The 122710-nt window shown below is 42.7% G+C and overlaps 3 protein-coding genes across 25 annotated transcripts; all 3 read left to right on the top strand.

Annotated features, from left to right (window-relative positions):
• Window positions 1–3139: 3139 nt before the first annotated feature.
• Window positions 3140–10266, top strand: Spp1 (secreted phosphoprotein 1). Of its 3 annotated transcripts, XM_063272870.1 has the most exons (8): window positions 3140–3294; window positions 3918–4122; window positions 5805–5872; window positions 5965–6003; window positions 7076–7156; window positions 7664–7705; window positions 8419–8697; window positions 9381–10266. In XM_063272870.1, exons 3-8 carry the CDS (start codon window positions 5819–5821, stop codon window positions 9837–9839), a joined length of 954 nt encoding a protein of 317 aa, XP_063128940.1. In that variant the 5' UTR covers window positions 3140–3294; window positions 3918–4122; window positions 5805–5818; the 3' UTR covers window positions 9840–10266.
• A 28428-nt stretch (window positions 10267–38694) lies between these two features.
• On the top strand, window positions 38695–82014 carry Pkd2 (polycystin 2, transient receptor potential cation channel). Its single transcript, NM_001191934.1, has 15 exons — window positions 38695–39283; window positions 46719–46832; window positions 50950–51083; window positions 52492–52742; window positions 53733–53957; window positions 55778–56006; window positions 60942–61109; window positions 63293–63474; window positions 64887–65007; window positions 71892–71990; window positions 74993–75114; window positions 75314–75431; window positions 75711–75874; window positions 79187–79334; window positions 79828–82014. Exons 1-15 carry the CDS (start codon window positions 38695–38697, stop codon window positions 80062–80064), a joined length of 2901 nt encoding a protein of 966 aa, NP_001178863.1. The 3' UTR covers window positions 80065–82014.
• A 2174-nt stretch (window positions 82015–84188) lies between these two features.
• On the top strand, window positions 84189–122056 carry Thoc2l (THO complex subunit 2-like). Of its 21 annotated transcripts, XM_063273590.1 has the most exons (10): window positions 84419–84703; window positions 96927–102177; window positions 103376–103407; window positions 103510–103550; window positions 106973–107130; window positions 113332–113497; window positions 114675–114741; window positions 115994–116052; window positions 117414–117532; window positions 118729–122056. In XM_063273590.1, the coding sequence occupies exons 1-2, from the start codon at window positions 84562–84564 to the stop codon at window positions 101834–101836; spliced, it is 5052 nt and encodes a 1683-aa protein (XP_063129660.1). In that variant the 5' UTR covers window positions 84419–84561; the 3' UTR covers window positions 101837–102177; window positions 103376–103407; window positions 103510–103550; window positions 106973–107130; window positions 113332–113497; window positions 114675–114741; window positions 115994–116052; window positions 117414–117532; window positions 118729–122056. The 21 variants fall into 21 exon arrangements, with proteins under 21 accessions (NP_001366028.1, XP_063129660.1, XP_063129665.1 ...); NM_001379099.1 differs by lacking the exons at window positions 84419–84703; window positions 114675–114741 and adding an exon at window positions 84189–84406; XM_063273595.1 differs by lacking the exon at window positions 106973–107130.
• Window positions 122057–122710: the final 654 nt, after the last annotated feature.

The raw sequence follows: 122710 nt of genomic DNA, 5'->3' as shown, positions 1-122710 counted from the left end.
ATCTTCCTCAGTTATAAAGACTGAAATTATGATATTCATAGAGAAATAGATGACAGTAAAGATCACTTGTGTTTAAAGAAAAACACACAAGTATAGATTTAAATGTGTGTGAGAGAGAGTTATGTGTGTCTCTGTGTCTGTTTGTCTGTCTGTGTGCCTGTGTGTGTGCCTATGCATGTGTATGTGTGTGTGTTTCTGTGTCTTGTGTGTATGTCTGTGTCTGTATGTCTATGTGTCTGTGTGTGTATCTGTGTCTGTGTGTGTATCTGTGTTTATATGCACATGCCTGTGTGTGTGTTGTGCCTGTGTATGTGTGCCTGTGCATGTGTGTGCATGTGTGAATGCATGTACCTATGTGTGTGTTGTGCCTGTGTATGCCTGTGCATGTGTGTATGCATGTGTGTGCATGTGTATATGCATGTGTGTGCATGTGTGTGCATGTACATGCATGTGTGCCTATGCATGTGTGTGTTAGGGGATAAAAGTAGAAAGGAATCACGAGAGAAGAGGAAGAAGTCTAAAGGAAGCAGTGAGATAAGAAGGAGAGTGATGGAATAAATGCTACTTATGAAACCAAAAGGGAAGACTGGGGGACCAACAGGAAGTGACAAGAGAAGGAGACAGAAGAAAGTCTGGGGAAAAGAATAAGAACAGAGCGTACGCTATGCATTCGTGAACACTCACAGTGAAACCTTTCTGTGCTCTAAGACATGTAAATTAATGACAACAATTCAGTAAGGTTTTTTTTTTTGACACTCTGTAACATTTCTTGGGTTTTAAGGTAAAAAATTTTTTTCGTTTGTTTTAGTTCAAAACTAATGATTACCCATGTAAGACCACCTTCCGTAAGACCACTTTCTATAAGACCACCTTCCGTAAAACCACCTTCTGTAAGACCACCTTCTGTAAGACCACCTTCCATAAGACCACCTTCTATAAGACCACCTTCTATAAGACCACCTTCTGTAAGGCCACCTTCTGTAAGGCCACCTTCTGTAAGGCCACCTTCCATAAAACCACCTTCTATAAGACCACCTACTATAAGACCACCTTTCAGAGGTGGGTTTTGTTGTTTGTGGCATTAAACAATGAGAGAAAACAGTTTCTATTATTTCTTAATAGTGTTTGTAAAAGATACTATTTCCATGTCAGAATCTAAAAATCTCACCCTTTGATGAATACTGCCTCCTTTCCATAGACTAAACTTCTGACATATTAGTTATGCTGTCGAGACAATTCCAAGACATCTAACCTTTACTTGGGGACAAAAGGAATATATGTAGCTGAGAAAGCTGTACTATATAGAATCTAATTAGAAGCTTCCAGATAAGGGGAATATCAATTAAACAAAATTTCCCATCAACTTAAGTGGCATTACACACTTAACTCTTACAGTGATATGGGAATGTTTATGTAAGCAAGAGATTAACGGTGTTCTTTGTGTTTCTATCTAACTTCTTATGGGATTTACATTTTAAGATCACGAATCACACTTTGGAACTAAATGTCTTGATTCCCACTGACAAGATTTACAAAGAATTTGGGCATTTTAGACCCTTGCTCCTATCTACCAACTGTTAGCCGAGCCTGAGGCTTGGGAATAAAAGAGCCAACAGCGCTGCCTTTAAATCATTTAATGTGTGAATTCTAAACATCTGGAAAATCCCACTCAGGAAAAATGTCAGCGGCACAGTTGAATTCAGAAAGTCAAAGCACAGTGTGTGCCTTCTCAAGCCAGAGGGCATTTTGTCCTTCTCTGCTTTGCAGAACTGCGCCCAGCACACAGCGTCTCAACCTCAAGGTTGCAGACACTGAAAGCCGGTGTGAGTGTAGGAAGCAGTCAGTCCTGTCGACCTGGGATCGCTGAAGGCATCAACAGAGCAGGACAGGGGTGCTTTGGTTCTCAGGGTCCCTGGCCCTGGCTGCCAACTGGGTCATTGCTGAGAAATACTTCCTTAATCAGCATTCTGGGAAACGGGGTGTATACAGTCTGCCTCTATCCAGAAAGTCTTTGAAGCCTTTGACGGCTGCCTGTCACCCTTTCTAGAAATGCTGCCACCGTGTGGCACTCAGGGGTTACAAAGAGTCCTGGAAGGGTCATATGGTTCAGCTCCGAGGTGGCGCAGCTCCAGCAACATCTACTCCTATACCTCCATAATTCGTGTTGAGTCATTCCTGTGGGCTCAGGGTAAACTGCAGTGAACCCTGTGGACAGTTCGTTACTTTAGGATTTGTGGAATTTCCCTGCACAGCGCTGAAAACAAACTCATGTGGGTGTCGTGCTTAAAGGGCAGAAAGACTTTTTTTTTTTATTAAAAAAAGAAATAAGAAGCCTGTTTTTGCAACTTTATAACTTGTGTGATTTATATTCGATAGTCACAGGTGTTGTCTTAATAAAGTGTGTACCAATGACCTTCAGAGTAATAGCACCAATTTACTTAGAATGCATTCACCAAGAGATAACCCGAATGCTCCAAACAGCTTTGCACTATTCAGCCTAACCCTGAAGAAGATTATTTAATCTATATTTATATTTAAAACAGAATTTTGTAGGTGGCAACGGATGGCTAGTACAACAAAGGTTTGACTTAATTCTAATCTCAATTACTGCGTGCCTCTCACACTGGGGATGTAAGGTAATAAGTCCTGTGTTCTCCATTTCAGGTAATGGAAGAAAGGAAGTAATTGCAGGGCAATACTAAATATTTAAAGCAGTTTGCTTCACGTATAATTTTATCCCATTTGAATACCTCTGAACTATTCAGTAACGTTTTGTTAAGACAAATACTAAAACCTGCTTAAGTAGCCAACCTTATATATTCTAGGAAATAAAACTCAAAAGAAGATAATTCGGTAATATAAGTTGTTTCTTTAAAGATATTCAGAATACCCTTTAACGTGTACACCTTAAAGATCGATTCAAAGACGTTACAAATCACGGCTCCTTGCTCATGCTAAAGATTTCATTCAGTAACAGTTAATACACACGTTCTTTAACATGTGGGGGAGGGGGGCATTGCAACACGTGAGGTGCTGTTCACTGTACCAACGCTAGCTCATTGTCCTGCAGATAGGCTAAGCGACTTGTGCAAGGTCACACAGGGCACTGACTGCAGAAATCTGAAAGGCAGTCTGACTCCTGCAGTTTCCCCGCCCAGCAGGCATTCGGGCCTCACTCAAGCTGCTTGCTTCCGCCGGCTCTCTCAGAAGCAACCACCACTTCTGTTCTATGTGGCCATTATAGTTTAGATAGCGCGAGAACCATCACCCCCAGCTCCCCATCAGAGCAATGAGGTTCGTGTCTCTAAAGGTCAGTGGAGGCACGAGAGGAATTCAGGGTCACTGTGTGCTTTGTGCAGATGGCACATAGCGGCATAGTTCGAGTGTCAAAACCGAGGTGTTAGTTTGTTTTGCTTAGTTCCGAGGGGTTTTGTTTCTTTTGTGAGAAGGTCTCACTCTGTTGCCCATGCTGTCCTGGAACACAGTACGTAGCCCAGGCTAGCCTCAAACTCACGGTGATCTTTTGAAGCACAAAACTGAGCCACTATACCGTAAACAACCTAAGCTACTGAATACAATGGCAAAAAAAAAAAAAAAAAAAAAAAGAGGTTCTGAAATTTGTGCTGAGACAGCCGCTTTCTAGTCTTCAGCAAGTCTGAGAGAATCAAATGGTGTATCCATGTGTCCTTTATCTGTAACTTAGATACGACAAGAGTCCATACCTTTCAGTTCTATTGATGTTTTCCCACTAATTCAGTAACAATAAAGAAAATCTCTTCCCTTCCTTATGGGTCCCTGATGCTCTTCCAGGATTCTAAATGCAGTCTATAAACGAAAAGGGTAGTTAATGACATTGTTCATAAGTAATGCTTTGGTGTGTTTCCTTCTCTTCCTTTTTTTTTTAACCGCAAAACCAGAGTGGGGAGTGTAGGAGCAGGTGGGCCGGCCGTGGCAAAAACCTCATGACACATCACTCCGCCTCCTGGTTGGTGGAGACCGTCTGAAACAGCGTTTAAATTCTGGGAGGTCCGAGCCACCAGCAGCAGGACTGAAGGAGCTAAGCCTCAGCATCCTTGGCTTTGCAGTCTCCTGCGGCAAGCATTCTCGAGGAAGCCAGCCAAGGTAAGCCTGCAGCGGCCCGTGAGGCCGCAGTTCTCCTGGCTGAATTCTGAGGGTGAGTTCAGAGAATGTTCTTTTAACAGTAGTACTTGACTCGCACTGGTCTGGTCGTTTTAAATGAGCTGGTCAGGTACATTGGAGGCTTCCAGTTGTTTTCAAAGTCAGTTGGATGGAGACGTTAAGAATAAATCTAGTTGGCCCTCTAAAGGACAGAGAAAACAGCTACTAATCTCTCTCTCTCTCTCTCTCTCTCTCTCTCTCTCTCTCTCTCTCTCTCTCTCTCTCTCTCCCCCTCTCCCATTACTTCCTCTTCCTCTCTCTCTCTCTCCCATTCTTCCTCTCTTCCTCTCTCTCCCCTCTCTCCCATTCTTCCTCTCTCCCTCTCTCTCCCTCTCTCCCATTCTTCCTCTCTTCCTCTCTCCCTCTCTCCCTTTCTCCCCTTCTCCCTCTCTCCCTCCCTCTCTGTCTCTCTCTCTGTCACTCTCTGTCTCTGTCTCTCTCTATCTCTCTCTGTGTGTGTCTCTGTCTCTCTCTGTGTGTCTCTCTCTGTGTGTGTCTCTGTCTCTCTCTGTGTGTCTCTCTCTGTGTGTGTCTCTGTCTCTATCTCTCTCTGTCTCTCTCTATCCCTCTCTCTCTCCCTCTCTCTCCCTCTCTCTCACTCTTCCTCTCTTCCTCTCTCCCTCTCTCCCTCTCTCCCCTTCTCCCTCTCTCCCTATCTCTCTCTCCCCTTCTCCCTCTCTCCCTCCCTCTCTGTCTCTCTCTGTCACTCTCTGTCTCTGTCTCTCTCTATCTCTGTGTGTGTGTCTCTGTCTCTCTCTGTCTCTCTCTGTGTGTGTCTCTGTCTCTATCTCTCTCTGTCTCTCTCTCTCTCTCTCTCTCTCTCTCTCTCACACACACACACACACTGTAAAGTTCTATGTATCTTTGGAACAAATGTCTGCATCATTTTAAAGTGCGGGCTGACAGTGGAGATGAATAAAGAAATACCCTCTATGTTGATCTAGACCAGATACGGCTAGTTTTCGTATACTCTCTCGCTTCAAAAAGGAGCCTTCCTCGATGTCTTGCTTCTGCACTTGGCTTTTACAGTTTCCACTAAGGTCCCTGTGTGATAACATGGAGACTTCTCATCATGCACAGAAAAGCTACCCTCTGCTCTCAGTGGATTTTTTTTTATTCTAAATAGAATATCTTACTTAATTTCAAAGATACCTTTGTTTCTTTCGTCGTTGTATCACTTTCTTAATAACTTAGGTTAAAAATCACATTTGAAATGCAAATTGGGAAATGGAAAAAGCAATTTTTTTATCATTCTATTTTCTTTTTAATTTCTCTTCCTTGGAAAAAGTACTCTTATGGCAGGTCGTTGTTTTAATTACCAAATTCCTGTGAAACAGATCTTAGGTGTGGAGAGCTAGAGACATCAGATAGTGGGGGCATAAGCTCTGAGTCTCTGGATGTAAAGTTCGGATAAATAGAGCTGTGAAATTGCCCTCTCCCTTGCTAAGGATGAGAAGTGGAGAGAAAGAAAGGACACACAAATATTGGCTCAAAAGCCTCCATGCTGAAATTTTCTCTGAAGAAAGATTCCATAACTTATTGGTGGTTTGGGGGCGATGCAGTGGTGCAAAGGGTGTGTTTGAACCTGTAAAGACATCAACTGTGCCTCACAAAATATGTTTCAGGACCAACTACAACCATGAGACTGGCAGTGGTTTGCTTTTGCCTGTTCGGCCTTGCCTCCTGTCTCCCGGTGAGTACAGCTGAGTCTCAGAGAGAATTCTTGACAGTGAATGAACTTCAACTCACTCACACGCATTACCCTGTCCCCTTTCTGTCTTAAAGGTGAAAGTGGCTGAGTTTGGCAGCTCAGAGGAGAAGGCGGTAAGCACCACGGGGTTGATCATTTAACTGGAGAATGTTCACCCGAGTTGCAAAGGTTGCTAGGAATAGCATTTTATTTATTGCCATTCATCTATATAATCAGGCTTCGTAGTTCAAAGTACTTAGTATTACAGGCAGAGACAGCACCAAACAGGCTGTTGGTTTTAATAAACAATAATAGACTGTTAATATAATAAAAGCATGTTCTAGACTATTGCTTCTTATATAAAGCAAGTCCCAGGACCTTGAGTTTCTTTCCTGAGTCAGCAGGTTTCCCTAGAAGCAGAAATTCCTGCAGGCTGAGTTTAGAATGTCACTCAGATGTCAGCCAGAGCTGACCTTCCAACTATGATCTTTACAATACCACCCAAGATATTCACGACCAAGTCCATCGTGAAAGGAAAGTCCATTTATGCTGTTTTAATCTATTGTGCATGTTTGCTGACGTTTTCCTGAACGAGAATGAAATCAAACCAGTAGTACCCTTACATGTGTCAACACTAGACCAGAAGCATTAGCAGACCCATACCTCCATATAGGTAAAAGGACACTGCTCAAACACAGACCTTGTGTTTGGACAAAAGGGCACACAGGGCTCAGTTCCAGATGAACAGAATAAAGGCCAGTGTAGAAAGGTCCAGTCAAGGAAGCACTGTGCGCAGGATGAGTAAGATGGGATGGGGGCCGGGAGCAGGCTGCCTGTTTTCTGACAGTCTTGAGAACACAGGTGTGGAACACCATAGCAGAATGGAAGAATTAACATTTCCATACAGGAGAAAGACCATAACTGCTACTTTAAAAATGTAACAAAAGAAATATTTTAAAATACAGGGATGCATTTTTTAAAAGACGTAACAGTATATAGGTCATCAAATGGTATTTAGGGTGTAGTTGAAGGGTTCAAAAGTCAGTGTTCAAGAAACTCAGAGACATAGAGGCAGAAGAAAATATGAAAAAGTCCTTAAGAATATACTCCTGAAGACGAGTACTTGTTTAATGTTAAGATGATGGCTTACAGTGCCCTGTATTTCTTTTTTTAATAATAACAAATGCATACTTTTTTTTAAAATAGCATTACAGCAAACACTCAGATGCTGTAGCCACTTGGCTGAAGCCTGACCCATCTCAGAAGCAGAATCTTCTAGCCCCACAGGTATCACTTTTTAATTTCTCAAAACTGAACAACTGGGCTGGATCGATGGCACAGCTGTTCTTGCAGAAGACCCGGGTTCAGTTCCAGCACCTAAATATGAGCTCAGAGCCTCCTTTAACTCCAGTTCTAGGGGTCTGTTGTAGTCTTCTGATCTCCTGGGGGCAGGGCAGGCACATGGTGCACTGCTACACACAAGTAAAACACGTATATACACAAAATAAAATAAAGGATAAAACAACAAAACCCTAAACCGCTGGTGCACAACTGCTAATCAAGCCATACAGGCTATGTGGTGGGTCTTCTTGCTTTAGAGGTAAGTAAGTGTCTAGGCAACCAGTGGATACACTGTATCCCTTGTAGCCTTTGTATCCATTGTATTATCAGGCAGGTTGAAAAATGACAGCTGCTTTAGGTTGAAAAGGGTAACTTTAGAATTAAGCAGCTGATCATGTATGTTGTGTACTGTGCATGCATGTTGTGTGCTGATGTGTGACCTTCCTTCTTCAGAATTCTGTGTCCTCTGAAGAAACGGATGACTTTAAGCAAGAAGTAAGTTCTCACATTCACTGAGACACACTGTTAGCAACACCGAGGAAGCCACTGAATCATTTTCTTCAGATTGTCAGTTTGTTAGCAAGTATCCCAGCAAATCTCCATTCAGAAGCTTGCTTAGAAGGGCACTGTATTCGTTCATCTCCAAAATAGACAGGTTCTTCAGAGAAGTTTAGTGTTACAGAAAGTGACTACGAATTTGTAGACTTTAACCCCCAGTTCACTGTAAGGATTTGGGCTACAGTTTGTCTACCCCTGTATAACAGAGCCATCTCTTAATAACCTTTATAATAAGGAGGCAATGGTAGCTTTTGATCCCTATATTAAGATACAGATTATCTGATGTCTTAGAGAATTATGTTTCAGATAAAAAAAAAAAAAACTCGATCCAGCAATTATTTGGATAAGTAAATTAATGTGCACAATTTACAAGGAAAAATGTGCTATCAATATGAATGTTTTACTTATGTTTGACTTGAAGATACCTAAGAAAATGATATTTTATTAAAAAGACAAAAAAAGTGCCTCAGAATGTTATTTTGTTCATGTGTTAAGAAGCAAACAATGGCCCATTTCATTAACTTAAAACTGTGGAATGTATTGTAAACACAAAGACCTTGAAATTAAATTATAATATTTCAACGAAGCTAGCACAGTATAGAACCTGAGCGCTAATATAATTTATTGAGCCAACTTGATTTGTGATTTAGACTCTTCCAAGCAACTCCAATGAAAGCCATGACCACATGGACGATGATGACGACGACGATGACGACGGAGACCATGCAGAGAGCGAGGATTCTGTGAACTCGGATGAATCTGACGAATCTCACCATTCCGATGAATCTGATGAGTCCTTCACTGCCAGCACACAAGCAGACGTTTTGACTCCAATCGCCCCCACAGTCGATGTCCCTGACGGCCGAGGTGATAGCTTGGCTTACGGACTGAGGTCAAAGTCCAGGAGTTTCCCTGTTTCTGATGAACAGGTAAGTGGTGAACAGACATGTTTCGGAATGGCTACGGCTTGAGCTCACTTCTAGGAAACCAGAGTCTGCAAATCCACTCACCATTCACCGAGCCCTGTGCATTTATTTGAAATCTACTGCATGGTCTTTGAATACAGAGCTTTCTTCTACTTTAATGGTCCTGTTTAAAGTATGCATAGTGTCTTTTTAATTTTTCCATCTTTGCACATCCAAAGTCTTAGTAATGTTGAAGAGCAGTTCATGTTGTTAAACGCCTACTTTGGAAAACAGCAATTATATGTGAAATGTAACGGTCATCTGCGTAATCGTCATATATGATGGAAGCTAAGTGGGTGAGAGGAATTGTAAAGTCACTGTCACAATGAGCTTAGTCAAAGGTCCAGCTTAGACAAAGCATTGGCATTTACTACTCAGTTTAACTTTAACTTTCAACGTCTCTTCTTGTGAGTCAGAGATAGAACCCTACAGGTTTTATCACACACAGTGATGATATCGCTATTACACTGGAAATTGTTGACATGAAGCTGACTGGAGAAACACAAAGTACATCCTAATGTATTTTTTTCTTCAATCAAATTCTAAAAAATATTTAGAACAGTTTGACCTAAAAGTTAGAAGTCAAAGCATTATGATGCTCATATCCTCAGCTGTGTATATAATTCTTCAATTTGTTCTTGATTCAGTATCCCGATGCCACAGATGAGGACCTCACCTCCCGCATGAAGAGCCAGGAGTCCGATGAGGCTATCAAGGTCATCCCAGTTGCCCAGCGTCTGAGCGTGCCCTCTGATCAGGACAGCAACGGGAAGACCAGCCATGAGTCAAGTCAGCTGGATGAACCAAGCGTGGAAACACACAGCCTGGAGCAGTCCAAGGAGTATAAGCAGAGGGCCAGCCACGAGAGCACTGAGCAGTCGGATGCGATCGATAGTGCCGAGAAGCCGGATGCAATCGATAGTGCGGAGCGGTCGGATGCTATCGACAGTCAGGCGAGTTCCAAAGCCAGCCTGGAACATCAGAGCCACGAGTTTCACAGCCATGAGGACAAGCTAGTCCTAGACCCTAAGAGTAAGGAAGATGATAGGTATCTGAAATTCCGCATTTCTCATGAATTAGAGAGTTCATCTTCTGAGGTCAATTAAAGAAGAGGCAAAACCACAGTTCCTTACTTTGCTTTTAATAAAAACAAAAAGTAAATTCCAACAAGCAGGAATACTAACTGCTTGTTTCTCAGTTCAGTGGATACATTTATGTGGAGAAAGAAATAGATAGTGTTTTGGGCCCTGAGCTTAGTTCGTTGTTTCATGCAGACACAACTGTAACCTAGAAGTTTCAGCATTTTGCTTCTGTTCTTTCTGTGCAAGAAATGCAAATGGCCACTGCATTTTAATGATTGCTATTCTTTTATGAATAAAATGTATGTAGAGGCAGGCAAACTTACAGGAACAGCAAAATTAAAAGAGAAACTGTAATAGTCTGTGTCACTATAATCTTTTGGTTTTATAATTAGTGTATATTTTGTTGTGATTATTTTTGTTGGTGTGAATAAATCTTGTATCTTGAATGTAAGGAGTCTGGTGGTGCTAATTATTCGTTTTTTGAAATTTTTTTATTAGATATATTTCTTTACTTACATTTCAAACGTTATTTCCCTTCCCAGTTTCCTGTCCATAAGCCCCAATCCCCTCTCCTCCCCTTCCCCCATACAAGTATTCCCCCTATCCATCCCCCTTACTGTCCCCATATTCTCCTGCACTGGGGGTCCAGCCTTGGCAGGACCAAGGGCCTCCCCTTCCACTGGTGCCCCAACAAGGTTATTCTCTGCTACATATGCAGTTGGAGCCCTGGGTCAGTCCCTGTATAGTCTTTCGGTAGGTTTAGTCCCTGGAAGCTCTGGTTGGTTGGCATTGTTGTTTTTATGGGGTTTCAAGCTCCTTCAACTCTTTCAGTCCTTCCTCTAATTCCCTGCAAGGGGGTCCTATTCTCAGTTCGGTAGTTTGCTGCTAGCATTGACTGCTGTATTAGTGCTAATTATTCTTTATCGGTTTCTCACAATTGTTTTGTAATGTCTATAATGTAACCATTGTAATGAACAATTAGCTAAAGTCATTTAGGGTTTTAATAATCAGGGGGAATGATGGTAACCTGGGAGTAGACGGCAGCCAGAACCACCAGGGTCCCTTATGAAGTGTTCTCACCTAATTATGACATTCAGTAACTAGTGTAAGAGCGAGCAGAAGCTTGGATGGAATCAAAAGCCAATTGTTCTGTTTTCTGTCATTATCCATTAATTTGCTCAGTTAAATGTGTGGTTTTCTTGCCTTTATGGAACCTTATGTATGTCTTCTTCTACCTATCCCAATCATTCTTAGTTAAGAAGCGCTCTCTCTCTCTCTCTCTCTCTCTCTCTCTCAGTGTGTGTGTGTGTGTGTGTGTGTGTGTGTGTGTGTGTGTGTTTCAAAGGAAAACCAAACTTCTCAGTTTCATTCACACACTAAATTTCAGAGAGACTGTAGTGGCACACATGACTTTTCTCTTTAAAACTAGATATCCCATCTAGAAATCATGGAAACAATCTAAATATCCTTCAACTGACAAATGAATAATGAAAACATGGCATAAATATACAGTATAAGCTATTCAGCTTTAGAGAAGAAATGAAATCATGAGATTTGCATGTAGGTGGGTTAGACTAAAAAGAAAGTATGGAGGAGTGACCCAGACCAAGAACACGAATGTCATATGTGCCTATCTGTGGTTCCGAGCTCCCAGGCTTCAGATGTGAATAGCCTGGAGTAACTGCAGAAACCAGGAAAGTAAAAAGGGAAATGGAGTGTTGGGGGGCAATAGAGATGTGGACAGCAGGATACAGTGATTAGGGAGGGGCCGAGATAAATCCAGAAGGACGTAGATGTCTACAAAGGTCATAAGGACTCCTATTACTATCTATCTACATAAAATTATATGTAGTGCACACACACAGATGCACACATGAACACACACAAATACATACACACATATACATGCACACACACAGACATACACACATACACCCGGAGTTTAAGTGAAAACTCCCCATCTGGGCCAACAATGCTCCCCATGAGAACTACAGACCATCAAAACCTGAGGCCTAGGCATGAAAGCTACTTCTGGGTTGTTTGTCAAGATTGTCCAAGGGATGCCCCCTCCCTCCGAAAAAACATTGTAGGCTATTGCTGTGGCCCTTGTCTGCCTTCCAGTCAGTGGTTGAAGATAGAATTCCCTATTTTGAAGACATCATGTACTTCAGACAAAGGACCCAGAGGGTTGAGCTGGATCTGATCTGAAAGCTTCCTCCCTAAGGACTGGCCCTCAAGCCAGAAGGTACCACGCAAGCTTCCAAGGGACAGACGTGAACAATAGTCAAACATAGCCATGATGCCTGTGAACTAAAATAACAACCGTCATGGCACTATATCACGGAGGGTGTGCTAGCAGTGAACATCTTTTGATAATAGCCAACAGCTGTCTACCTGGACTGAAGACCTACCCAAAAAGAAGCAAATCCTGCCCGGTGGTAGAAACTTAACCAATTAAACAGGACTGGCAAAGTCATGGATCCTAGGGGAGAATCTACACCTGCTACTTTAGTAAACCAACATAGTCCCTGGAGCATTCAAAGTGTGTGTGCTTAAACCCACAGAGGACTATAAATCTAACTTCTCATCAAGGAAACATCTTCTTGGTACAGATGACCACTGAAGACCACATATGAAGACCACTATATGTAACCACAACTTATAAAAATGTAAAAAAGAAAGTGACTATGTGGTACCCAGCCTCAACGGATAGATCTATAATGCGATTCCTGCACCTAAGGCTCAGGGATCGTGGAAGAAGAAAGGATAGAAAGATTGCAGTAACCATCAGGAAATTTGCCATAAGAAGGTGCATCCTAGAAATGTCAGGGAAGCTATGCCCATGCAGTCTCAAGCATGGCTGCCTAAGGAAGAGTACAGACATGATAGCATGGAAGGAAGAAATCTCATGGTCCCTAAACTCTAACGGAAGAACTACACGTAACTAATGAATGCAGAACGCAGGAGGAATCACCTTCCCCAGGGAAGAACCGCTAAGTCAGTGACCCAGTACTAAGTGGTCAGCCTTGAAACCATACACATACAAGTACCAGTATAGCGACTGTGCAAGCTGTATTTATATATTTAGGAATACAGAGATGGGGGGGGGGGATAGGAACAGCCTTGGGAGGGGAAGAGAAAATGATAAAATTATATTTTAATTTTAAAGTTAAAACTTCTTGAAACCAGAAAAAGGATCGAACAAACAGACAGCAGCATTTCTTTATATGGAACTTATAAACCCCGTAGATATGTTAATTTCCTCTGGGTAATATAAAAATATAATGTGATTTCAATAAAAAAAATTAAAACTAGGGACCTGGGTTCAGTTCCCAGCACCGAGACCACCCAGGTGGCTCACAACTGCCCATGACTCAGCCTCTCTTGGCTTCTGAAAGTGCTGAACATACACAGTACACATAAACATATGTAAGCACCCATATGTAATATATACACACATTAAAAATAATAAATCCTATAAATAAATAAAACTAAATATTTCCCTAAGACTATGAAGGCTCATTCTTAAGTTGATGTGGAAAACAACTCATCAAAATAAAATGAAAAGTTCTAAAAAGAAGTAACAGAAGGAGGAATTTACCCTCCTTATATCCTCCTCTAACACACATACACACACAAATACACACACACACACATGAACATACATATACACACACGCACACACGTACACACACAAACACACACACATGCACACACACATACACACACAAATACACACACATGTACACACACACAAACACACCACACACACACACACACGTACACACACACACACACATGCACACATACACACACACATACACACACACACACACACACTAAAAGCACTGCAGTACTGGCACATAAACATCCATGAAACAGAATATAAAGGTGGCGATTACTGTACAGTAGAGATGGTGTGTAATGCCACTCAGAGTGTAAGAGTATAACCCCTTATCGCTGTCCCTGCAGACCTCGTGGTCAACTGAAGTGACTCGTGGCTTCCTGGTTTACTCACCTTCCTTGTGCTCCATCGCAGCCAACCCCTAATGATCACAAGCTAATTGTGTTGTCCCCACGAGCCGCAGGTTGCAAGGTTTCCTATGAGCACTGCTGCTATAACGGAAGCTGAAGTCCCAGGGCAGCATCAGCTTAACCCCACGTCAGATCTTTGAATTCTGGTACAATTTAAAGACCATTCCGTTTCTCCATGATACATGACTTACGCAGGGGACAGAGATCACACAACCGATTTGAACGGGGATTCTGTAATACCAGGAATTAATCACCAGAAAGGTGTTAATAGAAGACATTAGTCAGTTTTACTGATAGCCATAGGGATGGGAATACCTGCATGAGGAACAATTTGCAAAGAAGGACCTCCTCCTTAAAAGTCTTCATTAAAATGGCTGTCGCTGCAGCCCAGGAGATGAGAGTTTGCTAGGTGATCCCTGGTTAGGGTTGGTGGACTGAAGCTGACAGTCTGCAGGCAGAAGGCTCCAGCAGTGTGCTCGAGGGGGTGGGGGTGGGGTGCTCCAGTGAGTGCTGCTGGATGCTCTGTGTAAGAGGCTACCAGCCTTGCATTAAGAGCAAGGACAGCCAGCGCTAGCTAGTTCTGCAGTGTTCCTCCAGTGCCCTCTACTGACAAAGTGTCATTGTGCCAGCTGGCAGAGCAAGCGGGTTGCAGGGTCCAACTGCAGAATCACCGACCAGAGGTGATAGATTAGGAAAAAGGGATGCTAAGCTGATAGCTGGACAAGATAACTGGGAAAAGGTTAATTCTTGCCCTTGGCCTGAAAGCATCCATTTCTGATAAGATGGAGACAAGCACCCTAGGATAAAATAAAGTTTTATCTTGGCAAGGAACGGGAGAGCAGACTCGAATGGTCTCTGCTGGGCCAGCAAGCAAAATGAGGAAATGACAGTGGCAGCTAAGGGTTCATGCAAGCTGCATTTTTAAACCCCATTGAATGTAGTGAGACTGTTCTGAATCTGGATTTGAGTCTCACAGGCACCAACTGAAGTATCTGGTTCCTGTGTCCCACTACAAAGAACGAGACCAGAGACACATGATCAGATATAGAAATACACATTTTATTAAGAAAGGGAAAACATTCCCGAGAATGGGAGTGGACGAGCAAGTCAAGAAAGGCATGTTCTCTAAAAGTACCGTGATAGAAACTTCACGCTAGACCATTTACCCCTTTCTCATCTCTTGTACCTTTGAAAACCATGGGCTTTTCTTGGGCATGTTTTGTTGCGTGAAGCCCAAAAGGGAAGGGCTCCTTTCACACAGTTTTTGAGTTTAGTTTTGTTTTGTTCTATTTTGCTTTTTTTTTTTTTTTTTTTTGTCTGCCTACCCTCTTGCTACAATACTAAAAGACACTGAGAATAAAAGAAGATAAACTCTTCCCGACAGGCAAAGACTCAACTAACGAAACATGAAGAAGGAATGATACAATTAGAAAACCATTTCAGGGGGTTGGGGATTTAGCTCAGTGGTAGAGCGCTTCTCTAGCAAGCACAAGGCCCTGGGTTTGGTCCCCAGCTCCGAAAAAAAGAAAAGAAAAAAAAAAAAAAAGAAAACCATTTCAGGGTTGGAAAGGTGGCTCAGCAGTTCAAAGGACTGACTGCTCTTCCAAAGGTCCTGAGTTCAATTCCCAGCAACCACATGGTGGCTTATTACCATCTGTAATGGGATCTGATGCCCTCTTCTGGTGTGTCTGAAGACAGCTACAGTGTACTCACAAACATAAAATAAATAAATACAACATTTTGAAAAAAAAAAAGAAAGCTATTTCATAAATCACAACAGAAAAACGGGTTCTGGGAATGACCACTGCTGTGTGTTAGTTAGGCTCACTGTGAGAGGCAGCTTGTGCCCGCATCACACAACAGTTCTCAGAGAAAGATGTTGCTCCTAACTGAAAATTGCAATGGAATTCACTTCCACCTAGCATTCGAATTAGCTTCACTCACACATCCCTCCTGCTGTGATGAAATACAGCGTGTGCAGTTTTACTCTCACCCAGATATGCAAGGTCCTAGGTTCACACTGTGGATCCACCCTCCACACAAACACAGACATGCATGTGCAGATAGGACCTTATGCCCTCCACACAAACACAGACGTGCATGTGCAAATAGGACCTTACGCCCTCCACACAAACACACAGATTCATGTATGGATATGACCTTACGGGTAAATTGATCTTAAAGGCTGAGGTGGCAGAATCAACTGACCTGTCACACTGAAAGACGAATAAGCTAGGTGCCAGTGAGACAAAGCTTGTGGGGCAGAACTAAAGGATAAACCTAAGGGTAAGATCATAATGGAGCTTGCAGTATCAAAACTACCTATGTTGAGGTCTGCTTTGAAATTATCATCTGGAGATTGTGAAGTTAATCTCCCCAAGTTTTGCACGGAAATGGTACCTCTACATTCTGAAAGGTGGGGATGAACAAGAACTGAGATCTCACTCCAAATCCAAGCTCAGACACTTCCCTTCACCCAGCCTCACTTTCAGACTCAGATGGAGGTGAAGATGGAGTAGTGATATCACACAGAGCGCAGCCGGATGCGGAAGTGCAAAGATGAAGTCACACAGAGCGCAGCCGGATGCGGAAGTGCAAAGATGAAGTCACACAGAGCGCAGCCGGATGCGGAAGCTCACTGCCTCCCTCCGGGAAGGGTCAAACAGTGATCTGAGTCCCTCCTCCAAGACGCTAGAACGCACTGCAGGGAGAAGAAACAACAAAGACAAGAGTGTGGCTGATGAAAATGGAACAGGTGATCAACGGGGACATAATTCTTTCCTCTGGACAATTATCTGGGGCTATAGCTCAGTGGTAGAACGCTTTGTCTTGTATTCACAGGGCTCTTGGTAACAATTATTTTAAAATGCTCTAGCAAGACAAGAACAGACAGAAACTGAGAAGACACATTGTTTCCATCAGGAAACAAAAAGGGGCGACCACACAGGCCCTCCTGCTTCTTAAAGGGAACAAGGAAATGCCAGTATGATGAAATGAAGCTTCTACCAAGAGACATGCATTTGGTTTAAAGTCCAATATCTCGAGGTGCAAAGTCACTGCACATATAAGTAGTTTAATTAAAATGAGGTCTTAATGAAGTAGAGTGCGGCTGGTAACCTTATAAGGAAAGGGTATGTGAGGATGGAGCTATCATATAGTTGTAGAGGGCCGCAATAACATTCGCCACCACAAGATGGCGCTGGCTTCCACTGCGCCCCACGTGGTAGGCCGAGATAGTTTCGCCATTACAAGATGGCACTGGCCTCCGCTGCGCCAGCCGACTTCCTTTCAGGAAGTTAACTGTGTGCGCATGTGCAAGAGTGCCTTCGTGCCAGGTCTTTGCCCACTCCGGGGCGTGCCTAATGAGATCATGGGTAAGCGACCAATCAGGTGTGGATGCGCCGCGCTAGGGTGTATGTAAGTCGCGCCATGCCGGCGCGTGGCCTCTCCTAAAGATTCAATAAACGTTTAGCTGCAGTAAGGATTCGTGTGTCCCCGTGTATTCTTGCTGGCGAGGTCGCGCGGGACATTTGGTGCCTAGAACCCGGGACGCCACACCATCGCCAGGCGCCGAGAGGTCCTCCATCCGCGGAGAGAATCTGAAAAGCTGCAGGACGCAGGTAAAGTCCTGAGAGACATGCTTAGCCTTGACCTGTTCCACTTCACTCCCCTGCCAGATGCGGCAGAAGTTTTTATTATCGTTTTGGCAGCCCTCGTGCTTTCTCTATTGGCTTTTGAATTTCTAGCTACTGCCAAACAGCGTCAGAAGTCGCATGGGAGCCGCCCAGCTGTAATAGCAAAGCAGAGAGTGCTGGGGGAGGTGCAAGGCGGCATGTCAGAAAAAGGGTGGGGTAAAAAATTAAAGAGCTCAAGGAAAAAAGATAATAAGCAGACAGTCCCCTCTAAAGACTTCAGATCTGCGGAGGCGAGAGATTGGGGAAAAAACGCCCCAGGAGAGATAAAACAGAGAAGGGAGAAAAAGGTCTTGAAAAGGAGAAGTCTTTATTCGGTAAAAGAATTAAAGGCTTCAGACCTTGATAGCTCAGAGACAGACGAGCTTGTATCCTCTGAGGAAGAGGATTTAGAAGATGAGGCAGCTCGCTATGAAGAAGAGCTTCACAGAGTCATACTGATCAGATTTGATAGAGGTAGACCGCCTGAAAATTTATTCAGGAGAATCAAACAAAAGGACATCTCAACGGCCATGCACAGCTTGATGGAGTTAATGTAATTGGGTTGTGAGTAAAAATATTCAGGACTGTGTTTCACTTCCATACCATTTGTGAATGTCAGTCGTGCTGCTCAGATATCCTGTAATATATCTCAGTATCTTACAGGAATTTGGTTTCAACACGTTGATGGACTAGGCCAGGAATTGAGACAATTCATCGTCCATATCAACTCCACTCGAGTGGATAGTCACTGTGGAAGTGGTGGGAAAGGGAAAATCCTACCTCTCTGCTGACACCATCTGGTTTTTTCCCTCTTTGTCTATTGTCTGTCCTTGGCGCACCAAGCTGTCCCTGTATGTCAGTTTATGTCTGTGGTTTTTGTTTCTTGTTGCTTAAATGTTTTATGTTTCATGTTCAAAAGAAAAAATGGTAAAAACTTTATCTGCTGGTCGTTCACATCTTGATTTGGTTTTAACTCATTTCAAAAAAGGAACAAATGAATAAAAAGCAGTTTCAATCAGGCCTTTAGAGCCCTATACCTGCAGCCAGGAGTCTAGGTCAGCTGGAGAAGCTGCCCAGAGGCTAAGCGTCTGCACGAGCTGATCTTAAAGGCGCCAACAGCTCCTCAGCTTCTTTGGTACAAGAGCTGATAGCTGTTTCTCTTAGAAAAATCCCTGACTTATTATTTGACTCAACAGGTGACAAGGTGCTTCTCTTAAAATCATAGCTTAAAAAGGTAAAAATGGTGCTTGGTCTAAATATTAAAGATTTGCGTAGCCACTTCAATTTTGTTTCTCATTGGTTTTAAATGTATAAATATGCTCTACTTGCCTTGGTCATAGACTATTGGCTTTTAAGTTATTGGATATGGTTAAAAAGGTATAATATTGGTAACAGAAAGTTGACATAAAGCTGGTAATTTGGATAAAGTCATTCTAGACAACATGTGACATGAGCCAACCTAGGGAAACAGGTCTAAATCGAGATAATATTTTTATGGAATTCTTATTCTAGAAACCAGGCTTCTAAGAGAATTTAGGACAATGTCTCTTTGTTGAGGTATTGGACACCACACCATCGTGCATTGATATGTAAGAATTGGCAGTCAAACTTTGTAGCATGAAGGATAGACTCGGTGTCTTGGAGACTAGATTTTGGAGACTAGATTGTTTGTTGGAGGTTGAGTTTTGCTTTCCAAAGTTGTGGTTTGCCCTGAAGTTATCTGTATTTTAATGCTAATTCCACTGCCCCAAGGACAGCTGCCTAGTCAGTACTCAGAACTCAGGTGACTTTCCAAAATTGTGGCTGTGCTCTGGTGTTACAAGGAGAACTTAAAGATTGTGATTAAGGATTGCCAGTGTTACATTGACTAACTCAAACTTATTTTTAATTAAGAAAAAATCAAACAGGTAGAGATTGTTACAGGATTTACAAAGGATTGATGAGGTTTTGGAACTTGTGAGAGCACTACAGCCAGTCTGTTTACTCCAACTGCCATTTCAAGATAGATTTAGAGCATTGATTTTGAGTTTTCATTTCGTGGGCTTGCTTATAATTTTAGAGAGCCCATAAAGTGATATCATTAAGAATGGCTAATAGCCTTATATATGTAATTTTGTCGCTTCTTCAATGTAAGAAGTTAGAACTTTAAATCTTTCAGTGTATATGGAAATTTTTACTACAAACCTTTGCTCTCAAAATGAGCTTTAATATTTGGGGAGTAGCTGTTGCACTACTCCAGAAAAGAATATTTAAAACTAATTTTAAGCTTCTAAGGATATGTTAATTGGCTAAGTACCTCACCTTGCCAGAGGACTTAGGTCTTTGTTATCCACATTGGAGATAAAGCTTCAGTTGTGTTAATACAGAATTGTAGGCTAGAGTCATGGAAGTATTTTAAAAAGAAACCTGGTAAAACATACCTTATTCCAAAGAGCAATTAAATTGGTTATTACAAAATACTGATATTCAGCCTATTACTTATACAAATTTTTCAGACAAAATTGATAATTTTACTCTTTACATGCTTTTGTATTTACTGTACATTTGTACATGCAACCCATAGGAAATGCGCTTAGTGTATTTATAGGTGGTTCATCTAATGAAAGGCTACATGTATGATTAGATCACTTGTTTATTCTCTTGAGTTTCTGTTGCTTCAACACAGATTATTAAATTCCGTGGTTTAGCCACTGTTTTTAAATCAAGCTTTCAATTCACATACTGATAGCCAATGTGTGGCTTGTGGTTTACAATTGATTTCAATTACTTAATGCTTTACTAGAGACAGGTTTTCTATATAAAATCAGTGAGTGATTTCAGTGTGAATTGTCTGACAACTCACTGTCCTTTCAGTGCTCTGGCTCAGACAACTAAACAAAACCATAGACCCAGCTCTTTGAAAATGGTAATGGAGTTAATATGAAAAGAGGAAGACTCCATTTGCTTACTTTAAATTCTTAGCCTCGCCCTGCCAGCTCAGGGATTTCTAGTAAGACTGAAATTGGACAATATTTACAGGATTTGGCATTTCTAATTAATGCTTATGTTTAGGTAAATAAAGCTGGTGAGGGGCTGGAGAGATGGCTTAGTGGTTAAGAGCACTAAGTACTGTTCCTTAATAGACCATTTAAGAACTCAAACTGGATTGCCTGGACCCGGTAGCAAGGGAGGACAATGATACCAGACAGATTATAGGCCTTACATAGGAACAATTAGTCAAAAAATCTCATTCTTTATATATCCAAAACAATAATGCTAGAAACAATAATTTGGTACACAAGTCAATTTATAAATACAAGTGCTCAGTGTCCTCAATTTAATCCTCGAGGACTTACCTTAATAAATAATATCTTTACTATATCTTAATAAATAAAAAGGGGGAGTTATCCCTGTATGCTAAATTATGCTCCTTTTATTTCAATTTTAAAATTTGGATGCCAAAGTTTATGGCACCCTACAACTAGGCATACTTCTGCCTAGGTGAAATAGAGAGATCCACATATTTGACATGAACCTGTTCCAGATATTTTATATGGGGAAGAGGGAATGTTTGTGTTTTTTCTACAGGATGCTACAAGAGTATGCCAGCTGCCTGAGTGGTTGCTGAGACTTGCTGATCCTGGGAGCATGAAGATTCAGCTCTCCTGGTTCGGGTCCCTGGAGTCATTCCTCTGCCCTGAGAGGAAGATGGAAGATTCCCCCTCATCTTTTGTCATCACAGAGATTTTGCCGTTGCTACAGTCAGTGTTACCGCTGCATGTGTCCCGTCCCACTGTGGCCTGCTCTCTGACCCTCTGTGCACTGCTGCTTGCTGGAGAAGACTGGACTCCAGCCGTTGCTGCCCCCCCTCATCTCCCTGGTGACTCTTGCTGCCTTAACTGGTGTTGTCATTTTGCAGACTGTAGCTTCACAGGAATGCCACCTGCGTGAAGCTGCTGTGGACTGGGGAACTCTGTCCTGGTTGTGCAGATCTCAGACATGGTTCCATTGCCTGCTGGTTGTTCCAGAGATCCTGAACTGTCCTGGAAAAGACCTTGACACTTTTGCTGCTATTGTAGCAGCCATTACTACTACAGACATTGTGTCTGCAGTGTCTGGAGCTATCCTCCCCCAATCTATTGTTAGACAAGCACAGTGGGTGAACTTTCTGGAGTAGTTGCTAACAATTGGGAATTCTAAATTTTATTATAGGAGCAGCTTGACTACGGCCCTTGGTGGTAACAGCTGAGGTGAACCAGATGAGGTGCCACTACTTATCCGGAGTGGCTCTGTTTGGTGCAGCCCTATGCTGTGGATTAGTGTTCATGCTATGGTTGGTTTGCAAACTCAGATCTCAACAGAAACGTGACAAGGTCGTTGTCACTCAAGCACTTGTGGCCATTGAACAAGGGGCCTCCCCTGAAATTTGGTTATCTATCTTCAAAAATTAGTCGGTATCTGAGTTCTCTGCTCTTGCACCCATGGATCTGTGGATCCATTGCACTGGGATGAGAGAGACTCAATGATTCTTTGATCAGTCCTTCCACATCGCTGAGGTTTCCTCATTGCACGCGATAGGGTGATCATGATTTCCCCACTAACTCATTTTCTGGCTGGCCTCTTTTTAGAGTTCGCCCTAGGTCATTTAACAGTTACTGTCACACAGCACTGTGGTATCCAGAGACGGGCAACTTTCCTCATGCACAGTACACGGGGCCCGGTGGCGATAGGGTTACCCTTCGATAAGGCTGTGACATAGAGGAACGACCTAAGACAGGAGCCACAGCAGATGGACGTAACTGCAGGGACCTAGACCAGCCTAGACAATAATTTATTGTTAAAAATAAAATAATAAGGGGGAGATGTAGAGGGCCGCAATAACATTCGCCACCACAAGATGGCGCTGGCCTCCGCCGCGCCAGCCGACTTCCTTTCAGGAAGTTAACTGTGTGCGCATGTGCAAGAGTGCCTTCGTGCCAGGTCTTTGCCCACTCCGGGGTGTGCCTAATGAGATCATGGGTAAGCAACCAATCAGGTGTGGATGCGCCGCGCTAGGGTGTATATAAGTCGCGCCATGCCTGCACGCGTGGCCTCTCCTTAAGATTCAATAAACGTTTAGCTGCAGTAAGGATTCGTGTGTCCCCGTGTATTCTTGCTGGCGAGGTCGCGCGGGACATGATATCCAAGAAGTCGGGGAAAAGGAAAATGTTCTCCTCTACTGATTTCCTTGGAAACATGTTCCCGCTGACTCTGTGCTGGTTTACACTCCAGGTTTCCAGAAAATGAGATAAACCATTTCTATAGTTTTACACCACTCAGTTTTTGGAACTTCATTACAACCCCCTAAAGACAGATATAAGCCCGGCAGTGGTGGTGCATGCCTTTAATCCAGCACTTGGGAGGCAGAGGCCAGTGGATCTACAAGTTTGAGGTCAGCCTGGTCTGCAAAGTGACTTATAGGCTGGTCAGGTACTACACAAAGAAACCTTGTCTCAAAGCAAGCAAGCAAACAAACAAACAAACAGAAAGATAAAACAAATTCAGTATGAACAATTTTGTGCTTCTATGTCTGATAATGGAGAAGAAACCAAATATCTTCCCAAAGGCTTTTGACTCACAAAACTCAGTTGCAATGTCAGTGGGGACAGCCTGATAACCATTGAACCTGTAACTCAAAATTCTTGAAAAACAATTTCCTGATGCAGACAACTGTAGTGGAAAATGTTACCAAACATTGAGAGAATTAGCACACACTTTCCATCTTTGCTTTCAGAAAGCAGAGGAGGAAATTCTGTCTAGCTGATAAGTTTTACTCTCACACCAAATCCAGACAAAGACATAGACAACACACACACACACACACACACACACACACACACACACACACACACACATGCACACACATACCTGTACAAAATGATACTGAAAACCCATAACTCTTATAAACATGGGCACAAAGGTCCTAGGCTAAATGTTAGAAAACCAAATGCAGCAATGTATGAAAATGTGTACCTTAAGTATAGAGCTTAACCTGGTAGGATCCATCCCATACAGGTATGGAAAGCTTGTTCGGTGTTTGAAAATTGAACATTGGGCCCTGTTATATCAATAAACTAAAGAAGAAATATCACATGATAGCATCAGTGACATAAAGAATTTATTAAATACAATCTACAGTTTAAAAAAATCTAGGAAAAAGGAAAGATCACATGGGGAACAGCTCAGTCAGTAAAGCATCTGGTGTATAGACTGCAGGACCTGTGCCTGCGTCTACATCATCCACTTCTAAAAAGGCTGCCACAGATGAACACATTCATAACCCTAGCTCAGGTCAAATGAAGGTTGCCAAAACTTGATGGGCAGCTAGTCAATTGATCAGTAGGTTCAGTGAAAGATAAGGTGGGGAGACACTGTGGGACATGCCCTATATCAACCTCTGGCCTACTTGAATATCTACACACACACACACACACACACACACACACACACACACACGAACAGACTATCTTCTCAACCCAGAAGAGCATCTCTTAAAACACATTAATTTTCCTGAGCAACAAAGCAAGGATGTCTCATCACATTTATTCAACACAGAACTGCAAGTCAGATTCTCTGCAGTGAGGTAAAAGAAATGAATACCACAGAGTCTAGAAGCCATGAACTTTGAACATTTCTATTTTCAGATGCTGAGATTGTCCATGCAGAAAAAACTTAGGGAATGTTGAACATTTTGGCACGGATCCTTAATTCCACCACTCTGGAGGTTAAGGCAGGAGGATTGCAAGTTCAGGATAAGATTGGACAGAGTAGTGAGACCTTACCAGCGTGGGGGCTGGGTAGAGGAAGAAAAAGAAAAGAAAATTCTAACAGTTTCTTCACTGTTATATACTGTGAGGAAACAGCACAACCAAGGCAAATTATATAAAAGAAAGTGTTTAATTGAGGGTTTACCTACTGTTTAAGAGGGTTAGTCCATGGTCATCATGGTAGGGAGCATGGCGGCAGGTAGTCAGTCAGTCTTGGGGCTGAGAGCTTACATCCTGATCCACAGGCAGCAGGCAGAGAGAGGCAGACTGGGCCTGGCATGGCCTTTGAAACTTCAAAGCCAAACACCAGTAATGTATCTCCTCCAACAAGGCCACACCCCCAATCCTTCCCAAATAGTTCTGCTAACTAGAGACCAACCATTCAAACGTGTGAGTGTATGGAGGCCATGCTCATTTAAATGACCACATTTTCACTAGGGGGGGGGGGGAGGCTATAGGTTTGTAACTACATCAAATTGCAAAATGTATCCAGTCCAACTTCAAAAGTTCCCACAGTCTATCACAATTTCAACACTGTTTCAAAGTACAAACTTTATGTTTCTTCTCAGACTTGAGGAAATGTCTTAACTGTAACCCTGAAGTGGAAACTTCCAGCTTTTTTGGAGACTGAGTTGTGTCATGTGATGTTTTTCTGGAAACTGTCTTATGAGAGGTTGTTTCTGATGAAGCAGACACGTGGGAGGATATTTCGCTAAGAGCAGATATGTGGTGTTTTTCTGGAAGCACCCTAGAAAAAGGGCGGATACTTGAGAGAACATGTGATGTTTGGAATGGATATAAATATAACCCGATAGACAGTGGGTGATGCTGTGTGATACTGGTTCACCTTACCATCCTTTACTAGTTATCATGTTTCATGACTTCATAGAGAGAGATGCCACCAAAGGACTTCTTATGATGTTCCAGAGACTCCTTGCTGCTTCTGAGGACTTGGGCCAATTGGCAGAACCTTCTAGTTTCTTCTGGATCACTAGGCCATTGCTGATTTGTGAATGGTGTTTTCGATTGGATCAAGCTGTCGCTGCTGATTCATGTGAACTGAACTGCTGATAGTCTGACAAATAGATTGGATTTGCTCCGAAGAACCATTTCTAAACAGGTCCACATCCTTCTTTGCTCTACTAACCCTTCCGTTCCACTGCCTCTGCTGGATGGTGGGCTAGAAGGAAGGGTAAAGCCTTTAAGAACCCTTTTAATTAAAAGTAGGTTTTGAAAAGTCTAAGCCTACATGACCCTATGCAAAAGCAACAGCCAAAACCAACTCACAATTTCTATCTTAGTGCGAAGATTGCTGTGATGAAACACAGGACTTGTGGAGGAAATATTTGGCTCACATATTGGGGTATCACTGCCTATTGAGGGAAGCCAAGGCAGCCATTCAAACCACATTGGACCCTGGAAGCAGGAGCTGATGCAGAGGCCATGGAGGAGTACTGCTTACTGGCTTGTGCCTCATGGCTTGCTCAGCCTGCTTTCATATAGACCGAAAGACCACAGCCCAGGGGTGGCTCCACCAACCATGGACTGCACCCTCCCACATTGATCACTGATTAAGAAAATGCCACACAGGCTTGCCTTGAAGCATTCTCTCCACTGAGGTTCACTCCTCCCAGATATTTCCAGTTTGTGTCAGGTTGACATAAAACCAGCCAGCGCCATTATCTACCCAAACACATCTAGAACCAGCATATAAAACCACAGGGTAAAGGATAACAGGAATATCTGTTGAACTCCTATATTCTCACAGTGAATAGCTGCAGACACAACAAAAAAGAAGGATGCCATTTGCCATTACAATTGTTCCAAGGAAATTCTCAGTTTCGGTATCATCACTCCTGTGAAGCACCTACAGAACCTAATTGGTGAATGTCATAAGATCTAGTGAAGAAAACCGGAGAGATAGGAAGAGTCAGTATGGTGCTCAGGGCAGTTACTCTCAAATTTATCAGAAGATTAACACAGTTCTTATCCAAAACTTAGCAAAAATTTTGGACGTACGGTGAAATTGATTCTAAAATTCACATGAGAACATAAAGACCTTAAGAATAGCTACTGTAAATAATAAATAGTATATTATTACAGTAGTATATGCCATAATATAACAGAAATATTGACATTATTGTAGATAATTTTTATTTTGAATGTTTCATACCCAATAGCATCCTTCCTCATGGTATTAAGATTAGTATCCAGCTACAACAATCGAAGCAGTACTGTCTCAGCAGAGGGACAGATCATGCAGGCTTGGAGGGTACAGCAGTAGGTCTTGATAAATGTACCTAGTTATTTTTGGCAAATGAGTAAAGTCGTTCCTATGCAGAAGGGATGATCTTTACAGTGTGGGAGCAGTTGAACATTCATAGAACGGGGATGGGGGGGAAAGCAACAATAACAAGAAAATTCCTTATCCTGAGTCTCACTCTTCATACAAAATCCAAACTCTCGACGTGGACTATGGAATGCAAACTGAAACATTATAAAACGCCATAAAGTAAGGAGAGAGAAAATGTTCAGACGTCAGATGAAGCAGAACTCTTGGAATCAAAGCCAAAGCACAGTCTATAAGAGCAAAGAATTACTAAGTTGGGCCTCTTCAAAATGTAAAATTTTGTTTTTCTGAAAGGATGAAGACAAATTACAAGCAGGGAGAAAGGTTTGTCCATTGCACATTGTACAAAGGAATCTAGAACACAAATGTCAGATTTTCCAGCCACTCAGCAGAAAGGCTGTCTGCTGTCAACGACGCCTAACACCAATTACCCTGCAGATCCTACGGGTCTCAGGCTCAGTCCCGCGGGGGCTGCTTTTATATCACTCACCACAACTTACGTCTAACTTCATTACAAATCTAGGAGTTACTATTATCGTCATAGTCACACCCCATAGTTCAATGGAACAACTTACAGAACTGAAGAAGGCATCTATGCTTGCTGAGTTAAAGAAACTCAGAGACGGCTATGTGGATCGGACACGCAGGGAAGGACACAGAGAGAGAGGTATGCAAAGCGTCCTTTGAACAGAGCATTGGGGTTCCTATTGGATCATCAGGACAGTCAGGACTGAGTCAATCCTTTGCAATGCTGTCTGAACTCAGTCCCCAGGGCCTCTGCCCTCTTAAGAGGCCAAGTAGCAGAACAGAGAGTTCTAATTCCGAAACTTGGCTGGCTCCTGGAACAGACAGCCTCTAAGTTGCATCTACCGGGAGCTGCACAAACCCACCCTCTCACCACATTCAGGCAATGCCGGTCTATGCTGCTGTGGTGAAACACCACAGCAGCCTGGGAAGAAAAGGGCTTATTTCACTCACACTTCCACAGCAATGTTCATCATTGAAGGAAATCAGGACAGGAACTCAAGCAGGGCAGGAACCCGGAGACAGAAGCGGATGTAGAAGGCATGGGGGAATGGTACTTACTGGCTTGCTTCCTTGGCTTGCTCAGCTTGTTTTCTTAAGAGAAGCCAGGCCTACCAGCCCAGGGATGGAACCACCGACAATGGGTAATTAAGAAGTTGCCGTACAGTTGGATCTTATGGAGACATTTTCTCAGCTGAGGCTCCCTCCTTTCAGAGGACCCCAGCTTGTTTCTAGGCAGTTCACTTCTATCGCCAAGAGGAGTCCAAGTGTTTTAGGAGCCTGTCTAGTGAATCACAGCCAGAACTGACTTTTCATATTAATACACTATAATAAAGAATGAACTAGAAAATATCATCCTGAGTGAGGTAATTCAATCACAGAAAAACACACCTGGTATGCACTCATTGATAAGTGGATATTAGCCCAAAAGCTGGAACTACCCAAGATGCAATCTACATATCACAGGAAGCTCAAGAAGAAGGATGACCAAAATGTGAATGCTCCCACTCCTTCTTAAAAGGGGAAAAAAATATCCATAGGAGGGGATATGGAGGCAAAGTTTAGAGCAGTGACTGAAGGAATGGCCATTCAGAGTCTGCCCTACAGGTGGCCCATATAGTTACAGCCACCAAAACTAGATAAGATTGATGAAGCTAAAAAATGCATGCTGAAAGGGACCAGATATAGATCTCTCCTGAGAGACACATCCAGAGCATGTCCAATACAGAGGTAAATGCTAGCAGCAAACCACTGAACTGAGAACAGGACCCCCATGGGGGGAATTAGAGGAAGGATTGAAAGAGTTGAAGGAGCTTGCAACCCCATAAGAACAACAATGCCAACCAACCAGAGCTCCCAGGGACTAAACCACTACCGAAAGATTATACGTGGACTGACCCAGGTCTCCAACTGTATGTGTAGCAGAGAAAAACCTTGTTGGGGCACCAGTGGAAGAGGAAGCCCTTGGTCCTGCCAAGGTTGGACCCCCAGGGTGGGGGGGGGGAGCAGTAAGCGGAATGGTTGGAGGAATACCCATATGGGGGAAGGTGAGGGGATGGGGGTTTACAGACAGGAAACCGGGAAAGGGAATAACGTTTGAAATGTAAGTAAAGAAATATATCTAAAAATAAAACAAAAAAAAACCTCTAAAGAGTGAAAATGTTAAACAAATGAGACAATACAACCAGAAAATAGGCAAAAGATATGCTTAACACACTGCCAAACGGGTATGGTCTGCAGATGGTAAACACATGAAAAGATGTTCAATGTTATTTGGACATATTTAGGGCTGTAATTCAATGTCCCAGGATTTATGTGTCTCAAGTTTCCAAGGCCCTAGGTTCAATCTGCAGTACTGAAAACAAACAAACAAACAACCTACAATAATATCCAACCGTGAAACACCTATGAATGTAACAAATGTAACCAAAAAGAGTGCGGGTGTCAGACACTGCCAGGGGTGTGGACCAGGTGGTCGCACATGGCTGATGGGAATGTAAAGTAGTACTCATCCTCAGAAGTAGTTTGGACCTTTGTTCCTTTGCTGTTTATATACACTTTACATATGAAAGGACCATTGGGCATACACCCTGAAGAGATATCTATTTTTATGTAGAAATATATAAAATTTAAAGCAGGTTTATAATAGTAAAAACTGGGGGCTGGGGATTTAGCTCAGTGGTAGAGCGCTTACCTAGGAAGCTCAAGGCCCTGGGTTCGGTCCCCAGCTCCGAAAAAAAGAACCAAAAAAAAAAAAAAAATAGTAAAAACCGGAAAGTAACCACACGCTCCAATGGGTCAATGCTTAAACAATAGCACTGTTGTGGTTTGCATCTGAGCCTAAAGCAGTGGTTCTCAACCTTCCTAACGCTGAGGCCCTTTAATGCAGTCACTCATGTTGTGGTGACCTCCCATCGTGCAATTATTTCATTGCTACTTCCCAACTGTGATTTTGCTACTGTTAGCAACTGTCTGTCTGATAGGCAGAATATCTGATTTGTGACCTCCAAGGGGGTCATGGCTCACAGGCTGAGAACCACTGCCCTAAAGGCTATGTATTAAAGGCCTCATTCACATGCTGCAGAACTTCTGGCATGTGGTGGAGCTGTGGGGGCATGGCGGTCTACTGGGAGAATGTCGTGTCATGAGACATACGTTGGAAGAGGATTGGGGGACTCTGGTATCTTCTCTCCCTTTCCGTCCCCGCTGCCAGTAGGCTAGTAATGTTGTTTCACTGTGTGCTTCCCACTGTGACCCCTGCTTCACCACAGGCTCAAAAGCAGAGAGACTGTGGATCCTGAGCTGAAGCAGAGTGTTGACCAAAACCTCTCTTTTTGTAGAAAGTTGCCTTGGCGATTTGTTACCATGTTAGAAAGCTAAGGCAAGCATTGTATCTATATTCTGATACACTATTCAGCAATTAAAAAAGAAAGGAAACACTGTTAATACACAGTGACTGTGATTGACCTGCAGGAAATTATAAGTGAAAAAGGGTATCTTTGAAAATGTGCATATTCTATGATTCTGTTCATAGGATATCTGTGAGATAACATAATCATACAGATGGTGCTAAGCAGAATGATTGTCAGTAACTAGACAGAGAGGGAGGGTGCTGGCACAGCCATGAAACTGCAACCCAGGGATGAGTTTTAGTGCTGGTGTATTTAAGTGTTTTGGTTGTAATTACATAACCAGGATACAATTGCATAGGGCCATCATCCCAACCCCACAACATACATGCTATCATTCAGGGCAATGAACACACCTAATGGCTTGTGCAGTCTGAATGAGCCCACTGACGTCAGTTTTCAAACACTGATGTCATATTTTTGTTTTACAAGACATAGCACTAAGGGAGGTTTGTTGTGGGTCCACAAGATCTCTCTCTCTCTCTCTCTCTCTCTCTCTCTCTCTCTCTCTCTCTCCCCCCAGCCCCGTGTGTGTGTGTGTGTGTGTGTGTGTGTGTGTGTGTGTGTGTGTGTGTGTACCGGTTTTTCAAATTAAAAAGACAAGTTACAGCAAAAGATGATATATGTTCAATGTGTCTTGATGTGACTCTAACTTTCAAAACTACCCACAAGACACTATTAAACAATCTGAGTGTAAGTGTAATCTTTCCTTCAAACACAACAAATGTGAACACTGACTTTCAAGCTCCGGCTCAGGACCTCAGATAACAGAAGTCAAAGAGGAGAAAATCAAAGAGAAATGACGCAGAGGAGCAAAATGAGAGCAGGAGAAAAGAAGACAGGGGTGGGGGGAGTGGCGTCTGCTCTGCACTCTCATGCCTGTCCTCTAACTGCCGACCCAGGTACACACACACACACTACCAACACACACACACCACACATAACACACACACACACACACACACCACATGTACCACACACACACCACATGTACCACACACACACACACACACACCACATATAACACACACACACTACCACGACACACACATGCACACACACACACACACCACAGTGACCACCACCACTATCATATACCCACATACATACCACATAGGCATACACCATACCACACACACACATACACACTACACGCACAAACTACATATACATCACACACACATGCACACACACACAGTACCAAACCACCACCATACATACACACACATGCCACACAGACATACACCATACCACCCACCAACACACACATTACACACACACATACACACTACACACAACTACACACACAAAGAGCATATACATCACATGCACACACAGCACCACAACCACCATCATGCCATATACACACATACAGGCCAAAAAGACATATACCAAACCACACACAAACTACACCATACATACATACATACATACATACATACATACATACATACATACTTGCGTACATCATACACACACATACACACTCCCCTCAGAGACACCTAGGCCAACCACTATCTGCCTTATTCAGCTTACTCACCACAAATGTGCTCATAAAGTCTATCATGCATGTGATTAGCATGACTCTGACCTGTCTACATGATCCACTTCCGTTCGAATCTATTTATTTGTTATAATTTTCTTTGCAAGTGTCAGAGACCCTGACCTAAGTAGATAACAAAAGCAAAGCTATCACTCCAATAAGTACTGACCCTGGGGCCCAACTGTCCTGTCATCAAAATACGTGTCCTCGAGGCTCCTTCTGTGCTTTTCTAACATATGTGCTTCTGCAATCCATCAAAGACAGGGTTGATCAGAGATCCCCAGAGTCAGACCCTAGGATCTGTGGTTTAGAATGAAAAGATTTCCTGGCAGTGTGTCATAAAGATTAAATGTTGGTTACATGTTATATGCAACCTAATAACAAAGTTACTGCCCTCAGGGAGGGTCCCTCTGACTCATTCACAGCCACGATCTTACAAAATGGACATGAAGCAACTGCTGCGTGAGGTGTGGTAGGAACTGGGGTGCTGCTGAGCCCCTTGTTCATGTTGAGGTCAAGAGGTATTTGAGAAATGGTCTGATAGACTGTAGGAGAGTCTGGGCTGGTAGAAGTACATTTCAAAGTCTTTTAGCAACCACACCAAAATAATGATAATGAATAAATTAGAGTTAATTAAGGTGCAACTTTTTATAGTGGTCCACATAACCCTGTTCTCAGTGCCCCCTTGAATGAAGAGGCAACGGATAAATAACTGTGCACTTGACCAAACAAGGAGATAGCACAGGAAAATAACTATTTCGAGGCTGGAGATGGTGCTGTTTGGGGAGAGTGCTAATGGCTGCTGGCACACACCTGTGACCCCATCCTTCAGGAAATGGGGACAGGAGGATCAGAAATTCAAGGCCATCCTTTGCTACACGCTGAGTTTGAGGCCAGTCTGGATTCCATGAAACAAGATGTGTGTGTGTGTGTGTGTGTGTGTGTGTGTGTGTGTGTGCGCGCGCGCACGCGGGCTCACACTGATAATGCAGCAACCGAAACATTAATTCGATTTCGGTGTGCTTCTAGTCCTCGTATTCTGCGTGAAGCAGTTTTCGCATATATCCTCTTGGCTCTGCACTTCCCGACAGTCAAGTTTGCCTGCCAGCTTGTCTGGACTTAGAACTCCACAACACAAAGTAGCAGACGGGAGGTTTTTCCTTTTAATACTTGGTGAAAAACTAACCCACATTCTGGCTTGAGTAATGATCAAACTTGGCCGTGGCATTCCTTCCCTATTACAACCACAGGGGCTTTCGGGGGACAGATACTCGGCTTGACCGTGTCTGAGTGCCTGACTCACTTCTTGGGAGATAAAGGGTGCCAGCCACCTCTGAGTCACACACAGACTCAGACTCAGTATAGGGAGAACCATTTCTGCCCAGAAAGTCTGACTACCACTGTCACTCAAAAGAGACAGGTTGCTGAGTCACGGACAGACACCAGTGAAGAAACCTCCACCACCATCCCTACTCTGGGTATGTGTCTTACTCAGGAAGATGACTGACAGACGGTACCAAGAACACAGACATTTACTTGGTGGACCAGCAAGTAAATGGAGACCAGGGTTGTAGATGAAGAAGATGCCAAGAGACATTGATAACTCAGAGTTGGAATCTAGAAAGATCCTTAAATTTCTGTGAACTGTAAAAAGAAAGAATGAGAGAGATTTGAAGACACTTCCAAGTAGTCTGTTTATACAGTTTGCTTCCCTTGAAAACAGAATTTATGCCTCATTTTTGTTTCCCTGGAATCCAACATGGCACCTGATACCTGTGAATGTTCACTAAAGGCTTGGTAAATTTGTTAATATTCCCTTATCAGCGTCCCATCTGAATTCCACGAGGATCTGAAAATGAATATTTAACTTCATTACTCCGTACAGGAAACTAAGCCGGAGAGGTTAGGAGTCTATCACCACAGTGCCAGCTAAGGCTGATGCCAAGATACCCCCTCACAGACACAGGCGGGCCAAGCTAAATGCAAGCCAGACACGGAATGCCACAAATCCGAGCCTCGCCTTATTAGAAATAAAAGGAGAATAAAAGGAAGCTTTAAAAACGACTAACACTTCTTATAGTGGTACGAACGTCAGATTTTCTGCTAAAGATTTCAGATGTTGAGTGGTAAAAGGTTATTTTACAATGTTGTTAAATAAATACATACTTAGGGGAAATGAGGGAAAACATGTTTGTTTGATGAGTTGCTAAGTAACACCACACATGCCAGGAACTCTTTGGAGTTCCTATTGGAGGTGGAGACGTCCAGACCAACCGGTACTCTGTGTCTGTCTCACCAGTTTTCACTGGAAAATTAGTGAACAAATAACCAAATTAACAGTGGGGCGTGGAATGTATGTTGGATGTATGTGTGTCAATTCTAAGTAGACTCTTCTCAAGGTTGCTGTTCACAAGTTTCCCTGATGTCTACAGAGTATCCAGACTGTGTGGGATTTGTGCATTTTCCCCCCAGAAAAGCCTACTACAGAGATGAAATGAAACCAAACATCCGTGATATGCACATGCCTCCCGGTATCAGATTACTGAACGATGTATAGTATACAAAGGACTGTGGTAGCCAGGGGAGGCAAACCACAGTTTGCTCTATCTCATTTTATATAAGGAGAACTCTATGAGAAGTAGGGGTTTTAAAGGACGATTTAAAGGAAGTAACTTTGTCCATGGGAAGAAAATATGACAGCCTCAGGACTTGCTAACTCTAGTTGCTCTGCAAAAGGATAGACACAGTAAAGTAAAAGGAAAAACCGAGCAGGGACATTAGCAAACCAGAAAGGACGAAGACTTTGGATAGCTGGGCTCATGAGGCAAAGACTGAAGTGAAGCCAGCCAGATTCAGCATGAAGAAGCCCAGTGCTCTTTGAAGTAAGATGCATTAAAACTGCAGATTTTCTTAAATTACTTTTCTTGCAAGTAAAATTGAGGCAAATACACATTCAACTCCAAGTTATTTAGATACATTTTTAACCAATCTGAATTACTTACTTGTTTAGATACATTTTAACCAATCCTAATTACTCGTTTAGATACATTTTTAACCAATCCAAATTACTTAATTGTTTAGATACATTTTTAACTAATCTGAATTACTTTTGGGGGTGACCATGATATCTTGGGAAGAATGTTTTATATTTGTTTTAAGTAATGAACACTGTAAAAGGAAAAACCCTACTATCCTTACTAACTTTGTGATTTGTTTATCAGAATCAACTCTGAGCCTTTCGATGATATGGTCCCACTGCTTTTCCTAACTACTTCAGCCTAGGGATGCTCTCTTTGCTGGAAACTTCCATATTAACCAGATGCTACATGGCAACTCATGCTGTTATTGATATCCAGGGGGACCATCTCTCCAACAAGAGCACAACTCCATGAAATATCTGCCTAAATTGCATTGAGTTTTGTCCATCTCACCCTAACCAGAATCACATTTTATTATGTAAGTAAAAACACAGAATTGGACACTCAAGGTAAATATAAAGTAATTGGATGAATCCAATAGCTCCATTCTTCCTTGGCTCCCTCCCAGGCAGCGCTGTTTAAAGCAAAGACTTCTCACGAAGTAGGAAGAGGGGCTGAGGGCAAATGAAAAAGGAACATATTCATCAGTGACTCACTGTCTTCTAGTTGGAATGATACTCCGAAGGGCAAGCAAACAACCCTCGCCCCATTCCAGAGTCAGGAAAGGTCCGGCTCTGTGACTGAAGATTCTTAAATTTCAGCACTTGCTTAACATACAAGGATTAGATTGGGCCCATTTCAGAGGTCACGTCTTGTTCCTACAGATGTGTCTTATGCACACTGGATGCTCGGGAAGTATTTTCTCTACAATTTTGAGTTTGCTATGGCTCCCCCGTTCTAAACAAATGCATATCAAGCCAAGGCAAAGATGGCCAAGGAGCAGTTATGGTGGATCAAGAATAATTAATATGAGTAAGCCATAAGCATGAATTCAGCTTTAACAGGACACGGCATTTACCATGTGAAGTTTTCCAAATTCATACACCGAAACCCCTATCTGTCACAGGATAAAAAAAGGAGGTGGGGTTTTTATAGGGACATTAGTCCTAGAGATAGATGTCTTACACAGCCAAAGAGGGGTTGTGTTGGTTAATTTTTCATTGCTGTGACAAAATGCCTGAAGTAAAGGGGTGAAAAGGTTGTTTTGGCTCATGGTCACAGAAGGTTCAGCCTGTGGCTTACTAGCTCCGTTCACTCAGCCTTGTGAGTGTGAATATCACTGGACTTTACACATGTGGTGGAACAGAGCTACCGTGGTGAGCGGAAGGTGGGCAGGACAGAAGAAGAGGAGAAGAGGAGATGGGAGGAAAGACCTGGATTCCAATATTCCCTTCAAGAAGAAGCATGTCTCTGAGGTCTTTATTTTATTCTTTACTTGGGTACCACCTCACAAAGGGTTCACCACTTTCTAACAGGATCACAAGCTGGGACTTATCCTTCAACACACAAATGTCAAAGGACATTTCTGACCCAAATCCTAATGCAGCCTTTTGTCCCTTCACCACATGAAGCTAAATTTAAATGGTATCATATGGATCAGAAAAGACTTGTAACACACACCAACTCTGCTAGCACCATGCTCTTGAAACTTCTGCTTCTAGAGCTGTGAGACCTGGTCATGGTAATTTTGTTACAGCAGCCTGAAGGGATGGTCTTAGACATTGGTATCAATTCAATGTATCTCCACAGGCCTATGAGGCAAGTATTCATCATTTCCATTTCCATGGGCAAAAATGAAGTAACTCAGGTCATGCAGTTGTCTGCTTCTACGGTTCTGATAATGAATTATCAGAGGCTGGAGCACCACTGACAGTTCTAGATATGAGTTTCTGTATGGTGTCATCATTGTGACTATAAAACCCAGGGTACAAGGTGCGTTTTATGAAAAGTCTTTTATCTGAAACTTACAGTTATTTCTCAAACTTAGGGTGCCCAGGAGCCTACAAAAAGACTTGGAATTCAAGGGCAAAATTCCTAGAATTTCTGAGTCAGTAAGATTGTTATGAAGGACCCAATCAATGTCTCTATTTCTCAGTATCTTAAGTGATGGCTATAGTTCTTTGAGTCACATTTTAAAACCAACCCATAACACCTATTTTCTGACCCCAAGTCTGTGCCCTCTCTCCACACCCAGCTCCTCTGGCAATATGCCTTAAGCAGTTAAACTGTTAGTGTGGCAGGTGGCACAGCTCAAAATACTACAGCTCTTGCTAGGCAGGCATCCCAACCTTCCTACTGGGAGATTTCTGCCTTTTCTTTTCTTGAGGTCTGGGTCTTTTCTTGAAAAGATCTGTCTTTTCTTGAGGCTAGGGTCCTTATTACACTGCTTAAGTTGCCCAGTTCTTAATTTTACATAGTAGGAACATACTTGAGATTAACAAATAATGATAGGGAGAAAGATAGGTGTGTGATGGGGAGATCATTCTAGAGAAGTACTGTGGAGCCCACAATGACTAAAGAAATCATGTACCCCTGAATTCATACGTTGAATTCCCAAGCCCTGGTGTCTCAGCATATGACTGTATGTAGTCATCCGATCTTTCTAAAAGCAACTAAGCTTAAATCATACCATATGGTTGTCTGTAATCACTATGATGATGATGACGATGACGATGACAGTGACCACAAAGAGGAGCATGAGGAAGAGGAAGATGAGGGAGGAGGAAACATCTAAGGGAGGACAATGGGGAGACACAGGCAAAATGGGCCTTGTACAGGCAGCCAAAAGAGGCCTCGGAAGAGGTCAACTAACTTTTTTTGTCTTTTGAGAAAATATATTTGCGTTATTGAACACAGCGTGTGGTAATTTATAACAAGCCTGGCAAGCTAATATAGAATCGGATCATACACACCCGCTAAACTGCGGAAATGAAATGTTACCACTTAAGCTGGAATTCCATAGACTCCTTTATGCACCAACATGGCTGGCCTCTTATCTGGAAACAGAGGGGACATGGAGAATACAGGGTAGGGTGGGGTGGGGCGGGGTGGGACATGATACCACCCATAGGCTCCCAATCCAGTCCTGTCTCTGAGGCTCAATAGAGAGAGGTCAGTTTAGTACCAGAATGGCAGAAGAGAGATGGAAACGACAGAAACCATTTGCTCCGCTGTGGAATGACAATGCTCGCAGTGGGAGTGAAAAGCAGAGACAGCATCAGGGAAACTCTCGAGGACCTAAGTGACAAGAAGATCCATGCAGGACTTGAAGAGGATGTGGACGAGGACATCCTACGAGTGAGTAGCTGTAGAAATGAAGACCTCAGCCAGGGTTTTGACATTTTAAAGAGATGGGGAAAACAGGGAAAACCAGCTTGGAGTAGACTTTGCCTGATCCAGTCTTAAGTTGGATGTGCCAGCTAAGGTGTAGTGAGGATGGAGATCTAGACCTAACGCCTGGAGCAAGAATCCGTTACTCTGGGGCTGGCTCGGAGCGGAAATGAGATAATGGTGGAGGCATCAGAAATCTGAGAGTCCCAAAATCCAACCCTTGGATTCCTCAAGATGTCTGGAGAGTGGAGACAGGAAATCATCCAGTAAACGCAGAATCATGGAGGCGAGGGCCACCAAATGCAAGTGGGGCAGCCTTAGTGATTTCTTTCCCTTCCAGGACAGTTCAGTTCAAGCTGGATTTCACTAGTTCACTCTATCGCACCAAAGGGTCTCTGTCTTTACCCTGCTCTTTGTACTTTGCAAACACGGGGCGAGGGTGGGCAGGGCCTAAGCACTCATCCAGAAGCCCCTTTCCCAAAGAACTGGCTGGCCACGCACTCCCTCCTTTTGCGAGCTACGGCATTGGAATGTGTGCACCGGTGGGGACCCTGGCTCCACTTGGATCCTTGGCCGCCGGGGCCTTTTCGGCGCTCCTGAGGCCGGTCAAGGGGAGGCCTGGGCCCCGGAGGCGGGCCGAGGGGGCGGGAGGAGGCGGGGAGCAGGCGGCCGACCCCGGGAAGAAAAGAACATGGCTCCTGCGGCAGAGGGTGGCGGCGCTCCCGGGCGCGCTGGGCGCCAGTGAGCGCTATGGTGAACTCCAGCCGTGTGCAGCCGCAGCCTCCCGGGGACCCCGGACGCTCGCCCGCGCCGCGAGCGTCCGGGCCCGGCCGCCTGCTGGCGGGAGGCGCCGGCCTGGCAGTCCCCGGCGGCCTGCGGGAGCAGCGGGGCCTGGAGATTGAGATGGAGCGCATCCGGCAGGCGGCCGCTCGGGACCCACCGGCCGGAGCCTCGGCCTCGCCTTCTCCTCCGCTGTCGTCCTGCTCCAGGCAGGCATGGAGCCGCGACAACCCGGGCTTTGAGGCCGAAGAGGATGACGACGACGACGAGGTGGAAGGAGAAGAAGGAGGGATGGTGGTGGAGATGGACGTGGAGTGGCGTCCGGGCAGCCGAAGACCGGCCTCCTCTTCGGCCGTGAGCTCGGCGGGCGCCCGCGGCCGGGGTCTGGGAAGCTATCGCGGCGCGGCTTACCCGAGCGGGAGACGGCGCCGGCTAGAGGACCAGGGCGCGCCGTGTCCCAGCCCCGCGGGCGGCGGGGACCCGCTGCATCGCCACCTCCCGCTGGATGGCCAGCCGCCCCGAGTGGCCTGGGCCGAGAGGCTGGTGCGAGGACTGCGAGGTAAGATCGGGACCCGCAGCATCAGGTGCGTGCTTAACAACTGCTTGCTTGCAGGCTCGAACCCCTGTTCTCCGAGGGCGGCAGTCTGCGGTTCCACCTCACATCCTCTGCGTCCCCGCCTCATTCCTGAGCGCTTTCCCCTACCTCTGCTAATTTCCAGTACCCAGCTCCGAATTTCACCAGGTCCTTAGTGCGAATTCGTTGAGTTCCTTCCTCCCTCCTTAAGATGCTAACACATTTTGGAAAATAAAAGAAAGCCATTTTCCGGAATACCTGGGGCTTGTAGAGGTCGAAAAATGAATATTCTAGTACAACTAATGACAGTTGGACTTTATGTTTGCTAAATGTCACAAATGAGGAACACGTTTATTCCAGCGCCCAAGCTTTTCATTTGGCCACTACGCGCCATGTCTCTTCAGCCATTCTAGGAGGGACCTATAGTGTTGCCCAAGTTTTGAGAGGAATGCCTTTAAACAGGTCATTGTCAGTAGGCTTTGTTGAGAGAGGAGTTGTTGACAGAATACAGCAATGTCTGTAGAAACACATTTTTGATAATTTCTAATTCTAGACATTTCTGAAATGGTTGCAAAGTATCATACCATCCCCACCACTCTGTGTGTGTGTGTGTGTGTGTGTGTGTGTGTGTGTGTGTGTGTGTGTGTGTGTGTGTGTTTAAAGACTGGAAGTAACGGCCTTTGCCATTCCAACAAGATGATTGCTTTTCCAGATACCAGATGGTTAATGTGTCAGCGTTCTGTGCCCGCTACTCTCCACAAGGCAGGAAAGGACACGGATTTTCCAAGAGCAAGCTGATCTCATGTTCTCAAAGTTTTGCAGCCAGAAGTATCCCGGGAAAAGTTTCACTAACTCTCACCCACCTAGTTATCTTAATCTCCAGCTTTAAAAGTTACATCCCGGCATTTGGTGTTATTTTCTCTCTTGCCCTCTGTCTACAACCACCAGATCTGCAACGGGAACTATCCAGATGTTGAAGCAGTGTGGGTTAGACAGGTCAGGCCTCCATCCAAATCCTGGTTCTGCTACTGTTTGACCTTGCGTATGTTATTTAACTGCTCTGGTCCTTTAGATTTTTGGGTTTTTTTTGTTTTTTAGAAAAGAAATAGCCAGTACATAGCCCTCTGTTGAAAGAATTAAATGAGAAGGTGTCTGAAATGCGCTTCTTGAATGTCGCACGTGATGAAAGAGTATTTTGACCCTGCTTTTATATGTGCACACTAGTTAATGTGTGTCAGGGCATCGTGAGAAACAAAACATCCCTGTAAGGTAACTGTAATCAATAGAATAGGAAAACACTGATTTTTTGATGTCTAGAAAAGCATAAAACACACTGTTATTTTAAACTATGTAGGAGGTGCTTCTAAAAGTATTCACTGAAGTGACATACAAGCTTCTTAGAAACTACTAGACGTGGAAAGTCATATGATCAGTTAACTTTGAACTCAATAATGGGAGACAATGAAATAAAATGTAAACTTGTATATTGGGATGTGTGTGTGTGTGTGTGTGTGTGTGTGTGTGTGTGTTATTTCTTTTAAAGAAGAATTTCAGTAAACTCACAATAAGGCAGACTTTACCAGTGGGAGCTCTCTGTAGAGGTTCTGGGAGAGTAGGGTGCAGGAGAGACAGGGAAGCTGTAATTCCCTTCCCAGAGTCTTGCCCTCTGCATCTCTGCATATATTACCTCAGTAATATCTAATAAACTCTTGTATGTAATAATAATAATAATAATAATAATGTGATGACATACCTGCAACAGATGTATTTCACAAGAAAGCAGACTTGGGAAGTTATTAATTATAGAAAATTTTAAACATTCAATTTCTGTTACAAAAATGTAGTTGGGATTCTTGTGGCTTATTAAATACATATTAGGTATTTAGCACATGCTACGAAGATAGTATACTGCTAGCAGCTCTAAAGTAAAATAAGCTTTGGGAGTATTTCACTGTTTTCCAAAGGACAGAAGTAACACATCCACTCCTGCACTGGCAATTGTTAATACACATAACAAATCTAATGGAAAGACACATAATAAGTGATACAATGTAGTCGTGCGTCCACAGTTAGCGATCTTTGTCACATATTGTTAGGGCTCAAATGAATGAGAAGGCTACTCTTATTTTTCCTAAAACCATCAGAACTTGGTACTGACATGTACTGTTTGATAACTGGCCATCATTATTTTATCTCATACATAACTTGCATTTCTCCTGCCTTCCCTTTTGATGCCCACAGAGGAATGTGTTCAGTTATTAAAGAGGTTATTGGTGATGATAAAGGTCTGAACTTGGCTATACCAAACAGTACCACACCAAAGTGCTACTCCCGATCCCTTATTCCTCGAAGCTCATGATCATCCGTGTGCAGGGACTGATGAATTTGGCCTGTTTTGAATCTCCGGATCCATTCTTACTCCATTACCAGCATAGCGTTATCCTAAATGTGAGGTTTTCAGAAGGAAGTAGAGGAGCTTTTGCTCCTTAGGGTAGAAGAATCTGATGTATGAATGGGCTTTTATAACCCCAGGAGGGAGTAGGGTTACACCTGCCAGTTAGAAGGGAAGAACTGTACGAATTTCTTAAAATGCCTGGGGCAGCCTCCTCCTCCACTCCAGCATTCTACCCAGCACGTCAGCAGTACAGAGGTTGAGGAACCTTGCCCTAATCTCTTAGGTGACAGTCTACTCAGCACTCTGGAAGCCCTTTTGTGGTCATAGTTTGTTTTATTCTTAGGCTGCCCCCTATATTAGAAGTCATCCTTAGCACCATCTTCCTGATGAGGGAAGCAAGGGTTAACTGACTTCCCTGTGGCCACAGCTATTAAATAGCAGAGGTAGGATTTAAGTAGAGGCATCAGAGTCCAAGCTGTTCCTACTATGACAGGCAGCTGCAGTGCTCACACCTAACTGTAGCCAAATGCTTTCACTTTATAAACGTTGATTCTTCAGGCCGTTTAGAATCAGCCATATCAACCGCTCTGTGTATCCAAATTCCTGATTTATCTAAAGCGGAAGAACCTACTTTCTTACTTTTTTAAAATTGTTCTGAAGTACATGCAACGTCAAACTTACCATTTCTTTTTGTAGCCACTGTTACATGGGTGCAGATACATTTATAACCCCATGGTTCTACGGAACTATCTTTTCCCAAACCTTTACATCATCTGAAGGAACCCACTGTACGACAAGTAAAATCGGGACTTGTCCTGTTACGTCTCACTCATTTTGAGTAGCCTGTTTTAAGGCTCCTCCCTGTAGCACAGTGCAACCCAACTTTGTACCTAGAGATGCCTGGTGCCATTGTTTCTATATACTAATTTTGTCTATCCATTGGACGTGATTTTTTATTTAAGTATAATATTTTTATTATATGTGAAAAATTGTTACATGCATACAATGTATTCTGATCATATTCATACACACACACACACATGCACACATGCGTGCATGCATACACACACACATTTTGGTCATTTGAGACAGGATTTTACAGCACAAAGTAGCCTGGGACTTCCCATCCCCTGCTTCATCCCTCCAGGGTGTGGGTACTAGAGTTACAGTTAGAATAATACCACACTCAGCTCCCTGAAACATTTTTTGACATCTTTTAGAGCTTTTCCAAAACAGCTCCTTGTCAGTTTGTGAAGGAAGCCTCTCAATATAGAAAATGTTCCAGAGACGGTCCTAGGCTGGACCTTGTGAGTAGCATTCAGACTTGATACTTACAGCCAGTGCCCGGAGTGTGGAGTCTGATCTCTCCCTCCCCCTCGGCTCTGTGGCCCTCATTCTCCAGAATCAACTCTCAGCTCTTCCTTACTACCTACCCCTCAGCGATACCGTATGGAACAGCGCTCAGAGTTACAGCTGAGCTGACGGGCAGACTGCCCTCCCAGGGGACTTGTCTTCAATGATCCTTTCTGGTGTTCTCTTGTCCCTGTGTGTCACTCCAGATGGAACCTCCCCAAGGATCAGAGCCATGCTTCAGCCAGAATGCTGGAGGGGCGCAGCACTCCTTCACTCGAAGTGTCACTGTGGCCCATAACCTCGTGGGTAGTGGACATGCATTTTGTCAGTGGTGGCCACAGAGGACAGGCATAACTCTCCAAACTGGATGGTACCTAAGGGCAGCTAGAGTCTTCCCCTTCAATACTGTCACTGAAGATGCTGGCCTGATTTGGCTCAGTCTGTCTAGTGGAGGCCAAGGGATTCCCAGCATCCAGTTATGACCTGGGCAGGAAACAAGACTTTGAGGTCACAGTAATATTAACAAGGATATCTGAGGACTGATCTTGGCCTTCAGCCCCAGCTGAGGTCCCAACTTGATGGGAAGAGGGACTTATTCCTTTGTTTATTTCTTTTGTTTCTCTCTCTTCCTTCCTTTCTTTCTCTTTCTGTTTCTTCCTTCCTTTCTCTTTTTCTCACTTCATATTTGTCTACTGAACTTTCTCTTAGGTTAGGAAGATAGCAAGGTCCTAAGTTTGTCCTTAGAACCCATATTTAAAGAGCTGAGTATATGGTGACCTGTGCTTACAGCCCCACTACTGGGGAGGCCAAGACAGTGCTCACTGTCTACTTCACTCTCCAGTTCCAGGCCAGTGAGAGGGACTCTCTGAAAACCAAGGTGGACAGTTACTGCAGAAGCTCTTGGGGTTATTGTCCTCTGGCCTCTGTGTGTCTGTGCCCCAGCATATGAACACAGAGAATTCTTAATCCACGCTTCCTTCCCTAACCTCTTCCCTTTCCTCTTCGCACTTCATTGCTGCCTTTGCCCTCTAGGCTGTGTTAGCCGTGATGAAGTTGCTCAAGTAACACAATTCCTGCAGTCAATAAACTTGCTGGGCATCGCCTCTATGGTAAGACCTAGGAACACACAGATGGGTAATACAAGGTCCCACATCTCAAGCTGCTCACATTCTGAGTTTAGCAGACAGAACAGCTGTAGATAAGTAATTACTGTGCGTGTCTTGGCTGTGAGAGGAGCTGGGGACGAGGTAACCTATCTCTATCTGAGGAGGTCAGTGAAGGTCTCCAAAAGGGAGACCTTTTGCATTAGGGAGCTGGCACAGTTTCCGTCAGGTATTGGGAGCTATAGAGACTCCAGACAAGGCTAGTATGACGGTATACCAGACTGAGGAATGTAGAGGATTCAGTGATTTGGGGTCAGGAGGGAGCTGACATAGAGAAAGAATTGCCAAAATTGCAACTCAGAATACAGGCTGTGATGCTGTGGGCCTAGATCAAAGACAGACGCCGTTAGAGTTACAGAATCAGGCTGGGCATGGTGGTGTACACCTGTATTCCTAGGACTCAGGGGGCAGAGGCAGGAGAATCATTAAAAGTTCAGGGTCAGACTGAGCTACACAACAGGATCCTGCCTCAAAACATAAAGCACAATAATCAGAGAACCAACTCTAAGTGAAGAAGGATAAGAGTGGGGCCAACGTTGAGACAGACATCAAGTTGTTTGCTCGAATAGGAAAACATTTCTAGAGGAAGAAAAAAGAAAGGCCTTCACCTGGGGCATGTAAATCTGAGCACATTTGATGTGTACCTTAAGTCACTCCTGCCTGTCAACTCGTGGACATCAGAAGTCGTCTACAACAAGACCATGATGCAGAGGGATCCCTGTCTCCCAAGACTGACTTCTTACACACACCCAGTGGGGAAAAATTAAGGATTGGGAATATTTAATTTTTAAGAGGAAGGTTGGGTAATTTAGAAAAAGTAAATATGTAGTAGTTTATAGGAATACAAAGAGGGTGTTTCTCATTTCCTCTAAGGGGCTTGAGTTAAATTGCCATAATTCATTGCGGATTTGGCCTGGGAAAAGTCTGATATCCTTTTCGTCTGTTTCTATTTAAAGTCTGAGAATACCTCTTGTATGAAATTATGTCTACTCCTTAGCGGCTGCTGTCTGTAAACCACTGGAAATAAAATCACTGACCGTGCCGCAGGAAAGATGCTAAAGAGACTAGCGGTCTCCACATGCACACTGAAGGTCGGCCTCCGGAAGAACTCTACCCAAAGATTATGTGGGGTTGTACCCGAGGCTTCCGAGCCTGATCCTCAGCTGCTGCCCTGTTAACCTGAGTTGTAATTTTCCATGTCATCTAAATTTATAAAAATTATTTAATATGGCACAGTTTCAATGAGTAAACATTTCCCATGCTGCATTTCTGCTGCGTGAGTAATTCCCTGACAAGTACCAGACCTTGGCAGTGGCAGGCTGATCGTAAACGGGGTTCAGCTTTCAGAGTGGTGGAACGTGTGATGTGTAACACGGTGTCCTTGAATTTAGATGCTAATTTTTCTTTTTCTTTTTTTTTAAACAAGGAAAAACGGGATATCTAAATTTAATAGAGTGGAGCTCGTTATAAGGCCCTAAAAGCATATCAACCTTACCGATGAGCTCATTTCCTCCGTGGGAAAGACCTTACACTGTTCCATTTCGCTCCCTGTGGCTTGTTCATGGCTTAAATGTGGTCTGCATTAGGTTAATGACGGGGGTAAATGAACGCCAGAGGTAACACGTGGGAACCAGATTCCTGTCTGTTAATAGCGAACCTACTCTAACCGGAAGGACTGAGAAGCTGGTGTTTTGCAGAAGATATTAGGGCCCTCCCAGGGAGCCAGCCATGTGTGACTTGACCACACCGATCCCTAACCCGGGTTTGGACAGCCGCCATGCTGCCTGCTGGCTGAATCTCCCCAGCAAACTCTCCGAGGGTTACATCATCTTTACTGCACCAGCCCAACACTTTCCATCTGCCGAAACATAAAACATGGTGGCTGATCATAGTTTTTCCCAAAGATAAAAACAGAAGAGCTCCATGAGCCGATGCTGTTGATTTTGAAATGTATCAATCGGCGCTTTGAAAGCCTGTTAGGCTTAGATGGGCCACCGCCCAGTCGTTGCCATTGAGTCTCTTAGGACAGAGCACGGAGCAGCCATTCCGCCGCTGTGCTAGAAGCTCAATAGATGTTTCCACGTCCGAATGATGCAACTCCTCGGGTTTGCACTGTGGTGACCTCCCGGGTGGCTGCCCAGTAGTCACGCCACCTACTTAGCTAGGCTTCGTGGGAGGCACCAGGTGTATCCTTTACCAAGCAGGATATATGTGTGAGGTGCGCAACTGCCAAATCTTTGAAATCGCTTTCCTTTTTTCATCCCCCTAAGCGTTTGAAGATGCTTGCCCATGGTCCCGGAAGTTACGCAAATGATGGTGCGCGGCGTATAGTAAATAAAAGGTGTTCCTGCCAAGTCGCTTCTGAGTCACAGATTGCCTGCATACATATTTTTTGTGCCCATATTACGCTCGAGAACGCGGTTACTATTCATATCACTTTTCCTTTTGCCACTCGTGACCTTCCTTAAGAGAGATGACCTTGTTTTGTTTGTTTTTCCTTATGGTCAAGGTCTCTGGGGAACAAGACTCATGGAAGAGAGCAACGCTAACCGAGAGAAATACCTGAGAAGCGTGTTGCGGGAGCTGGTCACTTACCTCTTTTTCCTCATACTCTTGTGCATCTGTGAGTACACTCTCTGCCTTTCTTGTGGAGATGCCATAGTCAGGGCGGAAGAGAAGTATATGAGCACCAGGAGAAGCCAGGCAACAAGTTTCTCCTCAGGGCGGGGGCGTTCTCTGCTCACTAGTTCTTTATTGGCTATGGCTGACGGCACAACGAGGTGCACGAAGCCACCTTCCATACACACAGATCCCAGCCAAGGGGTTGGGATATTAGATCTCGTAACCGCAAATATCGCGCTCCCGTGTGTAAATGCTCACACTGCTTGTGTCGGCTCCTGTCTTCCAAAGGCCCCCTTTGGAGGCTGACAGTTTGAGTCATTCAATGTGTGATTTCTTCCAGGTCGTCAATAATTGTAGGCTTTAAGGGAAAGCTGGCCAACCAACTGTGTTCCTCTCTTATTTTGGTGTGGCAGTGCATTCTCTGCTGAGTGAGGGGAGGGAAGCAGTAGCATAAAGCCACTCTCAGGAGGCTTTTGCAAGTCCAGAAAAGTCACGGGCAAATCATCTATCCTGAGTCAAAGCATGCTAAAGCGTGGATTTTTAAAATGTGTGTGTGTGTGTGTGTGTGTGTGTGTGTGTGTGTGTGTGTGTGTGTGTATGATTGTTTGGGGGATTTTCTTACTAATTTTCTGAAAATTTCTGTCACTTGTATAGGGCCTTCCCTTGCGTTTAGGACACACACACTCATGAGCACACACAGCTACATACACCTGTGCACACACCTACATCTAATTTCCTCATTAGTACGCCCTGTAATGAGCTAGTAGATTTAAAAAAATTAAAAATGAAAACATTCTCAAGTTTAATTCCAAGAGAGAAGTCTCAGGAGGTTGTTTGATTAGAGAGAAAAAATTAAATGAGATCCATGTTATTACTTTCTGTTTTAAGAACCTATCATTTATTTCTGGTGCTTGGGAGATGTGCCAAATTATTAAATACTTAATTTAATATACCTATTATGAAGATAGTCATCTTACTGCAGCTATAAGACATAGTCATTTCAGGGAACAAAGCACAGTATTCCAACAGAGACAATTTAGGAAACAACTTTTGTGAGATGTAACTTAAGATCCATCTGCATGAGCGTCTGATTCATTTGTGTCCTATTTAGGGTTTTTTTTTTTTTTTTTACTGCTGTGAATAGACAGCTTATAAGAACAACATTTAATTGAGGCTGACAGGTTCAGAGGTTCAGTTTATTATCATCAAGACAGTAACATAGCAGTGTCCAGGCAGGCATGGTGCAGGAGGAGCTGAGAGTTCTATATCTTCGTCCATAGGCTGCTAGCAGAGTGCTGGCTCCCAGACAGCTAGGATGAGTGTTAAAGCCCACGCCCACAGTGACACACCTACTCCATCAGGGCCACACCCCCTAATAGTGCCATTCCCTGGTCCAAGCACAGACAAACCATCACAATTTGTTTTCTAATGTACAGAGGTGTAACCCCCACAATCCAACTTTACACATTTCCATCATCTCAGGATTTGTTTCCCTTCTTGGCTGCAGCCGACCTTTGTCCTTGATCCCCCTCCCTCCCATCTGGTCCTCAGCTCTGTCCTCACTGCATTTTGCTGACTTGGGCCTCTGCTCTGCCTTTTGACTAATGTGTTCCTCTCTCCCCGGCCCTGGCAGCCCACCGCCCCACTACTATGAGCTCAGCACATTACATTCCTTACATACATGATGTGGCATTTTTAAAGACATGCTTTTTAACACAGAAATGCTAAAACCGGACGTAATGTGCACATTGCATTGAAATTCAGGCAACAAGAGGTGAGATATTTTCAGACTTTCATGTTCTGAACTGTTGGAGCACAGAACACTGAGGTTGGCTTTGTTCCTAGCACAGAAATGGCGCTGAAATGTCAAACCACACTGGTTTTAACATTAACATGTCAATTAGGATATGTCAGAATTTTCAAACATCACAAACGTAAACGTATTTCTAATGTAAAATAAGTCCAGAGTCTGACAAGTTATCCAGACTGAGCATCAGAATTGCCAAGAGAATTTAAAGAAAAAATGAATTGATAGTTTTTCCAGGTGGACTAGACCAGAGTTTCTTCAGTTTGAAGAAAAACGAGTTTTCAGATAGACTTTATGAGTATGAGGCCAAAGAATTAGCATGAAAGAAATCCTTTCCCCAAGTTGCTCTGTGGTCATGGAAACACAGCAACAGGAAGTGACGGAGAGAAGTGTAACTCTCAGGTTTCCACTCCAGTTCACACTGCTCAGATGCCTTCCTTCACACACATCTCTCGACATTTGGCTCCAGAAAGAGCTTGCAGCATCATTAAGCTCATTTTCAAAGTTCAAGCTCGGGAAGGTTAATTGCTGTTCAAGATCCTCGTAGCAGCACCACCCTCTATTGTGAGCCCAGAGGCAGCTGGTCCGTGTGGAGCTGGCTTCTCTCCAGGCTGTCGGAGGTTGAGCTGCCGCGGACACATACCCACACCGTTGCTACTCCTGCGTATGTAGAAATGACACTCCCAGATAACTGGGACAGCTTTATCCCGACAAGGTAGTTGAGAAGTAGTTCATGGTGGCCAATCATTTAAAAGCATCATTTTCTGGTGTCCAGCAGGGGGCGCAACACAACAGCGTTCCGTTTCCCTGTGAGTGAAGCAGAGAAAGTTAATACTGATCTCGAGAATTTCAGCAGTAAAGTCAGGTCTGAAAGTAAGAAAACAAGGAGTCACCCTGGCGTCTATAGCATGCCTAGAAGTCTCTACTTTTAACCTATCAGCAAATAATTTCTAGCAGCAACCACCTCCTAGGTAAAACACTCAAAAATGCTTTATATTATCCAGTCCCCCCAAGGATATTCTAATCACCGCTGCCCAGGGCCTTACAGCTGCACCCTTCACTGTGTGGGAGGTGAGGAGTCCAGGCAGCACACTCTCTGAGGACCTTCAAGCTCCTAATTTGGAGGACAGATCACTTCTTTATACTTGTGTCCAATAACTGGCCTAGTAAATGGATTAGAATCACTGAACTAGGATCAATCCAGCACTAGAATGGAAAAATCAGGCCAGGTACCAACTGAAGAGCCCTATTTTTATTCTAAGCACAGTAGATCCTAGAAGGGCAGGTGAGAGACCGGATTTATTTAGCGTACTCTCTCTGCATTATTATACAAATTGTGGGTTTATGCTAATTTCTTGCTAATGTGATTGCTAGAGACTGAACTCTCAAACACAGGTCAGATCATCGCTGCCCACGTTTCTTCTTTAACAATCTTAATTTGCTGTTGCTTGAAAACAAGAGCGCATGAGAGCCAGACTTACCAATCGTTTGAGCAGAACACTCGTTAAGACAAGGTGTGATTGCAGAATCAAGAAATTATCATCTATGTTCATCGCTGAGGTCAAACGATACAAAAAAGATCCAAATCGCTTCTTGAAGCTTGTTGTTTCTAGAAAATTATATTAATTATAGTATATTGCACTGGTCATAAGAATCCCAGCTTAGGGCTGGAGAGATGGCTCAGTGGTTAAGAGCACTGACTGCCCTTACAGAGGTCCTGAGTTCAAATCCCAGCAACCACATGGTGACTCACAACCATCTGTAATATACATTAAATAAATAAATATTTAAAAAAAGAATCCCAGCATAAAACAGTACCCACTAAAGTGCTGAAAATTTTAATTCTCAAAGAATCATCGTTATGTATGATGTATACACGGAAGCAGCCATGCCATGGTATAGGTATGGAGGTCAAAGGATAACCTTTGGGAATCAGTTTTCTCTTCTCTTCCATGTACGGGTTTTAGGAATCAGACTTAGGTTGCCAGAAGTGCGTGATATGTTCCTTTTTTATTGAGCCACCTTGCTACACATTTCTTACATAAACGGAGATGGGATAGCCTACAGTAGTGGTGGGAGAAGGAAGGGAGAGAGCTGACCTTAGGTGACATTACCTAAAATGTCTGCCTTCCAGGAACGGTCCCTGGAGTCTGTGAGCTGTGCAGCTGTGTGTGTGTGTGTGTGTGTGTGTGTGTGTGTGTGTGTGTGTGTGTTTGTGTGTGTGTGTGTGTTTGTGTGTGTGTGTGTGTGTGTGTGTGTGCCCATGCGCGAGTCCCCTCTTGATTCCCACTCGCTACTTTCTGTGTTCCAGTGACCTATGGCATGATGAGCTCCAACGTGTACTACTACACTCGGACACTGTCACAACTTTTCATAGACACCCCAGTGTCTAAAACAGAGAAAACCAACTTTAAAACTCTCTCTTCCATGGAGGACTTCTGGAAGGTATTTACGAATGGCAAGGAGTGCGTCCTTGTCTATGAGAATTACTGATTTGGTGTTGTAAGTTCGAACCCGTAAGTTTCTTCGGGAGCTGTGAGCTATAGTAAGTTGTTTAGAGTCTGTGTTCCTTTCAGTATTCATGGAGGACACCGAAAGTCCTTTGCACAGAACTGAATGCTTTATTTAATTCCTATAATGATCGTATCTAGTGCACACTAATGCCATGGGCCCTTTTGTAAACAATGCACTTGGGATTCAGGGTGTGTGTGGCCACATGGCTACAGAAGAAAAGACCTGGAGATATGTCTGCCTGTCCATTCGTCCATCCATCCATCCATCTATCTATAGTAGGATAGCCGCTGCTTCTTAGCTTACGGTTCTCTCAGTCATCCGTGAGTCTGTAAATGATGACTGAGAATTGTCCTATGATACAAGTCCCAAGTAAAAGTTTGGGTGTCACACACTACTTTACTTTTTGCAATTTGTGTCTTTGTCGGCAGTGGCGTGCTCTCCCAGCCCCCCCCCCCAGATCCATGAACTACCTGATAAGACCTGGACACATTATTTCAAAGGTCTGCTACTGTTAACATTCAACCCAGCCTCTTCTCCAGTTCTAAGCTCCGACTAGCAGACAGTAAGCACTGAGTAACACTGAGGCCGTGATAAGCCAGTGCTAAATGGTAGGTCGATTTTAGCTACTTTTAATAAAGCACCGTATATCCTCTGGAGTAGCTAGCTGCTCACATGATGTGTGCTCAGAATCTAGGAAGGCTGGAGAGGAAATGTAAAAGGAAGTTATTGTTTCTTCCCGGAGAAATAATGTGCAGTATTGTTATTAAGACCCGGAGGGAAGAGCCTTTGGTTCTAAACAGAGAATACTGAGCCGCTGAAGCTTTCGATGTGTGACGCTTGGCATTAAAACCCACAGTGGCTCAATCCCGACCTTTCCCTAGCTCTGTGTGGCAGGTCCCTGTAGATACCCTGGTAATACATGGAGAAGTGGTTCTCTCTAAAGGAAGAGTCTTTTGTGCAAACATGAAGCTTCTCACATTTAGCTTTCCACTCCGGAGTTCTGGTTATGCGTGATGCTGGGTTTCTAAGGGAAAGTGAAGTTCATGCGTTTTACATATTTACAAAACACACCCTGTCTCAGTTGATAGTCCCAGCACAGAAATCAGACTATACTGATATTGTGTCAGGTGCTGACCACACAAAAGATGAATTTTCCCAAATGTGGGAACAACCCAGCTTAGGAAGTTCTACACGAGGCCCCGCACTTAGCAAATAGCAGCAAGATACAAACCCAAGTCTTTCTGACCACACGGCTTGCCGTAGTCCCTCCGCTTGCTCCTATGATTGGTGTAGAAGCCAGCCAGCCTGAGTTTGGAACCAATCAAATCTTTCGTTGCAGTTCACAGAAGGCTCCTTCCTGGATGGGCTGTACTGGAAGGCACAGAGCAGCAACCATACGCAAGCTGACAACCGGAGCTTTATTTTCTATGAGAACCTGCTGCTAGGAGTGCCGCGTCTACGCCAACTCCGAGTCAGAAACGGATCCTGCTCCATCCCTCAGGACCTGAGAGATGAAATTAAAGAATGCTATGATGTCTACTCTGTCAGCAGTGAGGACAGGGCTCCATTTGGACCGCGGAACGGAACTGCGTGCGTATCTGTGACGGATGCCCAGTGCTTATCTGTCCCGTATGCCCAGTGCGTGGGGTTCACTTTTCGTTTATTCATTATCAGACATGAGCAAAATGGTGCCCCCAGCAGGCCTGGGTCAAGTTGAACTTTGTTTCTTGTTTTAGCTGAACTTCTATTTACCTCTGTTTCTGTTGCCTATTTCAAAATGTCTAAATTCTTCACCATACAGCCCAAGAAAAAGCCTGTAGAGGTTTTAAGATGATTCCATATTATTTTTCTAGGACAAATAAGATTGCCCTATAAATTGTTTTAGTAGTTCTTACAAATACTTCTTTGTTTAGGGTGTAATTATTGAAATTGCAGATTTAGGGGTGCTGAAGAGATGGTTCAGTGGTTAAGAGCAATCACTCACCGTTCTCACAGAGGACACAGGTTTGGGTCCCAGTATCCCATCAGGTGGCTTACAAACACCTGTAACTCCAGGACCAGGGGATGATCTGATGCTCTCTTTTGGTCCCTGTGGTCCCTTGTATGCACGTGACACACATGAAACACACATGCACACTCTGTTCATAAATACATCTCATTTCCCCTTACCGAACACCTCTAAGTCAGGCGTCTTTGGAAACAAGGGAACCTGGGAGTGGCTGAGTGGGTAGTCTTTCTTGGCTGCAGTTTTCATTGGAACTTTTTAGGAATGTAAACATTGCATCAGTCGCCAGAAAGGGCATAGTGGGGTGCATGATGGCATAGGCTCTGGGAACAGGTGTAGCATTGGTTCTCGACTCACGCTTAACCATGTTGGGTATAAGTCCAACTTACTAAGCCTCAGGGCCCTTGTTACCAAACTGAGGCCAGTGACTGTGAGGGTTCATGAGGAAAGTAAATGTGAAGTACTAGTCCAAGCACACCATTCTTACATAGCCTTTATCCCAGGAGGCACCAGTCGTCTTCCTGGTTCTGACCAGTCTCCCACGAGTTTTACCTGTTGTTTCCACTTTTAATTAGGTGGATCTACACAAGTGAAAAAGACCTGAATGGCAGCAGTCACTGGGGAATCATTGCGACTTACAGTGGAGCCGGTTACTACCTGGATCTGTCCAGAACCAGGGAGGAGACAGCGGCCCAGCTTGCTGGCCTCAGGAGGAATTTCTGGCTGGACCGGGGCACACGGGCAGCTTTCATTGACTTCTCGGTGTATAACGCAAACATTAACCTGTTCTGTGTGGTCAGGTGTGTGCTACGGGCTCGCCGCCCTCCTATCTCTGGGTGGTTATCAGCAAGTCTGTTTCTGGAAATGAGCGAGGAAGACACTTCTTTGGGACTAAATGAGAGATGAAGAATCAAGGCTGAGAACAAGGGAGGGTGGGAGCCGCAGGTCTGCCACGTTAGGGCTCGGAAAGTACCTTAACTCTCGTCAAGCTTATCCCGTCCCTAGACCACGTCAGGTGAAAGGAATGTAACATACCCATTATCTTCAGCCACTCTAAGGATGGTTGTCCCCTATCACCAAGTTCTCTGGCTACCAAACCTTGGTTCCTCACCCTGAGTGTCCCCACTTCCACGGGTGACACAAAGGCACATCAGGTTTGCCCCCATAGACCGTGATGTTGCTACCAGGACCAGTGTTGGAAACTGTGGGCAAAGATTCTGTGTACCACAATGGCAACACCCAAGACCACTCACACTGGGACTCTGCACATACGTTCCCACAGGCAGTAAGGGCATGTTCTCATAATGTTGGTGTTTTGTGATTTTCACATTAAATACAACTCTGATGTAACAGGCAATTAGATTTTGCCTTTATTTGTACTTAGCAACTTTTGCTGAACATAATACCAGCCTAAAAGCAAGTAGATCTCATTAGAAATGAGCGAGGATTTATCATAACTGCCATTAATTTCCATAATGATCCCAGTGGTGGTTAGAAGAGGATTCTGATAGGCAGGTGTCTTAGTCAGGGTTTCTATTCCTGCACAAAACATCGGGACCAAAAGTCAAGCTTGGGAGGAAAGGATTTATTCAGCTCACACTTCCACACTGCTGTTCATCACCAAAGGAAGTCAGGACAGGGTCAGGACCTCACATGGGTCAGGAAGCAGAAGCTGATGCAGAGGCCATGGAGGGGTGCTACTTACTGGTTTGCTTAGTTTGCTCTCTTATAGAACCGAAGACCACCAGCCCAGGGATGGCACCACCCACAATGGACTGGGAACTCCCCCTTGATCACTAGTTGCAAAAATGCCTTACAGCTGGGTCTCATGGAGGCATTTCCCAGAGGAAAATGCTTCAGTGTGGCTTACTGTACCTCTTCAGTTTCTTCCCTTGTCTATCTGAGTGGCTTGCATTTAATGGAGGGTTTGATGAGTTATTTATTAAACACACAGACAGACATACAAACACACACAGATACATGCACACACAAATACACTACAGATACACGGAAACACACATACATCCACAGACACAGACACACACATACATACACACAGATACAGACACACACACACACAACGTAGAAACCCAGAACACAGACACACAATCACAGGTACACATACCGACCCACAACACACACACAAACGCATACACACTCAAGCACACAGAGACAGACACACACAAGCACACACAATACATACACACAGACACACATACAAATACTCAATATAGACACACAGATACACAACACAGACATATAGACACACACAGATACACAACACAGACACACACATAGACACATACAGATACACAATACAGACAGACAGACACACAGACAGACACACACACACACGCACACATAGTTTAAAGACCAGGAGAGTGATTGGAAGGGACGGTGGGTGGAAGGCATTCTGCAGCATCAGCGGCCTTAGAAGTCAGGCTCCTAAGCACACGCTCCCGTGAACACGGAACTGGTGGTCAAGATCAAAATGACTTCTCCCCCAGCTTGTGGTACCCGGGTCAGTGGTTTTCACCTCATAGTATGGGGACGGACAGACATCCTTCCTGTCTTGATTCTGTCTCCCGCTGTTAATGTAATCATTCTTTTTGTAATGCAGGTTATTGGTTGAGTTCCCAGCAACGGGTGGCGTGGTGCCCTCTTGGCAGTTTCAGCCTGTAAAACTGATCCGCTACGTCACAGCCTTTGATTTCTTCCTGGCAGCCTGTGAGATTATCTTTTGTTTCTTTATCCTTTACTATGTGGTGGAAGAGATATTGGAAATTCGGATTCACAGACTGAACTATTTCAGGAGTTTCTGGAATTGTCTGGATGTTGTGATTGTTGTGGTAGGTTGGAGAAAAATGCCAAGTTCCGTGCCCCCTCTCTCTCATTCCCTTTCTGTGTTCTAAGAGCTTGTTCATCTGTAGGCTTCCATCTCAGAGTTGGAGACCAGTGGAAACCTAAGATTTTTTTTTTATATTAACTTTTGTGTTTTACCTTCTCCCCTCCCCATTTTGTATGGAAACCTACCATTTTATGTACGGATGGTTTTACTGAGCTCTGACTTAGTCACGCAAAAGTAATTAAATTACTTTAAGTACTTTAATTTTGCCATTTACTTACTTTATTTTCACCTTTGTTTTTGTAACAAGGTAGTAATTAAATAACAAAAGTAACAAACTTTTTATGTTTAGTAGGCCATGTAAGATTTGTACGATGAAATTTGAGGGTTTTTTTTTTTTTTCCTTTTTGGAAAAATACTTTTCTGCCTGGGAAAATTATTTTATGCTTTAAGTGTCAAATTACGACAAGAATAAACAGCCTGAACATTTTTTGTGTAACAGGGAAAACCCCCTTTAGTTTGGAACGCCTATATCACGCAGTCCAGAGGGAACAAAAGTTAAACTGTATCCATCAGCCACATGCATTGCTTCTTTTCCTAGTCCTCGGTGTGAAAACCAGTTTTATAAGCTTTTCCTTCTTCAGGAGCATACAGACTTCTGTCTTCTTGCACCTTTAGGTTCACAACAGTGCCTGACTGTCGTGTGTTTAAGCAATCTTTTGACATAGCTGTGCCCCACACCTTGCACGCGTCATGCTTCCTGCTGTCTCCTAACCCCAGGTGGCTCTCTGGACTCCTGAGAGTACTACACTCACCAATGGGCTTTCTCTCTCCTCTCAGCTTCTTCCTGATAGTATCCTTTTCCTTGTTCCAAATTCAAAAATTACTTGGTGTTTGGGAAAATTTATCAATTCTTTATCAAGCCTTACAGAGCATGTTGTCCATGGGTAAAAGAGCACATACCTAAGGCATGGGGAGGAACCATGAGAACACAGAGTGCATGTCAACACTGGTGTTCGCAGCAATGATAGTAATCAGAGTAAAATGGCTTCAGAGCCCAGTGTGTGCTTGGCACATTGCCAAGCGCCTCTCATAGAAGAATCATGGGCATGTTGAATTCTTACACTGCCCTTCAGTGGCTTTGCCCCCTCCTAACTGAGGCATGTTGGTGTGCACTTCAGAAACTGCTTCCACTTGACATAAAAACCCCTTGAGAATGTGTTCAGTCTGCAACCCACCGGATGCTGGCACCTCCCACCCACCCTTCATGTGTTCTCGTAACATCACACAGTTCATACGAGTCAAGGTAACTACTTGAGCCACATAATACTAAAGAATTAATACCAAGCAATGTTACAAAAACAATCAGTACTAAGGCGAACAAGAGAGACAAGCGTGGAAATTATTTTTCAGAGTATTTCTGTAGTTAGAGATGGCAGAAAAAAATAACACGTATATTAAAATTATTCTAGGTAACAATGTTTGGAACTCCAAGACGCAAAGCTACTTTTTGACTTAAATAAAATTGCTACATGGTGCTATATGGCAATTAGTTACAAGACGTTCCTTCACCCAAAAATTTCCACGTTACCAAAACTAGTCAGCACTGAACGTTTTCAATCTTGAATGTGGATCAGTGAAAAGGTTAATGGAGTACCCTAATTTACTGAATGGCGTCATCAGTGGTGGTGTATGTGCAGGTATAACAGGTATAGCTGTAAAAACAATGACCTGCAGAGAATTAAAAAGATACAAATTAGTAGAATTCTAGCTTTTAAATTTGTGTATATTTCTATTTATTACATAAATTTTGAACATGTGTACTACGTGTTACAAAAGCATTTTTAAAGTCTATCAGGAAAAGTGTATATAGTATTATAATGTAATGGTTTGTGTTTATATTTCATATCAGACACACTTGCTTATCATTCATTCAAACACTGATATGCTTTCTAACCACACACAGAGAAACATACACAGACATGCATAGAGACACACACAGACACACACACACACACACACACACAGACATACACAGACTCACATAGAGACACACATACACACACACACAGACATACATAGACTCACATAGAGATACACACACAAAACACACAAACATACACAGACTCACATAGAGACACACATACACACACACACAGACATACACAGACTCACATAGAGATACACACACACAAAACACACAAACATACACAGACTCACATAGAGACACACGGACATACACACACAGAGACACACACAGACATACAGACTTACATAGAGACACACACGGACACACACACACATAGACATACACAGACTCACATAGAGACACACAGACACACACACACATACACATACACACACAGAGACATACAGACTCACATAGAGACACACACGGACACACACACACACAGACATACACAGACTCACATAGAGATACACACACAAACATACACAGACTCACATAGAGACACACACACACAAACATACACAGACTCACATAGAGACACACACACACAAACACACATACACATACATACACAGAGACATACAGACTCACATAGAGACACACACGGACACACACACACAGACATACACAGACTCACATAGAGATACACACACAAACATACACAGACTCACATAGAGACACACACACACAAACATACACAGACTCACATAGAGACACACACACACAAACATACACAGACTCACATAGACACACACACACACATACACATACATACACAGAGACATACAGACTCACATAGAGACACACACGGACACACACACACAGACATACACAGACTCACATAGAGATACACACACAAACATACACAGACTCACATAGAGACACACACACACAAACATACACAGACTCACATAGAGACACACACAAACATACACAGACTCACATAGACACACACACACACACACATACACATACATACACAGAGACATACAGACTCACATAGAGACACACACGGACACACACACACAGACATACACAGACTCACATAGAGATACACACACAAACATACACAGCCTCACATAGAGACACACACACACAAACATACACAGACTCATATAGAGACACACACACACAAACATACACAGACTCACATAGAGACACACACACAAACACACATACACATACATACACAGAGACATACAGACTCACATAGAGACACACACGGACACACACACACAGACATACACAGACTCACATAGAGATACACACACAAACATACACAGACTCACATAGAGACACACACACAAACATACACAGACTCACATAGAGACACACACACACAAACATACACAGACTCACATAGACACACACACACACACACACACACACACACACACACACACACACACACATGCTGTTAGGTTTTCTCTTCATACACCAGTGAACTGTGTCCACGTTGGCAATCCCAGGCTACAAGTTGCTGGTATAGAGTTGAGCGTGGTGGTCTTTTGGCCCCATAGCCACAGTGTTTTGCCAGCATCCCTTTGAAGACTTGTTTCCTGTAGCTTTTAACTTTAGAGTAACCTTAGTCCTGCCAGGACTCGATCAAGACCATGCCATGTCTCCTTTGAAGCATTTGCTGCCTGAGGAGAAGGAAGGCCATTCCTCTGCCACACCTGCTCCCCTAGGTTAGCAAACCTCTGAAGGAATGCAAAAAGGACTTTTGTTTTATCCAGCTGAATTTAAGTTTGCCCAAAGCCCAACATCTCAAAATCCCTTTGAAGTGGTTCCCCATGTTTTCCTATGTTGTTTCTCCAGCAGATACACTGAAGCCTCCAGTCTTCTGTCATCAGCTCGCCCTTTGTCCTAGCCAGTGAAATTTTAGAATTACTGAAAAAGTACTTTAGAAGTCTAAATTTAGGGCTGGAGAGATGGGTCAACGGTTAAGGGCACTGGCTGCTCATCCAGAGGTTCTGAGTTCAATTCCCTACAACCACATGGTGTCTCACAACCATCTGTAATGGGATCTGGTGTCCTCTTCTGGTGTGTCTGAAGACAGCTACAGTGTACTTATATATAATAAATAAATCTTTTTTTTAAGTCTAAACATTAAATAATGTTGATGGCTTAGCTTCCCTGGTGAAAATAAGTCATCTATTTGAAAAAGCTACCCTACCAGGCACCTGGCTGTGCTCCAGGCCTTAGAGACACAGGGACACACAGGACAGCCCAACCCTCTGTCCTCCTAAAGGTTGTGTTCTGGTGTGGGGAGGAACGTCTTATGTAGATAGAAATGAGAATTACAGAGAAAAATTCAGGGTGATTTTAACAACACACATATCCTCGAAAACTCTCTTTTCCTCCTCTCGTTCCTAATTTTGGAAGAAAACAAGGAAAACCAATGTGATACTGTTTTGTGGTTGTTGTTGGCGTTTTGGGCTTTTTGTTTGTTCTTGTATTAAAAACGTCTTGACTGAATGATAAATTATCTGGGCTTTGGCTAAAAGATTATTGTTGGATTTGCTGACTCACCCCTCTCAACCGAGTCTCAGTACACGATAATTTAGAGTATCCAAAACGGAAGGAAAAGACAATTTGAGCTCTGGCGGGAGGCTCACCAGGAAGACTTCCTGCGGGGGTGGGGAGGGGTGGGTTGTCTGGCTCTTCAGCTGTGATTGGCAGCTGGGCAGAAGGCCTTCCCTTCTGAATTAGAGCTTGGTCTTGTGTAATCTCCTCTGTGTAGCCTGTGTATAATGCCTGCACACGTGTACTTTGTTGATGTCTCTTCCTAAGGAAGTGTCGGTTGCAGGTCGTTTGCACATTTAGAGCTGCTGGCTGCTGCCTGCTGCTGTCAGCCGAGTAACATCGTCAGTCCTTTAATCAATCCACCAGTAGAAAAAAATTAGGCATTTCAAGGTAGATTGCCTATTCCTAGAGTGACGAGATGAATATAACTCTTTTGTCTTCCAGTTGTCCGTAGTAGCCATGATGATTAACATTTACCGGATGTCCAATGCTGAGGGGCTGCTACAGTTTCTCGAAGATCAAAATTCTTTCCCCAACTTTGAGCATGTGGCATACTGGCAAATACAGTTCAACAATATAGCTGCCGTCATGGTATTTTTGGTCTGGATTAAGGTAACTTATGTCACATTCTTCATATATACATGCATATTACTATTATTATTATTATTATTATTATTATTATTATTATTATCTATCACACCGATCATTGGAAGACATAGATTCCCGCCAGTTGAAATGGCCAGATGAGGTTGCCGCATAGTTTACAGTCTCGTACCTGGGGGCTTCTGTAAACCTTCCCGTTGCTATGGATGAAACCACTTGCCTTTTGATCCTTGCATTTTGTTTAAAATATGTAGTAAAGTGTCCTGTCCTGTGGATCTGGGGACGCGGGCTACTCTAGAGATCACCATTTCACGTGATGTGGGTTAGCGTGTATGCGAAGGGAACTCAGAAAGAAGTCAGGCTGCAAAAGAAATGGTGCAGCTGGAAGCACTTAATAAAAGGATTGCCTCTTCCTGGGAGGCCAGAGGAAGCCCCGCCCCTCCACAGCTTCTTCAGAAGCTCATCTGAGCGGTTTCTTTCCCACTCGATCCCTGAGTAGATCCGAGAGCATCACAGGACACATCCCGAATTCTGGAGACAGAAAGGCTCAGTCATTTTGATGCAGCTCCCAAGTCAGGTTCTGTGGTTGTGCTGTGCAAACATAGCTCCCGATTCTGTGTACATTGTACGTTTAAATGAAGTTTAACATAACTAAAACTTAACTTCCTCCACCCTAACAGTCACATTCTATCTGTGTGTTGCTAATGGCGACTGTGTCAGGGCTACCACAGCAAGCTCTCAAAGGCAGCTTTCAGAGAAGGCTCCTACCCAACGGCTTATGTGCGTTCCTGAGTTGTTGACACTGGGAAGGTCCACCGAAAGCATGGACCCACATTAAGTTCTTCATATTCTCGTTCATTTATTGCTTTTTCAAGAGAATTCGGCACCAACATCAAACATTACCATAAAATTAGTAGGAGTTGGTGGAGTCGCTCAGGGGCAGAGACTTCGTCTGGTACCTGGGAGACATTGGGTTCCATTCCAGCACTAAAGAATAAATGAGTGAATTAAAAATAGGAGTTCCATTAATAAGTAATAGTGATCATAACAATAGAGAAACTTAACAGTTTATAAAAGACCACTAAGTGAGATTCTAGAGAGTTCTCTCGTAATGTGTAGCATGAGTTACTATTTATTTATTGCTTTGCCTCCGAAAACATGACCATTGGCTTGTTCCAGGCAGGAACCGTGCCTGATACTCTGCGCACAGCCTTCTGCCGTGGTCTGCATCCGTTGTCCTGCCGCCTATGCTGTCAGCTACGGCCTCAGCTGCTGCACTTAGGTCCTTGTCCACGTGCTCAGTGGGCTTCACAGGCAGACTCAGCTGACTCCCAGTCTGGCTGGCGTCTGGGGAGAAAAATACCAGGATTGAAGAAGTCATTGGATATAATTACAGTTTCCCATAGTTACCCCTACATAATGGTACTCCAGTAAATGACAGAGATGCACAAAAAGTATTTTCTGATTTTATATTTTGCTAGTGTCCTTCCCCCACCCCCATTTTAGTTTAATCCTCTTGGGGACATGATTACTTATTTACCAGTCACATTTAAACATGTTTTCACTATATTATAACTGCAACTTAAGATGTGAACAGAATGGGGGCGGAAGCTTTGCCATACTCACCATTGAGGAAGGCACCTAGCGTGAGTTAGGAACGCAAGAAATAATTTACATATTGCATTCCCAGCTCTGGGGACAGTAACTGCCTAGACTGCTCCACGTACTCAACAAATACGTTTGAAAGACAAGGTCGATATTCCGAGACTTGAAAGAGGCAAGAAGTCAAAGTAAATCATTTTCCCTTACTTTCCTTCACTGTGATAAGTGTCAGTCACACAGGTCACTTTCACTGATTCGCTCGCACGCTTCAGAAGCGTGAAGCACGTGGCGCAGCGTAGTATCTATCACCGCTGCGTCTTGCCAAACAATTTTCGTAATCCCAATGGGAAATGCTGAGTCACCAACTTTCTATTGGATTTCCTGTCCTGGTGAATTTGACTCTTCAGGGTGCCTCAAACCAATGGAGTCATACACTGTTTGAGGCTTTGCATCTGGGTATTTCACTTAGCTTTCAAAGTCCTTGTCACGGCGCGTAGCCCATCCCACTCCCTCTTATGGTAGAAGAATTCCATTGTCTACGCGGACCTCCTTGTATCATCCACTCATACTGACCTTGTCTCCCTTTGCAGCTCTTCAAATTCATCAATTTCAATAGGACCATGAGTCAGCTCTCCACGACCATGTCCAGATGTGCCAAAGACCTCTTTGGCTTCACCATCATGTTCTTCATCATCTTCTTGGCATATGCCCAGTTGGCGTACCTTGTCTTTGGCACTCAGGTGGATGACTTCAGTACTTTCCAAGAGTGTATGTAAGTATCTATGGCTTGAAGAAGAGGAGGCTTTCATGCACGTGTGCGAAATCGTCCAATAGTAAAGTTTTAAAAGTTGTCTTAAAAATAAGTTTAATCTAGATGCGACTACGTTCTTTATGGCAAAATATTCTTCTTGTCGCTATTTGACCCATCCACAAACATTTTCCTACAATAGAAAAGCAGATGTTTTGCGATGTTGATTCTTAGGGAAGCAGCATTTAAGTAGTGGGATGGAGTGGAATGGCTGTGGAAAAAACGCTAGTCCAAAGATCAAGATCTTTGCCACCTCCAGCTTGGGTGGGTTTTAAATGGCCAACTGCGGGAGGAGACACACATGAATAGGATGCTTAGCCCTGGGTCCCACCCCCAGGCTCATTCCTCCCTCCCCCTACCCCTCATTCCCAACCTCAGGAATCGATTTACCTGCATTTTCATGCCTGTTGACTATTGTTGCCTGTTTTTTCAGTTGCCTATTGTTTCAGCTTCTAGGAGATAAAACCTATTTCTAATATTATAGAAGAAACTAAATCCGGTTCACAAATCTTTTTTTTCCCCCCAGTGTTCCCAAATATAGCAAAGACAAAACCAAACTACTATATTCTGAATTATAGTTCTATGCCATTCATAAAGAAGTGGCCAAGTGATTAGGGAAACAGAAGTTCTTTTTTTTTTCTTTTTTTTTTCTTTTTTCTTTTTGTTCTTTTTTTTTGGAGCTGGGGACCGAACCCAGGGCCTTGCGCTTCCTAGGCAAGCGCTGTACCACTGAGCTAAATCCCCAACCCCAGAAACAGAAGTTCTTAATTGTGGGAGTAATGTGGCTTTGTAGGCAGGGATCCTCAGTTACTCTTGCTTCTTGATGAAAGCCAGGAAGGGAAGTGATGTCACTGACAGCATCTAGCAGGAAGGAAAGTGATGTCACTGACAACATTTAGCAGGAAGGAAAGTGATGTCACTGACAGCATCTAGCTTCTATGATCTCATGTTAAGTGACTGAGAGTGCTGGCCCTTTGAACCCTAATATCTTTGAATCCTACTATTTTGGCCATTTTTCAAGTTATCATTGTTATTATTTAAAGATGTTTTCACTTCAGACTAAGCATGACTATTATAAAGGTTTTGAATTGCTAGGTTTTACCCAGATCATGTCTTCTTGCTATACAAATCATCTAATAGTCAGATTTACTATTAAGTAGAAATGGTATAAATAATGTGAAACCATGCTATTATCCTAGAAGGCATCATCAGTTGACAATACAAGTAATGAGGCTTTCCCAGAGATCAGTGGTTTAACTCTTTGGTGGTTCTCTCAGACTTCCCAAGCTATGCCAGCAGGCGAATCACCGTTAGTAAGCACGTGTCCCCTGCGGACACTGTTTGCTTTTGGACTGTATTCTGTTTTCTTTTCCTAGTTTCACTCAGTTCCGCATCATTTTGGGTGATATCAACTTCGCAGAGATCGAGGAAGCTAACCGAGTTTTGGGGCCACTTTATTTTACTACATTTGTGTTCTTTATGTTCTTCATTCTTTTGGTATGTATATATTACATATATATATATTTCTTTTACAGTGAGGTGATTTAAACTTTATGCTTGCAAATCACCACCTTCTCTTTTCTCTCATTCTTGACCACCCATCACTTCAAATAAAACTATGAAAAACAGAAAAAAAGTTAATTCTAGAAAGTTATTTTATTGGTTTATAGTTTTAAGATAATTTATTTTCCCCATAGTCTTTCAATTATCTATGTGTGTGTATCTAATGACTGTAAAAATAATTATAAAATATACAGATTCATCAAGTTCCCAAAATGGCGGTTTGCCTCAGTGTACCACCTCCTTCTGCATCACCGTGTCACTTTTTGCTTTGCCTTCTTAGTGCCTTGCTAAAATATGACTTCCCATTTCTCTCTTTTCTTTGATAAAATAGGAACTAACAACTTAGAAATAGGATGTCAAGAGTTGTTGTTGGGCAAATTATGACATGTCAAGGTTAAGATACTATTTCAACTTTTTCATAGTCCTCAGGCTATGTATTGCCTAAAAAACAAAACAAAACAAACAAACAAAAAAACCCTACATGTATTAAACTTAAAAGTAAATCTAACAGTCATTAGGAATTGCTCCCAAGAATACATTTTAAAATACCTCCGAGTCTCTTGATTTGGAATAACTGTTACCATTAGCTTTAAATTAAGTAAAATTTGAGTCGTTCTTGTCATACATTCTACTTGTCCACAGAGAATGTGTGCAGTGAAGTTTGCTTAACTTGGGAGAAGGCATATTCCATCCAAATGCTATTTATTATCCTTCCAGATTTTCCTTTCTGAAAGTTTGAACAATTATATCTCAGTAACTTAGTGTCACATCTCCAAGGTCTACCCGTGTCCCTGTTTGGGCAGATGGTGCTCACAAAGTGTTCAATAACTACTGCTAGGATGAGAGGGACAGTGTGACCCTGCAAGTCCATTCATTCACACCCTGCTTTTTTGCCAATAGAGTGGCTGGGTATTAACATGTCATTAACTGACCCCTTCCTCTTTTTTTTTAATTGGATATTTTTAATTTACATTTCAAATGTTATTCCCTTTCCCAATTTCCTGTCCATAAACCCCCATCCCATCCCCCCACCCCCTTCTTCTGTGATGGTGTTCCCCCTCCCCACCCTGACATTCTCCTATACTGGGGTTGTCCAGCCTTGGCAGGACCAAGGGCTACTCCTCCCATTGGTGCCCTCTAAGGCCATCCTCTGCTAATATACAGCTGGAGCCATGGATCCCTCCATGTGTACTCTTTGACCCCTTCCTCTTATGAATTAAGGGAAAGGCGGGATTGTCGGGTCTTTGATGCCCTCTGATGTGGTTAGTCCGGTGGGTTTTGCAGCACCTGGCTCTCTGCCACGATTTCTAAAAGCATGAAGTATGTCCTGCTGCCAACTCTTCAAATGGCCTCTACCACCCATGAGGACATATCAGTGATGGTTTGAAAAGATCAAATAGGACAGGATCACCGTGTTGCACTAGGTGATGACTTCTAGCACCAAGGTTGTATAAAATCCTCTCCTTAAGTTAGACACAAGAGCAGAAGAGAATTCTCAGTTCTTGTCTTTAAGACTGCCTTTAAAGAACCTTTATCTGCCACTGTCTATGTCTACTTCTTGGAAATGTCATAGAATTCACCATTTAATTCATGTTTAGTAGAGCACACCCCTGAGGGTTCATGTGTAGTGGAGCACACCCCTGAGGGTTCATGTGTAGTGGAGCACACCCCTGAGGGTTTATGTGTAGTGGAGCACTCCTGAGGGTTTATGTGTAGTGGGGCACACCCCTGACGGTTTATGTGTAGTGGAGCACTCCTGAGGGTTCATGTGTAGTGGAGCACACCCCTGACGGTTTATGTGTAGTGGAGCACTCCTGAGGGTTTATGTGTAGTGGAGCACATCCCTGAGGGTTCATGTGTAGTGGAGCACTCCTGAGGGTTTATGTGTAGTGGAGCACTCCTGAGGGTTTATGTGTAGTGGAGCACTCCTGAGGGTTTATGTGTAGTGGAGCACACTCCTGAGGGTTTATGTGTAGTGGGGCACACCCCTGAGGGTTTATGTGTAGTGGAGCACAGCCCTGAGGGTTTATGTGTAGTGGAGCACAGCCCTGAGGGTTTATGTGTAGTGGAGCACATCCCTGAGGGTTTATGTGTAGTCGAGCACACCCCTGAGGGTTTATGTGTAGTGGAGCACTCCTGAGGGTTTATGTGTAGTGGAGCACTCCTGAGGGTTTATGTGTAGTGGAGCACACCTGAGGGTTTATGTGTAGTGGGGCACACCCCTGAGGGTTTATGTGTAGTGGAGCGCATCCCTGAGGGTTCATGTGTAGTGGAGCACTCCTGAGGGTTTATGTGTAATGGAGCACACACCTGAGGGTTTATGTGTAGTGGAGCACACCTGAGGGTTTATGTGTAGTGGGGCACACCCCTGAGGGTTTATGTGTAGTGGAGCGTATCCCTGAGGGTTTATGTGTAGTGGAGCACTCCTGAGGGTTTATGTGTAATGGAGCACACACCTGAGGGTTTATGTGTAGTGGGGCACACCCCTGAGGGTTCATGTGTAGTGGAGCGCATCCCTGAGGGTTTATGTGTAGTGCAGCACACCCCTGAGGGTTCATGTGTAGTGGAGCACACCCCTGAGGGTTTATGTGTAGTGGAGCACTCCTGAGGGTTTATGTGTAGTGGAGCACACCCCGGAGGGTTCATGTGTAGTGGAGCACACACCTGAGGGTTCATGTGTAGTGGAGCACCCCTGAGGGTTTATGTGTAGTGGAGCACACCCCTGAGGGTTTATGTGTAGTGGAGCACACCCCGGAGGGTTCATGTGTAGTGGGGCACACCCCTGAGGGTTTATGTGTAGTGGAGCACTCCTGAGGGTTCATGTGTAGTGGAGCACTCCTGAGGGTTCATGTGTAGTGGAGCACTCCTGAGGGTTCATGTGTAGTGGAGCACTCCTGAGGGTTCATGTGTAGTGGAGCACACTCCTGAGGGTTCATGTGTAGTGGAGCACACCCCTGAGGGTTTATGTGTAGTGGAGCACACACCTGAGGGTTCATGGTAGTGGAGCACACCCCTGAGGGTTTATGTGTAGTGGAGCACTCCTGAGGGTTCATGTGTAGTGGAGCACACACCTGAGGGTTCATGTGTAGTGGAGCACACCCCTGAGGGTTTATGTGTAGTGGAGCACTCCTGAGGGTTTATGTGTAGTGGAGCACACCCCGGAGGGTTCATGTGTAGTGGAGCACACACCTGAGGGTTCATGTGTAGTGGAGCACCCCTGAGGGTTTATGTGTAGTGGAGCACACCCCTGAGGGTTTATGTGTAGTGGAGCACACCCCGGAGGGTTCATGTGTAGTGGGGCACACCCCTGAGGGTTTATGTGTAGTGGAGCACTCCTGAGGGTTCATGTGTAGTGGAGCACTCCTGAGGGTTCATGTGTAGTGGAGCACTCCTGAGGGTTCATGTGTAGTGGAGCACTCCTGAGGGTTCATGTGTAGTGGAGCACACTCCTGAGGGTTCATGTGTAGTGGAGCACACCCCTGAGGGTTTATGTGTAGTGGAGCACACACCTGAGGGTTCATGGTAGTGGAGCACACCCCTGAGGGTTTATGTGTAGTGGAGCACTCCTGAGGGTTCATGTGTAGTGGAGCACACACCTGAGGGTTCATGTGTAGTGGAGCACACCCCTGAGGGTTTATGTGTAGTGGAGCACACCCCTGAGGGTTTATGTGTAGTGGAGCACACCCCGGAGGGTTCATGTGTAGTGGAGCACACCCCTGAGGGTTTATATTTAGTTTATGTTCTGCTGTAATTTCTGATATCCAATCCTAAACATTAGTCTTCCTTAATTGATAGAGATTTATATTCACCACTGAATAAGAATCTTAATATTCATTCACGAGTTACTGGATACATATTATCAGAGCCACTGTATTCTTATATAGATATTTTACATAATATGTAGTGTAGATTATAGTGTTTATGCATTTGGTGATGTGTTACACAGCAGAGGGAGCTATGAAATGAGGGATAGGGCTTGGACTTCTCTGGTTTCACAAACTCATGGGGAAAGCAAGCATAGTTGAATATACCTCTTTTAGTTAACCACTGTTACCAGATACAGACAGCACACAGAAAGTTGATCTGATTTACTTGCTGCAGTGCTCTGAGGAGGTATTGCAAACTGATAGAACTTTACATTACCACCGTGGAAGGGAATGTCAGGAAGAGTAACTAGACCTTTGTAAACAGCAGCAATTAGACCCCACATATTCGGACCTGGCTAAGCACAGCTTCGATTGTCCCATTAACCTGCATGCACAGTGTTTAAGGGAGGTCCTGTTACCTCTCCCATTTTATAAATGCAAAGCGAGGGGTTACAGAGATGGCTTGCTGGCTAAAGTGCTTGCTGTCCAAGCCTGAGGGCTCAGGTGTGCATTCTCCGCCTAGGCTCAGTCAAGGCAGCCAGCATAGAATCCCAGCACTCAGGAGGTGGAGGTGGGTTCCCTTGAACCAACTGGCTAGTGCCCTCTGGGTTCAAGTGAAAGATCCAGTGTTGATACATAAGGTGGAGGGAGAAGTGAGTGGGGAAGGCATCCTCTGGTTGCCATGCATACCTGCAGGGGTGGCACCACACATACCTGCAGGGGTGAGCTCCACACATACCTGCAGGGGTGAGCTCCACACATACCTGCAGGGGTGAGCTCCACACATACCTGCAGGGGTGGCACCACACATACCTACCTGCAGGGGTGAGCTCCACACACACCTGCAGGGGTGAGCTCCACACATACCTGCAGGGGTGAGCTACACACACACCTGCAGGGGTTAGCACCACACATACCTGCAAGAATGGGCACACAAGGGCTCCCTCCATACACACATGAAAAGAAAATAAATGCAAAACAAAATTTGAAACAAATGAGACAGACAATCCCAGCACTCACAGGCTGTGCCAGGTGTTTTTGAGACCAGCCTGATATACATATAAGGGAAGCACTGTTTAAAAAAAAAGAAAAAAAAGACAGTTGTATTATATTATAATCTCAAAAAATAAAAAGACAATTATATTTTTAAAAAGTCAAACAGGGTCTTGGGAGATGGCTTACTGGGGAAGAATGATCATCGCTCTGCACGCGTGAGCACCTGAGTTTGACTTTCCAGCAGTCAACAGAACGCGTCTGCCTCTGCCTGTAGAACACCCGGCACCCAGACAGGGGTGTGCGCAAGTAGATTACTGGATCTTGTTCCTTAGCCAACACAGCCAATGAATGAGCCTCAGGTTTACTGGGATCCTGTCTCAAGGCAGTAAGAGGGAGACAATAGAAAAGGCACTTGCTTCGGCCTTTGCTTGTGCACTTAATCTTACACACAGCCACACACATGCATTCAGCACAACACATGCAGGTCATTGTAGCCAGGACCATGTTTGTGAAGATCGTAAGAGACAGAAGCCTGACTGACTCCTGGCTCTTGTCTCTATGGAGAAAGAGTTACAAGGCAAGACACATAAGGAACTGTGTGGAAGTTTATCACAAACGAAGAGTACGCACTTCAAGGGTGATCTCAGGTTTCTCAAGAGAATCCCACATTTTAGGCTTTTCTTACTAGCTTTTCTATAATTCTGGGAGTTGCAATTCAAGGTTACATAGGTACGAGGTTCAGCTGACATGACTAGCAATCTTTCATTTCTTTGCGGTGTGAGTGAGGGTTCAGGTTGGAAGGTCTGACGTGAAGGCTGCAGTTGAAGTTGCTTTAACAGGTTGGACGTTGTCGAGCCCAGCTATGTATTACAAACAGTACGAGGTGGAGAGACTGGGGTTCTGTTGGTTTTCTTCATCTCTTCCTGGGATTTATTTGCTTGCTCTTTCCTTCGACCCCTTCCGGTCTCCTGGCAATTCCCACGATCTCTTTCTGGTAGCACCGAGACGAGAACCCAAGTCTGATATACTCTAAAGTCTTTATCTTTTCCACAAATATCCTGCCTGATCTTTACACTGGGCTTACTCTAGGTCTACTTGCTGAAGTCATTGGAGTTCTTTAGAATACATTCTGTGTACCTCACGTGTGAATCGACAAACTTTGGAAGAAAAGTTAAATTAAATCGATTGTAAAAACTTGAATAGCTCTTTAGAGTTCTGCACAATAACTTAAAGTTTAAAAGCAGAAAAAAGCAACGATAATAATTCTACCATCTTATATAAGTACATTAATACATTGTTGCTTTTTATTGTCTCTTTGCAAAATATGTCAAAAAATGCGTTCTGCCCACTTTGATAAAACGCTTTGACCAAGAGCAACATGGAGAAGAAAGGGTTTATCTGCTTACACCTTACAACCCATCCTCATAGTCAGCGCAGGAGACCAAAGGCCAGAATCGAGGCAGGGAAATGGAAGCAGGAACTGAGGCAGAGACCCTGGAGGAGTGGGACAGCTTACTGGCTTGTTCCCTTGGCTTCCCAGAATGCTTTCGTAAACAACCCAGGTCACTATCCCCAGTGGTGGTACCACCCACAGTGGGCTGGACCCTCTCAAGCCAATCATCAACCCAGGACCGTGTGCCCAGGGATGGTACCGCCCACAGTGGGCGGGGCCCACAGAGTTGCTATAGAGGCAGGTTGTCATTTGAGGTTAGCTCTTCCCAAGTGACTCTACTTGTGTTCACTTGGCACAACTAAGCAGCTCAAGACGGCTCTCTATAAATGAAACTTCCTTGGTCTGACTTAGTGGAGAAAACATTGCTTCTGGGAATGAGAGCAAAATTTAACTAACGGCTTCATAATTACTGAGATTGGATAAAGTGAGGAACAAAAGGCACGCCTCAATTATTATATTGCTACCAAAGTGTATTTGAATTTCATCCTTTGATTTACACACAGAACATGTTTCTGGCGATCATCAATGATTCCTACTCTGAGGTGAAATCAGATCTGGCCCAGCAGAAAGCAGAAATGGAACTCTCAGACCTTATCAGAAAGGTAGGCTATATCCTAATTCCCACAGTTTATGTAGTGTGTGTGTGTGTGTGTGTGTGTGTGTGTGTGTGTGTGTGTGTGTGTGTGTGTGTCTGTATGTATGTATGTATGTATGTATGTATGTATATTATATATAATATATTATATATATTATTTTATATATTTTAATCAGTTCACCAAATAAATGTTGAGTCCTTGAAGTTATTTGAAGGGTAGGTTGCTTTATTTCAGAAATAATTGAAATGTTTTCTTTGGTGGCTAGGCCTTAAATCCTGAGGGTCCTTTTACGGTCTGAATTAGATTCTAGAATAAGCTTTTTGGTTCTTACTTACTCAGTGCTCTGGAGTCCTATGTTCACAACAAACTGTAAGGGTCTCACTTCTATTCCCAGCTCTTCTATCTCAGCGACTCCCCTTTTACCCCCATCCTTCTGTGAGAGCTGTAAAAACCAAAGGAAAAGCTTCTGGATCAAGGCCACAGCTTGTGGTGCCTAAGAATGTCTTTCACACCTTCTCAACAAGTGTGAAATCATTATTGTGAGCTGGAAGGGCAGGATAGGGAAGTGCTTTGTTCTCACCTTGGCTTCATTTGTCTTAAGTCTGAAACTAACATAAAAGTGGGTGAGTAATATAAATACACAGGATGCCCCTCTCATTGCGTAAGGTAGGATCGCCAGCTCCTTTACCACTTTTCTGTTCAAGCCTAAGCCCCCTTGTCTGTGAATTTTGTTTTAGTCCTTTGGTTGAGCCTTGGATTCTTGTCATCTTGGATTCGGCACCACAGTTGACGGTGTTTTACAACTTTGTATTGTGTACATAAGCCCTTCGCACAGCAGAGTTTTGATATTCACAAAGTTCAGTCACTACGTTATTTCATATAGCGTCAGGCCTTGGACAACAGGGCTCAAATTCGTTTGGTCATAAAATACCGTGGGCAACAGCAAGCACCAAGTCCACTGTTGGCTGCGTAGTCCACCGATTACCACTAAGTGACTTGTGTCTTACCCAGTGGCCAGGTTCTGAGCGACCCTTCGCTCTTTTGCTGTTTGGTGGTTCAACATCTCCTCTTTGGTTCCGACACCACCAAGCACTTAGTGTTGCTCTTTCGTCTCCCCTGAGAAGCCACCACATAATTTGTTTAATGACTAGGGGAGGTGGAGAGGCAGCTCCGTGGTTATGGGCACTCGCCCAGAGGATTTGAGTTTGGTTCTCGGAACCCTCCTGGATGCTCACAGCTGATTGTAATTCCAGCTCAGAGATCCTGAGACTCTTCTTCTAGCCTCTACCGCCACCCACACGCCCTTGTCCTTGCACAGGGTTGCTCACACATAAACAAAAGTGATGCCTTTTTAAAAGCAGAAGAATAAAAACCTTGGCTAGGATAAAGAGAATGGGCCAGCAGAGGTAAACACAGAGCAGAGAAACGAGGACGTGAAGGAGTGGGGATTGGTAGGACAAAGACCTGATTGTAGAAGGGAGTCCCAGCCTCCGTCTGACGGAGTCAGGTAAACAGCTAAAACGACCTGGTGAAGATCGGTGTATCACAAAATAAATAAAGCACATTATGATGAAAACATGCTGAGAGAGAATTACCTTTGCAAATAAATATTAGGTTAACTCTGGAGGGGTCTCTTAGTAACTGTCCCATGACTGTGAAGGGACAGCGTGACCAAGGAAACTAGCAGAAAAGCATTTCATTGGGGCTTGCTTACAGTTTCATAGGATGAGTTTATGATCATCACTGTGGGGAATGTGACAGCAGACGGCAGGCAGGCAGGCAGGCAGGCAGACAGACAGGCAGGCAGGGCAGGCAGGGCAAGCAGGCAGGCAGGGCACTGGAGCAGGAGCTGAGAGCTCGTCATCTTATCAGCTAGTCGGCCTTAGAAGAGAGACTGAGAACTGCGTGAGCTTCTACCTGTCTGTCTACCCTCCAGTGACACGCCAACAAGGCCATGCCAAATAGAGAGGTAACAGTCCTCCCCAGATAGTTTCACCAAGTGTGGACTAAGCGTTTAAATACATGATACAATGGAAGCCATTCTCATTCAAACAGAGGGATACTTTTCAATGAGAAACGAGAAAAAGAAAACATGTTAGGAGCTGATCCCTCTGTGGGGAGGGTATGATAATTCGCCAACATAGAGCAAGTATGCTCAGCTCCCACTGAAGCGAGTGACAGCATCATAGAAGACAAGCCGAGTTCACAATTCTGGATATGTTTACAAAGAAGTTAAACACTTTCATTTCCCCAGCTCTTCGTGGTTTAACTTTCCATGCACTCAGTAAATATTGGGCTTGGTTTTATGTTTCTGCGAATGTGTAATTCATAACCATAGGGATTTTTTAAAGTGTTTTAATAAGGAAATTAAAGGTCATAAAACAACCTATTTAGCTCTTGATTATTCTGTTCACTCTGCACAATTTCAACCTGATAGCCCTGCTTACCATACAAAGCAAGATTTCTCTGCCTTGCTTCTTCTGTCCTGAGCACGAAGCCTGTACTCGCAGTGACTGGCAGGTAATCTACCTCTGACAAATTTCCTCAGGCTTGCCTCTAATTTCTTAAAAGTGCTCAGCGTGATTTCACGGAGTTTCAGAAATGTTTCTTACTACTCTATGGAAACTAAAGGACCCAATGCTGCTGTTCTTTCCTCTGTATTCCGGGGAGCAAACAGCTATGGAGTTCATAGTGGGCTACAAAGAGATATATATGTATCCCTTTGTATTTCAAGTGTCAATTATAACTTCAAATGTCAACCTGCATATGTTAACCTATGGAAGAGGCTCTTAGCTCCCGATTTATTGAAAGACTCTAGTTTTCTTCGAGTTTTTGTAACACACTGAGATTACATTCGTTACTTTCACCAATTCATTGTCCCTGAATAGCCACCGTCCACCAAGCGCCGAACTTTCAATAGTTCCACCGTAACCGAAAGACCAAACCCAAAAGGGGGATAAACAAAAACCATGCCGTTTGTCTTTCTTTCCTTCCTCTTTTTCCAATAGGGCTGCCAAAAAGCACTTGTCAAACTAAAACTTAAAAGAAACACCGTAGACGCCATTTCAGAGAGTCTCCGGCAAGGTGGTGGCAAGCTAAACTTTGATGAACTTCGGCAAGACCTGAAAGGGTGAGGGTCGTGTGCTAATTCTCGGTGATGAGAGGGTGTTTCGGGCCCCAAGGACTGGTAGAACAATGTCTTTCATTTGGGGAAACGGGTATTTTTCTGGAGCACGCCCTATGTCTCCCTCCCGCATTCTGATGTTTCAGTGTTAGGGCTGGACCACAGGCAGAATAAAGTCACTTCATTCTCTCAAGTTCTCTTTCAGGAAGGGCCACACGGACGCAGAGATCGAGGCCATATTCACTAAATATGACCAGGACGGCGACCAGGAACTGACTGAGCGTGAGCATCAGCAGATGAGAGATGACTTGGAGAGAGAGAGGGTGAGAAAGGGGCGGCTGGACACAGCATCTCCAAGTATTAGTCCTTCCTCTCTTCCTCTCTCCCCTACACCCTCAGCCCACACAGCAGGAGCCCACTTGCTCACCTGGCTTACTCATGCAGCTTATAACGTCAATTAGTATAACATGTTGTCGATTCATAAAAAATGTACAGTCCTGATTATGAGCACCCCATCTTCTGCCTGCCCAAGACCTTGGTAAAAAATTTCTGTGAGGTCTTGGTCTATCTGCCCCTAACTGGAAGACCCTCATGTTCTTCAGGAGGACCTAGACTTGGAACACAGCTCTTTACCACGTCCCATGAGCAGCAGAAGTTTCCCCAGAAGCCTGGATGACTCTGAGGAGGAAGACGATGAAGACAGTGGCCATAGTTCCAGGAGGAGGGGAAGCATCTCCAGTGGGGTTTCCTATGAAGAGTTCCAAGTGTAAGTACAAACGTTTCCCCCAGGTTTGTGCTGACCGGGGTCAAAATGAGATGACACGGCTTCTCTTGATGTTAGCCATCTACTTCTTTTCATGACTAATATCATTTCTTTCAAATAAGTTGTATGGTATCTTTCATTCTGGAAATGATCTCCATGATAAGAAGTTAGGGAAGCAGAGAAACATTACCATCCTCCATGTTCCCTCCAGCCAAAATTGTCTTAACAAATCTGAGAGCCCTCATCACCTTTAGCATGTGTGTTGGTGTTTTTATATGTCTTGCAGCCTCTGTCATTGAGTACAGTGTTCATTCTGCCGCTGCTCAGTCTGTCAGTCCCTCGTCTCCTGTTTCTGTGTTGATTTTATGCCTATTTCTAGTATGTAATAATTAAAATATCAATCCACGCTATTGCCGACAACTCTCTGGCTGCCGCCCCCATGGCTATCCCCATGCAGCGGTCTGCAGAACTTCTCACAGAGCAGTTAGCTTGCTGCTGAACTGCTCTATCTTCCCAGCCATCCGACCCCTGAGGCTAGCTGCTCGCCAAACCACTCAGCACTCCCAAATTTCCACAGCTACCTGGGGGCACACCCTCGCCAACCCACACACAGCAGTTACCTTTCCCCTGGAGCTCAGTTGAAATGGAGAACAATCTGAGTTTAGAATCAACAGATAACACACTCACTGGGTGCGGAATCTATTGTCCTAAACTCAGTAACTATTCTATGTTAGAAATCTTCTGGCTGCAGATCCTGGTGGATCCCGCTACCAGATCTAACAATCCCCGGCCCACATTTTGCCTGATTTCGCTTCCCTCACCATCCAAAAGGAAGTGCCCTCCTCCTGCATTCCCTCTTCCTCTCTAAGACCGGGAAGGCCCACCTCCTCCTTGCTCAGTGATTGGCTTCTTGTCATCTTTATTATCTAATCAATTAATTAGAGAGGATTCTGCTACACCTGTTTACTTGTTTTTGAAAGTGAGGTAATCATATCTATATATCTAATAAGTTATTCATTTATGCCATTAATTCTAGAAGGTTCTGTTTAGAGCAATTTGAAGCTGTTCCCTGCATACATGTTCGTAACAAGTCTCTAATAGATTAGGCCGCCTGTCAGTATGAAATGTTTTCTTTTAAATACATTTTTGTCTAATATTACTGTAGATATTCCGTTCCTCACAGCCGTAATTTGCATGATATTAACATCATTGTCCTTTTATTTTTAACGTCTTGTGTCTTTGATTATAAAATATGTGTCATGTAGGGTTTAGTGAGGTGGCTCAGTGGCTAGAGGTGCCGAGGACCTGAGTGTGAGCCTCAGGACTCACATGGTGCAGGGAGAGCACCCAGTGGCCATAGATTGTCCTTTGATCTCCACACATGCTCCCCAGCATGCACAAGCACGCAGTAAGTAAATAATTTCTAAAGACTAGGCCATGGTAGCCTCATAGAGTTGGATCTCCTTCGGAAATTGCTGTTTTGGTTAGATTGTTTCGCTGTTTGCAGTTTGTCATTATCGATACACTTGCATTTATATCTGCTTTCTGGAGTCATTTGTACTTAATCTTAAGAGATAGAGAAATATTATGCCTGATTATGTTTGTTCTTTTTTGTTCTTTCTGTTCATATTATGTATATTTGTGTACATGTTATGCTATTCTAACCATCACCATCTTCAAATTTGTTCTCTGGATTCAGGTTACCACTCAATATAATTTCAGACCCTCCCAGTAAAACTTAACCGTCCCCCACCTCCTTCACCGAGGAGTTGTCAAATATATTACGTTTCTGTTACAGGTCCAACGATCTTGTTATGTTCAGGTCTTACACGGCTGCTTCTTAACCATGAAGGAAGAAATAAGTGGTTCATATTCGCTTTACACTCAGTAGCTACCTTTATTGTTATTCATTTAAAAAAAAATCAGTATTCTGCTGACTGTCATTATGCTTTGAGCCTGAAAGCTTTCCTTAGGGACTTCCCATAAAGACATCTCCAGCAGCGAGTTCTCTCCAGCTTTCTTTACTCGAGCATATTTTATTTCACTCTCCTTTCCTTCAATGTGTCGAATGAGAACGTAGCTCAGGCTGATTCTAGGAACATTACAGATAGATCAACGTTTTCTCGGTGCTGTCATTTCCTCTGCCGTTCTCTCTCTCTACACCTTCACCGTGTGTGTCCAGATGTGCATCTCTGAGCTGATTCTGCCTGCAGTTTTATGAGTGTCTCGGATTTGCGAAGTTTCTCAGCAAACATTATTTGGAGAAATACTGTTCAGGCATTTTTAAATGCCACAGGTTCTCACTTCTCTTTAGTTGTCTTTCTGATTAGTGATTTTCATCTGTCATGTGGTCTCAAGATTTCTATACCTTTGAAAGGACTTAGGTTTTAAAAATAGTTTTGAACCGCTATCCTTATACTGTCATTTGAGAGCTGAGAGTGGTCTCCAGGGCAGACAGCCAGTGGTCGAATACTGGCCCAGCTTGTTCAGCAGCTTTCCTCAACCACTAGGGTCACAGAGAGAGGAGCCTGGCAGGGAGAGTTCAAATTGTTGCCAGTTGACATGTTTAAGGCTTTTAAAAATGCTTTTATTCAAAATAATGAGATGAAAAAGAGCACACTACTAACAGTTTTATTTATTTACAACTATTTCATGAAACATTTTGACACAGTACCATTTGTATTGTATCAATGAGTTATAATTTATTTAAAAGATCTCCTACTGGGGCTGGAGAGATGGCTCAGTGGTTAAGAGCACTGACTGCTCTTCCAGAGGTCATGAGTTCAATTCCCAGCAACCACATGGTGGCTCACAACCATTTGTAATGAGTTCTGGTGCCCTCTTCTGGCCTGCAGCCACATATGCAGGCATAATGCTGTACATAAAATAAATAAATCTTAAAAAAAAAAAAAAAGAGTTCCTACTGGGTGTTTAGCGTAGTTACTGTTCAGTGTTGTGGTATTAAAAAGCAGCTTCATATATGTGATTTTGTGGCATGTATTGTGACTATGTTTGTAGCACAAAATTACATGCGTGGATTTCCTCTAGAAGTTTTCCTAAAAACGGTACTTGTGACTAAAGGTTGGACATAGATCTTTAAGGCTTTAGACACAATTTTATTGAAAAAAAGAATGGGGGTCATGGCCCCTACCAGCAGCCTGTAAGTTTGCCTCTAAGCCTTATGAACGCTTTAAAGAGTGTTTCGGGTTATCCTATTGGTTAAGAAGGAACTCTGGTGGCGTATCCATTGGAAAAACCAGGTGGGCTGAGAAGACAGAGACTGTGACCGGCTCTGCTCACTGTCGCCCCCTGCAGACTGGTGAGACGCGTGGACCGCATGGAGCACTCCATCGGCAGCATCGTGTCCAAGATCGATGCTGTGATTGTCAAGCTTGAGATCATGGAGCGGGCCAAGGTGAAGAGGCGAGAGGTGTTAGGAAGGCTGCTGGATGGAGTGGCTGAGGTAAGCAGTCTCGAGCTTAAGCTGACAGGCGGACACCCAAGACAGAAGTATTCACCCATGACACTTTTTAATTGGAAGTATTGAAGAGTAAAGACTATTTAAAGTTACATATTATACTTACATATAATACTTAAAGTTACATATTATACTTAAAGTTACAAATTATACTTAATATTAACATAACATTAGTGTACTAAAAGTTACAAATATTGCTTTTGTTCACATTTATTTTCAGATTTTTTCCACCAGTGAGCATAAAGGTAGCCATCGTATTTTGTAACTATTAATCCCATGCTTTTCTTCCTCCATTTGTAGCCTCAGATCAAATAATAATCAGGAGGCATGACTCGTGGTTCCCCTCTGAGAGCGCTGCCATACAGCTGAGGGAACAGTCAATCCACTGGCTCAGAACTGCTATTGTTTACTTTCCTATCTGCAGTCTTACTATAGCTCATTTCAGCTAAAATTTCTAACCCCTTAAATCCCTTGTCAGGATGCGCGCCTGGGTCGGGATAGTGAGATCCACAGGGAGCAGATGGAGCGCCTGGTGCGGGAAGAGCTGGAGCGCTGGGAATCGGATGACGCAGCTTCACAGTCAGGTCACGGTCTAGGCACACAAGTGGGACTCGGTGGCCAGTCGCACCCCAGAAGCTCCCGGCCCCCTTCCTCCCAGTCTGCAGAGGGCCTGGAAGGCGGAGGTGGAAACGGAAGTACCAACGCGCATGCGTAACAATCCACACGTGTTTGTCCCTGAGACGCGGAGAGGTGGTTGTCCGGTATGGTAGTGACAAGTTCGGTATTTATATACCCCGGCTGCATTGTGATGCTGGTCTTTGTGACCAATTGTTATAATTTTCTGCACTTTAATTTATTTTACGTAAACTTAACCCGTGGTTCGAGGAAGGTTGTTTTACTTTTTTCTCATATGAGAAATATAGATGTAAATATTGAGTTCAGAAAGAAGAGAAATTTGAAAGTATACTGAGTTGCTGCCCTATCCGAGTCTATTTGGAAGTTAGGGGAGAAGCGTCACTAGCCTAAGTTTGTGAGGAGCCGCCACAGTCAGCAGCGGCAGTGAGACATGCTAAGGAAAAGCATGGATGGCATTTCTATCCATGGAGGTGCACCTCGGAGCTTACTACATACCAGTCTTCTAAGGAAGGAGTCGTATTTCAGCAACCTTACTGGGGTGCAGAGAATGGATATGTATGTAGCCATTGGGCTAAAATGTTTATGAATGGCTGAGACAGATAGATGCTAAGCGTATCATTTAATTTTTGTGTGATTTAGCTTTTGCTTGAAATTCAGCAAGGAAAGCCCCAAAGATAAACTGAAGGATAAAATGTAGGATTGGAAGAGGCCTTCGATTCTTAGTTTGACTTTTCAATTATTTGTTGGCATAGAAATTTCTGCATTTTTTTTCTTATGTCTCATTTTCAACCAAATTTAATATTAAAATAGCTAATAAGCCAGACATACACTGAATATTTTAGTACGCAATGAAAGTTTTAACTCAGCAAACATGTACATGCGAAGCAGTGTTTTAAGGAAGTTTTGAAGCACGTAAAAGCCCTGTAAAAGTAAAGGCTTGGTTTGTGCTGTATCTAGAATATAGTTCTCAAATATTCTTAATCTTGTATTTCAGAATGAAATCATATACCACAAATTCAGCTCATTTTTATGCGAGGAGCCTTTGGTATTAAGGGTTTATCTATTTGCAGAAGGGATCAGCTAAAAGTTGACTATCAACGATAGTTTTCATTAAGAGAGGGTCTCACTAAATTTATAGGGGAAATCTATTTCTTCATGTCATTTTTTTGGTCCGTCAAAGACAGGTTTTCACTATATAATCCTGACTTGCCTGGAACTAACTGTGTAAACTTGGCTGGCCTCAGACTCACAGTGGTCCACCGGCTCTCGGCCTCTTAAGTGCTGGGATTAAGGGCCTGTGTGACCACCAGTTGTTGAGTAACTTGGCCCTTAGTCAGCAAGGGGATCAGAAGAAGCAAAGCCAAGCTGGTAGAGAAGCCAGAGGTAGAGAACAAGTAGAAGAGAATCCTGGGCTTAGTGCTGTCCTTTAAATTCACAAGAGTGCATTGTTTTCCTAGAACATAGCAAACCTCCAGCTAACTGCTGAGCGGACAGGTTACTTTCTGCAGGAGCGAGGTGTGCCATGGTTCCCTGATCTGAGGGCTCCATGCCAACCATTCTCTTTTGAGTATGCTATGCTAGCTTTTTTCTCCCTAGGTGTTAGATTTTGCATTCCAGGGATATCATTGTGTGTATGTATTTATGTATGCGTACTTTGCTGTTACAAGTAAACAAACTTCAATTTGAAGTGCACTCAATATGTGGTATCCATATGTATCGACCATGTGCCATATATCTACTATGGTCACTAGCACGTCTTTAATGATGCTTGTTATTACATCGTCGCTTCTTTTTCATTCAACTTGCAGAACTTTTGTAGAATTCTTTTTTTCCCTTTACATATAAGTTCATATATTTTTCTACTTCAGTCCTGTGAAGCTTATCCCCAATCACTTTTCTATTAGTCTCCCCTCTGTATATGAGGGGAGTTATTACATATACAAGGTTCTTTTGACAATCAACAATTTCTTAACTGTAATAATGTGTACATTACTTAATAAAGACTTGACATGCTACCGTGGTGTAAATACACCTTTGTTTCCCTAAAAGAAGGCTGCCTTTTATCATACCATAAGCCCTGGAAAAGCACCTTACTTTCTGTGTCATGGAATGATACAAGTAACACATTTATATGTTTTTTACACTAAATGTAAATTTTTAGACTCCCAGTTAACCTGTCATACATGGTCCTTTTTTTCTTTTTTTCTCATTACAGAAGTATAACCTGGGACAAAGACTCCAGGACAGGGGGACAGTTGGGACATGTAGGTAACAGGAATGAGGAAGACAGGAAGGGGGAAGCATTAGTAAAGGGCGTGGTAGCGCACTGTTAACGTCGTTGGCTGCTGGAACACTGAGACTCTGAGACATGGTGCAAAGTGCACACTCATTGACTCTACCCTCCAATAATGTGAGGACAAACTTGTAACCCTGAGAGCTGAAAATCAGTAGGCACACCCCACAGGGATACACCGGAAGGCATTTTCCTAGGATATGTAATAGGCATAATCACGCATGGTTCACATCCATGTACTTCCATTTCCCCAAGACACAATGCAGAAAACGAGTGGGCCTGTTTCCTGTGTACAGCGTGAGTCAGTCGCCTGTACAGTGGAGGGGAAAGTAGCCCTTATCTTAGTTACGTTTCTACTGCTACGGTAGCATAGATAACACAACCCCGGCAACTTATAAAGAGTTTATTGGTGCCTACAGAGGATGCGCCCATGACCATCGCGGCGAGGTGTATGGCATCAAGCAGGTAGGCATGGCGGTGAAGCAGTAGCTCAGAGCTTCTGTCTGGTTGGTAAACATGGCAGACAGCTAACTGGGAATGGTGTGTGCTTCGGACACCTCAAAGATCACCCCAGTGTGCGGTAACAACTCCTAATCCTCCCGAAAGTTCTACCAACTGGGGACCATATACAGGAAACCATGTGTGTTCCATATTGCTCACAAAGCTAAACGTTAATCTGCCATGACTCAGCTCCACTCCTGCACATATGGCCAAAGGACACCCTCCTACCGATGCTTGCCTAGCAATGTCCATTTGCTGCTCTATTCACAGCAGCTAAGCGTGAACACCCTAAACGCCTGCAAGCGATGGGCAGCAATGCAGATGTGGTGCAGGCTCACAAAGGGATAATACCCGTCTGTGAGGAAAACGACATCATGAAATTTGCAGGTAAGTGTAGCTCTCACCAGGCTGCAGGCATGAAATGGTTGCTGGAGGAATAAAAATGAACATCATCCCATCGTTGTTCATGAATTATTTTCATGTTGGGGAAAGGCATCTAAATAGAAATAAATGCCCGGAAAGTGACCAAGCCACTTATACAGTACCTGCTGTTATGTGCAAGGCAATGTACTAGATTCTGGTCATGATAAGATTTTTTAAAATGTGGGTCTTTATCTGTCTAGAACTTACTATTGAGACAAAAAAAAATCCCAGTAAGTCATGTTTTTGAGATACATATATGCATACACACACATCTCACTTGATTTTATGTATTTCTGTTGCTTTATGACAAGATGGTTATTTATATACTCATGAGCAATGATTTTATACATACACCACATAATAAGATAACAGAAATGGCAGTTTTTGGAGATAATGTCAAAATGCGAGTTCAATTCTTACTGTATTTGAAACCCCGATGCCTGTTTACATTAAAAAGAATTTTAATCTAGAAATACAAAAGAATTGTAGCCTCTTTTCATAGTGGGTGGGGAGCAAGCCCACAACTAGCATTATCCCAGTTCCCACAGTATGTCCAATAACCATTAAATATTTCCAAGTTTCTGTAAGATGCATAAAAAAAAAAGTTTTATGAATAACCTTAAGGGTTTTGTTGGGAACAGATTTTGACAGCAGTGTCTATAGTGAGCAGGTATTTTAGTCATCTTTCCCTAGCTCATGGCTTGTTTTGTAGTCTTGAGACTCAACATACTTGCCGTAAACTGACTTTTACCATAACACACCAGATCTTCCACCAGTTGAACCACGCCATTTCAGAAAGCTCGCAGAATTATTTGGATTTAGCATTCACTTTCAAATGAAACTGCGAGTGCACACAATCACCTAAGCAAGGTATTTTCTAACAAAAGTGCAGTCATGACTCAAGGCCTCAGTTTCCCCCACTCAGCCTGCCGTCAAAGTGCGGCCGCGCATGCGCAGAGGACACGCCGCACCGCTGCTGTCCCTCGGCAGTGACGTCAACCGAGCGCCGAGGAGATCCCGACCCGTTTTCCACTGTTCTGTGAAGTTGGCCGTGTATCGTTGGTGTCCCTGTCGAGTTGGGTCAGGAGGGCGCGGAGCAGCGAAACCCTTCCCGAGCTGCGGTGAGGAAGCGGTTTCCGGTGGCTGGAGTGGGGAGGCACGAGCTGACGCGGCCGCGGACGGCGACACCGGCCGAACGCGAGCGGTGAGTCGGCATGGCGGCCCCCGGGCGAGCGGGCGGACTGCGGCCTCTGTCCGGCTCGGCGGCGGCTCGGCGTGCCGGGCTGTGCTGACACACGTAGGGGAAAGCTGCGGACCCCCGAGTCTTTCCGGAGCATTCTCGAAGCGAACAGGCTATTAATGAGCTCTGGTGTCACGAGGCGCTTCCTCAGCCCGACGTTTGGTGGCTCCCGTGAGCTTCACAGGGCACACAAAACGCCCGCCTGGCCAGCAGTAGGTGGTTTCTGGACCGCGAGCTTCGAAGAGATTAACTGTGTCTCAGGTGCAGTAAACTCAGGATCTGGAGCGAAAGGGGTGAAGAGTTGAAAGCATTACCAGGAATGGCTCCAGTATACCTCATCCGGTTGTAATAAGTAGTTCTCTGCAATATTCTGAAGCTGTGGAAGTGCTGGGGACGGGAGAGGGGGTACGATTAGATTAAGAAAAAGGACAGGGTGCCAGGATTTTAGAAGTGTGTTTTGCCATCCCTACGTTTGCCCGCAGAATCTACCCTCAGACATTTAGAGCCAGTAGGAGATTATTTTTCAGGATGATATTTATAACCAAAATCAGAATATTATCAACTGTGTTAAATTGTCACTGGATATTATTGTTAATTCTTCCCCCGGTTCAAGAAACTTAGACAAGGTGCTTGGACAAGAACGTTGATTGTTTATAGAGTACTAAAAACACTACAGTATGCTTTAAAGAAACTTGAAGGCTCGTCTCCATGATATGCCCAAATATTTGACAGAAGTTATTCTTTTGGATGCCTTTCAGAAGACGTTTTAGTCTTAAAGACTCATATAAGTATTCACATGCTTTATTTCAAGCTAAAATTGGGATGATAGCTTCTTCATACTTAACAGTCATTTTGATATCAGCCAGCTTTGTAGTTCCAAAGAGCAAGACTATGGGAAACCATATTTCCATTTCAGTTAATAACAGGAGGCAAAGTTGCAGTCACACCAAAAATAATTTTTTGTTTGGGTCAACATGAGGAACTGTATTAAAGGGTCACAGTATTAGGAAGGTTGAGAACTGCTGGCATAAATGTAAATGAAAACACAAAAGAAATTAAAAGAAAGCACATCACAAAATAGAGAAAAGGATAGTTAGCCAGATAAAGCATTCTGGTATTGTGAAAATAAACCATGTAGGCCAAGTTTAATTCCCACCACTGCCAGTATGGAGAGGCATGCATGTGTGTATCAAGTACTATATGGAGTACAGGGGGTTCTCATCACTTAGCATAGTTCTAAACCATTAAACCAAACCACAGTAAAGAAGCTTGAATAGTTACGGATTCGACAACTCCATGCTATATTGAACAGATACCTAATTTGATACTGTAAAGTGTACTCGTTAAGAAACTTCTGGACCTTTCCTGGAGAATGAAATTATTAGAAAGGTGCCAGGGTTAGGTACAAGATGACTGTTTTATACAGTCTAACTAATCACCCATACGTTTGTTTGCTTGCTTTTAAATTCACTTTACATCCCTATGGCTGTCCTCTCTCCTGGTTTCCACCCCCCACAGTTTCTCCACCTCACCCCTTCTCCCCTTCTCTGAGTGGAGCACCTCCCCCATCCCCAGCCCCCTAACCCTGGCACATCAAGTCTCTGCAGGGTTAGATACTGCTTCTCCCACTGAGACCAAACAAGGCAGCCAAGACCCCACAGACAGGTAACAGCTTTTGGGACTGCCCCTGCTCCAGTTCTTCAGGACCAACATGAAGTTGCATATTTGCCTGGTGCTGGGGGGCTTAGTCCAGTCTGTGTATGGTTTTTGGTTGGTGGTTCAGTCCCTGAGAGCTTCTTAGGGTCCAGATTAACTGTTGGTCTTCCTGTGGGGTTCCTATTCCCTTCAGGGCCCTCAATTCTCCCCCCAACTTTTCCCCTAAGAGTCCCCAAACTCCATCCAGTGTTTGGCTGTGGGTCTCTGCATCTGACTGAGTCAGCTGCTGGGTGGAGTCTCTCAGAGGACAGCCATGCCAGCCAGGCTCCTGTCATGCAAATCCTTTTGGGTCTGGGTTACCTTGCTCAGAATGATATCCTCAAAGTTCGTCCTTTTGCCTGCAGAATTCTTGAAGTCCTGGTTTTTAGTAGCTGAATAGTATTCCTTGTGTAGATGTACCACATTTTCTTTATCCTTTCTTCAGTTGAGGGATATCTACGTTAACTTGTTTCCAGTTCTGGCTATTACGAATAAAGCTGCTATGAGCATAGTTGAGCAAGTGTCCCTATGGTATAGTGGGGTGTCTTTCGGGTATATGCCCAGGAGTGGTCTAGCCGAGTCTTGAGGTAGAAGGTTAGGGTTATGTTTAAGAAAGGTTAGTGATAGAGTTTGAAACTCTTACCAGTTATGTTCTTTCAGTAGGTACTCTCAAATTTGGAGTTTTCAGTTCAATACTAAGTTTATCATGCATAAGCACTGCCTAGGTTGTCCATCCTAAGCTTCCCTTCCACCCAGAAGGCATGGCCATATAGGTGACTTCTGAGACCTCTGTTCACACCTAACCAAGTCTTCCGAGATGCTTATCTCAGGGCGTGAGTGAACGTCTTTGAGGTCTGTTTACTTTGAGAATGGCGTTAACATAGCAGTTTCCTTTTGCTGACAGCTTTGCTGTTTTCTTTATGTCCCTCTATTTTGGCTTTTGGTTTGCTTTCCTGAAAACACTATTAATGAACCATTAAATTTTAGTTGCCTCTCATTGCCAGAATGAACTTGTCCCTGTTACTGGCCTGATCTGTTCCTACTGTGGAGGAATAATGATTAACAGAGTCGGGTTATAAAGCAGCAATGAAAATAATCTTATAATGCAAAACAGTTGATTTGTAATTTTATTTGAAAGGTTCATTAACATAGTTGCAGACAAAGCATCATTTATAAAATATATAACAAACCTTTAAGAACTCATTTTTTGTGATCCTTCTACATTCAACTTCTTTTTCATCATTTTTCTTATCAGAAGGTATATTCCCTTTATAACCATTTATTTTTCTTTCTTCCTTAGTTCTGTCTTTAAATTTACATTTTGAAGCATTGCTTACACATTTAGTGAATTTGGACACAATTATATTTTAGCACCAAAATAATTCACTTTACATATTTTCCTAGATTTCTGATTAAAATGTAGCCACTTTCTTTTTATAGTTTTTGCCATTAAATTGAATGTTATTTAGAATTTGTAACTGTCACTTCTTAAACCCATGAAAAAAACTATTTAAAACTTGTTCTCTTAGAAACAGTTTATAAAAGCTCATTAATGTAAACATGTATCTTCCTTTCATAGAATTAAGGAGCCAAGATGCCTCAAATATGTATTTAGCCATTGATATTTTAGCATTTCAATTTAGAGCTGATTCAAATATTTTTACCTCTATTACTTTTTTTTTTTCAGATAAAGTGGTTCTTTTAGTACAGTGTTTTTTGATGTCCTGTTTATCCCACTCCCACCCTTTCTTTTTCCTTGTTCTCAAATGAACATTTTGACGTTTACATTCCAGTTAGGTGTACCTGAAACAGAAAACTCCAGATGATCTTAAATAACAAAAGAGTCAACAGAAGAAACAGAAAAGCTGTTTACGTGTTAACCCTACAAATTATAGTTTAAGTAATGTCTTAGAGGTGTTCGTGGTCAAACAGAATACTAAATTAGATGAGAGAAACAGAAAAGAATTTACCAGAAAAGGGGTAACTAACATAACAAGTTGAATGATTTAAAAACTTGCAGGAGAAACCCTTTTGGAAAAGTGGGGTGCCTTTGGGAACTGCCAGCAAAGCTACACATGCTGTGGGCACCAAAGCTACACATGCCGTGAACATTTTACTTGAGAACCTTCCCCTTTTTCACATGCTTAGTCAGCATACAAACTGCCCAGCACCTCTAGCTCTTCAAAAGGCCTCTGCATCTGCATGTGTGCAAGGTAAATCTTGTCTGCTCTTGTCAGTCTGTGTCTACTTATGTGAGCTTGCAGGTTCCCACCCACTGGACCTAAGTCTTAACTTAACCCACGCTCTACCTACCCATTACCTCTCTCTCAGTCCCTGCACCTTGGTGTCATGCTCTCTCCTCTGATTCTTCCCACAGAGACTCTCTTTGTTGGAAGTCCTGTCTTTCCTCTCCTGCCTCAGTTATTGGTCATTAGCTCTTTATTAAACCAGTCAGAAGGTGAGGGAGGTCTGAATTTTCAAAATACTGAGGCAGGTGGTGATCCATGAAAACAACAGCTGAGTCCTGAGCAGTGCTCAGCAGTTCTCCGATGACACAGAACTCAGCATTTGAATAACAAAGACAGCCTTTACACAGTGCACAAACATTACCCCAGTACATGAAAACCACAGTAATATAGCTTCCTCATTTATAAAGATAGGTTAAATAAACTCTAGGATATAGTCCTGCTAAGATTGAAGAGTAGAGCATGAGAGTTAGGTAGAAAGCATTTCATCATTCTGGTAAAACCAGAAATTAGCAGGTAGAATGTTCCTTGGAGGCTGAAGCAGCTGAGGCAAGAAGTTTGAGGTCACTGGGTCGGACACAGATTTAGCCCTGGTATTCCACAATATGACACATGACCATTAAACATGAGAGTCATGTCGTGGAAGTGGAAAGGAGAATTGCATTTGTTTTCACTTATGAAATAACAGATTACTAAGTATATTAAAACACCATCTACTCTGCAACATTTTTTATGATCAAGACTTAAAGCTAGTTAAGCTCTGTTTAGGTTACAAGAGGCTAAATTAGTGTCAGCCATCTGGACTCAGCTGAAGGATTGTACCTGAAGCTGCTTCCAATCAGAGTCCAGTTGTAGGTGGAATGAAGTTCCATTTGATGTTAGCACTAAAGTCCCTATGACTATGAGGATTGTCCACTAGCCCAGCTGCCCCAGTGTCTCCAGGCTTCCAGCATTTTCTCCTAAGTAATCCCCCTCACCTTCAAAACAAGTTGAGTTCTTCTGAAAAATGGAATTTCTCTGGCTTCTAGTTTTTGCCTCTAAAGGAGTTTATGTGATTAAATCAGGACTACCTTTATAATCTCACCTTTGCAGAACTGACTGATTTAGAGTATTAGTTGCAACTGTAAAACCCTTCTGGTTAGTCTATTAGTGTTTGATGAAATAACTAGAGGATGTTCTTGGACAAGAACTGTGGTGTGGTGTGGTGGTAAATGCCTGTGAGTTACCAGTATTTGAGAAGCTACCGTGGGTACCACTAGAGATAGCAAGTTTAGCACCAACCAGGGCAATACAGAGACTCCTTGAAAATAACAAAAGCACAAGGGATGTGGATGACAGCACACAAATAAACACTGAGTGGACTATAGGTGCCATTTAGCAGTGTGTGCCCAGCTTTCAGGGCCTTGCATTCATAGGTGCATGCTTGCAAATGCTCAGAAGAAACTGAATTTAAAAAAAAAAGTTCTGTAAAGAGCCAGCTTGTTTTTCCCTTTATTATCACCGATCTATGGGGGTGATTGTTTCCAATTTTGTTTTAGTCTCCAGGATACCACTTTATTCAGTGCAGAATGCCTTTCAGCCCATCCATACCTTTCCCATATGCTCCCTCAAGTAACTGCATTGTGAGTTGTATTTATAATCCACTCATTAGGGTTGAACTCACTTCAGATGCTTCATGGATATATAATTACCAGAAGTACATTTTGTGTTTGTATTTTTTTTTCTTGTCTCAAGTTTATTTGTAAAAAACAGCATAGGACACTGGTCATCTGCAAATAGTTTGTAGGTAGGTGTGGATAATATGTAATTATGCACATGTGTAGTATGTGAATGTACAAATATATAACTAAATAATGATTAAAATGATTTTAAAATTAGTTAGCAAGTCTAAGGAAATGACTCATTGGTTAAGAGCATGACTACTCTTCCAGAGGACCTGGGTTCATCTCGGCACCCATATGGTAGCTCACAACCATTTGTAACACCATTTCTGTTGTGGTTTGCCCTGGAGTTATGTGTATTTTGATGTTAATTCCCCTGCCCCAAGGACAGCTGCCTAGTCACATACTCAGGACTCAGGTGACTTCACCAGAACCTTCTCCTCACTCCCCATTGAATTTGTAAAATACAGGTGATGGGCAGGTACAGGATAGAAAGAGGCCTGTCATTGGAGGAGAAGAAAGGATGGGCAGGAGAGGAGTTTGAAGGAAGAGGAGGAGACTGGAACAGAAAGGAAGGAGAGGGGAGAGGGGAGAAGCCATGGCAGGTGATGTTAAGATTCCTCTCTGTGTATTTACAGGTTGTTATTAATGTTCCTAAGGGATGGATGGTACCGGGCTTTGTATGTTTAGGTGAGCAATTATATCTTACCAATTGGGTCAAAGATTATTGTGTTGTGTGTTCTTTTATGTGACGGTTTGAGTGTAGGAAAATGTGCGACAGGAGGAGACACTGGGCCGCCGCGGAGTTGGGATGTGTTTCCGCCAAGATGTCTTGGGGTACTGCAGTGTGAACCTAGGTAAAAGACAGCCATACTTTTTTTATTTTTTACATTCTTACAACACGTTTCCAGCTTCCCCCCCCCCCCTTGTAGGCACTGCACACACATGGCACACAGATATGTATATATGTGCAGCCAAAACACCTATACACATAAATAACTTTTAAAAATTAAGTAATTAAGTTCACTTTTAAGTAAGAGAGTGACAAAACTCATTGAAGTTTTAAGAGGATAACAGTTGTGGTGGCACATGTGGGTAGGATTTGCTGAAGGAGGCAGAGGTAGGAGGATAGTGAATTTCAGAATATCCTGGGCTAATATTAGCTGGTTGCTGGTGGCACACACTTTTAATCCTAACACTCAAGAGGCAAAGGCAGGTGGATCTCTGAGTTCGAGGCCAGCCTGGTCTACAGAGCTAGTTGAGGACAGCCAGAGCTATACAGAGAAACACTGTCTCAACAAAAAAAAAAAAAAGGGAAGGAAAAGAAAAGAAAAGTGGAAGAGGGAAGAGGAAGAAGGAGGGAGGGAAAGAAAGAGAAAGAAATAAAAAGAAAAATTTAGAGGGTAACTTGGAATGCTTTGTGGAGTCCAACTTAAATAGAAAGCCCTATCCTTACATCAGTTAGGATCCTGGGCACTGCTTCTAAATTAAATTAAATATCAACTCCCATAGGATATTCTATACTCATATCACCTTCAAGATAAATTTAAAATCTGTAAGCAGATGAGCATTTCACCTCATGATCTTGAATCACCTTCTAAGGTAACCCTGTAAACACTTGAACCTCATCGGTTTCATGGTGATTCTCATAAAGGCTTCTAGATCAAATCGTTCCTTCCTTTCACCTTAAGACCTCCAGGAAAGTGCATTAGACAACATCTACTGAAGCACTGTAGACTCTTCAAGACCATTGCAAAGGAGCACTCAGTAGGATCTGCAGTGAAGACAGGTTGAGTAGACTTAATTCCAGTTTGGGATGGACAAGGGGAAATTTATAGCTAAGAATCAGAGTTGAGGGGTTAGTGGAAGAAAAATGCCTAAGGGACATTTTGTCCACACTGACTTTTAAAACTCTTTGAAAACATCCAAGAGTAATTAGATACCTCTTGGGGAATAGTGGGAGATAAGGAATCTGCCCTTAATGTGGTGGTGATCAGATCTCAAGAATCGTTTCTAGGGTTCTTACTAGCCTGATTTCACAGAGTTCTTTGCTGAGCTGAATTTTTTAAAGGAAGGTTACATGTGGCTTAGGAAAAGAAAATTTAGGTGTCTAAAGAGGGGGGAAATCATTGTCATTCTTCATCCTGGTAGATAAGCTCAGGGGTCATATCAGAGAGAAGCTTTGTGAACCCCCCCGCTTTAGCTGTGCTGCTGTTCTGGGCCCACTCTGACAGATGTCTTCACCCTGGAGTGCCAGGTTGCTTCATATATCTGTGATCCTCACAGGAAGAGAAGAGTAATGTTTGCATGTTACACAGTCCTGGCATGTAGAACTTCTTCCTCACTGTTACAACCATTGCCCCGTTCTGTTCTGCTCAGTAGTGTTTCTTAAACATTCATACACACATCTGTTCCTGAAAGAACATTTAAATATGCCCAAGTGTAGGAATTATTTGACTTATATGTACTCTGTGATCATACATGTTCTATTTAGTCCATAGAACACCCTCAAATATGTGCCCTTATTTTATGCCTACACATTTCTGTGGAATATGGTACAGTGTAAGACTGCCTAAGAAACATGGTTTTCTGTAGACAGCTTCATTTCATGACACGAGATCTATGCTCTGAGATGAAGATGTGTTGGAGCTTCTGTTTTTTTACTGAAGCAGATTTTTATAGCATTTGAGGTTTCCTCTTTGACCCATAAACTATTATGAAATTTTTTTAAAAAATTGAGTAGCTTAATTTTGCATATATATGCTTGATTACCCTTCTATTAGTTAAATTTAGAACATATGACATATACATACTGTCTTTCATTGCTTTGTTTTATTTGAGAAGTTTATTGGTTTACAATAGGGATTGACTGTGTCTTGAGTTCTGGAAACCAGGCACCAGCAGAGTTTTGCTATCTACTAAGGCTGAAAAGGAACCTGGACCCCCTTCTGGCCTCTTTCTAGTGTCCAGTATTGGGGCAATCCTTGGTGTCTGTGCTGTGTGGCTTGAACACTGCAATCCTCTTGTCTTCCTGTGGCATCTCCATGTGTCTACTTCTTATGACCATGCTCTTAAAACATATCTACCCTGTTGATGTTCAACTTTAGGGCTTTCCTTGTGCTCCCTTTGTGATCTAATATGATCAGTTTATAAACCTTGCACATACTTGAGGAAATATAAGTGATCTTTTTTGGTCACTACAGATGGACCATCCTTCATACATAATACTTAGAGCCAGAAGTATTTGGGATTTTTGGAGTTTACCCAGATTTTGATACAGTTGCATATACTTGATCTATCTTACAACTTGTACCCAAATTCTTATGTGCCTTATATACAAGGTAATTTTATGCAATGTTGTAGTATTTTTGTGCATGAAATAAAGTTTGTGTTGTGTATTTTTTTTCATTTGGGCATTTTCATTAATTAGCAATAAACAACTTTTCAGACTTTATGGCAAATTCACATTTCTAATTTGGTGCCTAGGGATCCACAGAATATATGTAGCCAAGTTACATAGGTAAATGTTTATTAATGTCTAACTCCTTTACATAAACACCTTGTCAAGACCGAGAGACAGCGTTATTGATAGTGTGCCTTTGTAATTTTTCTTATACTACTAGCAGGTGTTTTTAAATGTGTCTTTTTTTAAAAAATGTGCCTTGATGCTTTGTTCAATATATTAAGAATTCCTGGTAATCAAATCACAATTCTATGATAGCACATCAAATAGTTTAAAAACATTTTATTACTTTTTTTAATTGTGCATTTATATGTAATGTATTTGTGGAGGAGACCAGAAGAACATGTAAGATCCCCAAGAGCTTGAGTTACGTGTAGTTGTGGCTCACTGGAAATGAGTGGTGGGAATCCAACTCAGGTCCTCTGAAGCAGCAGCAAGGATTCTTTTTTAAGATTTATTTATTTATTATGTATAAGTACACTGTCGCTGTCTTCAGACACACCAGAAGAGGGCATCGGATCCCATTACAGATGGTTGTGAGCCACCATGTGGTTGCTGGGATTTGAACTCAGGATCTCTGGAAGAGCAGTCAGTACTCTTAACCACTGAGCCAACTCTCCAACCCATAGCAAGGATTTTTAATTACTGAACTGCTTCTCCGGCCCCAGTATGAAATAGCTTGAATCAAAATCAGTACTTATCATATCGTTTTATCTAATGAGTATAATATCACTTAACTTGTTTAAAAAAACATTTTGTCCTTAATTTTTTTTAAGATTTGTTTATGTTTTTTACATAAGGTGTCTGTTTTAAATGAACATAAAAGTTTTAAAGATGCTTTTTTCATTTTTAATTCATTATTGGAACTTGGTCATCTAATAACTGTTTAATCTGTTCACATTCTATACTTTATAATCATTAATCTGTTATTTTTCATTTTCATTTTCTTACAGTACTTTGATTTTTTTATTCATGTGATTGACATTTACAAAATACAATTTTATAACTTATTAAATATTCATATACATATTTTTCAACAGTAGGAATAAAGATAGTCTACGGTATGCTAGCTATTTTGAAGTGATTGACTGTGTTTGTGTTTGAAAGCTGCTTCCATTAATTTAAGTGCTGCTTGTTTTAATAACCTGTGTTTTAGTGTATATTCTTTTGGATTTCATTGTGGAGAAATGGAAATTCAAGTGTTAAAACAAGAATTAAATAAAGAATAATGTCATCTGTGAAACATGTGTCTGTTACCTGACGTTTAGTAGTATTCCTTTTGGTTTCATTTAAATTTATTCCACACTCTTACTTTGTCCTTCACATTGCATTTAATGGGATTTTTTTTTTCATCCAGAAGTCAACTGAAAACCTTCTGTTTCAATTGACACTATGCAAATACACTTACATTTCTTTGTTTGGGCTGCACCAAAGCTCTTAATAACCTTATTCTAACTTTCTATAAAACTCAGGTTAATCTCAGGAGTGTTAACAACTGTTCAAGATCTCAAGACACAAACACATTGAGCCAGAGGCAAATAGATATCCAAGATGGAATGCAGTTGGCATATAAATTGTTTGTCATCATATCTTGTGCCTCTCCAACGCTATCTACCTTGGATGTAGGAAAGAGCTGTTCCTGACTTGTGTGCAACTGTCATTCACCCATATGTGGGACTTCTCAGAACCTGGCTCTGGACAAAGTTGAACCTCTAATAAGTTTTTCATCTGTTCACATTCCATGCCTTGTAATAATTAATCTGTTGTTATTACATAGGGTGAATTCAGGTCCTTTAAATAACCAAGCTTCTCTGCTTGTGCAGCAGAGTGTGCTGCAATCAAACAGAGCTCTCTCTTCCCTCTGAAAGCCCTAGAAGGTCCAACAGACTCTAAGAATTTCAGCACTAGAAACAGTCTAAAACGTGAAAGGAAAAGAAAACATTTAAGATCACTACTTTCTGATCTATTTCTGTATTTGCACATGTCTACCATATTTAAAAGTATTTTAAAAATCATTTTAACAATAAACTCACAGGAAGCCCTATTACAATTAGTAATAATTCATCCATTATGGTTTCACATTAATTGAAGTAATCTTAATCATTTAGTTGATGTTGAAAATTCATCGGGTCTTACTCCTTCAACTCTTCACCCTTCTAATGACTCAACCTTCCTAATGCTACAACCCTTTAACACAGTTTCTCATGCTGTGGTGACCCCAACCATGAACTTCTTTCATTGCTCCTTCGTAACTGTAGTTTTGCTACTGTTATGAATTGTAATGTAATCATCTGATTGATATACAGGTTATCTGATGTGTAACCTCCAAAGGTGAGGTCATGACCCCCAGCTTGAGAACTGCTTCTCTAGATCCACACAAGGCTTCTGCAGAGGGTATAGTATCTATGTCTATTCCTCCATGAGAGCTGGATGGCAAAATACCTGGGGCTAATATGAGCTCTTCTAGAGGGACAAATGAACTGTAGGTTATGTTTATGACTTCTATCTCACAAGTGGAAATAGTGACTCCTGCATAAATTGTTAATTGTTTTTATTTCCATATCAGAAAATTCTATCAAGTAGATAATTGTTCTATTTTCTAGAAGAGGAAATTGAAACTCACTTAGGTTCATGTAAGCAGTAGGTACATGGCCATATGTCAAATCTGTATCTTCATGTTATCTTCCTGCTTCCTTCTTGGTTCATTCATTATGAACTGAGAGTGTTTGTGGCTTGGGTTAGAGATTTCCACACAGAATTTGATCAACAGACAGGAGGCAAGTGGGTATTTGTCAGTAGGCCTCCTCCAGAAAGGAAAAAGATAATGAATCAATGTAGTAACTAAAGTGATGTGGTAGAGTTGAGTGTACCAATAGACAGAGAGGCATTTGGGGATGGTAGCACTTCCAATCTTGAGGTGGACCAGAGAAGAATGTCATGGTGTAGCTACAAGGAAGCAAAGATTTTCCAGTAGCCATGGCCACAGAAATCAGAGGATCTCAGGTGGTAGACAGGAAGGAGTTATTCTATCTCCGGGAAAGAATGGAGAATTCACCTGTGGAACTGAGAAGCAGTTCTCCCTTAGTGTTTGTAGGGAAAGTAGGCAGATCAAGCACAGGTTCAGGATGAGATGGCAAGGCATTTGTGGAGTTCTGACAACAGCCTCCTCAGCAGCCACAGGGTCTACTCAATGGTCTGTCAGAGTCACTTGTTTCACATAGGCTGAGATGAAGACTATAGGATTTGTTTGTTTGTAAGCCAAAGAGATAGCAGCCTAGAAAACTGGTTGGGAAAGAAGGAGAAGATCTAGACAGATACAGCTCCTTGCTATCAGCAGGTCCCTGGTAGAGGCATTTGTCTTAGGGAACTCATGAGCCTGCTGCCTCCTGGAAGCTTATTTGGCTCTCTCTTTGTTGCAGTGACCTACAGCAATGAGCATCCAACACTCCCTGCTTCCAGATCCAGAAAAACAGCACTAAAACCCTTCCTTCGGAATATCTGTGTTCGCTGTGGGCGGATCGTTCCTTGGACCTTCTGGAGCAAAAGTGTTAGTGCACAAGTGGCGATGGCCTCGACAACTGTAGTGGTTCCTGCAGAGTGGATCAAGACCTGGGAGAAATCTGGGAGAGGCGAGTTTTTGCGTTTATGCCGGATTCTCAGTGAAAGTAAAAGCCGTGACACTTTGGCTTGTAGAGATTTCCAGCAAGCACTCTATGAGTTATCATACCATGTCATTAAAGGAACTTTAAAGCCCGAACAGGCCTCAAGTGTTCTTAATGACATCAGTGAATTTCGAGAAGATATTCCGTTTATTCTTGCTGATATATTCTGCATATTAGATATTGAGACAAATTGCCTAGAAGAAAAAAGCAAGAGAGATCATTTTACACAACTGATATTAGCATGTTTATATTTAGTTTCAGACACAGTTCTGAAGGAACGCTTGGATCCAGAAACATTGGAATCATTAGGCCTTATCAAACAGTCTCAGCAATTCAATCAAAAATCAGTTAAGATCAAAACGAAACTCTTCTACAAACAGCAGAAGTTCAATTTGTTAAGAGAAGAAAATGAAGGTTATGCCAAGCTGATAGTTGAATTAGGGCAAGATTTATCTGGGAGTATCACTAGTGATTTAATCTTAGAAATTCTCAAATCTTTAATAGGATGCTTTAATCTAGATCCCAACAGAGTTTTGGATATCATTTTAGAAGTGTTTGAATGCAGGCCAGAACACCATGATTTTTTTATATCTTTATTACAAGCTTATATGAGTATGTGTGAACCACAGACACTGTGCCACATTCTTGGGTTCAAATTCAAGTTTTACCAGGAGCCAAATGGTGAGACTCCATCCTCCTTGTATAGAGCTGCAGCAGTGCTCCTGCAGTTTAACCTTCTCGATTTGGATGATCTCTATGTGCACCTTCTTCCAGCTGATAGCTGCATCATGAATGAATACAAACGAGAAATTGTGGAAGCTAAGCAAATTGTTAAAAAACTTACAATGGTTGTGTTGCCTTCCGAAAAAAGTGATGAGCGAGAGAAAGAAAAGAAAAAAGATGATAAAGTAGAGAAGGCACCTGACAATCAAAAACTTGGTTTGTTGGAAGCCTTGTTAATTATTGGTGATTGGCAGCATGCTCAGAGTATTATGGACCGGATGCCTCCATACTATGCCACATCACATAAAGTAATAGCCCTTGCTATTTGCAATCTTATACATATAACTATTGAACCTATTTACCGACGAGTTGGTGTTCCTAAAGGTGCTAAAGGCTCACCTGTCAGCGCTTTACAAAACAAGAAGGCACCAAAGCAAGCAGAGAGCTTTGAAGACTTAAGAAGAGATGTTTTCAGCATGTTCTGTTACCTCGGTCCTCACCTTTCTCATGATCCCATCTTATTTGCAAAGGTTGTGCGCATAGGCAAGTCATTTATGAAGGAGTTTCAGTCTGATGGGAAACAAGAAAATAAAGAGAAAATGGAAACTATCCTTAGTTGTTTGCTTAGCGTTACCGACCAGGTGCTACTCCCATCCCTTTCTTTAATGGACTGCAATGCGTGCATGTCCGAGGAACTATGGGCAATGTTTAAGACATTCCCTTATCAGCATAGATACCGCTTATATGGACAGTGGAAGAATGAGACTTACAACAGCCATCCACTTTTAGTGAAAGTTAAAGCTCATACTATAGACAGAGCCAAATACATCATGAAGCGTCTAACCAAGGAAAATGTGAAGCCTTCAGGAAGACAGATTGGAAAATTGAGCCACAGTAATCCAACCATTTTGTTTGATTATATCTTGTCACAAATACAGAAGTATGATAACTTAATAACCCCTGTGGTAGACTCATTAAAATACCTCACTGCATTGAATTATGATGTTTTGGCCTACTGTATCATTGAAGCACTAGCTAATCCAGAAAAAGAAAGGATGAAACATGATGACACAACCATCTCCAATTGGCTGCAGAGTTTGGCTAGTTTCTGTGGTGCAGTTTTTCGTAAATACCCAATTGACCTTGCTGGTCTTCTTCAGTATGTAGCCAATCAGTTAAAGGCAGGCAAAAGTTTTGACCTGCTTATATTGAAAGAAGTGGTACAAAAAATGGCAGGTATAGAAGTTACAGAAGAAATGACAATGGAGCAGCTTGAGGCTATGACAGGCGGGGAGCAACTGAAAGCTGAAGGTGGATATTTTGGCCAGATTAGAAACACTAAAAAATCCTCTCAGAGGTTAAAGGATGCACTACTGGACCATGATCTTGCCCTTCCTCTTTGTTTGCTCATGGCACAGCAGAGGAATGGGGTGATCTTTCAGGAAGGCGGAGAGAAACATTTGAAACTTGTAGGAAAGCTATATGACCAGTGTCATGATACCTTGGTACAGTTCGGTGGATTTTTAGCATCAAATCTAAGCACAGATGATTACATAAAGAGAGTACCTTCAATCGATGTTCTTTGTAATGAATTTCATACACCCCATGATGCAGCATTTTTTCTGTCTCGGCCAATGTATGCACACCATATTTCATCCAAGTATGATGAACTTAAGAAATCAGAAAAGGGTAGTAAGCAGCAACACAAAGTTCATAAGTACATTACATCATGTGAGATGGTGATGGCTCCTGTTCATGAAGCAGTAGTCTCATTACACATCTCCAAAGTCTGGGAAGATATCAGCCCTCAGTTCTACACCACATTCTGGTCTCTGACCATGTATGACCTTGCAGTTCCACATACCAGCTATGAACGGGAAGTCAATAAACTGAAGATACAGATGAAAGCAGTTGATGACAATCAGGAAATGCCTCTAAATAAAAAGAAAAAGGAGAAAGAGCGCTGCACTGCCCTGCAGGACAAGCTTCTTGAGGAAGAAAAGAAACAGATGGAGCATGTACAGCGAGTTCTACACAGACTGAAATTGGAAAAGGACAACTGGCTCTTAGCAAAATCTACTAAAAATGAGACCATCACAAAATTTCTCCAGTTGTGTATATTTCCTCGATGTATTTTTTCAGCAATTGATTCTGTTTACTGTGCTCATTTTGTCGAGTTAGTCCATCAACAGAAGACTCCAAACTTCTCCACACTTCTTTGCTATGACCGAGTTTTCTCAGACATAATTTACATGGTTGCTAGCTTTACTGAAAATGAAGCTAGTCGATATGGGAGATTTCTTTGCTGCATGTTAGAGACTGTGACTAGGTGGCACAGCGACAGATCCACCTATGAGAAAGAATGTGGAAACTATCCAGGATTCCTTACTATATTACGAGCAACCGGATTTGATGGTGGAAATAAAGCTGATCAGTTAGATTATGAGAATTTTCGACATGTTGTACATAAATGGCATTACAAACTAACGAAGGCGTCGGTACATTGTCTTGAAACAGGCGAATATACTCATATCAGGAATATTTTAATTGTACTAACAAAAATACTACCATGGTACCCCAAGGTTTTAAATCTGGGTCAGGCTTTGGAAAGAAGAGTGCATAAAATCTGCCAAGAAGAGAAAGAAAAGAAACCAGATCTATATGCACTAGCAATGGTCTACTCTGGGCAGCTGAAAAGTAGAAAGTCATACATGATACCTGAAAATGAATTTCATCACAAAGACCCTCCTCCAAGAAATGCTGCTACCAGTGTACAACCAAATGGGCCTTGTAGTGGGCTGCCTTCATCCATAGGAAGTACATCTAAATTAGATGAGAGCAGTGCTGAGGAGGCCGACAAGTCACGAGAAAGATCTCAGTGTGCTGTGAAAGCTGTGAATAAAGCTTCCAGTGTCATACCAAAAGGGAACTTAAGCAATGGAAATAGTGGCTCTAACACCAAAGCTGTTAAGGAAAATGACAAAGAAAAGGGCAAAGAGAAAGAAAAAGAGAAAAAAGAAAAGGCCCCAGCTGTTACTCCAGAGGCTAGGGTACTTGGTAAAGACAGTAAAGAAAAACCCAAGGAAGAACAACCAAATAAAGATGAAAAAATAAGAGAGGCCAAAGAAAGAATGCCTAAGTCTGATAAAGACAAGGAAAAATTAAAGAAGGAAGAAAAGGCTAAAGATGAGAAATTTAGGATCATCGTCCCCAATGTAGAATCGAAATCCACTCAAGAAAGGGAAAAAGAGAAAGAGCCCTCAAGAGAAAGAGATTTAGCAAAGGAAATGAAGTCAAAAGAGAATGTTAAAGGAGGAGAGAAAGCACCACTTTCTGGTTCCTTGAAATCACCTGTTTCCCGAACAGATATCATAGAACCAGAAAGAGAAAAACGTCGCAAGGTTGATTCCCATCCTTCTCCATCACATGCTTCCACAATAAAGGACAGTCTTGTTAAACTCAAGGAGTCTTCAGCAAAGCTCTATATCAACCATATTCCACCACCATTGTGCAAGAGTAAGGAGAGAGAAGCAGACAAGAAAGATTTGGACAAATCAAGGGAAAGGTCCAGAGAAAGGGAGAAAAAAGAGGAAAAGGACCGGAAAGAACGGAAAAGAGATTATTCAAACAATGACCGAGAGGCACCCCTGGACTTAATCAAGAGGCGGAAAGATGAAAATGGAATATTGGGGGTTTCAAAACACAAAAGCGAAAGTCCCTGTGAGTCTCTTTATCCAAATGAGAAAGACAAGGAAAAAATTAAGTCAAAATCCTCAGGCAAAGAAAAAAGTGATTCATTTAAACCTGAAAAGATAGACAAAATATCCAGTGGGAAGAAGGAGTCCGGACATGACAAGGAAAAGATAGAGAAGAAAGAGAAATGGGACAGCTCTGGAGATAAGGAAGAGAAGAAACATCATAAGTCTTCAGACAAGCATAGATAATGAAGACTCAGCCAAAATGTGGGTAGGCCTCTGAGCTGAAGGTCTCCCAGCTGAGAATGCCAGAGCTCAGTGTGTCACTCTTTAAACACTATCTCCCTTAATTGAGAGCTTCTGGTGCTGTCCATCTTATGAGAATCCTTTAAGTCAGAAGATGAATATGCATCGTCATCCTCTTGAGACATTGCAAAGTCACTGGCTTTCAGAACATTATTTTTACCTCTGGGCAGTTCCTTGCAGCAAGATCCCTGTGCGTACAATTTTTTCTTGAAACAATACCACCTATAGAAACAGCATCTATGAAACTTTCACCAGCAGAGTCTTGGATCACCCTTTGTAGAAAGGTGAGTTATCTTTCTAGGCTGAGTGCCTTGGTGTAGAGAAGGCTGTGTTTGTGTGTAAAATATAACTGACAACATCGGTATGATTAACCTGACTTTTTTATCTCCTTGCAAAAAGTTTAATTTCAGTTTATGAGAAAGGTCTTACACATACAAACCACAACAGCAATGTTTTCCATTTCATATGCTGTCTCAGTTTCCCAGGCATGTCCAAGCTCAGTGTTTTAAGGTACTTGCCACCAAGTCCAGACACCTGAGTTGGAACCCTGGCGCCTGCATGACAGAGGCAGAAAACTCTGGTGCCCACAGATTTCTCTCTGTCCTTCACATACCCAAAGTTAATCAAAGTCATTAAAACAGTTTAATTTCTCTTGCCCAGAAATTCTCCTAAGGTGACATCTTCATCAAAGAAAATATATTTCTTACTTTCCTAATCACAGTCTGAGATAACGTGATCTTTATTGGAACATTACCTTTTAAATTTAAAAGTTGAGATTACTTAACCCTTTCAAAGTACACAGTTGAGTGATATTAGTCACATTGTGAAGTCCCCACTAACTGTAGATTTCTCATCTGCAGGAGAATCCACAAGTGTATTAGCATCCACTTTTAAATCTACTCTTCCCTTATTCTCTAGAAACAACTGATATTTTCTCTCAGTATGTTTGCTGACTTTGGACATTAGATAAATAGGATTGTGGAGTATTGTAGCTTTTGTGTATGGTTCTTTCATACCGCCGTGTTTAATGTGTACTAATCATTCCTTTTATGGCTGTATATTTTGTTTATCCATTAATAGACAGAATAGTAATTTTAAGTATTCAAATTGAAACACTAGTGTATCCACAGTTAAAGTAGATGGCACCAAGGTTTTATATATAGTATGAATAAAATGTTGTGTAGAATGGTATATAAATTAATCAGGTTTTTGTTTGTGTTTTTCTAAAGGTCATTTTAGCCTTGATTTTAAGAAATGAATGAATGTACTATGTTCATCAATAAGTATTTTTGAAATTTGAATGAAAACATTAGACATAGAAACTGTGTGTCATGTGCTTATATTTTGAATTTATCTCATTATTTGAGAAAACAACATATAAAGGAAATGAAATGAGTATAAATGAATCAACATGACTTAAAATAATTTTTGTAATACAGCAAATATTACATTTTAATATCACTTAAAATTATATCTTTATAGGGGACTTTTCTTCAATGGAGGACTTCTGGAAGGTATTTAAAAGTGACTTTGAAAGAACTCATTTCCCCTGAAAATTGTTCATTTGATCAGTGAACAAGATAAATAATTTATTTGTCATTTGTGTGTTTCTTTAGGGTCTGTTATGCATTTACCAATATAGAAGAAGTAGTCTATGGTGAGTTGTTGAAGTTACTGTTCTCCCTTAAAGGAGTGGTTCAGTACCAGCTATAGAAAACCCTGCAGGTGCATGTAACAGTTGGGCCTTTCATTCATTACTTAGTTAATCTCCATAGCAATGTTACAAGGTAAACAAGGACCAATACTGTATAAATGATGCACATCAGATAGAGGATGTTTTATTGTCGCATAGCTAAGAAAGAGAGAAAGGATTTTGCATGTTTGTGCAGTCATTCTCCTTTATTCTAGCTTATTATTTACTGTATTTAATGATTCAGCAAATACTGAATGAGACTGTCCCAGGATATGTAAGATAGAGAAAGACAGAATGTTCTGTGTTGCTTCATTCAGTAAGATGATGGCATGCATCCCCAGCTCCCAAAGCAGTGCCTGGCAGAATCTTTCAAAGTCTGCTCTTGTAAATCAGCTAAATCCTTTCCCTAGTCAGTAAAGAACCTACATAGTTTACCAGACTCAATGCATATGCATTGGTTTTTAAAACTTCTTGAGAGCATGATATCTTTATTCATATTTACTAGCTTTTATCTGTTCTCAATAACTTGGACTTGAAGCCTGCTTTGCCAGGTAACTAGTTTAGCTGCTTGAGGCACTTAGAATTCTAGTTTTTCATCTAATAGATTAATCTATTGAGAAAGGGAAAGAGACCACAGGATGTAATCACATCCCCAAATCTCTTCCTGAATGCTACATAAAATGTATGACCAGGTCTCGAGTACATTAGTCCTTTGGGGAGACCACTGCTATCCCAACTGCAGCATTCCACCTCTGACCCTCAACATTCTCATGTCTGTCTCATAATGCTAAATGCATTAAGATAGCTCCCAAGTGTGTCTGAAGTCTTGCCACTTCAAATATTGTTTTAATAACAAACAAAAAACCTCAAAGCAAATACTTACCTCTGTATGCTGGTTTGAATAGGGATGGTCCCCATAGATTCATATGTTTGAATGCTTGGCCCATGAGGAATGGCACTATTAGGATGCCTGGCTTTGTTGGAGGAGGGGCTTTTCTGTAATGGTGGCCTTTAAGGTCTCCTATGCTCAGACTCTCTGCCCACTTCAGAGGAGTATGTCTGACTGCCTTTGAGTCAAGATGTAGGACTTTTGGCTCCTCCAGCACCAAGTCTGCTTTCACAATGCCATGCTTCCCGTCATGATCATAATGAACTGAACCTCTGAAACCATAATCCAGTCCCAATTAAATGATTTCCTTTATACGAGTTGCCTTGGTCATGGTGTCTCTTCACAGCAATGGAAGACCTAACTAAGAAGGATATTGGGGACTGGGGTCTTGCTGTGATAGACCAAACCATGTTTTTGTTTGGAGGAATGTGTATTTTGGGACTTAGGATTTGGAAAGCAATGACTTTTAGTGGGACTTAATGGGCCATCCTAGTAGGAATATGGAAGACGAAGACGTTGGTGCTGAGGGTGATATCAACTCTTGTGGTTTCAGAGGAGAAAAATTTTAGTATGTTACCTGGAGGTCGTTCTTACAGTGTTTTTGTCAAGAATGGGGATGGTTTTTGCCCTTTCCTGGGGAGTCTGCCTGAGGCTAAGGTGAAGAGATTAGTTAAATTGAGGAAAGAGGTCTCTAAAAAGCCCAGCATAGACTGTGTCTTATGGGTCACTCTTAGAGCATTTTGATCAAGTGAAGCAAGATTAGGATGAAAAATGCAGTATGTTATTGTTCAAGGATTAAAGGGGCACCTGGAAGCGGAATGGAGCTGAATCCTCCATTCAAGGATATTAAATGGAATTCAGGAAGTGGTGACCTCAGGACAAGATCCCACCCAGCTATGCATTAGCAGTTACACAGGGATAGTTATATTATGTTAGGATTTGTTACGACCTGTTATAACTTGTTTTCATTTGGACATCGAAATATGATTGTGTGTCAGATTGACAAGGGTTGGAGTGTTGTATCTGTTCTCAGTTGTCAACCTGAATATGTCCGGAATGAACTACAGTGTAGAACTTAGAAAGGTCTTGTGACAGGACTTTAAGAAAACTGTAGGTCCAGGTGTGGTGGTATAGGCCTTTAGTTCCAGCACTCTGGAGACAGAGGCATGCAGATCTCTGAGTTCAAGGCCAGGCTACAGAGCAAGTTCTTAGAGAGTAAAGCTTGGGCAGTGAAGGAAACCACTGATACTAAATGCAGAGGGTGATGTAACCCAAGCTGAACTCTGTGCACACCGAGCCTTCGCCTGTTGTCCACACATGGCTGGATTTGTTCCTCTCCTCAGAGCTCTAGCCACATTCTCAGTTTATTCCATATTTGATTTATAACACTGTATCTATCCCATTGGCCTGTGTCCTGTCCACAGCACAGCCACGAGCCTGAGCCTGTGATTCAAATGGCTTACCCAGTTGGGTGTGGAGGATAGTGGGACTTAGGATGGAAAGATACAGGGACTGCTGAGTCTCCTGCTCTAGCCATCAATCGGATAAGCAAAGACCCCTCAGGAGGGAGGTCCCCACTTGGTCACAAGGTTCAAGGTGCAGAAAAACCCTTCTCTGTTCCACACAGATCACCCTTCTCATACAGTGCTTTTGTGATGCCAGATTCAATGTCTGGCACTTGCCAGGCTTTCTTTCTCTTGGTCGCTTGAGACCCTGTGGAAGAAAATTCGCCTACTCTGTCACCAGTGACAAAATTGGGTCTTTCTTTTCTACAAATACAAAGTGCAGCACTTGTGCACCCCACCAGGCTTCTCTGGTTTTGTCCTTTTCTTTTTACACCACCCTCCTGTCCCTGTGCCATCTGCCTTTGTTTCAGTTTTTCTCCTGGGGTTGCAGGAGTGTGCAGGGCATCTCTTGTCTTCTCCTTCCCTCTATAAAGTGTGAGCTACTGAGGAGGTTTTTGTCTGGTATAAAGCCTGTGCTTCTCTGTTTAGATTAATAATACTAAGTTTATATTTGTGCATGGACATATCTGAAGAGGCCTTGTCCACTTTGACTCCCATGCTTTAAACACCTTGTGCTGGTGTTTGTGAAGGAACTTATTCTTAGAATTATTGAAGAGAATCTAAAGAAATTAAGAATACTCAGGCTGTTTCAGAGTCACCCTCCTGGTAGCTCTTGCTATCTCTGCCCTGAGGTATATCCTTGAAGGCAAAGTCCCCTTTTTAATGATCTGTGCTGATTTTGTGAAGTTATATAGATCATTTTATGGAAACTGTGTCATCCAAAAATTTATATTTTCTAAATTACACCAGGGTATACCTTTTTTTTTTTTTTTTGACAGCCATATTATTTGTTACCTACCCACTAGATATTCCATTTTGCTTCATTGACAGGAATTTTGTAAAACTCAGTTTTAGGGAAAAAGTACTAAGTCTTAAAAGCTGTTTTCCTATGTTAGGACAGTGTGGATAGTTTCTGATGATTCGTTTTCTAGTGCCTAAAAAGCATAAACACACCCTCGATCAGTGCTGCCTTTGCTGATACGCTGGCTCATCTCACATCGTTGATAAGAGAGATTTGTCCAGCTCCTTCTGTGTGCCAGACCCTGTTCAAAGATGATCATATCTCCTCTCCCGTATAGAATACCTCTAGGTAAGTACTATATTTCATATGGAAACACAAACACTGAGAAATGAGGTGCCTTTCTTTGTTCCCTATAACCCTCACTGAGGGCATTGTGTGCTTTAGTTCCTGACTCACACACCAGGGAAGGCAACCATGAAAACTTGGATTTGATGACACAGGTTCTGTGGACAGACATCTCTGGTATGGGTTCCTCATACTTTTAGGGAGTAACTTAGCATCACTAAATCTTAGGACCTTCATTTCTGAAGGTGAATAACTCTATGAGAATTCAGTAAGCAATGAAACACCATGTTACATATATTTACCCCATGTGATAAAATTTATGTTAAATACCTTATTTTACCAGGAAACAAGTGTCTGTGACTAACACAAGTATCCCGATGATTTCATCTGTTTCTATTGTTGTTTTTATCCATTTGTGCTCTTAAATTAGTTGAGTCTACACAAGTGAGATGGTGTAGAGAGTGGAAAAGAGAATGAGTCACCTCACCACTGGAGAATAAATGCAGTGAGGCAAGCTCTTACCTGGTTTATTCAGGAACCAGGGATGATAAAACAGCTGCCCACCTTGCTGGTTTCAGAAAACCATGTGGCTGGACCAAGAAACCTAGTCAGCTTTGTGTGACTTTTCATTGTACAGCACCAACATCAGCCTGTTGTGTGTGGTCAGGTGTGTACTTCAGGCTTAGGGCCCTTCCTATTCCTAGCTAATGGTCTAGACATGTCTTATTGTGAATATGGGCCAGGGGAAAATGCCTTTCCTGCCACTACACAGATAAAGGGTATTAAGGATCCGGCTGACAGCAGTGTGAGAGGTGAAGCAGCAGGACTGATAGGATTGTGAGTATTTGGCAAAAAAGGATTCCAAAAGATTTAGGATTCCAGAAGAACATTATGATTCAGAGAGGATTTTAAACCCAGGGTGCTGCAGATACTGCTCAGTTGATAGAGTGCTTGCCCAGCATGCACACAGCATTGGGCTTGATCCCAGCACCACTTAAGGGAGCATGATGGTCTATGCTGCCTGCAATACTGTCATTTGGAAAGTGAAGGCAGGAGGATCAGAAGCTCAGGAATCCTCAGCCCTCAGCTACACAGCACATTTAAGGCTAGCCCATTCTATATGAGACACTATCACAATCAAACATACTAAACAAAATACAAAAGAATTTAAATAAAGGGGAACTTGGAGAAACAGTTCAGCTTCTAATATGCTTCCTGGGTAAGCCTGATAACCCAAGTTTTAAGCCTCAGAGCCCACATAAACAGCAGACATGGTAGCACAGACTTGTAATCCCAGCACTGGGGAGACAGAGACAGGAGGACCCCTGGGGCTTACTGGCCAGCCACCATAGCCTATTTAGCCAGCTCCAGGTCCTACTGAGAGACACGCGCGCGCGAACACACACACACACACACACACACACACACTCTCAAAAGAACTTTAATCCAGTCTAAGTTCACCCTAGCATCTGTCTTTAGCTATTACAGGGTCATTGGACACCTTTGTTTCTCCACTTTCTCTCTCTGATTTCCTCCCCTCAGTTTTCCATTCGTAGTAGACCTCGATTTATCCTGTATTTCTCAGATAAAGTAATTGTACAGGTTCTGTTCTTGTCTCTTGGAGCAATCAGTGGAAAAGATAGCCTTGCCCACATTCAAGGAAGAATGAGATGGAGAGTAGGCAGTAAACTATGTAGGACCTTAGATAAATGCTACTTCTACAAGAGAACAAAACGTGAAGCAAAGCCAGGAGGATCACAGTTTACACTGAATATTATGTTACAACACTTGCACGTCACTCAAACGATTACTCACACATACATTAACACACAGTAGAATATGGTTGGTATACTTTGTCATTCTTTTTCACATTAAACTCAGCTCTGCTCTAATAGCCAGTTGGAAGTACTAAGATGAGTCAAAGCGCATTGTAATTACTGTCAAGCCTTCCCTAACGATACCTGTGAAAATCAGGTAGCTAACAATTAAAAGTCAATAGACTGTCTTGAATATATGTCACTTCCATACTAAGATGAACATCATCAAGGCAGTTCCAAAGTAACTCGACACTGTTTTCTCAGTTTCTAGGTGTGGTCTACAAACTGAGAGCCAGTGTGCTGTAAAAAGATGTCTTAAGATGCATAGGTAACTGTATTCTGAGTTTACATTGAGGCTATTACAGGTAATGCTTTCAGTACTGCTCTATTGAAAGCATTCCAAAAGTTTAGTAGTAAAGAGTGAAAGACTTAGTAATGGAGAGGAATTCACATTTACCACAGTCCTGACTTGGAGGCCACTGTTAGAGCTTCTTTGGATTCTGGGAGGCCAGCTTCTGATGTGGCCACTTGCCACAGTGGAGGCAGTGGTAAGAAATACCCGGCTAATAGCTTTAAAAACTCAAACGATGCAGCTGGGTATTTTTATCTCGACAGTGAGATGGTGCCATGAAGTGCGTCATTTCCCTTTCTCAGGGTGGCACGTAGAAAGTGGGATTTGTCAAGATAGTCCTGCAGTTACAGCGAGACACAAAAGATCAGTCAGTATAACATGATAGCACAGACAGTAAGCAGGTACTGAGTCCCTGGGAGTGACAGAGCCCTGGGAGATGGGGACGTCTATTCTGGAGGCCACCTGCACGTCTGCTATGACTTATGTACTGAGTGACCTAGTCCATACTTCATATATTTCAAAAGCAAAACAAAAATAGGAATGGAAGGGGGCAAAAGGACCGGAAACGTGAAGGTGGCAGAGAGCCTTAGCTGGGGCTGTTGTGAAGGCTGAGGGTAGCAGGGAACTGGGGGATATGAGGACGGAGGTCTCCTAAGATGCAGCTGGTACAAAGTGCCACGCTGATAGCTAAGACCTCAAATGCTGTTCAGTCCAGTCACGTGTTTGAGTCCAAGGCTTAGGTTTGCCATGTCGTCGTAGAACATAATCCAGCTCTTAGAAAGGCTTATCTGTCGATTAATTTTCATATTTAAAAACTAGGCAGTAATCAAAGGATAAATTAAATAAATAAATGCATATGCACACATACACGCACACACACACATGTGCACACACTTTAGTTTTTGTGTGTTTTTCAAGACAGGGTTGTCCCCTTACTTGCTCTGTAGACAAGGTTAGCCTCGAACTCAGAGATCCACCTGCCTGTGCCTCCCAAGGCATACTTAAAGGCATACAGAGATTTATATGTGTCTATATCTTGGAGGAACTAATCCTCTGGGGTGGAAGACCCTGGCAAGTGCACTCTTAACTTCATAGCCCGTGCTCCTCTGTGGAGCTAGTGATGGTGGCCACCGATGTACCGTGTAACAGCAGTGGTTTGTTTTGTTGTGGTTTTGGCTGGTTAGTTTGCTTAGCCTTGTAGTGGAAGGACAGAGTAGACAGACTGGCTTCCCTGTTCTGCTTATGCGTTGCTGTCCTGTGACCATGATGGAGATAGACAGTTGGACTGCCAGGCACGTGGTGTAAGCTGATCTGCTCCATCACAGGCTTTGACTTCTTCCTGACAGCCTGCGAAATTGTCTTCTGTTCCTTTATTCTTCTTTACGTAGGAAGATGTACTGAAAATTTGTATTCTTAAACTAGTCACAAAGTACACTATCAGGAGTTTATGAAATTGCCTGGATATTCTATCTTCACTATAGGTGGGAGAACAATACTAAAATTTATACGGTATCATAAAAGATGTTAATTATAGTCTCTGATTCATTGATATGAGTGTTCAGAAGTTCAGTATTTCAACTTCTGTGATCACTTTTATTTTTGTAAGAACCCTTGCTGAGTATGACATGCAGTGTTTACAGATCCTGAGAGGAAGTACGAGCTCGTATTTGTCTTAACTAATGAGATAAAAGTACTATTCGTGGTAATGATTTTCTTCAACTGATGATAAGAATTAATTATGAATGAAAATGTATAAAATTAGGGCAAGAGGAAGCAGCATAGACTATTTTGACTGATAGGAAGCATGGTATAGAATGTCCTGATGTCCACAGGGTACAGAAATTGTATGTTCATCAAGGATTTCTGTCTGAGGAGCAAGAAAGCATAAGCTAGAATAGAGTCTGAGAAAGCCATCTTTCGGATGCTTGTCTCCACTCTAACACATTCACCTCATTGTCCCCATCAACTAAGTCACTTAATCAACTGTGCATCGTCCTGTCTCCAGAGAACCATTGTCTTGCTTCCAGAGAAGCAAGTAAAACCTAATCTTTATGACCTTTCACTCTGGTGATTCAGCCTTTTTCCTATATTGTATTATACATTTGAATCTGTAAGTCTGGATCGTCACCTGCTTAATCTTAGCCTAGCTGTTCTGTGTCCATGCTGTCTATTGGCCTAAAAAAATTTTAAGAAATTATAAAGACATCTGCATTGTCTGCTGTCCTCTGTCTGCTGTCCCCTTCTCTGTCTGCTGTCCCCCTTTTTCCCCCTTGACAATTATTCTGCTTTACCCACTTCCCAAAATCCATGTGGCCTTGTTGATAGATTGTGAATCATTTCCCTTTAAAGCCTGTTGATGCAGAAAATAAGAGGCTGGCGAGAGTGCGACTCAGTGGGTAGATGCTCTTTCTGCCAAGCCTCCCAGTTCAGTTCCTGAGAAGTGATGGCAGAACAGAAAGGACTCCCACAAGCTGCCCCCTTGCTTCGTCCTGTCTACCATGGCCTATGGCATATCCATACACGCGGACAAATAAACACACAAATCGTATGTTTTAAAGGAAATCTGATCCATGTGTGAGTGAACACCGAAATCACGAAAGAGAGCTTGATGCATGTGTCCTGCCTTGTATCAGCAGTAGCCACAATAATCATAATCATAATGGCTTATACCTTAGAAGCTAGTGTAGATTGGGGTATATATGTAACTGTCTCCTATATATTTGGTGAAGAATATTTGGAGGGAATAACAGATGTGTAGAAGTCAGAAAATAAAGATTTTTAAAACAAAAGCAGCAATGAAGATAATGCTTAGCAAACAGGACTGGAGAGACGGCTCATTGATTACACTCAGACATACATGCAGACAAAACACTCACACACAAAATAAAGTTTAGTGTTAAAAGACCGGAAATAGGTACAAATGGATCTGAATGAGGTGACCATGAAAAAAGCAAGCTTTCCCCTTTGAACTTGAGTTTATTACAGAATCACCTCCCATTCCTGTGCGTGGGACCGCAGGCGCATGTATGCACATGCATGCATGCGTATGCACACGCATGCACATGCTCCTGTACACATCCAGCACGTTTCTTCTCCTGACTTCTCAGTGCTTCCCTCCTACTGACTAGCTTCATGCTGCTGATGAGGGTCGTGGTCAACTATAGCAATCATGCATCGGTGGAGAAGAATAATCATATTAAAATAAATTCATATTGTTATAAAGTTTTTTTATTTTCTACTAATAGTAGTAACCGTATAATAGCATATATACCAAACATTGAGGATAGAGGGATTTTTTTTTTCAGAATAAATGAAGTTGTTCCCCATCTTTCAGCACTTTGCGTACTGGGAGTGCACTTGTACAGTGTGGCTCTGTCACTGCACTTTTCCCCTTCTGGATTAAGGCACCATATTTCATATGATCCACGTATTATGTTGAATCTAACCCTGCTCGTTTGGTTCAGCACATGCAGTAGGAGGCCATCTTAGTGTGCTCTCTGGTTGATCTAGTTGATGCTAAGAAGCAAGTGAAAAAGGAAAGTTAGAGAAAGAAGATAGGAAGTCAGGAAGGACAAGTTACACTACCTAAGATGTAGGGAGCAGTCCTTTCTCTCTGGGAGAGACTGGGGGAAACTCACACAAGCCGGGTTCCAAGAAGCGTTCCTCCCATGAGGTAGACACTCAGAAAGCACCGTGTGTAAAAGAGGGTAGATGCTGATGGTCGAATAAGGGAACAAGCATGTAAGTGCCCTCTATCCCTATAGTAAACATGCGTAACAGCGCTTAGCCCTGTCCATGTCGTAAGGCCTTCAGTGACAGCAAGTACATTCATGCATTGTTCAGTTGTCACCACTGCACTGGCACACTGCTCATCATCATAGCAAAATCTAAATGTGTCATCTAAAATGATGCATGTGACTCTTTGCAGTGTGTCTGTGCCACTGACATTGTTTGCAGAGACGTCCTCTCCTGGTATGGCAGAATTATACCCGAGTGTTTGTTCAGAGCACGTTGTATTATGTATTGGTATTGCAGCTCTTCACAGTCACGAGTTTTCACGAGTCCGTGAGCCAGCTCTCAGCCCTGTCATGATGTGCCCGAAAACCTGTGTTGCTTTGCCATTATGTTCTTCACTGTCTCCTTGGCACATGCCCAGTTGGCATTCAGTTGGAAAACTCTCGCATACCTTCCAGGAGTACATGTAAGTATTTTCAAATCATAAAGAAAACAATTAGTGCTCCTACCTTGTCAATAATGTTTGTTATTTGGCTATCTTGTGTTAAAAAATAAGAGTAAATGACCTATTTCACAAGCCCACCAAAGAAATTAAGAAAAATCTGAATTGCTGATGCTTAGGAAAGCACTACTCATGCACCAGGCACGGCGGAGTGAGCTTATAGCATCAGTGCTGAGAAGTGGAGACAGGAGGATAGAAGTTGAAGTCACCTCCATCCTCTGCGTAGCAGGTTCGGCTCTCAGTAGTGAGATGCAGTGACACAGCTGTAAAGACACCAGTGCTGCCGAAACGACAACCTCTTCCGAACATCGAGGGGAGCTGAAAACAGTTATTTTGATTAGTTACATTTATTTATTGGAGGAGTATGTGTGTACACACACATGTGCACGAACACAGAGGTCAGAAAAAACACATGCAGGAGTTATTAGTTCTTTCCTTGTACCATGTGTGCTCTGGTTCTGCGCTTGAGTTGCGGCCTGGCAGTGAGCAGGCACCTGTGCTCCCTGGGCTCTGTCCTGCGCTGCAGTGTGAGCTTGGCCAAACGCAGTTGCTGAGTGCTTGGCCCTGCTCATTCCATTGCAACGAAAGACCAATAGTTTCCATTTTTATTCCTGTTGACTGTTGTGTCCATGGTTTCAACTTCAAATAATTGAATGAGTTAAAGGAAGTTACACTATTTTACGATGGAGTGGTACAGGAATCTTAGTGTCCTCCAGTGTCTCCACATGTATGGGAAACAGCAGTAGGAATTGCTGGATGGTCTGTGCTGTTTACAAAGCAATCAGTGTGTAAGAAAGATTGTCACAGCTTTGCATTCATAGACTTTGGTGAAAGAGGGACAGAAGCCTTAATTACTGGTATTAGATAGAAGTTAGGAATGAAACTGATTTCATTAAGACCCAGCTTTGACAACACCTAGTCTTCTAGGCCTCACTCTGAGTAAATATGAGAATATTAAATGTTCAAGTACAAAATTCTGGCCATCTTCCAGAAATCTTTCATTTTTAAGAGATTTTTAACTTAAAACCTAAGGAGACCTTGTGAAGATTTATGTACTATTTTATTATCTAGATACTTGATTCTTAGATCTGATAGCCACATAAGCCACTTATATAACATTTTTGCGTGTTAATTATACCAGGCGAGAATAACGTACAATGTGGAAACATTGTTACCCAGAAGGCACTGACTGAGGCAGACAGCAGGAGGTCAGTGATTTCCTTCTCTTTAGTTTGGCTCCTCTGTACAATGGTGAGATCACTCTTAAGAATTGTTACCTTGTCCCTTAGTGCACATGGGTTTTGTGTTGTGTTTTTGTTTTGTTTTGTCCTGGGGAGCTGAGCCTTCCTATGGTAAGGAAATTAATCAAGTTTCAGAACTACATTGTTTTTTCATTTCTGTGTTCTTTGTTCTGTTGGTATGCATACTTCTGTTTACACGGATGTTGCTGGCCCAGGTTGTCTTAGAGAAGCACGTTTGTTTGGAGTTGGGTGTCTTTCTAGCACAGGCTATAGCACAGGAGAAAACTGGCCTCTGTCCATCAGCTTCTCCTTTGCTCCTGCATGGTGATGTCGGCTTGGTTTAGACAATGAGTCATGATGCTGTCGCAGTTTCTAGGAGGGACCAAGTCAGTAGTCACAGAGCGTGAGCAGGATCGAAGCCACAGCATGATGGTCAGCAGATGGAAGCTGCCTCAGGGCGAGTGAAGGTGAGGCTGCTGCAGAGGGCCTGATTGGATCTCACACCCACCCTGACTGGTTGACCTCTCAGCGCCCTCACGGCAGCTGGCCTCTGCTTGCAGGGTTTGCCTTGTCAGTGCTTCAGTTACAATAGGGCTTCCTGTTGTTTGACTCTATGTGGAAGTTCATGATAATAACTTCTAACTAGTACCTTGATTATTCAGAAGAGACAAAGAGCATGTTAATATACAAAATATGAAAATAGCAAGCTGAACAGTGAAATGAAAGTAAAAATTATGATGAGGCTAAAGAATACATTCTGGAAACACAGATATGTTTGTGATTGTAATTAATGGGCTATAATCCAGCCTACCTGGCCTTAACAATTTTTAAATGTTTATTTTTATTATTTTTAATTGTGTATGCGTGTCTGTATCTGGAAGAACAAGCAAGTGCTTTTAACTTCTGAGCCCTGGCCTGAAAAAAAATGTTAATAATCATGAGTAACCCGATTGGTAGTGTAATTAAATGTCCATGTGAATAAGAAAACTTCATGAGGAGATAGGAGGTTGCCTTTGGTTTTTAGCTGTCCTTCGATGACTAACATTATTTCATTGATTCTTTGTAACCGTGTCGTTGTTATTGTCTGTGTTTATTTCACTGACTTCAGCCCTGAGTCTGTTTCTTGCTGCCCACTCTTTGGTGACATTATCTTAGTTGTCGTTGGAGCGGTTTCAGATGTGGTGCTAAGTCACTAACATGCCGTCTCTCCGACTTTCAGTGCTGTGAACCTACCTCTTCATTGTGAATGACCGCCTTCCTTGTGCCCTAGAGACTTGGGTATGTTGTGTTTTCATTTGCATACCATTCTAAGAAGTTGGGTTTCCATCTTGGTATCTCTTGACACATTTTTCGTGTCAGTGGTGAGGAGTTGCTCAGTCTCCATGAGTTCATAAAGTCATTTGTTCCATGTTAACAACATCCAGCTTTAATCTGTGTGGTCACATGGGATGCAGGGAATGTCAGTTTTCTTTTTCTTGTTGAGACTTGCTCTGTGTCCAAGCATGTGGTAAGTTTTAGAGAAAGTTCCGTTTGCTCCTGAGAAGGTAGATTGGTTTGTGCTCAGGTGAAATATCTGCTAAGCCCAGCAACAAAATGAAAGCCCGGCACTCTCACCCATCATAGGCAGAGGAGTAGAACGGCCGGTCCCGGGCTCACTGGCAGTGCAGTCCAGCCCAAGCACAAAGCTCTAGGTGTAGACCCCATCTTGGATAGGAGGTAGGAGCAGCAGGGGAAGACACTTCAATTCATACCAACCGCTGGCTTCCACATGCATGTGCAGTCAGTCACGCCTGTCACTTATTACACACATACATGTCATTAAAAATTAAACAGCCATTGAACAGTTAGAGTTGATTCAATGCGAACCTTAATCTCTAGTCAAGAAGCCTTAATATTTTTAAGGCTTTTATGTAATATTTTTTACAAAGTACTGGGACAAGAAAACACAGTTGTGGGGCTGGAGAGATGGCTCAATGGTTAAGAGCACTGACTGCTCTTCCAGAGGTCCTGAATTCAGTTCCCAGCAACCACAGGGTGGCTCACAGCCATCTGTAATGAGATCTGATGCCGTTGTCTGGTGTGTCTAAAGACAGCTACAGTGTATAGTATACATACGATAAATAAATTAAAAAAAAGAAAGAAAACACAATTGTCATACTCTTGTTTCCTTGAAATACATTCTGAGCATAATTCTGTTTCCTAAATATTTGTTTACTGTATAGTTTCTGGCGTCACCTTAGAATGATATTGAATGGGGAAAAAAAAAGAATGATATTGGATATAAATAATATATTTAAAGAATATATTAACATGTATTGTTTTTTCTTATGTCATCATTCTTTAAAAATTAGCACTCCAAACAAGTGTCTTTATAGCAAAAACTGCACATAAATCCATTTTTGGATTATTTTTAATGTCGAGTCTGACTGTAGTGATGTGCATACATTAGAAGACTTCAGATACCGTGCTAACCAGAGGAAACAAGCCCTTAGTTTCCACCACAGTGCATGAGGCTTCTCCATGGAGAAAGAGGTTCCGACTGTACTATTAAAGAGAGAGAGCAAAAAAAAGTTTGTTCTTCAAAAGACAATGTAGTAGAACATGCTAATTAGTGTGCTCCTTCAACTGGTTTCCTGCAGCATGTGGGAAACACGGACAGAGGCATGGAGCATTCCACTGTCAGCATGGTGTCCCAGATCCAGATGTCGATCTAAGGCTAAACAGAGATCATGGAGCTGCCAAACAGAAGAGACGTGAGGTAAGCCAGACAGGTAGATGCTGCGGTCATGCCTTGAAAACCGTCAGCTGGTGAGCAAGGTGTTACGGTGTGTGTATTTGCTGATGACAGAGAGAGCTCCATGCCCAGCAGTGGTATTTACAGACCCCAAGACCCTTAGCACTCCTGAGCATTCATTCAGATCTGGGAGCCCAGCAGGTAGGCAGCAGCTCCTGCCAAGGGAGAACAGAGCCTTGTCCATCAAAGTCCGTAGTCTTGGGGAAGCTGCCTGAAGCACTTTGCTTTTTGGCTTCAGGCTAACTGAGGTTTCTCAACCCAGGATGTGTTTTGCGGGCTTAATAGCTCACCATAAGAGTAGCACTGGAGTGCACTTGGGTCCTGAACACCCAGTAGAGTTGCCAACAGGCTAATGAAGACTTCGTATTGGCTTGAGCTGTGTCCAGGTGGTCTTCTCTGGTGCATATGTCACAACAGCAGGTGGCCAACACAGAACAAGCCCAGTGGCGATTTTGGAGTGTCTTTGTCTCAGGGCTTTTTTTCTTTTACTCTTACAGGTGCTTCGTGTGTGTATTAGGGTTTCCAGTTCTGTGTTTTTGTGGGATTCCTGTGTATATGAATATGTGTTGTCATGTGCATGTGTTTTCTGTGCTTTTTTTTTTGGCTCTTTTTCTTCTGTTTGTTGTTTTTATTCCAGTTTGTTTGTTTTTGTTTATTATTATCTTTTGATGCCTGTTTTCTAAGGAGAGACAGAAAGGGTGTGGATCCAGATAAGAGGGAAGGAGAAATAGTAATCAGAATATAGTGTATGAAAAAAATAAGTTCAATAAAAGAAAAGTAGTTGAAAAGATGTAGATGTTTTTTCAGTTCCAGTATTGTTTTCATTCTTTTGCATTGACACAGTTTTATAATCTCTGAAACACACATTTTTAATTCTATGATACAGCACAGTAATCACATTCTGTAGCTCTTCCTTAGGCTGCCTTTCTTCCTGTGATCGCAGAGACAGTGATGATGTGTAGGCTGGGCTCTTTGTGCTGTCTCTGGAGGGTGTGAGGGAGGGCGTAGTGACCACAGCGATTGCTATGAGTCCCTGCTCCTCCCTAGCCTTTCCTAACTTGACACATTTGGTCTCAAATATCTTAAGGAAACTTACGCGTAAGAGTATACATCGCCTGGCTACTAACACACTCTCATTTTCTTTTTCTCATTTAAAATAGTGACGGACAAGTGGTGACCGTGAGATGCACGGGAACAGATGGAGCAGCTGGTGCAGTGCTGGGATGCTGCTGTTGTCCCAGACAGCCATGCCTCGGTGACGTTAGACTCAGCAGTCAGCCTCGCCCCGCGTCCTTCGCCTCCTTCCAGTCTGCAGTGGGCATGGAAGTCGCTGGCAGAAATGTGGGTGCCAGGGTCCACACGTGGTGATCCACGTGTGCTACTGTGTGGTCCTGAATGGGTTTGCCATAACAATTACATTATTTATGTCTGGTTTATCATACGATGCTGGTCTTTTATAGCTAATTATTAGTCTTCTGCACTTGGTTTTATTTTCCATAAACTTTACACATGGATGAAAGAAGATATTTTTTAATTTTTCCTCACATGACAGATTTAGAATTTGAAATATTGAACTGAGGAAAAAACCAAAAAAAACTAGAAAGTATGTCGAGAAGTACGCCCAATTGCTGCCCTGCCTCAGCCTTCAGGTGACAATGAAGTAGCTTTCTACAGCTTGGAACTGTCTAAGGACTTCTGCGTACACACTTCCAGCCACAAGTCAGTATGTGTGGAGGAGGAGGAGGCCGTTTCTTTCCTTGCTGATGCCACTCTGGTTGGTCATTTCAGGTGCCCTCTACTGGTAAACGTAACCATGCTGGCATACCGTAGCATAGCTATGTCTCCATTGTGCTGGAGTCTGTGTGAATAGTTAAGATGTTAATACTACATGTTTTCCCTACTTTCTCATAGCTAATGTCTATGGAACTAGCTGTATTACTTATTTGTTTGTTGGTTTGTTTGTTTGTTTTTTATTGTTTTATCTCTGTTAATTGGCCCCCCAGATTTCCAGATAGTGTTCTAACTGCAACAGAAGAACTGTATAGTTCCTTAACTCACACTAAGTTTGACTTTCAACAGTTTGTTCAGTGTGAATATTTTTATCTCTTTTTCATGCTTCAACTTACTTGAAACTCAATTTAACATTAATAACCTTTTAGTAGAACCAACTTATTAAATGTTACTTTGGTGTGCAGTGAAATGTTTGATTAAGCAAATGTTTAAGAAAGATACTTTGAGTGTTTTGAAATTTACTGTGACTCATAAGGCAAAAATCATTTCATAGTATTTCAGAGATAAAGTCTCAACTGTAGAAATTATAATACAAATAAAGTTTGCTTTGATTAAAGTTTTTTCTGAAAGTCCATCTATTGTCAGAAAGCACCAAGAAGTTGCATTAATAGCTGCTGTTTTCATTGGAAGAAAGAGTTCCACTGAATTTCCGTGTAGAGTCTATTCTCAAGAGACTTATGTTTTCCAAACATACTGTGTAGTGTGATCATTTGCAATCTAAATGGATAAGAAAGATACAGTTCAGGGCTGCTGGTTCAGGGCTGGTGGTGGTCATACAGCCACTACAGACACCTGTCTTTAGTGCCCTCTTACATTCTCATGTTAACTGTCTAGACTGTCACTCACATCTCCAGTGAAAACAGGAGCGACGACAGGTCTTTCTGAGTCAGATGCTGAACGAAGCCTACGCATTGTTAACAGGTTTTTCATAGGATTTTTGTCTCCATCTTTTCAGTGTGCGGCCAAGGTTCTTTCTTCTAGGTGGTAACAGTTCCAGGTATATTCAATTTATGTATTTATCATGTATACACTATTATTATGTGAAAACACGCTTCAAGTGCGGCCATTGTGCAGTATCTATGTGTACTGACCAAGTGCCCCATATCATTACAGTCCCTAGAAAGCATTTTGGTACATATTACATACTGTGTTTTAATATACTTATAAAGTTATACAAAATCCTTTCCTTTTACCCATGAGTTCCATCTGTTTGGGTTTTTTGTTTGTTTGTTTTATTGTTTTTATTTTTGGTTGTTTTTTTTCTTCTTGAAAAAAACTGTATCCTTTATCAAAGGATAAAGTTTAATCCGTTTTCTAGTACCTTGCCCTTTGTTAAAATAATTGGGATATAAATTGTTGAAATCGCCACAATTAAGAGTTTCAGAAATGTGTGCTACTGGCCACTTGACTTAATAAAGATGAGATATATTAACAGATAGAACAAAAGTCTGTTTCCTCACTAAAAACAATTGACTATTTTTTTAATTAGCAAATATTAGTAATGGCCTAGACTATTAATAATTTCTATATGTTGTGGAGAGCACATAATGAGACAATGCTTATTATAGCAAGTCAGGTACCATTCAGGTAAATTAGGCATTGTAATTACAATAGGACTGTAATGTATAGAAACTCATTCTTCACATTCCTTAGAGCTGCAACCTGAGACAGTTAAAGGGCCTGTAGTTCAACTGGGAGGTATAGATGGTAGTGGGCTGAGGAAGCCTGGCAAGGCAGGTATACAGAGGGTGTACTGTCAAGCTGGCTAACACTGCAGGCTGCTAGAGCTGTATTTCCGTTGTGTTACTGTGGAAAACACTAGAACACACGATTCAGACATACCCCATGTGAGGAAGTGGGGTACAGAACTAGTCTGGGGGAGTGGTAGCTATCTGTACAACTTGTGACCAAGAGCTGTAGTGGACGTGATGGCACATGCCTACAGTCCCAGCACCTGAGAGGTAGAGTCAGGAAGACTAGGAGTTTAGGGGTGACCTGGGCTACGTGAGACTGGGTCAAAAAATAGAGAAGAGCAGTAGCTGAAGAGTGGTGTTCACAGACTATCATTACCATGCCCACATTGTCCTGTGTAGACCTCACAATCCAGCCTCTTAGTACAATCAGAAGGTATTCTGTGCGCGTGCACTGCATGACTGTGTAGCCCTCGCAGGCAGAGCCGGGAGAGGCTGGAAGGCACGGTGAGAAGACAGAGCCACTTTACTATTTACCATCCATGTGGTCAGGTCTCATCTGTAAGTTCAGACGAATCTGTACCTTGTCTCTCTGGTGTGTATGGTCCAAAGCACATTTGAGCTGAACTTTGCATAGAAGGTACCTTGCATGGAGGAGGTACCTTGTTTTATAAAGAGGGAGGTCTGTTCAGTCAGCAAGATGGAAAAGATTTCTTGGCAATTTAAATTTTCAAAGGCAAAGGGGACAGATGTTGTCCAGTGATAATTAAAAACTTACCTAAGAGGCTTTTTTCTAAGTCTCCGCTTGAACACACATTTCACAGCTGCAGTTTTGGGCTCCTTTTTCCCTTATGTTACATCATGAACATGCCACGTGTTAATGGGCATAATATACAAAGTGCATAATGTAATGTAAATTGATATTGTATGACTGGTTATCTTTCATGTTAATATTAAATTATGAGTGTATAATTTATGTGAAATAAAACATATCCCTGGTATTGAACACTGCTTGGTTCTTTTTATTAATATATAGCCTCCAGAGCTATGTGACTTTAACGTTTTGTTTAATAACTATGCTAATAATCTTCCCAACAGTATAATGACTTTGCCTTAGCTTTGTTAGTCACCTGCGTATGCTAGAATAAGAAGATTTGTCCACAGATGTTCAGTATTGGAAGGAGGTAAGATGCCGATTCTGAAACTGAAATAAGGCCAAGAGAAGGGCTACTAGGGCGACATCTTTGGAAATTCAGCAGTCATACCATGTCTTCTTATAGAGGAAAAGAAAATCCGAAGGGAAAAAACAAGATTCACAAAATACTCTCTTTTGAATGGCATTGCTACTATTCAATGCAAATCAAAAGTAAGATGAAATGCTGGAGAGACTCTATACAAGCAAGAGAGCCTGAGCTTGGATCTCTCTCACACACACAAAAGCCAGGCATAGTGCTGCATATCAGTAACCCCAGAACTAGGAGAGGAAATGAGTGAGCTCTGGCCTTAGGGAGGAGCCTTGCCTTAAAAAATAAGGGTTAGCACACTCAAGGGCAAGCCCCATGCCCTGATGGTAGATGGTCAGCACAAGGCAGACTCAGTGGTGCTTTTGAAGTTTTGTTTTGTTTTGTATGTGTTTTTCTGGGGTGTGTGTGTGTGTGTG

This window comes from Rattus norvegicus, chromosome 14 (assembly GCF_036323735.1).
Source record: "Rattus norvegicus strain BN/NHsdMcwi chromosome 14, GRCr8, whole genome shotgun sequence".
NCBI classification, from domain to species: domain Eukaryota; kingdom Metazoa; phylum Chordata; class Mammalia; order Rodentia; family Muridae; genus Rattus; species Rattus norvegicus.
This window is presented reverse-complemented; position numbering and strand designations above follow the sequence as displayed.

What these genes read in the sequence shown, in the direction of transcription:
- Thoc2l (XM_063273598.1), top strand. Translation starts at nt 84,562, where the DNA reads ATGAGCTCTGGTGTCACGAGGCGCTTCCTCAGCCCGACGTTTGGTGGC. An exon ending in AGAGATTAACTGTGTCTCAG is followed by an intron (nt 84,704 to 96,926) that starts GTGCAGTAAACT and finishes TCTTTGTTGCAG; the next exon opens with TGACCTACAGCAATGAGCAT.
- Spp1 (XM_063272870.1), top strand. Translation starts at nt 5,819, where the DNA reads ATGAGACTGGCAGTGGTTTGCTTTTGCCTGTTCGGCCTTGCCTCCTGT. An exon ending in GCCTTGCCTCCTGTCTCCCG is followed by an intron (nt 5,873 to 5,964) that starts GTGAGTACAGCT and finishes TCTGTCTTAAAG; the next exon opens with GTGAAAGTGGCTGAGTTTGG. An exon ending in CGGATGACTTTAAGCAAGAA is followed by an intron (nt 7,706 to 8,418) that starts GTAAGTTCTCAC and finishes TTTGTGATTTAG; the next exon opens with ACTCTTCCAAGCAACTCCAA.
- Pkd2 (NM_001191934.1), top strand. Translation starts at nt 38,695, where the DNA reads ATGGTGAACTCCAGCCGTGTGCAGCCGCAGCCTCCCGGGGACCCCGGA. An exon ending in AGTACTTTCCAAGAGTGTAT is followed by an intron (nt 63,475 to 64,886) that starts GTAAGTATCTAT and finishes TTCTTTTCCTAG; the next exon opens with TTTCACTCAGTTCCGCATCA. An exon ending in TGCTGGATGGAGTGGCTGAG is followed by an intron (nt 79,335 to 79,827) that starts GTAAGCAGTCTC and finishes ATCCCTTGTCAG; the next exon opens with GATGCGCGCCTGGGTCGGGA.